This window comes from Salmo salar, chromosome 16, assembly GCF_965601325.2.
Source record: "Salmo salar chromosome 16, fSalSal1, whole genome shotgun sequence".
Classification (NCBI taxonomy): Eukaryota; Metazoa; Chordata; class Actinopteri; order Salmoniformes; family Salmonidae; genus Salmo; species Salmo salar.
The window spans coordinates 2686504-2830682 of record NC_138306.1 but is presented as its reverse complement, the minus strand read 5'-3'; the positions used below and the strand labels follow the sequence as shown (position 1 = coordinate 2830682).

At 43.8% G+C, this 144179-nt stretch overlaps 1 protein-coding gene across 1 annotated transcript; it reads right to left on the bottom strand.

The window, feature by feature from the left end:
• Positions 1–75998: 75998 nt before the first annotated feature.
• On the bottom strand, positions 75999–133932 carry LOC106573025 (CD82 antigen). Its single transcript, XM_014147626.3, has 9 exons — positions 133794–133932; positions 105943–106021; positions 104951–105023; positions 90675–90799; positions 86593–86667; positions 84298–84396; positions 80534–80707; positions 76739–76822; positions 75999–76349 (listed from the first exon to the last, which is right to left on the bottom strand). The coding sequence occupies exons 2-9, from the start codon at positions 106003–106005 to the stop codon at positions 76272–76274; spliced, it is 771 nt and encodes a 256-aa protein (XP_014003101.1). The 5' UTR covers positions 106006–106021; positions 133794–133932; the 3' UTR covers positions 75999–76271.
• Between the last annotated feature and the right edge of the window lie 10247 nt (positions 133933–144179).

Below are 144179 nucleotides of genomic sequence, written 5' to 3'. Positions count from 1 at the left end.
TTAATTGCCTACTGTCTGTAAGCTGTTAGTGTCATAATGTCCGTTCCACAGGTGCATGTTCATTACTTGTTTATGGTTCATTGAACAAGCATGGGAAACAGTGTTTAAACCCTTTACAATGAAGATCTGTGAAGTTATTTGGATTTTTACGAATTATCTTTGAAAGACGGGGTCCTGAAAAAGGGACATTTCTTTTTTAACTGAGTTTATATCACTTGAGAAAACATCAGAGCAAATGAAACAGCAACCCTCTATGTGTAGCCCATTTATCCTGATGCTGTCTGGCCAGAAATACAATGACATGCCATACTCTTTTGGTCAAGGCCGCATTAAATACATGATCTGCACCTACAGAGACAGAGGCGCTGTTTCTGTCGGCGCTCATCTCGGTCAAACAAATGATCAATATTTTATTTGGATTGAAAAGGAGGTACATTACTGTGGGCCAGGCCCCCTAAGGCCTGCCCATAACGCCAGCCCTGGTGGGATGTCCATCAACCTGGAATAAGCAGGAACAAGGGGGGTATAAATTAATCTTACTGCTAAATATATATTTTAGTGTTGGTTCAAGTTGCTGATGCCACAACTACCTTTATTAATGTTCAATTGTTTTGTTAACATTTTTAGGGTTGGTTAAGTTGTCTTCCGCCGAAGTCGGTCCCTCTCCTTGTTCGGGCGGCGTTCGGCGGTCGACGTCACCGGTCTTCTAGCCATCGCCGCTCCACCTTTTATTTTCCATTTGTTTTGTCTTGTTTTCCCGCACACCTGGTTCACATTCCCTCATCAGACTAACTGTATATTACCCTCTGTTCCCCCCATGTCTGTGTGTGGAATTGTTCTTTATGTAGTGTGTTACGCTACAGGCTGGCTTGCACCAGGTTTGTTTCAAACCTAGGTTTGTTTGTTTTGTTTAATTCGGTTCATGTTACCGTGGTTGTGCTTTGTGCTGCCTCACCTGTGCCTTTGGGCCAGGGTGTATCTTAAAGTTCTCCTGTTATCATCCATCTCTGCTCTCCTGCGCCTGACTTCCCGGCAACCAGTCACTCTCCCCGTTACAGAATTCCACACCGATCAATGGAGTCAGCAGGAGCGGGTGCCCTCGTTGTAGGGGTAGAGGAGCGCGTCCAGGAGCACATGGCGATGCTTCACCATCTCAGCGCTGTCATGGACCGCATTGTCCAGACTATGGACCGCTGGGAGAGACAGGGAGTCCCTCCAGCGCCCCCACCAGCACAATAGGGGTCTCCACTACTCGCCTCCCCTGCACCCGGTCCCAGTGGGATTTGTCTCGCCCTTCCCAGGGAGTTTGATGGGACGGCGGCAGGCTGCCTGGGGTTCCTGCTGCAGCTGGACCTGTATCTGGGGACCGTCCACCCGGCTCCTTCGGGACGTGAGAGTGTGTCCTCCCTTGTCTCGTGCCTCTCGGGGAAAGCCCTGGAGTGGGCTAACGCCGTGTGGGTAGAAGGAGATGCGGCGCTGGACCACTTCAAGGAGTTCACCTGCCGCTTCCGGGCAGTCTTCGACCACAAAAACACTACAATGAATACTACAGTAAAGTCTGCAAATACACTACAGTGAATGCTATAATACTACAGCCATGTCCACAAAAACACTGCAAAAACACTACTGTCAATACTACAGTAAAGTCTGCAAAAACACTACTGTGAATACTACAGTAAAGTCCGCAAAAGCACTACAGTGAATGCTATAGTATACTACCATCATGTCCGCAAAAACACTTCAGTAAATACTACAGTATACTACAGTCATGTCCACAAAGACACTACAGTGAATACTGCAGTATACTCATCATGTCTGCAAAAACACTACAGTGAATGCTTCAGTAAACACTACACTAAATATAGTAATACTACAGTATTTAGACCATAGTAAACTATTGTATTTTTTCATGTGGATGTGTGGTGCAGCAGGTAGCCTAGTGGTTACAGTGTTGGGCCAGTAACCGAGCCGACAAGGTGAAAGTCTGTCGATGTGCCCTTGAGCAAGGTACTTAGCCCTAATTTGCTCCAGGGGTGTCATTCTACTATGGCTGACCTTGTAAAATAACACATTTCACTAAACCTATGAGAGTGTTTGGGCTCGTTTGAGTGGTAAGGCTGAAGCAACCGACTGTAGATGAAAGTCGAGGAGTAAAGTTGTGGAGGTGCATCTGCAACAACCGAAAGTTGGACACTAATGTGGTTTTCCAACCAGCTCAGATCAACATGGCAGTGTTGACATTGTTAATAAAAGGTTTTCTTTATGATATTTAACCTCTTACATCTAGACGTTCCGCTAGCGGAACACCTGCTCCAATATCCAATGATGGGCGTGGCACGAAATACAAAGTCCTCGAAAATCCGAAAACTTCAATTTTTCAAACATATGACTATTTTACACCATTTTAAAGACAAGACAAAAAACAAAACCACAGCTAAATGCAGCACTAACCTTTGATGATCTTCATCAGATGACACTCCTAGGACATTATGTTATACAATACATGCATGTTTTGTTCAATCAAGTTCATATTTATATCAAAAACCAGCTTTTTACATTAGCATGTGATGTTCAGAACTAGCATTCCCACCGAACACTTCCGGTGAATTTACTAAATTACTCACGATAAACGTTCACAAAAAACATAACAATTATTTTAAGAATTATAGATACAGAAATCCTTTATGCAATCGCGGTGTCCGATTTTAAAATAGCTTTTCAGTGAAAGCACATTTTGCAATATTCTGAGTAGATAGCTCGCCATCACGGGCTAGCTATTTTGACACCCACTAAGTTTGGCCCTCACCAAACTCAGATTTACTATAAGAAAAATTGGATTACCTTTGCTGTTCTTCGTCAGAATGCACTCCCAGGACTTCTACTTCAACAACAAATGTTGGTTTGGTTCCAAATAATCCATAGTTATATCCAAATGCCGGCGTTTTGTTAGTGCGTTCAAGACACTATCCGAAGGGTAAAGAAGGGTGACGCGCCCGGTGCGTTTCGTGACAAAAAAAATCGAAATATTCCATTACCGTACTTCGAAGCATGTGAAACGCTGTTTAAAATCAATTTTTATGCGATTTTTCTCGTAAAAAAGCGATAATATTCCGACCGGGAAACCCTGTTTTCGTTCAAAGACGAAAAAATCGGCTCATGTCGGCTCATGCACGCGCCCCCAGTCTCATTGTTCTCAGATCGACCACTATCCAAATGCGCTACTGTTTTTCAACCATGGCCTGCAAAGTCATCATTCAATGTTCTGGCACCTTCTGAGAGCCTATGGGAGCGTTAGAAAATGTCACGTTACAGCAGAGATCCCCTGTTTTGGATAGAGATGATCAAGAAGGCCAAGAAATGGTCAGAGAGGGCGCTTCCTGTTTGGAATCTTCTCAGGTATTTGGCCTGCCAAATGAGTTCTGTTATACTCACAGACACCATTCAAACAGTTTTAGAAACTTTGGAGTGTTTTCTACCCAAAGCTAATAATTATATGCATATTCTAGTTTCTGCCCCCTATCCATAAAAAGTTAAATAAACATGCCTCCAACCCCCATATCACACACTCACAAATTGAAATCAAATGTGTGTATTCAATTAGTGATACAGAGTTTAAAATATCACATTAATTTGTATATATCCACTGTATACATTAATGCCAGCAAAGTTGGTTCCAGTTTCAGTCACGTCCTTGGTCACATTCGTTTAGGTCAAACAAAAACACCCTAATGATTGGTTGACGATAGAGCCACCCACAATACAGACGATTTCTGCAGGATGAAGTTGGTGAAGAGCAACTGCAGAAACTTGCAGTCAAAATGTCATGAGCTTTGATCACATGATTTATGTAAAGTTCACGCAGTCGACATGTAGGCGCAAGTCCAATCATTTTTGTCACGATAATGCAACACACTTTGAAAGGTGGTGACCAAAGGTGGTCACTGACTTGACAAAAGTGATCCGCTCGAACGTGACCACTGTATGTGGGCAAGAACAACACAGACAAAAGCTCTGCTCATCAAACTAAAGCACAGCTGTCTTCTCATGAACGTAAACACTTTAATGAAAAGAAACTCCAGCACACTGGTGATATTGAAGCTCTACAGATTAAATGGCACTTTATACCAACGCTTTGAACTCAATAGACCATCAGGGTGTAAATACCTTACCACAGACAAAGGATACACCACAAACATCCCTAGAGAATAGTCATGGATATAGTCATCTGATTGCTATGACAAAACAAAGTTTCACTGCATATCAACATGAACTCATAAACTCACTGCATGAGATATTTTGCTCCTCTTATGTGATGAATGTATATAAAATCATCTGGATTATAATCATAGCATAAGTTTAATTGCACATGACTGAAATAATGTCTCTATTGTGTTATAGTTGAGATACAGTTGTGCTATTGGAGGAAGAAAAATTATAATAAAATAGAAGAAGAATGTTAACTTGTCTATACATTCACGGGAACTGTATGGAAAGGAAAAGGATGGTGATGTCATACCTAAAGTCAGTGACCAAGAAATAACTCTAGGACACAGCTGCTTCCGTTTTAAGGGTATGAAGCATTACTAATGATGATCATGTTGATGTGGGGATAATGGATCATGACTACCAGCTCCAGGTGAGCTGTTGACTGTTTCTTGAAGGTTATGACTCCTTCTCTTCCTATCATTGAGTGACAAGATGGACAGGACCTCCACACTATTGGCGATTATGTGTCCACCAGAACACAGATGACTCCCTATGTCTTATGTGTCTGTGACACATTCATTAACAACTGGATCTGTGGCCAGCCTATACACACACTGTGTGTAAACATTCCAATTTCCAAGATAACGTCCTTGATTGATTAAAAATGTTGTCACAGGCTGCGAGAGTTTGTCATTGTAATGAGATAGGTAGAGGAAATGTGCCACAACACAAAGGATTAATTATAAACAGGACAGAGACAGGCAAGGTGAAGGTGTGAGAGTCTGAAATGAGCATTTATCCTTCAGTTGGATCAGTGGTGTCAAAGTTGGAGTCCTTAATGTTGAAACTGCCATTCCAGCTTGTGATATTAACAAAGAAGTGACTGCAAACAACAAACACAGGTTTTTTCCCTCGGATGTCATTGCACGTGTGTAAGAACAGAGATAGAACAATAGAATATGTACTGCAATTTTTTGTACGTTACACAACACTCCTCATCTCTGCTATGCCAACAAAACCAAAACAATAACAAAGGTAATGGGGCGGACAATGGCGCTGTTTCCCTACTCCATCTTTAAGACACCCTTACACACACTAGTATGAATCATAGTATTGTTGACTATGCAAGCTTTAGTAATTTTCAAAATTATTTTCCTATAAAAGGTTCTGGCAAATCCATGAAAAAGGAGAAAGTGTAAAGCTTTTGTTTACTATGTCTCTGTGTTGGAACCATTCGAACCCAGTAGGGTAGTTTCACGGGAATCACCTGACTGGATCAGTTTAAGTTAAATAAAGGTTCATTTTAACATCAAAGGTAGAGACCAAGATCCCAGAGCTCATCATCAAGTCACAGATTTTGGCACAAGCGCAGAAAAACCTTTCTGAACTGAAACTATCTTTCTTTCTATCTTCCTTTTCAGTTTTACCAGGAAGACATGTTTTCATAAATCCTAGCCCACCTTACAGTTTGTTACCGTCTTGTTGCTGTTTCTATTACCATCTCCTGTTTCCTTCCTCCTACTAAACTGTTTACCCTCAAGGAACACTGCATTGTTAATTACTGCTAACAACACACAGTCACACAGTCAGACAGACAAACACACACAGAGACACACTGCTGTGTCGCCAGAGGGGTTTGTTTAATAATGGAAGCCGGTTGGTTTCCCCTCCTCTCCTGGAGGGTTTGTGACAGACTACACAACACTGGGCAAGCTGGCAAACTGGAACACCTACTGTACTGAACACAAGACCACCCAGGAGTCTACATCAGTTACCAGATTTAACTTGAGATACAGGCTTATAGAGGCTTTTATCATGACCCTACAAAAAACACAGGATGTATTTTAGCCTGGTCCCAGTTTAAGTTGTATAGACAACAGTTGGCTCGAAAACACAAACTGATCTGAAACAAGGATAGATGCCTTTTATTGTGCCCTTAATTGTTTAGTTTCACAGGCCTCTATGCTAAATCACTCACCCCAAGTCATTGACACTCAGGGTTTAGACACAGAGGATACCTTAATCCTGGTCCCAGATCTGTGACTCCTATGTTCGGTTTGTGACTGTGAACCTTACATTGTAGAAAGTAGCATTGAACCAAAGTGAAAACCAATGGCATTGTTATAGAGACCTTTTGTTTTACAGATGAAAAATTGAACAGAATAGGACATTGATCTCTCAGTGGATCGAGAGAGATGGTGGGAAGAGAGAGAAAGAAAGAACCGAGAGAGTGATATGGAGAGAGAGAAAGCAAAATGGGGGAGAGAGAGAGAGACCACACTATTCAGTCTCATGCCACATCCTCCTTCCTCCACTTCTCTCTCAGTGAAATTTGACTAATGTCTATTTAATTCATAACACTAACGGATTATCGAAGACATTTAAATTAGTCATTACGGAAAGGATGTATTGTCAAACTGCCGTAGGAGGCGGGTCATGTTGAAGAAAAAGAGAAAAGAGAGGACCGGGAGGAGAGATGAGAAAAACATGCAAATGAAATAAGCCTCTTTTTTTCTTTTTCACACACAGATGGAGCAGACTCCACAGGCTCTGCTTATGATTTAATCTGCCTGAGAAGTGAACACAGCATGAGAGCCTTTAGGGGGTGACTCGCTTTCTGCACTCTCCTGTCAAATGATGGAACAGATTTAACTGAGTCCAACAGGGACAGAGGAGAAGAGAATATAGGCCCTGTGTGTGTGAGAGGGCGAAAGAGGAAAAGTGAGCGAGGAGGAGATGGTAAGAGAGCGAGATAGAGAGAGAGATGAGAAAGAGGGAAAAGGAAAGAGAGAGAGAGAAGGTGGAGGGGAGTGAGAAAAAGAGAGGGAGAATAAATGGGTAAGAGAGAGAGGCAAAAGCCACTTTCAATTAAGTGTGCAACACATGAAATATAGAACAGTTCACTTGGCTAATCTTGAATGCCCAATATTGGGAGAGGGCACTCTAAATGTGGACTCTATCTGTGCACATCTGTGTACAAAATAAACGTGGACAGTTTTTAGTTTGTTATTATGCATCGTAAATACAGAGACAAAGGAACAGTGGGGGAGTGAAGTTAGGGGAGCAGAGATCTGTATTTACTTATAAAGTGATACGATTTTTTTTATCTCTTTCTACTCCTTTTTACTATTGAACTCTGATCACAGATAAATTCCAATGTTTTCACTTGCACTTACAAATGGCAATGTAAACACTGAAATGTTGTGTAGCCCTTGTGACTGTGCTATGATTCCCCATTATAACTGTAAGGAAACAGTAATGTATCCTAATACATCAGGGATGTGCATTCATTTCAACCTGAGGGCCACAGCTCCGCACAGATTTTTATCCAGACTGTTCATCAAAAGCAATTTGCAGGCCAGGAAAATGGCAGTAATTTGAAAACGTACAGTATAGGTCCATTGTAAATTCAACATACTTTCTATCTAGTTTTAAACATTCAAGAGTGGTCTGGAGTTTTTGTTTAACCTAAAATAACAATTTCCTTCCAAAGAAACAAAAAACATTTTTTACTCAAATGTCCCCCGGGCCAGATTACATGGGTTGTATGTTGCCCACCCCTGAAATAGATACACATGTGCTGCTCTTATACCTCATATCTCTTCAGTACTCTGAGAGAGGCAGGGAGAGAGGGCAATCTGAAACATGCACGCACGCACGCACGCACGCACGCACACACACACACACACACACACACACACACACACACACACACACACACACACACACACACACTTCATTAACTCATCCAAACCAAATAAATATTTATCGACTTGAATAGTAACAAAAACGGGGCAATGCTGCTGCTATGTTGCATAATGCTGCTGCTATGGCGATGAGGATGGGTCTTCATTTTTTCTTCTTGAGGAGATGCACTCCAAGTCAGTGCCACGACAACTGGCTCTGTCGCCATGACAACAGAGTTCACTCAGCTAGCGATGGAGCGAGCCAGGCAGGAAGGGGGAGTTGGCCCTGTCACCTTAGAGAGCGACACCTTGCTCTGATAAAGGATGTGTGAGTGAGATTGTGTGGTGTGTGTGTGTGAGACAAAGGATGTGTGATCCTGTCTCTGAGAGAGAGAAAAAAAGTAACAACATGTACACATCACAAGCAAAACAAGAGTGCAGCATTTGATGTACTCTACTATACTTTTAATGTATTTATGTCACAAACATATACTTTTAATCCATAGAGACAAGAGGAAAGCACATGAAATAAATCCATTCTTTCTTATACTGTATGATATCTTACTTACTTATTTAGTCCTCTTTGTCCTGATACATAAGGCTGTCCACCTCATGGGAAGATGGAAAGATGATGCTGCAGTGGATAGCTGCTCCTGACCAGTTCTGCTATTTAGTGTTTTTTTTTAACGCTGATTTTAACTTTTTTGTACGTAATGTCTCCGCCATCATTTCCTATGACCGAAAACAGCTTCTGGACATCAGAACAGCGATCACTAATCTCAATTTGGATGAAGATTTCTATTTCAACGACTCAGCAGCTCTGGACATTCTGCTTACCCCCGGACCAGGCCCTGATCCCCAGGACTCAAAAGAGGCGAAAGAGAGGCAAGCAAGGCGGTGTCATGACGAAACTACGTCGGCAAGCATGTAGACCACCAGTGCCCTCTATTTTGTTGGCGGACGTGCAGTCACTGGAGAACAAACTGGATGAGCTCCGTTTGAGACTGTCCTATCAACGGGACCTGAAATTCTGTATTATCCTTTGTTTCTCAGAGTTGTGGCTGAAAGAGGACATGGATATACAACCCACCTTGTTTTTCTATGCATCGTCAAGAACGGACGACAGATTCAGGTAAGGTGAGAAGGGGAGGAGTGTGTCGCTTTGTTAACAACAGCTGTTGCGCGATCTCTATGTTAAGGAAGTTTTTGCTCGCATGAATTTGAATACTTCATGATAAGCTGCAGACCATACTAGCTGTCTACTGTATTTACCACCACAAACCAATGCTGGTACTAAGAACCCACTCAACAAGCTGTATAGGGCCATAAGCAAACCAGAAAATACACATTCAGAGGCGACGTTTCTTGTGGCCAGTTATTTTAATGCAAGAAAACTGAAATACATTTTGCCTCATTTTCACCAGCATGTCACCTGCTACTATAGGTGACACAACTCTAGATCACCTTTACTCCACACACAGAAACCCATACAAGGCCCTCCCTCACCTTTCCTTTGACAAATCAGACCATAATTACAGTGAGGGAAAAAAGTATTTGATCCCTTGCTGATTTTGTACGTTTGCCCACTGACAAAGAAATGATTAGTCTATAATTTTAATGGTAGGTTTATTTGAACAGTGAGAGACAGAATAACAACAAAAAAATCCAGAAAAATGCATGTCGAAAATGTGCCCTTTATATGTCACTCCCTTTGGTTTCTTCCCCAGTCGTCATTGTTTATGTTTTTTTCATGTCGGTACATTGTTTGTGTTTCTTGTTTTGTTCATTTATTTATTAAATGTATTCACTCCCTGGACTTGCTTCCCGATACTCAGTGTACATCGTTACAGAATGATGACTCAACAAAGGGAAGCATTAGGGAGTGTTTTTTTTGTTTGTTTGTTTTTTGTGTTGGGGTGATGTCGGGTCCAGGTGTTGGAGCCGGAGCTACCTGGGAGGCCTCAGCTGGTTTGTAGGCTTCCATGCCTCAGAAGGTTCGATAGGCTCCCGTGCCTCAGCCGAGGCAATGGGGAGGTCTCAGCCAGCTCATCAGGTTCACTCCTCAGCCAGTTCGTCAGGTTTCTGCTCCTCAGTGGAGGCGACCGGTCCGCTACGGATCCCCGGGATCGTCCCTTTGGTTGGCGTCCTGCAGCTGGAGCCAAACTCGCCGGAGAGGGGGTACTGTCACGTATGCTCTCTCTCCGGCGCTCTAGGTCATCATGCTCCCGCAACTCAGCTGGATCGACAGGTTCCCGCCCCTTAGCAGGTGACCAGTCCGCTCCTGATCCCCAGGATCGTCATCTTTGTCGTCCTGCAGCAGGAGCCGTGCGTCGGGGAGGGGGTACTGTCACGTGTGCTTCCTCTCCAGCCTCTAGGTCCCCAGGCTGCTCGTTAGCGCGCACCTGTCACCAGTGTTACGCTCATTTGCGCATAATGACACTCACCTGGACTCCATCACCTCCTTGATTATCTGCCCTTTATATGTCACTCAATTTGGTTTCTTCCCCAGTCGTCATTGTTTCTGTTTCTGTCATGTCGGTGCGCTGTTTGTGTTTCTTATTTATTTATTAAATGTAATCACTCCCTGAACTTGCTTCCCGACTCTCAACGTACATCGATACACCGTTACGACCTCCGACAAGCCATCAAACAGACAAAGCCTCAATACAGGGCTAAGATCGAAACGAACTACGCTCCTCTGATGGTCGACAGATGTGGCAGGTCTTGCAAACTATCACAGATTACAAAGGGAAACCCAGACTCGAGCTGCCCAGCAACACGAGCATACCAGTTGAGCTAAATGCCTTCTACAGTGGTTCTTCCTTTAACCTGTTGGGGATAGGGGGCAGTATTTGCACGGCCGGATAAAAAACGTACCCGATTTAATCTGGTTACTACTCCTGCCCAGTAACTAGAATATGCATATAACTGTTTGATTTGGATAGAAAACACCCTAAAGTTTCTAAAACTGTTTGAATGGTGTCTGTGAGTATAACAGAAGTCATTTGGCAGGCCAAAACCTGAGAAGATTTCAAACAGGAAGTGCTTTCTCTGACCATTTCATGGCCTTATTGATCATCTCTAACAAAAACAGGGGATCTCTGGCATGACGTGACATTTTCTAACGCTCCCAGAATGCGCCAAAAAGCTGAATCGTGGCTTTGCAGCCCATGGCTGAAAAACAGTAGCGCATTTTGTAAGTGGCCGATCTGAGGACAATGGGACGGGGCGCGCGTGCCCGAGTCGACTCAATGTTTACTTTCTCTCTCTTTGAACGAAAACCACCACTCCCGGTCGGAATATTATCGCTTTTTTACAAGAAAAATGGCATAAAAATTGATTTTAAACAGCGGTTGACATGCTTCGAAGTACGGTAATGGAATATTTAGAATTTTTTTGTCACGAAATGCGTCGTGCGCATGACCCTTATTTACACTTTGGATAGTGTCTTGAACGCACGAACAAAACGCCGCTGTTTGGATATAACCTGTTAGGGCTAGGGGGCAGCATTTGCACGTCTGGATAAAAAAAATGTACCCGATTTAATCTGGTTACTAATCCTACCCAGTAACTAGAATATGCATATACTTATTATATATGGATAGAAAACACTCTAAAGTTTCTAAAACTGTTTGAATGGTGTCTGTGAGTATAACAGAACTCATTTGGCAGGCAAAACCCTGAGACATTTTCTGACAGGAAGTGGATACCTGATGTGTTGTATTGACTTTAAACCTATCCCATTGAAAAACACAGGGGTTTAGGAATATTTTGGCACTTCCTATTGCTTCCACTAGATGTCACCAGCCTTTACAAAGTGTTTTGAGTCTTCTGGAGGGAGATCTGACCGAACAAGAGCCATGGAACGATGATGTCCCATTAGACACCTGGCGCGCGAGTTCATGTTGGGTACCCTCGTTCCAATACGTTATAAAAGAGTATGCATTCGTCCACCTTGAATATTATTCATGTTCTGGTTAAAAAAGGCCCTAATGATTTATGCTATACAACGTTTGACATGTTTGAACGAACGGAAATATATTTTTTCCCCTCGTTCATGACGAGAAGTCCGGCTGGCTTAGATCATGTGCGAACAAGACGGAGATTTTTGGACATAAATGATGAGCTTTTTTGAACAAAACTACATTCGTTATGGACCTGTGATACCTGGAAGTGACATCTGATGAAGAGAATCAAAGGTAATGGATTATTTACATAGTATTTTCGATTTTAGATCTCCCCAACATGACGTCTAGTCTGTATCGCAACGCGTATTTTTCTGGGCGCAGTGCTCAGATTATTGCAAAGTGTGATTTCCCAGTAAGGTTATTTTTAAATCTGGCAAGTTGATTGCGTTCAAGAGATGTAAATCTATAATTCTTTAAATGACAATATAATATTTTACCAATGTTTTCTAATTTTAATTATTTAATTTGTGACGCTGACTTGACTGCCGGTTATTGGAGGGAAACGATTTCCTCAACATCAATGCCATAGTAAAACGCTGTTTTTGGATATAAATATGAACTTGATAGAACTAAAAATGCATGCATTGTCTAACATAATGTCCTAGGAGTGTCATCTGATGGAGATTGTAAAAGGTTAGTGCATCATTTTAGCTGGTTTTATGGTTTTGGTGACCCTGTCTTTGACTTGACAAAACATTACACACAACTCTTGTAAATGTACTGTCCTAACATACTCTAAATTTATGCTTTCGCCGTAAAACCTTTTTGAAATCGTAAAACGTGGTTAGATTAAGGAGATGTTTATCTTTCAAATGGTGTAAAATAGTTGTATTTTTGAAAAATTTGAATTTTGACATTTATTTGGATTCAAATTTGCCGCTCTTGAAATGCACCTGCTGTTGATGGAGTGCACCACGGGTGGCACGCTAGCGTCCCACCTAGCCCATAGAGGATAACTATGGATTATTTTGAACCAAACCAACATTTGTTATTGAAGTAGAAGTCCTGGGAGTGCATTCTGACAAAGAACAGCAAAGGTAATAGCATTTTTCTTATAGTAAATCTGATTTTGGTGAGTGCTAAACTTGGTGGGTGTCTAAATAGCTAGCCCTGTGATGCCGGGCTATCTACTCAGAATATTGCAAAATGTGCTTTCACCGAAAAGCTATTTTAAAATCGGACATAGCGAGTGCATAGAGGAGTTCTGTATCTACAATTCTTAAAATAATTGTTATGTTTTTTGTGAACGTTTATCGTGAGTAATTTAGTAAATTCACCGGAAGTTTGCGGGGGGTATGCTAGTTCTGAACGTCACATGCTAATGTAAAAAGCTGGTTTTTGATATAAATATGAACTTGATTGAACAAAACATGCATGTATTGTATAACATAATGTCCTAGGTGTGTCATCTGATGAAGATCATCAAAGGTTAGTGCTGCATTTAGCTGTGGTTTGGGTTTATGTGACATTATATGCTAGCTTGAAAAATGGGTGTCTGATTATTTCTGGCTGGGTACTCTGCTGACATAATCTAATGTTTTGCTTTCATGGTAAAGCCTTTTTGAAATCGGACAGTGTGGTTAGATTAACGAGAGTCTTGTCTTTAAAATGGTGTAAAATAGTCATATGTTTGAGAAATTGAAGTAATAGCATTTCTAAGGTATTTGAATATCGCGCCACAGGATTACACTGGCTGTTGAGTAGGTGGGACGCAAGCCCATAGAGGTTAAAAGTTGTGTCGTACTGCAGCACAGATTACGGGCTGTCGCAGAATTCTATGGCACGTTATTTAAGTGTCAACCATTGTTGCCATTAATTCTAGTTAGTGCTAGTTTGACCACCAGAGGGCATCTTTGAGAAGCATTTGACTGTTTTTAATATTGGAGAATTTACTAGAGAATGTAAAACCTTTTTTTGTAAGAACATAGTATAATGGGATTGATTTTAAGAAATGTAGCTTAATTAATTTGATGATATTATGGTATTTCTATTCCAAGAAAAATGAAAAACTAAACCCTCAGGGTTTCCATTAGGAAAATATGGCACTGTACAACGTCAGGAGTAGGCTACTAAGTGACTGCGAGTGAAGAGCAAAATAATCCTAACATTTCCACACCCTAATTGTAGGCTAACCAGTGTCCAAACAAAAATTCTGTGAAAATAAAAATCGAATTGATTTATCAAGACCAGTCCCCATGCTTGTCTCAGAGCAGCATGAAAAGGTGCTGAAATAGTTGATTACACCGGTAGGCTATTGCTTCAAATCCTATTATACCAATTGACTACAATACTGTAAAGTAGGCTAGATGATGCTTAAATAAATCGACTGCTGGTCTTTACTGTATGCTGCACATTTTTACATTGTATTCCATTTCCAGCGAGACTATTCAAGCTATCAACTCACTGATTACATTTACATTTAAGTCATTTAGCAGACGCTCTTATCCAGAGCGACTTACAAAATGGTGCATTCACCTTATGATATCCAGTGGAACAACCACTTTACAATAGTGCATCTAAATCTTTTAAGGGGGGGGGGGGGGGGTTAGAAGGATTACTTTATCCTATTCCTTAAAGAGGTGGGGTTTCAGGTGTCTCCGGAAGGTGGTGATTGACTCCGCTGTCCTGGCGTCGTGAGGGAGCTTGTTCCACCATTGGGGTGCCAGAGCAGCGAACAGTTTTGACTGGGCTGAGCGGGAACTGTGCTTCCTCAGAGGTAGGGGGGCCAGCAGGCCAGTGGTGGATGAACGCAGTGCCCTTGTTTGGGTGTAGGGCCTGATCAGAGCCTGAAGGTATGGAGGTGCCGTTCCCTTCACAGCTCCGTAGGCAATCACCATGGTCTTGTAGCGGATGCGAGCTTCAACTGGAAGCCAGTGGAGAGAGCGGAGGAGCGGGGTGACGTGAGAGAACTTGGGAAGGTTGAACACCAGACGGGCTGCGGCGTTCTGGATGAGTTGTAGGGATTTAATGGCACAGGCAGGGAGCCCAGCCAACAGCGAGTTGCAGTAATCCAGACGGGAGATGACAAGTGCCTGGATTAGGACCTGCGCCGCTTCCTGTGTGAGGCAGGGTCGTACTCTGCGAATGTTGTAGAGCATGAACCTACAGGATCGGGTCACCGCCTTGATGTTAGTGGAGAACGACAGGGTGTTGTCCAGGATCACGCCAAGGTTCTTAGCACTCTGGGAGGAGGACACAAGGGAGTTGTCAACCGTGATGGCGAGATCATGGAACGGGCAGTCCTTCCCCGGGAGGAAGAGCAGCTCCGTCTTGCCGAGGTTCAGTTTGAGCTGGTGATCCGTCATCCACACTGATATGTCTGACAGACATGCAGAGATGCGATTCGCCGCCTGGTTATCAGAATGGGGAAAGGAGAAGATTAATTGTGTGTCGTCTGCATAGCAATGATAGGAGAGACCATGTGAGGATATGACAGAGCCAAGTGACTTGGTGTATAGCGAGAATAGGAGAGGGCCTAGAACAGAGCCCTGGGGGACACCAGTGGTGAGAGCGCGTGGTGCGGAGACAGATTCTCGCCACGCCACCTGGTAGGAGCGACCTGTCAGGTAGGACGCAATCCAAGCGTGGGCCGCGCCGGAGATGCCCAACTCGGAGAGGGTGGAGAGGAGGATCTGATGGTTCACAGTATCAAAGGCAGCAGATAGGTCTAGAAGGATGAGAGCAGAGGAGAGAGAGTTAGCTTTAGCAGTGCGGAGAGCTTCCGTGACACAGAGAAGAGCAGTCTCAGTTGAATGCCCAGTCTTGAAACCTGACTGATTAGGATCAAGAAGGTCATTCTGAGAGAGATAGCAGGAGAGCTGGCCAAGGACGGCACGTTCAAGAGTTTTGGAGAGAAAAGAAAGAAGGGATACTGGTCTGTAGTTGTTGACATCGGAGGGATCGAGTGTAGGTTTTTTCAGAAGGGGTGCAACTCTCGCTCTCTTGAAGACGGAAGGGACGTAGCCAGCGGTCAAGGATGAGTTGATGAGCGAGGTGAGGAAGGGGAGAAGGTCTCCGGAAATGGTCTGGAGAAGAGAGGAGGGGATAGGGTCAAGTGGGCAGGTTGTTGGGCGGCCGGCCGTCACAAGACGCGAGATTTCATCTGGAGAGAGAGGGGAGAAAGAGGTCAAAGCACAGGGTAGGGCAGTGTGAGCAGGACCAGCGGTGTCGTTTGACTTAGCAAACGAGGATCGGATATCGTCAACCTTCTTTTCAAAATGGTTGACGAAGTCATCCGCAGAGAGGGAGGAGGGGGGGGGAGGGGGAGGAGGATTCAGGAGGGAGGAGAAGGTAGCAAAGAGCTTCCTAGGGTTAGAGGCAGATGCTTGGAATTTAGAGTGGTAGAAAGTGGCTTTAGCAGCAGAGACAGAAGAGGAGAATGTAGAGATGAGTGAGTGAAAGTATGCCAGGTCCGCAGGGAGGCGAGTTTTCCTCCATTTCCGCTCGGCTGCCCGGAGCCTTGTTCTAGACAGATGGGTCAGGGGAGAAAGAGAGAATGTCCACTTGGGAGAGATGAGGATTCCAGTGCCACCACCCCGCTGGCTCGATGCTCTAGGGGTATGCGAGAACACGTGGGCAGACGAAGAGAGAGCAGTAGGAGTAGCAGTGTTATCTGTGGTAATCCATGTTTCCGTCAGCGCCAGGAAGTCTAGGGACTGGAGGGTAGCATAGGCTGAGATGAACTCAGCCTTGTTGGCTGCAGACCGGCAGTTCCAGAGGCTGCCGGAGACCTGGAACTCCACGTGGGTCGTGCGCGCTGGGACCACCAGGTTAGAGTGGCAGCGGCCACGCGGTGTGAAGCGTTTGTATGGCCTGTGCAGAGAGGAGAGAACAGGGATAGACAGACACATAGTTGACAAGCTACAGAAGGTTGTTTCTTGTATTATTGTCTCCTGTGTCTTTAGAGAACTGTTTCACTTTGATATCCTTTTTCTTCTGTCCTGATTTTCTCTTTCTTTTCTTCTGTTAACTAGATATTCTTTGTTGTTCTTCGTTAGCTAGCTAGCTTCTTCCAAAAGAGTCCCTAGCAACTGCTTAGCAACTGGTAAACAATTCAGCTTGCTAAGATAACTACAATTTTATGAAAAATAGTTATTTTTCAAAAGCCTATCTTCTTTGTTTGTTGCTTGTTTTTTCTCCTATTGAGTCTTGCAGTTTTCTTTTGCTTTTTTCCGATGTACTTCACTCTAAAAACCATGTAAATTTCAATATTTATTCAACTGATGAATGAAGATGATGAGCGTTCAGCAAAGGCCATCTGTAATCTGCTGGCATCATGGCACAACATCAACATCGCTCTAATCACAGTCAGAAGACAGTTGAAGAAACTTGAGTGGACATATGGAAAGGCTCTGTAAGACATTTTATATATGTGTGTTCTCTTGTTTTGTACTGTTCTGTAGTTTCGACCCAATGATTTGTCTGACAAACAAAGAACTTTGCGTGCTGCAGGCCCAGGCATGGATCACAGAGACATTCAATGACATCATCAAGAGATATGCTGGACCCTATGTCAGTGAGGTGTTTTTGGGACCACATCGTGCCTATTGTCCTGTTAATAGCCCTTGTGAAAAACAAGTGTTTGAAAACATTACATTTACATTTGACATTTTAGTCATTTAGCAGACGCTCTTATCCAGAGCGACTTACAGTAGTGAATGCATACATTTCATTTCATTTCATACATTTTTTGTTCCCGTACTGGTCCCCCGTGGGAAACATGTTGTCTAATATCTAAGAGGCTATATAATTATAACGCTGGGTTAATCATAATAGTAATTATCGTTGGATAACAGATCGGCTCTTGGAACTCATTAAGAGGCGGCTTCTATCTTCAATATAATCATTAATTCAGAAGGTAAACCCTTGGCCCTCAACCAAAAACACAGCATCTGCCGTGGTAGAAATATGTTATTGAATTAAAAAAAAAAATCTCACTATTTCAAAATGCATATGTTTATAGGCTACTGTGCAGTGTCTTTAAATACAATGCTCCCCCTACCATCCTTCTTGGCAAGAGTCTATTGTCCTGCTAAAAGCCCATCATGCGTGGGTGGCCTCTTTTGTATTCCAATGTATTGCATGAATGTATTAATTACAGTCATTTACCATTCTCATTCTCGGAGTGGAAACGTTGTTTGCAGAGTTTACAACATAATTTTCAAGTCCTCTGGTGGTTACAGTCCTAACCCTGAAATGGGTAGCACCATAGAAAGAAACTGGCTTGATGAAAACTATGTTCATTTCGCCTGTTCTCTTTTGGTCTTTTTTTTTAGATAAACAGCTCGTCTTTTAATGGTAACTGTGTTAAACTGAAATTGCAACCAACTTTCTCTGGCTTGTTTAAAAAATAACGATATTTTGGAGATTATTTCGTTTTTAAATTACCGAAAGTGAGCGGTTGTAATCCGAATAAAGGGAAAACAGCCATTCTTGAACATGGGGTGAGACATTCTAACCAGTTTGTAAATAAAGCCAGTTTGTTATTTAGAACTATTTATTTCTGTTTTAGAGGGAGAGAAACCAAAATCCCACCGTGCTTATTTTTCGAAAATCGTCAGTCCACATGTCAAGTGTAATTCCCCCATTGTATTTACCCAAGTTCTCTCTTAACTCCAGGACCACCAACAGTTTTTTGTTGTTGTTGCCTAATGCAGGACTCTAGTGCCAGAGAAGAGAGACTCTCAGACTGAAAACGTCTCCATTAATTTAAGAAAAGATAGTCAATTTGTGCCACAGTTTAGACTACTGATAGATCAGAGTTCTAACTCCCCCTTGTGATAGTGTGGTGCAATGACAGAATGCCACCATCTACCACTAACAGTCGAGGCATAAGTTTGTAACTTTTAAAGGAAGAACCATTGTATTCTCGCTTTGAGGCAAGCAACACTGAACCATGCATGAGAACACCAGCTGTTCTGAATGACTGTGTGATCTCACTCTTCTTAGTTGATGTGACTAAGATCTTTAAAGAGGTCTTCACTAACATTTTCGACCTAAACCCCGACCCAGTCTGTAATACCAACTTGTTTCAATCAGACCACCATAGACCCTGTCCCCAAGAACGCCAAGGTAACCTGTCTAAATGACTAATGCCCCATAGCACACACATCTATAGTGGCAGGTACCGTCATCTGCCCCTGAGCAAGGCAGTTAACCCACTGTTCCTAGGCCGTCATTGTAAATAAGAATTTGTTCTTAACTGACTTGCCTAGTTAAAAAAAAGGTTCAATAAAAAACTAAAAAAACAAATATAGCCATGAAATACTTTGAAAGTAATGGCTCACATCAACACCATCATCCCAGACACCCTGGACCCACTCCAATTCGCATACCGCCCCAACAGATCCACAGATGAGGCAATCCCTATTGCACGCCACATTGCCCTCACCCACCTAGGCAAAAGGAATAACTATGTAAGAATGCTTTTCATTGACTACAGCTCAATATTCAATGCCATAATGCCCTCCAAGCGCAAATCCAAGCTCAGAACCTCGGGACTGAACACCTCCTTCTGCAACTGGATCGTGGACTTCCTGATGGGCTGCCCCCAGGCGGTGAGGATAGGCAACAACACATCCACCACGCTGACCATCAAAACGGAGGCTCCCTAGGGGTACATGCTTAGTCTCCTCCTGTAGTCCCTGTTCACCCACAACTGCATGGCCATGCACGACTCCAACACCCCCCATTAAGTTTGCTGATGACACAACAGTGGTACGCCCGACAACAATGAGACAGCCTATTGAGATGGTTTGGGAAGAGTAGGACCGCAGAGTGAAGGAAAAGCAGCCAACAAGTGCTCAGCATATGTGGCAACTCCTTGTTGGAAAAGCATTCCTCATGAAGCTGTTTGAGAGAATGACAAGAGTGTGCAAAGCTGTCATCTGCGCAAAGAGTGGCACTTTGAAGAATCTCTAATATAAAATATATTTAGGTTACTACATGATTCCATGTGTTATTTCATCGCATTGATGTGTTAACTACTATTCTACAATGTAGAAAATAGTACAAATAAAGAAAAACCCTTGAATGAGTAGGTGTGTCCAAACTTTTGACTGGTACTGTAAGTATTCAGACCCTTTTCTCAGTACTTTTATGAAGCATCTTTGGCAGCAATTACAGCCTTGAGTCTTCTTGGGTATGACGCTACAAGCTTGGCACACCTGTATTTGGGGAGTTGCTCTCATTCTTCTCTGCAGATCCTATCAAGCTCTGTCAGGTTGGATGGAGAGCGTCGCTGCTCAGAGACCTGTCTCAAAGCCACTCCTGCGTTGTCTTGGCTGTGTGCTAAGGGTCGTTGTCCTGTTGGAAGGTGAACCTTCGCCCCAGTCCGAGGTGCTGAGCACTCTGTAGCAGGTTTTCATCAAGGACCTCTCTGTACTTTGCTCAATCTTTCCCTCGATCCCGACCTCATGGCTTGGTTTTTGCTCTGACATGCGCCATCAACTGTGGGACCTTATATTGACAGGTGAGTGCCTTTCCAAATCGTGTCCAAGCAATTGACTTTACGTCAGGTGGACTTTAATCAAGTTGTAGAAACATCTCAAAGATGATCAATGGAAACAGGATGCACCTGAGCTCAATTTCGAGTATCAAAACAAAGGGTCTAAATACTTTTGTAAATAAGGTATCTACAGTGAGGGAAAAAACGTATTTGATCCCCTGCTGATTTTGTACGTTTGCCCACTGACAAAGAAATGATCAGTGTATAATTTTAATGGTAGGTTTATTTGAACAGTGAGAAACAGAATAACAAAAAAAATCCAGAAAAACACAAGTAAAAAATGTTATAAATTGATTTGCATTTTAATGAGGGAAATAAGTATTTGACCCCTCTGCAAAACATGGCTTAGTACTTGGTGGCAAAACCCTTGTTGGCAATCACAGAGGTCAGACATTTCTTGTAGTTGTAGTTAAAAATGTAAGCTCACCTGACTGTACATTTCTTTGGATAAAAGTGTCTGCTTAAATGGCATATATTGTTATTTATTTAGATAAGTGCAGGTGCGAGATGTGACTGAATTTCACAGGTAAGGGACAACATAAGGGACAAGGAGGTGGCTTGAAGTGCAGAGCATCATTACATGACGTGAATTGGAATGTGTTTAGGCTATTACTAGCATTATAACTTCACATAATTACAGAATTAAATACTAGACATCAGGAATATTTTTTTTACTAAAAAGAACAGTCCTGTTCCAAAACACTAGAGATCACTTTCGTTCCCGGTTCTGTTTCCATTCTTCAGAAAATGTTATTATTTTTTGGATTTCGGTTCTGTTCCCTGAACCGGTTTCTACCCCTAGTCAAAATTATTACCAATATTCATAAACCACTACTTCTTAAAGGGGCAATCTGCAGTTGCAACATTTATTTTCAGACTTATAAATTAATGATGTGTACCCATTGATTCTTGAAAAATAAAACTTATAAATGCCTCATGAGCTTAGTTCAACTGTCACACTCCATGAAAACCCAAAATATAAGCTTGTTTTTCTCCAATGTTTGCAAAGTAAATGTAAATATACACTATATAGCCTCAAAACTATAATTTTGACATCATGGATGGTCAGTGATGGATAGTTCTGTCAATTCATTTGAAAGTGATTACATTTCTCCTGCCCTATCCCTCAGCTTTTACTGAAACAGGGGAAAACGCTTTGTAAGTGTTTCAGATGCGGATTACACTCCAGATTACAATCCAAATACAAAGATATTTTGTCGGTGTTTTCAGTGTATAGCAGATGTAAAGGATTACCAGATATCACCATTACAGTCCACAGCCTAAAGTCTCTCTGTTTGAGTCACAACTCCTAAACATCCTCTTTTCAAGGTGTGGAAGATTTACTGCTGTTCGCCTTTCAGAATATGTAGGGGGGAAATTCAGCCCAAACACATGAACGCACACACACAGCTCAGTCAGGGTTCCAGAGTGAGCCTGTCAGTCCTGAAGTTTTGTGAACACAGACATGATTTCTCTTTGCTTTTATATCTCCCCTGCGAGAGAACAGGGATGGGGTTCGCTATGTGGGGTGTGTGTGTGTGTTATCAGTGTATGTGTTTCTGATAGAACAGTGCAGCCCCGCTAGGATTAGGATGCTGAGCAGAGGGAGGGGAGGAGAGAAGAGAGGTCTTGAAAGAAAGGCTTACTAATTCCAACTTCCAATTTCACTCGCAAACTCTCAAAGCATTGCTCCCCGCACACCGCATAGAGCCGCACACCGTCTGCCTGCCGGAGGATTATGGGGCAATTTCCTGTCTGTGTGGAGAAGGAGATAGTCAGAAATCTGCTGTTCTGAAATATGATACAAAAATAAAAAGTTAATCTTATTACATGAAATGTATTCCAAATCAAATCCTCCTCAGAGCTACTCGCCCACTCCTCCTCCACTACTGACAGTTGACAGAATATACAGTAGCAGCAGTGGGGATTATTTATTTATTCTTTCAATGTTGTATTTGACAGATTGCATCCTTTGTTTCCATCATTCACCTAGACTTGGTGTGTGTGGGAGTGGGACTATATGGAGAAGACATGCTGCTTTGACCTCCCCCCCCTCCACACACACACACACACACACACACACACACACACACACACACACAGGGCCTCAGACAGGGTCTCATGCGTCGCTCCAGCCGATGCTTGGTATTGCGCATGGTGATCTTAGGCTTGTGTGCGGCTGCTCGGCCATGGAAACCCATTTCATGAAGCTCCCAACGAACAGATATTGTGCTGACGTTGCTACCAGAGGCTGTTTGACTTGGTAGTGAGTGTTGCAACCGAGGACAGACAATTTTTACATGCTTCAGCACTCGGTGGTTCCGTTCTGTGAGCTTGTGTGGTTTACCACTTTGCGGCTGAGCCGTTGTTGCTCCTAGACGTTTCCACTTCACAATAACAGCACTTACAGTTGACTGGGGTAGCACTAGCAGGGCAGAAATGTGACGAACTGGTTTATTGGAAAGGCAGCATCCTATGACGGTGCCACGTTGAAAGTCACTGAGCTTTTCAGTAAGGCCATTTCTACTGCCAATGTTTATCTATGGAGATTGCATGGCGGTGTGCTCGATTGTATACACCTGTCAGCAACGGGTGTGGCTGAAATAGCCAAATCCACTAATTTGAAGGGGTGTCCTATATCCATACACGATATATAAAAGTATGTGGAAACACACACACACATACACACACACACACACACACACACACACACACACACACACACACACACACACACACACACACCACACACACACACACACACACACACACACACACACACACACACACACACACATCCAGACGAACATAAAGATATGGGCAGAGTGTTGACGGCAAAATTAGGCAACTAAATTAATGCCTTTGAATTCTCTTTCCATGCATTTGTCAGCAAAACGACTACTGCCAACTTCATGCAATTAGTTACACATGCAGTGAATTCTGCTTATTGCACTGCAAGGTAAGCTGTGACCCTTCTGAGACTGAACAGCATCCTGGGTTCAAATACAATTTGTTTTCTTTCATAAACTTTGAGAGTTTTATTGAGCCCCTCTGGATTGCCAGATGGGTGGAGTTTGCACTTTTGGCATTATTCGATTGGTTCCATTACGCACTGGCAAGCTCAATCGAGAAAGTATGGAAAGAAAGTCTTTACACTAACCAGAAGTGAGTGATTGAGCCGGGATGGAACTATTGCGTGTGGTTGTGGATGTCCTCAAAACGTGTGTGTCTGTCGTTATTTTCTCCCTTAGACCTTATAAAAGGTCAGCAGTTTTACAGTCGCCCAACCAATTGTGCTATTATGTGTGTTTTTTTCACGTTATTTGTAACTTATTTTGTACATAATGTTTCTGCAACCTTATCTTATGGCAAAAAATAGCTTCTGGATATCAGGACAGCGATCACTCACCTCGGATTAGACAAAGATTTTTTCTTCAACAAGCAGGACACACGGGACATTCTCCAAACACCTGACAAGGCCAATATCCCAGTTATTTGCAAGAGGAAAAGACGCAGGTACAGAGGACACAGAATGGGAGGCCTCGTAAGGTTCTGCAGAAGGCGAGTGGGAAAGCTGCCGTTACCGTCAATATTACTCACCAACGTGCAATCATTGGACAATAAATTAGACGAGGTACGATCACGAATATCCTACCAATGGGACATCAAAAACTGTAATATCCTATGTTTCACAGAATCGTGGCTGAATGACGACATGGATATTCAGCTAGCGGGATACACGCTGCACCGGCAAGATAGAACAGCACACTCCGGGAGAGACAAGGAGAGGCGGTCTGTGCATATTTGTAAACAACAGCTGGTGCAAGAAATCTAAGGAAGTCTCTAGATTTTGCTCGCCTGAGGTGGAGTATATTGTGATACATTGCAGGCCACACTACCTGCCTAGAGAGTTTTCAGCAATACCTTTCGTGGCTGTTTATTTACCACCACAGACAGATGCTGACACTAAGACCACACTCAGTCAGCTCTATAAGGAAATAAGCAAACAGGAAACCACTCACCCAGAGGCGGCGCTCCTACTGGCCGGAGACTTTAATGCAGGGAAACTTAAATCAGTTCTACCAAATTTCTATGAACATGTTAAATGTGCAACCAGAAGGAAAAGAATTCTAGATCAGCTGTACTCCACACACAGAGACGCGTACAAAGCTCTCCCTCGCCCTCCATTTGGTAAATCCGACCAAAACTCTATCCTCCTGATTCCTGCTTACAAGCTAAAATTGAAGCAGGAAGCACCAGTGACTCGGTCTATAAAAAAACTGATCAGATGAAGCAGATGCTAAACTACAGGACTGTTTTGCTATCACAGACTGGAACACGTTCATGGATTCTTCCGATGGCATTGAGGAATACACCACATCAGTCACTGGCTTTATCAATAAGTGCATCGAGGATGTCATCCCCACAGTGACTGTACGTACATACCCCCAACCAGAAGCCATAGATTACAGGCAACATTCGCAATGAGCTATAGGGTAGAGCTGTCGCTTTCAAGGTGCGGGACTCTAACCCGTAAGCTTATAAGAAATCCTGCTATGCCCTGCCACGAACCATCAGACAGGCAAAGCATATATACAGGGCTAAGATTGAATCATACTACACTGGCTCTGACGCTCGCCTTATGTGGCAGGGCTTGCAAACTATTACAGACTACAAAGGGAAGCACCGCCGCGAGCTGCCCAGTGACACGAGCCTACCAGACGAGCTAAATCACTGCTATGCTCGCTTCGAGGCAAGCAACACTGAGGCATGCATGAGAGCATCAGCTGTTCTGGACAACAGTGTGATCATGCTCTCTGTAGCCAACGTGAGTAAGACCTCTAAACTGGTCAACATTCACAAGGCTGCGGGGCCAGATGGATTACCAGGATGTGTGCTCCGGGCATGTGCTGACCAACTGGCAGGTGTCTTTACTGACATTTTCAACATGTCACTGATTCAGTCTGTAATACCAACATGTTTCAAGCAGACCACCATGGTCCCTGCGCCCAAGAACACAAAGGCAACCTGCCTAAATGACTACAGACCCATAGCACTCACGTCCGTAGCCATGAAGTGCTTTAAAAGGCTGATAATGGCTCACATCAACACCATTATCCCAGAAACCCTTGACCCACTCCAATTTGCATACTGCCCAAACAGATCCACAGATGATGCAATCTCTATTGCACTCCACACTGCCCTTTCCCACCTGGACAAAAGGAACACCTATGTGAGAATTCTATTCATTGACTACAGCTCAGCGTTCTACACCATAGTACCCTCAAAGCTCATCACTAAGCTAAGGATCCTGGTACTAAACACCTCCCTCTGCAACTGGATCCTGGACTTCCTGAGGGAGGTGGTCAGAGACCTGGCCGGGTGGTGCCAAAATAACAACCTATCCCTCAACGTAACCAAGACTAAGGAGATGATTGTGGACTACAGGAAAAGGAGGACCGAGCACGCCCCCATTATCATCGATGGGGCTGTAGTGGAGCAGGTTGAGAGCTTCAAGTTCCTTGGTGTCCACATCAACAACAAACTAGAATGGTCCATACACACCAAGACAGTTGTGAAGAGGGCACGACAAAGCCTATTCCCCCTCAGGAAACTAAAAAGGTTTGGCATGGGTCCTGAGATCCTCAAAAGGTTCTACAGCTGCAACATCGAGAGCATCCTGATTGTTTGCATCACTGCCTGTTATGGCAATTGCCCGGCCTTCAACCGCAAGACACTACAGAGGGTAGTGCGTTCAGCCCAGTACATCACTGGGGCTAAACTGCCTGCCATCCAGGACCTCTACACCAGGTGGTGTCAGAGGAAGGCAGTAAAAATTGTCAGAGTCCCCAGCCACCCCAGTCATAGACTGTTCTCTCTGCTACTGCATGGCAAGCGGTACCGGAGTGCCATGTCTAGGACAAAAAGTCTTCTCAACAGTTTTTACCCCCAAGCCATAAGACTCCTGAACAGGTAACCAAATGGCTACCCGGACTATTTGCATTGTGTGACCCCCCCAACCCCTCGTTTACGCTGCTGCTACTCTCTGTTTATCATATATACATAGTCCCTTTTTTTGTATTTTCACCTCTTTTTTTCTCCCCAATTTCGTGGTATCCAATTGGTAGTAGTTGCAGTCTTGTCGCATCACTTCAACTCCCGTACGGACTCCGGAGAGGCGAAGGTCGAGAGCCATGCATCCTCTGAAACACAACCCAACCAATCTGCACTGCTTCTTGACACAATAACCATCCAACCCAGAAGCCAGCCACACCAATGTGTCGGAGGAAACACTGTACACCTGGCGACCGTGTCACCGTGCACTGCGCCCGGCCCGCCACATGAGTCGCTAGTGCGCGATGAGACAAGGATATCCCTGCCGGCCAAACCCTCCCCTAACCCGGACGACACTGGGCCAATTGTGCTCTGCCCAATGGGCCTCCCGGTCATGGCCGGCTGCGACATTGCCTGGACTCGAACCCAGAATCTCTAGTGGTACAGCTAGCACTGCAATGCAGTGCCTTAGACCACTGTGCCACTCAGGACACCATGCATAGTCACTTTAAAAATACATTTATGTACATACTACCTCAATTGGCCCGGCCAACCAGTGCTCCCGCACATTGGCTAACCGGGCTATCTGCGTTGTGTCCCGCCACCCACCAACCCCTCTTTTACGCTACCACTACTCTCTGTACATCATATATGCATAGTCACTTTAACCATATCTAGATGTACATACTACCTCAATCAGCCCGACTAACCGGTGTCTGTATGTAGCCTCGCTACTTTTACAGCCTCGCTACTATATATAGCCTCGCTACTGTTATTTTTCACTGTCTTTTTACTTTTGATTTTATTTCTTTACTTACCTATTGTTCACCTAATACATTTTTTGCCCGCGACAAATAAACTTTGATTTGATATGATTTTTTTTTCATTTGGAGAGGATCAGGTTAGAGAGGATCAGGTTAGAGAGGATCAGGTTGGAGAGGATCAGGTTGGAGAGGATCAGAGAGCTAGCTTATGGTGTCAGAGGCAATCTGCATGTGTAACAACAGTGTGTAACAATCTTGAGACCATTAGCAAAATAGTAAAGAGGGGGAGAGAAAGGGAGGGGGAGAGGGGCTGGAGAAAGGGAGAAAGGAACAGAGCAGGATAGAAAGAGTCAGTAGAGGGAGAAGGGGAAATTAGCAGAGGGAGAGAAGATTCTGAATCGAGGAGTATGACAGAGGCGAGTGGTACAAAGAGAGAAAGTAGGAGAAGGAGAGAATGTGGAGGTGGGATGTTCTGAAGGTAAAGGTAAAGTTTTCCTACGTGGCTTCTGTGCCAGCCCAGGCATGTGTACTCAGTCAGTGGGCATGAAGATGGAAAGTGCCAGGGGGCACACAATCATACAATCCTATTTAGTCCTATAAACCCTGTGTCAAACTCTGTGCTGTTGTGCTGTCTCGTGTAAGCTCTGTGCCAAACCCTGCGCTGCGTTGATGTCCTTTGTGTTCTAATCTAAGACAGTTCCCTCTTCTCATTGTATCTCAAGGCCTTCTAAAGGGTTTATTCCTGTGGCTTCCTCTAAGCACTGTTTGAAAAGCGCCAACTCTTGTCACAAAGCCTTAAACCCTGCACAAACCTCTTTCTCCATTTCTCTTTTCTCACTCTGCTCTCATCCTGTATCAATGTTTTTCCATACACTCTCTCTCTCTGGTCTCTTTCTTAGGTCTCATCCCCTCTCTCTGTTTTGCCTCTCTCCTCTCCTCTCCTCCCCCTCCCTTTACCCATCTCTCTCTCTCCCTTCTTTATCTGTCTTCCTCTCCTTTCTCAGTGAGACAGTGGAGAGCGGGCTGGTCCTAATCTAAGCCAGATGAGTTAGAAAAACATAGGCGTCCTCCACAGAGGTTTCTCTCCCCATTAACCACACGCATACACACATACACACATGCACACAGACCAGAGGAGGCTGGTGCGGAGAGCTATAGGAGGACGTGCTCATTGTAATGGCTGGAATGGTATAAATGGAATGGAGTCAAACATAAGGTTTTATATGATTGATTTATAATGGACCCCAATTGAGGACACTAACATCTTCTAGCCTGTCACTGTGGCCTAGCTTTTGGCAGGGCTATGTCCACTAATCAAGCACTGAACTGCAGTTCCTTCATTCCAAATGACACCTTAGGGCTCAGGTCAAAAGTAGTGCACTAGGAAATAGGACCATTTGGGCCGTACTGCTAGTCTGTCCTGTCACTGTGCCCTAGCTATGGAATCTAGTCACAAGTAGTATAATATAAAAAGGCGATAGGGGGCTATTTGGGCCGTACTGCTAGTCTGTCCTGTCACTCTGGCCCAGCTATGGAATCTGGTCAAAAGTAGTGTACTATAAAGGGAATATGGGGCCATTTGGGATGCACTGCTAGTCTAGCCTGTCACTGTGGCCCAGCTATGGAATCTGGTCAAAAGTAATGTACTATAAAGGGAATATGGGGCCATTTGGGCCATACTGCTAGTCTAGCCTGTCACTGTGGCCCAGCTATGGAATCTGGTCAAAAGTAGTGTACTATAAAGGGAATAGGGGGCCATTTGGGATGCACTGCTAGTCTAGCCTGTCACTGTGGCCCAGCTATGGGACCTGGTCAACAGTAGTGTACTATAAAGGGAATAGGGTGCCATCAGACACCCGACAAGGCCCAAATCCCTGTGATTCACATGAGAAAGAGACGAAGATATCGAGGACGTAGGTCGGGGTGCCTTGTAAGGATCTGACGGCGAGTGGGTAATCTGCCTCTACCATCAGTCCTATTAGCCAACGTACAATCATTGGATAAAAAAATAGCCAAGCTAAGATGATGAATATCCAACAAACGGGACATTAAAAACTGTAATATCTTATGTTTCACTGAGTTGTGGCTGAACGACGACATGAATAACATACAGCTGGTGGGGTGCATCGGCATGATAGAACAGCCGCCTCTGGTAAGACGAGGGGAGGTGATATGTGTATATTTGTAAACAACAGCTGGTGCATGAAATCTAATATTAAGGAAGTCTCAAGGTTTGTCTCACCAGAGGTAGAGTATCTCATGATAAGCTGTAGACCACACTATTTACCAAGAGAGTTTTCATCCATATTTTTCGTAGCTGTCTATTTACCACCACAAACCGATGCTGGCACTAAAACCGAACTCAATGAGCTGTAAAACACTCATCCAGAGGCAGCGCACCTAGTGGCCGGGAACTTTAATGCAGGGAAACTTAAATCTGTTTTACCTCATTTCTACCAGCATGTAATGTGCAACGAGAGGAAAAAAACCTCTAGACCACCTTTACTCCACACATAGAGACGCATAGAAAGCTCTCTCATGCCCTCCATTTGGCAAATCTGACCATAATTCTATCCTCCTGTTTCCTGCTTACAAGCTAAAACTAAAGCATGAAACACCAGTGACTCAGTCAATAAAGAAGTGGTCAGATGACGTAGATGCTAAGCTACAGGACTGTTTTGCTAGCACAGACTGGAATATGTTCCGGGATTCTTCTAATGGCATTGAGAGGTACACCACATCAGTCACTGGCTTCATCAATAAGTGCATCAATGACGTCGTCCCTACAGTGACCGTACGTACATACCCCAACCAAAAACCATGGATTTACAGGCAAGTAATTTACCTCGTCTGGTAGGCTCATGTCACTGGGCAGCTCGCGGCTGTGTTTCCCTTTGTAGTCTGTAATAGTTTGCAAGCCCTGCCACATCCGACGAGCGTCAGAGCCGGTGTAGTATGATTCCATCTTAGTCCTGTATTGAAGTTTTGCCTGTTTAATGGTTTGTCGGATGGCATAGCGAGATTTATTATCAGCATCCGGGTTAGTGTCCCACTCCAGAAAGCGTCAGTTCTACCCTTTAGACATAATCTAATGTTTTGCTTTCGTTGTAAAGCCTTTTTGAAATCGGACAGTGTGGTTACATTAACCTCTATGGGCTAGGTGGGACGCTTGCGTCCCACCTACTCAACAGCCAGTGTAATCCCGTGGCGCGATACCTCAAAAATGCAAAAACTTCAATTTTTCAAACATATGACTATTTTACACCATTTTAAAGACAAGACTCTCGTTAATCTAACCACACTGTCCGATTTCAAAAAGGCTTTACAACGAAAGCAAAACATTAGATTATGTCAGCAGAGTACCCAGCCAGAAATAATCAGACACCCATTTTTCAAGCTAGCATATAATGTCACATAAACCCAAACCACAGCTAAATGCAGCACTAACCTTTGATGATCTTCATCAGATGACAACCCTAGGACATTATGTTATACAATACATGCATGTTTTGTTCAATCAAGTTCATATTTATATCAAAAACCAGCTTTTTACATTAGCATGTGACTAGCATGTGACTAGCATTCCCACCGAACACTGCCGGTGAATTTACTAAATTACTCACGATAAACGTTCACAAAAAACATAACAATTATTTTAAGAATTATAGATACAGAACTCCTCTATGCACTCGATATGTCTGATTTTAAAATAGCTTTTTGGTGAAAGCACATTTTGCAATATTCTCAGTAGATAGCCCGGCATCACAGGGCTAGCTATTTAGACACCCAGCAAGTTTAGCACTCACCAAAGTCAGATTTACTATAAGAAAAATGTTATTACCTTTGCTGTTCTTCGTCAGAATGCACTCCCAGGACTTCTACTTCAATAACAAATGTTGGTTTGGTCCCAAATAATCCATTGTTATATCCAAATAGCGGCGTTTTGTTCGTGCGTTCAAGACACTATCCGAAAGGGTAAATAAGGGTGACGAGCATGGCGCATTTCGTGACAAAAAAATTCTAAATATTCCATTACCGTACTTCGAAGCATGTCAACCGCTGTTTAAAATCAATTTTTATGCCATTTTTCTCGTAAAAAAAACGATAATATTCCGACCGGGAATCTGCGTTTAGGTAAAAAGAGGAAAGAAAATAAAGCACGGGGTCGACTCGTGCACGCGCCTAAGCCCATAGTACTCTGATCGGCCACTTGCCAAACGCGATAATGTGTTTCAGCCAGAGGCTGCCTCGATATCATTCAGCTTTTTCCCTGGCTCTGAGAGCCTATGGGAGCCGTAGGAAGTGTCACGTTATAGCAAAGATCCTCAGTCTTCAATAAAAAGAGCCAAGATGAACAACAACTTGTCAGACAGGCCACTTCCTGCATGGAATCTTCTCAGGTTTTGGCCTGCCATATGAGTTCTGTTATACTCACAGACACCATTCAAACAGTTTTAGAAACTTTAGGGTGTTTTCTCTCCAAAGCCAATAATTATATGCATATTCTAGTTACTGGTCAGGAGTAGTAACCAGATTAAATCGGGTACGTTTTTTATCCGGCCGTGTCAATACTGCCCCCTAGCCCTAACAGGTTAACCTCTATGGGCTAGGCGGGACGAATTCATCCCACCTACGTAACAGCCACTTGAAGCCTGTGGCGCGATTTTCAAAACCTTAAAAATCCTATTACTTCAATTTCTCAAACATATGACTATTTTACAGCTATTTAAAGACAAGACTCTCATTAACCTCTATGGGCTAGGTGGGACGCAAGCGTCCCACCCGTGGTGCACTCCATCAACAGCAGGTGCATTTCAAGAGCGGCAAATTTGAATCCAAATAAATGTCAAAATTCAAATTTTTCAAACATACAACTATTTTACACCCTTTGAAAGATAAACATCTCGTTAATCTAACCACGTTTTACAATTTCAAAAAGGTTTTACGGCGAAAGCATAAATTTAGAGTATGTTAGGACAGTACATTTACAAGAGTTGTGTGTAATGTTTTGTCAATTCAAAGACAGGGTCACCAAAACCATAAAACCAGCTAAAATGATGCACTAACCTTTTACAATCTCCATCAGATGACACTCCTAGGACATTATGTTAGACAATGCATGCATTTTTAGTTCTATCAAGTTCATATTTATATCCAAAAACAGCGTTTTACTATGGCATTGATGTTGAGGAAATCGTTTCCCTCCAATAACCGGCAGTCAAGTCAGTACCACAAATTAAATAATTAAAATTAGAAAACATTGGTAAAATATTATATTGTCATTTAAAGAATTATAGATTTACATCTCTTGAACGCAATCAACTTGCCAGATTTAAAAATAACCTTACTGGGAAATCACACTTTGCAATAATCTGAGCACTGCGCCCAGAAAAATACGCGTTGCGATACAGACTAGACGTCATGTTGGGGAGATCTAAAATCGAAAATACTATATAAATAATCCATTACCTTTGATTCTCTTCATCAGATGTCACTTCCAGGTATCACAGGTCCATAACGAATGTAATTTTGTTCAAAAAAGCTCATCATTTATGTCCAAAAATCTCCGTCTTGTTAGCACATGATCTAAGCCAGCCGGACTTCTCGTCATGAACGAGGGGAAAAAATATATTGACGTTCGTTCAAACATGTCAAACGTTGTATAGCATAAATCATTAGGGCCTTTTTTAACCAGAACATGAATAATATTCAAGGTGGACGAATGCATTCTCTTTTATAACGTATTGGAACGAGGGTACCCAATATGAACTCGCGCGCCAGGTGTCTAATGGGCCATCATCGTTCCATGGCTCTTGTTCGGTCAGATCTCCCTCCAGAAGACTCAAAACACTTTGTAAAGGCTGGTGACATCTAGTGGAAGCAATAGGAAGTGCCAAAATATTCCTCAGCCCCTGTGTTTTTCAATGGCATAGGTTTAAAGGTAATACAACACATCAGGTATCCACTTCCTGTCAGAAAATGTCTCAGGGTTTTGCCTGCCAAATGAGTTCTGTTATACTCACAGACACCATTCAAACAGTTTTAGAAACTTTAGGGTGTTTTCTATCCATATGTAATAAGTATATGCATATTCTAGTTACTGGGTAGGAGTGGTAACCAGATTAAATTGGGTATGTTTTTTATCCAGCCGTGTCAATACTGCCCCCTATCCTAAACAGGTTAATGAGAGTCTTGTCTTTAAAATGGTGTAAAATAGTCATATGTTTGAAAAATTGAAGTTTTTGCATTTTTGAAGTATTTGAATATCGCGCCACGGGATTACACTGGCTGTTGAGTAGAGGTTAAGCAGACCACCGTAGTCCTTCTGCCCAAGAACACGAAGGTAACCTACCTAAATTACCACCGAAACGTAGCACTCATGTCTGTAGCTATGAAGTGCTTTGAAAGGCATAGCTGGAATGCTGGCCTTCCAGGCAGATTTGCAAAGAAAAATCCATATCTCAGACTGGACAATAAAAAGAAAAGATTAAGATGGGCAAAAGAACACAGACACTGGACAGAGGAACTCTGCCTTGAAGGCCAGCATCCCAGAGTCGCCTCCTCACTGTTGACGTTGAGACTGGTGTTTTGCGTGTACTATTTAATGAAGCTGCCAGTTGAGGACTTGTGAGGCATCTGTTTCTCAAACTAGACACTCTAATGTACTTGTCCTCTTGCTCAGTTGTGCACCGGGGCCTCCCACTCCTCTTTCTATTCTGGTTAGAGACAGTTTGCGCTGTTCTGTGAAGGGAGTAGTACACAGCGTTCTATGAGATCTTCAGTTTCTTGGCAATTTCTCGCATGGAATAGCCTTCATTTCTCATAACAAGAATAGACTGACGAGTTTCAGAAGAAAGTGCTTTGTTTCTGGCCATTTTGAGCCTGTAATCGAACCCACAAATGCTGATGCTCCAGATACTCAACTAGTCTAAAGAAGGCCAGTTTTATTGCTTCTTTAATCAGGACAACAGTTTTCAGCAGTGCTAACATAATTGCAAAAGGGTTTTCTAATGATCAATTAGCCTTTTAAAATGATAAACTTGGATTAGCTAACACAACGTGCCATTGGAACTGCTGATAATGCGCCTCTGTTCGCCTATGTAGATATTCCATAAAAAATCTGCCGTTTCCAGCTACAATAGTCATTTACAACATTAACAATGTCTGCACTGTATTTCTGATTGAGAAATGTGCTTTTCTTTCAGAAACAAGTACATTTCTAAGTGACCCCAAACTTTTGAACGTTAGTGTATATATAAAAACAATTTCAATTTTAAACAAAATAAACATTAAAAAAAAAAGATTTCGAAAAAAGATTTTTGTTCTTCAATCAAATTTAATCAAATGTATTTGTAAAGCCCTTTTTACATCTGCTGATGTCACAAAGTGCTGTACAGAAACCCAGCCTAAAACCCCAAACAGCAAGCAATGCAAATGTAGAAGCTTACCTTTCATGCCCCTAATTGCGCTAAACAATCCACCAGAAAAGCAAAAGAAAGACATTCACCTGTTATAACAAATGCAACAACACCTGAGGATTGTAACGTCAGTGCATCAGCAAGTCTGTCACATTGGTTTACCCTCATGATACAGCCAGCCTGAGAAATGGAGGAGGGGAGGCATCTGACCTGACTTGGTGTGAACTCCTCTTGAGGTGAGAAACCCCCACCACAGCTGTGAAACACACACACATAAACACACACGCAAACAGAGGCTGATGAGAACCGCCTGCTGAGCTTGTGAAACAAACACACTGACGCGAAAAGGTGAAAAAGAGGCTGTAATGTCTGGCATCATTTACCCTACTGTAGCCTACAATCTGCAATGAAAAGCTCAGCTACCTTTCTCGTTCTTGCTCTCTCTCTCCTTCCTTTCATCTATCCCTCTTCTTTCTGTCTGTGAGACACCACAGCTGCAGTGCAGTAAAGACAGTGACATTTCAATCAGCCGCCTGCAGATTCGAAAGCAAGAAAAAATTATAATAATACGCTGCTCACAATTTATAATTTCCATTTTACCCGCTCCCCCAGAGAGGGGTACAGGGAGGTACGGGGGAGGGTGGGCACCCAGACCCCCACATGAATCAAAGTGACAAGGCCAATCAAGTGGAACATTCTACTTCTTTCTCCCTGGGCAGGAGACTGGGTCCTTGATGTGTGTAGGCACGGGCAGGTATGTGAAGGAGTTTGTGGTTTGGCTTTAAAAGGAAAGAGGGAGGAGAGGGGGTGAAGGGGGGAGGGGGTGAAGGGGGTGAAGGGGGTGGGGGGGTCTTGGCTAGGTAGCCAAGGGCAGGTTTGAATACGACAAAGAAGAATAGCTATATAGAGGAATAATAGCTGTCAAAATTAATGTCGTTTTAAAAGGTAAGTACCCAATCAGGTGTACAACAGCCAGGCAAAACTGTCCAGCTGTCTAACCTCTTTTTCCCTGTTAGAGGGTTAGAGTTTATAAAGTCTATGAGGTTTAACTGGACCATGTGTTCCTTCAGAGGAAACAGACTTAACATTTTATGGGCACACATGTGTCACATAAAACACAGTTAGTGGAAAGAGAGGAGGTGTAGGTCGGGAGGGTCAGTAAGATCAGCTGTGCTTACTTATCATCTCCACTCACTGTGACCACAAGGCAACCTCAAGCCAACTAACCACTACAGCCAGTAACCAACTAATCTAACCAACTCATTACCACAAACTCCAGATTAAAGAGTGGTGGCCATTCATTCGCCACAATAGCCACACGGAGAGGGGACAGGGGAGATGGGATGGGACTGAGGAGAGAAAGGGTAAGTCAATTTCTCAAGTCAGAAGGCCAGGGAGCCAGACCGCAGGTCCAGTGCTGTCCCGACCAAGGCCAACCACTAACCAACTAAGAGGCTCTTTACCCTACACTACTTTGACGACACATACTAGTTCCTGGACAAAATACATTTATAGTGTAAATAGACGGATCTACTGGAGTTTCAAATTTCTCTTTCCCAGGCCACCTTCGGAGGTAGTATGGGACACTAACCAACACATCACCATAATAGTGATGGCCAGAAAAGGAGAGAAAGGGTTAAGTCCAGTCTCAGAGAGTCAGACCCCAGGTGCAGTGTGGCCCCGACACAGGCCTTGAGAGCCTGCCTGGGGAAGACTTTAATAAGGTTGGGATGGAACACCACTATCTTCCACACTATCCCCCCAAAATCTATAAAACCCTGTCTGCCTTGGTTCCATTCTCCCTGTCTGTTTGGTCTGCACCCATTAAAACAGTTAACAAGCCTCACATGATAGGCTGGCCTCCAGAAGTCCTCCAGGCCAGCGATTGGGCAGATTTCAGAGGAACTGGCTTCTGATTGCATGGCTTTCAGAGGAACTAGCTTGTGATTGGATGGCTTTGAAAGGAAAGTGTTTATGATTGGATGGCTCCAGCAGACTGTGAAGGACATACATGGTAAAGAAGGGAAAAAGTGACTGGTGACCTAAGAGATGAGCTTATCGTTTCCTCTCCTGTCATTCAGAGGAGAGGCCCACACCACACCTCTCCTAAAACAGATCAACACCTCGCCTATAACCTTGCCGTTATAATAGACCATCTGGGATAGGAATAAGGTTCATTAGGGCAAACGTTAAGGTATAGTAGTTCATACGTGTTTCAATCAATTTTCTTACCTTTTCTGCCTATGACCCAAGCCAGGAGATATCTGAGCTGCATTCAATTATTTTTGGTGGTATGCAGTTGTATAATATAGTGAGCACAAGTGTGGTACACCTCAGTACTATCTTAGATGTCTTCCAAGTTAAAACCTCTCTGGGCTAGGCGGGACGAATTCGTCCCAGCTACGTAACAGCCAGTTGAATCCTGTGGCGCGATTTTCAAAACCTTTGAAATGCATTTACTTCAATTTCTCAAACATATGACTATTTTACAGCTATTTAAAGACAAGACTCTCGTTAATCTAACCACACTGCCCGATTTCAAAAAGGCTTTACAACGAAAGCAAAACATTAGATTATGTCAGCAGAGTACCAAGCCAGAAATAATCAGACACCCATTTTTCAAGCTAGCATATAATGTCACAAAAACCCAGAAAACAGCTAAATGCAGCACTAACCTTTGATGATCTTCATCAGATGACAACCCTAGGACATTATGTTATACAATACATGCATGTTTTGTTCAATCAAGTTCATATTTATATAAAAAAACAGCTTTTTACATTAGCATGTGACGTTCAGAACTAGCAAATTCCCCGCAAACTTCCGGGGAATTCGCTAACAATTTACTAAATTACTCACGATAAACGTTCACAAAAAGCATAACAATTATTTTAAGAATTATAGATACAGAACTCCTCTATGCACTCGATTTGTCCGATTTTAAAATAGCTTTTTGGTGAAAGCACATTTTGCAATATTCTAAGTACATAGCCCAGGCATCACGGGCTAGCTATTTAGACACCCGGCAAGTTTAGCACTCACCAATATCAGATTTACTATTATAAAAGTTTGATTACCTTTTGTTGTCTTCGTCAGAATGCACTCCCAGGACTGCTACTTCAATAACAAATGTTGGTTTGGTCCAAAATAATCCATCGTTATATCCGAATAGCGGCGTTTTGTTCGTGCGTCCCAGACACTATCTGAAATGGTAAATCAGGGTCGTGCGCATGGCGCAATTCGTGACAAAAAAATTCTAAATATTCCATTAGCGTACTTCGAAGCATGTCAACCGCTGTTTAAAATCCATTTTTATGCCATTTTTCTCATAAAAAAGCGATAATATTCCGACCGGGAATGTCCATTTAGCTAAACAGAGGAAAGTAAACAAAGCTTTCGGTCGACGCGGGCACGAGCCTGAGTCTCACAGTACTGTAACCAGCCACTACCCAAACGCGCTACTTTTTTTCAGCCAGAGCCTGCAAAGCCACGATTCAGCTTTTTACCGCCTTCTGAGACCCTATGGCAGCCGTAGGAAGTGTCACGGGACAGCTAAGATCCTCACTCTTCAATAAACAGAGACAAGAAGAACGACACCTTGTCAGACAGGCCACTTCCTGCATGAAACCTTCTCAGTTTTTTGCCTGCCAAATGAGTTCTGTTATACTCACAGACACCATTCAAACAGTTTTAGAAACTTTAGGGTGTTTTCTATTCATATGTAATAAGTATATGCATATTCTAGTTACTGGGTAGGAGTGGTAACCAGATTAAATCGGGTACGTTTTTTATCCGGCGGTGTAAATACTGCCCCCTAGCCCTAACAGGATAATCCCCGTCTAGGGGCCTGTCTGCTCCTCACTGTTCTCATAGGGGAGTTTACAACTAGATTTGATTTATGCTCTGGCGGCCTCGTACGGTGTTGTCCTTAGTCTTGACCCCCCCACCGGCCTCGATGAGGCTCATCATGGGTCTGGGCTACTATTCCCCCCCTTTGTGCCTCGGGACCCCCCCACCAGCGGGTGGTGTTGGTGTTCGATGCGCAAATGAAAAGGTCGAACCCTATGTACGAGTTGTCAGCGGCCGCGTTGTTATGAGAATGGCTGTAACCTTTCAACCAAATCTCCTGGTGTTTGTGCTTCAAAACGCTCAGTGGCTGTCGAGGTCTGTCAGTCACCACCGCGTCCGCGTGTGGCAACCTCTTCATTACCTGCGAACTGAGACGAGGATATCGGTCTGTGATATCGCAAAGTGTTTCAACAGTGGGAGTCATCGGGTCAGTTGCTGGACTGACGCCATTAGTGTCATTGTAAGGGGTGACAGTCCCCAACAAAGCGGAAGGTGTATCATCGGAAACAGAGTATACTCTGCGCATCAATGTTTTTCTTGCTGAGACGGCCGCAGTGCTTGCGGAAGTGTCCAAAGGGCAAGAGTTCATCTCAACTATCGTATTGCACGACTGCAAGGAGGAGGGAAGTTGCTTATTCACAGAGACAGCTGGCTCGATAATCATGAAAAGACTGGTCAATCAGGTTGGCTGATGGAATGTGTCGAGATATCATACTATCTCCGTGGATCGGATTCTGTACCAAGAGGTTTCTAAACGTCTTTTTCCCAAGGGGTGCTTTCGACAGATACCCCTCGTGAATGACTGCGTTGCAGATAGCGTTAGGGGGAGACAGTGTGGTCAGTGGAGAAGGCACCGTGGCCTGTGACCATACCTGGTTGGTTTTCCAATCCATCAGTGGGAGTAACCGATCCATCAAGTCTGCTCCAAGTAGCAGGGGTACAGTTTCGAGGCTGGTAACATACACAGGGTGAACGAGCGATACGTCCTGGAAGTGTAGTTTCAGCATGACTCTCAATGTGAGAGGCGAGGTAGTCTGAGTGACCCCTCGAAGTTTAGTGTCGCATCGTTCCACTTTTAACCAACGTTTAGTTGGCTTCAAAGCCCTTTTGAGATCATCAAACAATGTTTGAGAGATGAGTGATATTGTCGCACCCGAATCAATTAGCGCATGACAAGCTAAGCAGTCCTCCAGGACTGTTTCCAGGTATGGCCATTTAGATTCGTGGTTAGTGGACATATTCCCCACAAAGTGGAGTGGTTGTTCGCAACGACGTGATGTGCCATGTCTGTTCAAGATGGAAGCAGATTGACTTTTCCGATTTTGAGTGGGCTTGGCTTTAACGAAGCGTTTGACCTTTCTCTTCGCTTTTGTATCAGAGTCTATAGACAGAGCCCGGGGGCTTGTTTCTTGATCAAGCGGGCCCTGGATAGGGTCTTGAATGAGAGCGGGAGAAATTTGAACTTTAACGTCCTTGCTATGGGTGTTAATTCCTGCGGACCTGGTGTCCGGTAATTCCCCATCTAGTCCTTGTGACTAAATCTTTTACCCTTTTCTCAAATTGTTCTCGCTTAAGTTCTTCCCGTAGTGGGACTTCTGGAGAACATTGGTCTACGTTTTGATCGTCCTTCAACCCTTTGTTACCCTTGTGCTCTGACACTTTTTGTGGGTTGAGTGCAGGAACGTAGCGAACGGGTCGATTGTAGTGGTAGTCATGTTGATGGCTACGTACTTTACAGTTATTTAGACCGCGGAGGTTATTGGAATCATGGTTTCGTGGTAGAAACTGTTGTTGTGCGTCATCTCTCGACGCTCCAATACCTGATAATGTACCCTCTAACTGGAGTGAGTGCTCCTGGTCAAACTTCAAAACCGAGTGGTCAGGGCTCTTAGCGTTGTGAGCTTTTGATGCCTCAAAAGCTGTGCTTGCAAGCTCTCTGAGTTGTAAGATAGGCAAGCCAACGTGGGCGGCAGGGCCCAAGTAGGTAATGAAGGTGGGATACATGTTCGACAGAAACATTTGTTTGAATGGTAACAGCTCTTCCATTCCTGTTTCAGTGAGTAGGCCAAAGTAAGCTGAACGAAGCCTATGATAGTAAGCTTGTGGGTGTTCGTTCCGAGCATGTTTGACGGTGTTAGCCAGTGAGCTATCGTGTTTGCGAGTCGCAGAACCACTGAATTCTAATTACAAAGCTGTGGCAAGTTTAGCGTAGTCATTTAGCACGTATTGCTGTTGTAGACGAATGAACCTCGTCACGTGTCTATTCGACGTTCGCTTCAACAGGTGAACCCTGTCAGAACCCGTAGCGTTCGGGTAGCCATCCAACGCGTCCTCTATGTCAGCTAGGAACGTCTCAGTATCGTTTGGCTGACCTGGAACGGGGTCAAAGGTGGGGAAATTCTTGACGAGTTTGTCAAGGTATTCCGCGCCAAGCGGGCGGAGAGGGTTGGCTTCATCCTGTGGAGAAATTGGGGCCGAAAGGCCAAGAGAAGAAGCCAAGCCTTGTTGTTGTTGACCAAGAGGCGCCATATTACTCAGTGCCGAAGGGCCAAGAGGAGAAGACTGAGGGACACATGAGGGAGGCAAGGTCTGAAACCTATTGTCTTCACTCCTGTGAGTACAGTGCTCCGGTTGCTTGGATGGGTAGTCGCGCTGTAGAGCGTGACCATTCTGGATTTCCTCCAGATGGTACCTAAGGGTGGAATTCTGCTGCATTGCAGAGTCAACTTGAGAGCTTAGAGTACTGATTTTGGACACGTGAGTGTCACACCTGCTCCTTTCGGTCTCAAACTTATCTGTAATGGTTTGCAGATAGAGGTCTTGAGTACGGAGCGAGAGATTCAGTGATGAGATTTCCTCTGCTTGCTTAGAAATCAATATTTCCATCCTCATCACCTGAATTCTCTCATCATTCATTTGGTCAGCGACTTCAATAAGTTCTGCTGATTTATCATCCAACTTTGTCACTGTGTTCATTAACTAATCGTCTTTGGTTTGCAGCGCTTTGAGGAGAACCGTGTTATTTTGAGTAACATTCAACAAAACAGCATGCATGTTGTCAAGTTGAGCGCTCCTTTTTGTAGATAACTTTTCAGATTTATCTAGTTTGGCGTGGACATCATCGTAAAAAAATGTTTTTCCTAATTTTCCAAAATTTGGTTTTGGAATGTGGGGAGCTGCAAAGACGATTTTAATCTATTTATAGACGTTAATGAACCATCAGTACTGTACAGTACTGTGGAAGTTGGACGTGAATGAATTTGCAAAAGCAAATTGAATTAATCAATGCCAATGATTAGTCCTACCTGGGTAGGCTATCTGGGTATTAAACTTGAATTACCTGAGAGGTTGCTTCATCCAGGTTAATATGCAAAGTTTAAGTTGTCTCATTTAATTGGAAGAACCTAGAAAGGTATGTTCGACAATTTAACTTATTAAATTGAATGAGATGATAATCCATACAATCTCCATTGATTGGATATCATAAGTGTAAACCGTAGGTCAAATGTTGGGACCCTTCACCACTAGGGTACGCTCCTCCCTGGGGCTGAAGCCACATGAGGCTATTATATAAACCGTTTTATGGTAATATGGCTATATTGTCTCTTCTGAGTATCACAAAATTGTACCAAGCGGACCAGTTCGTAGCTGGATTCTTCACCAATCTTCCATACCTTCTCCAGAACACAAATGTCGCTTGGCTCCCCAATTCTGTGAGTTGGAAGAATTTCCTGTGTCTCTCTATGGGCCATGTGGCAAGAGATTCTCCTGGAATGTTACCACTCCTTCCCACAGGGACTGGGTGGGGGAAGGTAGGTTGGGGGATGGTGCAAGGGGGGAGGGGGTCAACTGTCCTCCCTGTACTCAAAGAGGCCAACGTCATGACAGTAGCCTTATCCTATCTTTCCTTAATATTTTGAACATGTTTTTTAACAGTAATTGCATGGCTTCAATATGTAAGATATTGTTAACATATCATTCACACTGACATAGGCCTACTGTAAAATGCATTTTGTCTGAGCCATGGACATGCCAAACTTTGTCAATTAGCAACATTATATTCACTGTTGATAAGACCTAAAAGGACAGTGAATAATTATAATGAAATTCTAATAAAATGAAACAATAACTTGTTTTAAATAGGCTATGTCTACATTTTTATTTATTTATTCAGCACCACTGGAGCAATTAGGGTTAAGGGCCTTGCTCAATGCCACAGCACTGGTGTTTGAAACAGAAACCTTACGGTTACTGGCCCAACGCTGTAACCAAGGCTACCTGGTTGTAACATTAATAATTTGGTTGTTATTCCATTGGTTACCTCTAGGCAGATGCCACAGGGGCAGAGTGGCCCACACATTGAATATGGCACTTTTAAATGTAAGAGCAATCACTACTAAAACCTTTCTCGTGAATGACCTCATTACTGAGTGCAGTTGATTGCATGTTTCTCACTGAAACATGGCTGTCTTCAGACTGTAATGCTGCTCTTATTGAAGCCTCCCCTCGGACTAAGTCTTTTTATGCTCGGAAAAGGGAAAAAGCGTGGGGGGAGATCTTCTATTTTTACTAATGCTCTCAGCTGTAAGGACATTTCATTTGGCAACTTTGGGTCTTTTGAGCATCATGCTATACTGTTTAAATGTCAGCCACCAGTGCTGGCCATAACCCTTTGTAGTCCACCAAGGCACTGCCTCACTTTCTTTACTGATTTCTCTGAACTACTGTCTATTGTCCTTGAGAATTATGATAAAATCATTGTGTTGGGTGAATTTAATATTCATGTTGACAAAGAGACTGACTCCAAGGCCATTGAATTTCGGAATCTTTTGAGCTCTATGGACTTTATCCACCATGTTACTGGGCCCACCCATAACCGCGGCCATACTCACCCCTCATTAACTGAAGCGAAGACTGGGGGTCAGCCTGAAGAACCAAACTACTCAGTAATCTCCTCCATATAGCCTAACTCTCACACACTCACATGCACACACATATTTAAACAAAAAAAATATATTTATATTTTCTAATGACAACTGATCAATTAATTTATACATTTATAATTATTATTTTTTGTTATCTGTTTTAAGAAGCATTTAGAAAAAATGTGTACTTATCTATTGTATTGTCACGTCCTGACCATAGTAGCGTAGGTCAGGGCGTGACTGGGGGGTGGGTTGTCTAGTTTATTTATTTCTATGTTGGTTCTAGTTTCTTTTTTCTATGTTGGGGGTTTTGTCTAGTTTATTTATTTCTATGTTGGTTCTAGTGTCTTTTTTCTATGTTGGGTAGTTTGTGTAGTATATTTATTTCTATGTTGGTTCTAGTTTCTTTTTTCTATGTTGGGGTTTTTGTATGATTCCCAATTAGAAGCAGCTGGTCATCGTTGTCGCTAATTGGGGATCATATTTAAGTTGTTGTTTTTCCCACCAGGTTTTGTGGGAGATTGTTTGAGTTAGTGCATGTTGTACCTCTTTGTTAAGTTATTTATTATTTTTTTAATATATTTTTTTAATAGTTTATTGTATGTATTGCATAGTTTCACAAATAAATAGAGATGTGGTACGATACGCACGCTGCGCCTTGGTCTCGTTCATACGACAGCCATGACAGAATCTCCCACCACCAAAGGACCAAGCAGTGTGCCCAGGAAGAGCAGGGATCCTGGGCCCAGGAGAGAAGAGGATGGAGGACATCCTGGACCTGGGAGGAGGTAATGGCAGGAGACAAGACCCTGCCATGGAAGCAGGCGGAGACAGCGAGAGAGGAACGGCGACAATACGAGGAACTAGCACGGCAACGACGGAAGACCGAGAGGCAGTTCCAAAAAAAAAAAAGTTTTTCTCTGGTGCGTCTCCTCAGTCCAGGATATCCTGCACCAGCTCTACGCACTGTGTCGCCAGTGCGCATTCACAGCCCAGTGCGTCCTGTGCCAGCGCCCCGCACGTGCCGGGCTAAAGTGAGCATTCAGCCAGGACGGATTGTACCAGCTCTATGCTCCAGACCTCCAGTGCGCCTTCACGGTCCAGTATATCCTGCACCGTTTCTCTGCACCTGGTCTCCAGTGCGCCTCCACAGCCCAGTACGTCCTGTGCCTGCTCCCCGCACTCTCCCTGAAGTGCGTGTTCCCAGTCAGGTATGTCCTGTGCCTCCTCCTCGCACTCTCCCTGAGGTGCATGTCACTAGTCTGGTGCCACCTGTACCGGTCGCACGCATCAGGCCTCCAGTGCGCCTCCCCAGTCTAGTACGTCCTGTGCCTGCTCAACGCACTTGCCCTGAAGTGCGTGTCACCAGTCTGGTGTACACCTGTCCCGGCTCCACGCACTAGGCCTCCAGTGCGCCTGCCCAGTCCGGTGACAGTCCCCAGTCTGGTGCCACCTGTCCCGGCTCCACGCACTAGGACTCCAGTGCGCCTGCCCAGTCCGGCGACAGTCCCCAGTCTGGTGCCACCTGTCCCGGCTCCACGCACTAGGCCTCCAGTGCGCCTGCCCAGTCCGGCGACAGTCCCCAGTCCAGAGCTTCCGGCGACAGTCCCCAGTCCAGAGCTTCCGGCGACAGTCCCCAGTCCAGAGATTCCTGCGACAGTCCCCAGTCCAGAGCTTCCGGCGACAGTTCCCAGTCCAGAGCTTCAGCAACCATGCCTGTCCATCTCTACGGCTGCCGCTTCATTGTAAGTTATGTAACTTACTCAAATCTGGCTTATGGTGAGGTCAAGTACTCTGATAAATAGCTTCATTATGGGCAATGAAACATATTGTTTTTATTCATATCAATTATAGCAGTAGCAAGCTTACCTCCGGTCCTCCTCATCTCCAAGCTCTCCCTGTCAAATTGAATAGGACATCAGTAGGCCAAGTCCACACACAGATACTGTTTTTAAAAAAGAAGCCAAAGAAGCCTTTGACTCGCCTGTTGAAGTGCCACTGTATACAGCACAGCCATTGGTTAGGCAGCACAAAAGGGTTTAAATGAGCAAGAGCAGGGGAGGCCAGGGATCATGATTTAGATAGCCTTTGTGTAGAAGCCTATTCTATAATAAACTCACCTTCTGCACCTGCTTCCTGACTCCCAGCGTATACGTTACAGAATAACACCTCAACAATATAGAAGGAGCAGAGGATAAAAGCATCTTCCAGATGGTCAATGAACAACAACCAGCTGGCGCAACTGGATATGGCCATGGAGGAGGTCTTTCACATTCTCCTTCACATTCTCCACCGCCTCCACCACCAGTGAGGTTCTCCATAACCCTATCAGAAGGCCTCCTACCACGGGTCGTCACAGTGAGCCAATCCCCCAGCCTACACAGCCGTCCGCCCAGGTCAGCGATGTGCGACTATCTCTTCTGGAAAAATATGACGGAACTCCATCAAATTGCCGTAGTTTGCTAATCCAGTGCTTCCTCTATTTCACCTATCAGACAGGAGCTCCCACCACCGAGAGGCCCAAGGTTGCCACGGTCATTTCCCTGCTGACCGTGGGTTACGGCCGTCTGGGAGAGAGGAGAGGAGAAGCTGGGCTCCTATGAGAGGTTCATAGCTCTGTTCAGAGCAGTCTTCGACCATCCTCCAGAGGGCAGAGAGGGAGGTGAGCGACTTTTCCGGCTCTGGCAGGGCGCCCAGACAGCTGCGGAGTATGCCCTCACCTTTTGGACTGTACCAGCTTCCAGTGGATGGAATGAGCTGGCGCTCCACACTCTATTCCACAGTGGACTGCGTGAGGAGGTCCAGACGGAGTTGGCATGTCGGGATGACAATATTTCCTTGGACGCTCTCATCTTAATGGTCATCCGTCTGGATAACCTTCTGCGGGAGCGCTGGTGTCCACCTCAGCACTCGCCTCCCTGCTTTGGCTGTCCTGAGACAGAGCCTGAACCCATGGAGGTAGGGCCACACACCACTCAGCAGCAGACAGCTGGGGCTCTGTCCCTATTGCGGCCAGGAGGGGTACCAGCTTCAGTGGTGTCCGGTGCGCCCTAACCTGGGGTCCACTAGAGCAGAGGGGTGGCCCCATGACCTACCATCTCCCAGGGTAAGCGTGAGTATCCCATTTTCATCATTTCCCGCCAAACCCTTTACGATTCCTATTTCACTGGCTGTCTGTCCCTCAAGTGTTGTCTCTACAGCTCTAGTGGACTCCAGTGCCACTGGGAACTTCATCGACCAGGCCCTTGCCTCCTCCCTAAACTTAACCTCATACCCGCTCTCCTCTCCTTTTCCTATCCAAGCTCTGGACACACGACCATTGGAATCCGGCACAGTTATGCACATCACCGCACCACTCACCCTCACTGAGGGACCCATGCACATGGGAAGCCCTCCCTTCTTCATCACCTCCACACCTGCACACAAGGTAATCCTCGGCCTCCCGTGGCTCCATCATCACAATGCCACCATCACAAGGTCGAGTATGTCAACTTCTGCCTAGGGAGCAGGATAGCGGAGGACCTGCTTTCCCGTACCCTTTGGTTCAACGCCGGTTGAGGGTCCTGTGAGTGTCCACCAGCCCGTCAATTGGTCCTCCCATGTGTTGGGATGTAGATGTGTACATCTGCCAGGCTCTGGAGTGGGAACACACTCCTGCCACCTGCCCTCTGGAGTGCATCTACGTTCCCACAGGAGTAAGAGATCGATTGTTGACCTGGACACACAGGACACCCAGGTATCACCCGCATTATCCAATCCCTCTCCGAAAAGTACTGGTGCCCCACCTTGGCGCAGGACGTCACCTACAATGTCAACTCATGCTCCATATGTGCTCAATCAAATTCAATCAAATTTATTTTTATATAGCCCTTCGTACATCAGCTGATATCTCAAAGTGCTGTACAGAAACCCAGCCTAAAACCCCAAACAGCAAGCAAAGCATGTGAAAGTAGCACGGTGGCTAGGAAAAACTCCCTAGGAAAAACTCCCTAGAAAGGCAAAAAACCTAGGAAGAAACCTAGAGAGGAACCAGGCTGAGGGGTGGCCAGTCCTCTTCTGGCTGTGCAGGGTGGATATTATAACAGAACATGGTCAAGATGTTAAAATGTTAAAATGTTCATAAATGACCAGCATGGTCAAATAATAATAATCATAGTAGTTGTCGAGGGTGCAACAAGCACGTCCGGTGAACAGGTCAGGGTTCCATAGCCGCAGGCAGAACAGTTGAAACTGGAGCAGCAGCACGGCCAGGTGGACTGGGGACAGCAAGGAGTCATCATACCAGGTAGTCCTGAGGCATGGTCCTAGGGCTCAGGTCCTCCGAGAGAAAGACAGAAAGAGAGAAAGAGAGAATTAGAGAGAGCATATTTAAATTCACACAGGACACCGGATAAGACAAGAGAAATACTCCAGATGTAACAGACTGACCCTAGCCCCCCGACACATAAACTACTGCAGCATAAATACTGGAGGCTGAGACAGGAGGGATCAGAAGACACTGTGGCCCCATCCGATGATACCCCCGGACAGGGCCAAACAGGCAGGATATAACCCCACCCACTTTGCCAAAGCACAGCCCCCACACCACTAGAGGGATGTCTCCAACCACCAACTTACCGTCCTAAGACAAGGCCGAGTACAGCCCACAACGATCTCCGCCATGGCACAACCCAAGGGGGGGCGCCAACCCAGACAGGAAGACCACGTCAGTGACTCAACCAACTCAGGTGACGCACCCCTCCCATGGACGGCATGGAAGAACACCAGTAAGCCAGTGACTCAGCCCCTGTAAAAGGGTTAGAGGCAGAGAATCCCAGTGGAAAGAGGGGAACCGGCAAGGCAGAGACAGCAAGGGCGGTTCGTTGCTCCAGCCTTTCCGTTCACCTTCACACTCCTGGGCCAGACTATACTTAATCATAGGACCTACTGAAGAGATAAGTCTTCAGTAAAGACTTAAAGGTCGAGACTGAGTCTGCGTCTCTCACATTGGTAGGCAGACCATTCCATAAAAATGGAGCTCTATAGGAGAAAGCCCTACCTCCAGCCGTTTGCTTAGAAATTCTAGGGACAATTAGGAGGCCTGCGTCTTGTGACCGTAGCGTACGTGTAGGTATGTACGGCAGGACCAAATCGGAAAGATAGGTAGGAGCAAGCCCATGTAATGCTTTGTAGGTTAGCAGTAAAACCTTGAAATCAGCCCTTGCCTTAACAGGAAGCCAGTGTAGGGAGGCTAGCACTGGAGTAATATGATCAAATTTTTTGGTTCTAGTCAGCTCAATCCAAATCTCCCCAGCATGCTCCAGCAGGGAAACTACTTCCTCTTCCCGTGCCTCAGCAGTCCTGGTCTCATTTGTCCATAGACTTTGCAACTGATCACCCCCTTTCTGATGGTTGTACCACTATGGTCATTATTGACAGATTCTCTAAATCCTGTAATTTTATCCCTCTCTCTGGTCTACCTATCACTCTCCAGGTCGCTGAGGCCCTATTCCAGCAGGTCTTCCGGTACTATGGCCTTCCGGAGGACATCGTTTCCGACTGTGGTCCCCCGTTTCATGTTGCAGGTCTGGAATGCCTTTATGGATAAGCTGAGGGTCACGGTCAGCCTCACATCCGGGTACTGGCAGAGTCACTGCCAGGACCGGCAAGGTGAGTGGGGCCCTGTTCCTTCCCTGGGCGGATTACACCCAGAACTCACTTTGTCACTCCTCCACTGGACTGATTCCCTTCCAGTGCGTCCTGGGATATCAGCTGGCCCTGGCTCCATGGACTCCGAGCCAGACTGACGCCCCTGCAGAGGATGAGTGGTTCCGCTGACAGAAGGATCAGGTGGACCACCACCACAGTGAGGCTCCGGTGTTCCATCCTGTCTTGCTCTCCACCAGGAACCTCCCTTTCTGCCTGCCCTGCCGGAAGCTGAGCCCCCGGTTTGTGGGGCCTTCAAGGTAACCTGGGATCTACCGGCACATTCATATATTCTGCACATCTACCATTCCAGTGTTTAATTGCTATTTTGTAATTACTTCGCCACCATGGCCTATTTATTGCCATACCTCCCTTATCCTACCTCAGTTGCACATACTGTATATAGACTTTTTCTACTGTATTACTGACTGTATGTTTGTTTATTCCATGTGTAACTCTGTTGTTGTCTGTGTCGAACTGCTTTGCTTTATCTTGGCCAGGTCGCAGTTGCAAATGAGAACTTGTTCTCAACTAGCCTACCTGGTTAAATAAAGGTGAAATTAAAAAAATTCAACTATTGTCTCAATCTCCTCACCAGCTACCGGATCTCACCTTCCTTTCATGTTTCCTTCCTCAGACCGGTGGTGCCAGGTCCCCTGGCTGACGCCATCCCCCATGACACCCCGTCGCCTCCCATGGACATTGAGGGGACCTATGCTGTTATGTCCCTCTTGGACTCTCGACGTCGTGGGGGTCGGCTCCAGTACCTAGCAGACTGGGAGGGGTACGGTCCCAAGGAGTGCTCCTGGGTCCAGGTGGCGGACATCCTGGTCCCCAACATCATCCGGGATTTCCAACTCTTTCTGGACCAGCCCCCTACTCGCCCTCGGGTCCATCCTAGGAGAGAGAAAACATCTGGGTTGTCCCCTCTTCATTTTCCCCTGCATTTCACTCCTCTACTCTCACCTATCTTACAGGACTTCACCCATCAAACATCTGGGTTCTCCTCTCCCTCTTTCGCCCATCAATCTACACACAATACCCCATAATGACAAAGCAAAAACTGGTTTTTAGAATTTTTTTGCACATGTATAATATCACATTTACATAAGTTTTCAGACCCTTTACTCAGTACTTTGTTGAAGCAGCTTTGGCAGTGATTACAGCCTCTGTCACGTCGGACTTGGACTGGCTGATAGGTGGAATCAAGTGCAGGAGACAGAGGTGCTGGAGGTGAGTGTCTTTTAATAATTCTTACTCACACACGCCGAAAAGCACAGGGCGCTATACACAGTTCCAGTATTTGTTAACTGCGCCCGTACAGCACAAAATATAATTCCTAAGGCAAGGAGCGCAGCCCGGTAAATCCTTCCACAAAAAAAACTGTCGATCACACAACGTGGACAATAAACAATCCCGCACAAAATCCCAACTGAAAACACACATTAAATAAGTCCCCACTAATGACATACACAAAACAGGTGCGGAACAGACAGACAAAACTAAACGACACAGAAACAACGATCGGTGGCAGCTAATAGGCCGGCGACGACAACCGCCGAGCGCCGCCTGACCGAGGAGGGGCGCCACTTTCGTTAGATCCTGTGACAGTACCCCTCCCCTTGGGGACGGCCCGGAGAGCGAGGCGCCGGCCGATCCGGTCGGCGACGGTGGAAGTCCAGCAGCATAGAGGGGTCCAGATCGTCCGCCGCCGGAACCCAGCACCTCTCCTCTGGACCGTACCCCTCCCAGTCCACGAGGTACTGCAAGTCCCCTACCCGATGTCGGGAGTCCAGGTGAGAAAAGGGTGACGTGCCCCCTCAAGCCAATGTCTCCACACCGTCAAAGCCCTGACCACGGCTAACAGCTCCCGGTCCCCCACATCATAATTGCGCTCAGCTTCTTAGAAAAGAACGCGCATGGGCGGAGCTTCGGAGGAACGCCCAAACGCTGAAACAGCACAGCTCCTACCCCAGCCTCGGACGCGTCCACCTCCACTATGAATGGCAAAGAGGGGTCCGGATGCGCCAGGACAGGTGCATTGGTGAACAGAACCTTCAGACGACTAAAGGCTCTGTCCGCCTCTGCTGACCATCGTAGCCGCACCGGCCCCCCCTTCATCAGTGAGGTAATGGGAGCTGCTACCTGGCCAAAACCCCGGATAAACCTCCGATAATAATTAGCGAACCCCAAGAACCGCTGCACCTCCTTCACAGTGGCTGGGGTTGGCCAATTACGCACAGCCATCACGCGGTCACACCCCACCTCCACCCCCAAGGTGGAAATGCGATATCCTAGAAATGAGACGGCTCTTTTGAAGAACTCACATTTCTCAGCCTTGACGTATAGGTTATGCTCCAGCAGCCACCCAAGCACTTTACGCACCAGGGACACATGCTCGGCGCGTGTGGCATAGCAGATCAGGATGTCATCGATTTACACCACCACACCCTGCCCGAGCATGTCCCTAAGGACCTCGTCCACAAAGGATTGGAAGACAGCGGGAGCATTCTTTAACCCATACGGCATGACGAGGTACTCATAATGGCCCGATGTGGTACTAAATGCGGTTTTCCACTCGTCTCCATCTCGGATACGCACCAAGTTATACGCACTCCTGAGATCCAATTTCGTGAAGAAGCGCGCCCCGTGAAATGACTCCACTGCCGTAGCAATGAGAGGTAGCGGGTAACTGAAACCCACTGTGATAGCATTTAGACCTCTATAGTCAATGCACGGGCGCAGACCTCCCTCCTTCTTCTTCACGAAAAAGAAGCTCGAGGAGACGGGGGATTTAGAGGGCCGAATGTATCCCTGTCTCAAGGACTCAGCGACGTATGTATCCATAGCCACTGTCTCCTCCTGAGACAGAGGATACACGTGACTCCTAGGAAGAACCGCGTCAGCCTGGAGGTTTATCGCACAATCCCCTCGTCGATGGGGTGGTAATAGAGTCGCCTTCGTCTTGCTGAAAGCGATAGCCAAATCGGCATACTCTGAGGGAATGTGCACGGTGGAGACTTGGTCTGGACTCTCCACCGTAGTCGCACCGATGGAAACTCCTATGCACCTACCTGAGCACTCCCTCGACCACCCCGTTAGAGCCCTCTGCCTCCACGAAATCTGGGGGTTGTGTGTGGCTAGCCAGGGGATTCCCAGTACCACTGGGAATGCTGGGGAGTCAATGATGAACAGGCTGATACGCTCCACATGACCCCCCCACGTCTGCATAACCAGTGGCACAGTGACCTCCCCTACTTGGCCTGACCCTAGCGGTCGACTATCTAGGGCGTGCACAGGGAAGGGGTGGTCCAGCTGAACCCGGGGAATCCCTAACCTCTTAGCTAACCCATGGTCCATAAAACTCCCAGCTGCACATGAATCGACTAGCGCCTTACACTGGAAGTGAGGGGAAAAATCAGGAAAACAAACGGAGGTGTACAAGTGGTCGACAGGGGGCTCTGGGTGTGGCTGGTGCGGACTCACCTGGGGGGCCGAAGCAGTGCTCTGCCTGCCCTCCGAACTCCCGAAGGGACCTCTCCAGCACCGGTCCACAGTGTGTCCTCTGCGTCCACATCGGGTGCAGGAGAGACCCCCCCCCTCCGGTCCTCCTCGGTGCAGCCCCCCCTATCTCCATGGGCTGTGGAGCGGGAGGACTGGTAGGCGGAACGAACATGCCCCAACTGGAACGTCCCCGGGCAGCCAGCAGGTTCTCCAATCTAATGGACAAATCCACCAGTTGGTCCAGAGTGGAGGTGTTGTCCCTACATGCCAGCTCCCGGCGGACGTCCTCGCGAAGGCTGCACCTATAGTGGTCTATCAGGGCCCGCTCGTTCCACCCCGATCCAGCGGCGAGAGTCCGGAATTCCAACGCGAAATCCTGAGCGGTCCTCGTCTCCTGTCTCAAATGGAATAGTAGCTCACCCGCCGCCCTGCCCTCCGGGGGATGTTCGAAAACCGGGTGAACTCAGGGTAGTCACCCCGGGCCGAGTCTGGACCATCCCAGACCGCATTGGCCCATTCCAGGGCTCGACCCGTGAGACACGAGACGAGGACGCTCACCCTCTCTTCGTTGGAGGGAGGGGGGCGGACGGTCGCCAGGTACAGTTCCAGTTGGAGGAGGAACCCCTTGCACCCAGCGGCCGTCCCATCGAACTCCCTGGGAGGTGAAATCCGGATCCCGCTGGCACCCGCTTCAGTGGATGTGGGTAGGGGCGCAGGGTGAGGGACCGGAGCTGGTCCTGCTGGGGAGGCACTTCTCTCCCATCTCTCCAACCGGGCCAACACCTGATCCGTGGCCGAGCCTAGGAGGAGGCCGGCATGCTGGGAGACCTGCTCAGCCATGGATGGCGCTTCTGCTCCTGCTGACTCCATCAGTTTTGGTGCGGGATTCTGTCACGTCGGACTTGGACTGGCTGATAGGTGGAATCAAGTGCAGGAGACAGAGGTGCTGGAGGTGAGTGTCTTTTAATAATTCTTACTCACACACGCCGAAAAGCACAGGGCGCTATACACAGTTCCAGTATTTGTTAACTGCGCCCGTACAGCACAAAATATAATTCCTAAGGCAAGGAGCGCAGCCCGGTAAATCCTTCCACAAAAAAAACTGTCGATCACACAACGTGGACAATAAACAATCCCGCACAAAATCCCAACTGAAAACACACATTAAATAAGTCCCCACTAATGACATACACAAAACAGGTGCGGAACAGACAGACAAAACTAAACGACACAGAAACAACGATCGGTGGCAGCTAATAGGCCGGCGACGACAACCGCCGAGCGCCGCCTGACCGAGGAGGGGCGCCACTTTCGTTAGATCCTGTGACAGTACCCCTCCCCTTGGGGACGGCCCGGAGAGCGAGGCGCCGGCCGATCCGGTCGGCGACGGTGGAAGTCCAGCAGCATAGAGGGGTCCAGATCGTCCGCCGCCGGAACCCAGCACCTCTCCTCTGGACCGTACCCCTCCCAGTCCACGAGGTACTGCAAGTCCCCTACCCGATGTCGGGAGTCCAGGTGAGAAAAGGGTGACGTGCCCCCTCAAGCCAATGTCTCCACACCGTCAAAGCCCTGACCACGGCTAACAGCTCCCGGTCCCCCACATCATAATTGCGCTCAGCTTCTTAGAAAAGAACGCGCATGGGCGGAGCTTCGGAGGAACGCCCAAACGCTGAAACAGCACAGCTCCTACCCCAGCCTCGGACGCGTCCACCTCCACTATGAATGGCAAAGAGGGGTCCGGATGCGCCAGGACAGGTGCATTGGTGAACAGAACCTTCAGACGACTAAAGGCTCTGTCCGCCTCTGCTGACCATCGTAGCCGCACCGGCCCCCCCTTCATCAGTGAGGTAATGGGAGCTGCTACCTGGCCAAAACCCCGGATAAACCTCCGATAATAATTAGCGAACCCCAAGAACCGCTGCACCTCCTTCACAGTGGCTGGGGTTGGCCAATTACGCACAGCCATCACGCGGTCACACCCCACCTCCACCCCCAAGGTGGAAATGCGATATCCTAGAAATGAGACGGCTCTTTTGAAGAACTCACATTTCTCAGCCTTGACGTATAGGTTATGCTCCAGCAGCCACCCAAGCACTTTACGCACCAGGGACACATGCTCGGCGCGTGTGGCATAGCAGATCAGGATGTCATCGATTTACACCACCACACCCTGCCCGAGCATGTCCCTAAGGACCTCGTCCACAAAGGATTGGAAGACAGCGGGAGCATTCTTTAACCCATACGGCATGACGAGGTACTCATAATGGCCCGATGTGGTACTAAATGCGGTTTTCCACTCGTCTCCATCTCGGATACGCACCAAGTTATACGCACTCCTGAGATCCAATTTCGTGAAGAAGCGCGCCCCGTGAAATGACTCCACTGCCGTAGCAATGAGAGGTAGCGGGTAACTGAAACCCACTGTGATAGCATTTAGACCTCTATAGTCAATGCACGGGCGCAGACCTCCCTCCTTCTTCTTCACGAAAAAGAAGCTCGAGGAGACGGGGGATTTAGAGGGCCGAATGTATCCCTGTCTCAAGGACTCAGCGACGTATGTATCCATAGCCACTGTCTCCTCCTGAGACAGAGGATACACGTGACTCCTAGGAAGAACCGCGTCAGCCTGGAGGTTTATCGCACAATCCCCTCGTCGATGGGGTGGTAATAGAGTCGCCTTCGTCTTGCTGAAAGCGATAGCCAAATCGGCATACTCTGAGGGAATGTGCACGGTGGAGACTTGGTCTGGACTCTCCACCGTAGTCGCACCGATGGAAACTCCTATGCACCTACCTGAGCACTCCCTCGACCACCCCGTTAGAGCCCTCTGCCTCCACGAAATCTGGGGGTTGTGTGTGGCTAGCCAGGGGATTCCCAGTACCACTGGGAATGCTGGGGAGTCAATGATGAACAGGCTGATACGCTCCACATGACCCCCCCACGTCTGCATAACCAGTGGCACAGTGACCTCCCCTACTTGGCCTGACCCTAGCGGTCGACTATCTAGGGCGTGCACAGGGAAGGGGTGGTCCAGCTGAACCCGGGGAATCCCTAACCTCTTAGCTAACCCATGGTCCATAAAACTCCCAGCTGCACATGAATCGACTAGCGCCTTACACTGGAAGTGAGGGGAAAAATCAGGAAAACAAACGGAGGTGTACAAGTGGTCGACAGGGGGCTCTGGGTGTGGCTGGTGCGGACTCACCTGGGGGGCCGAAGCAGTGCTCTGCCTGCCCTCCGAACTCCCGAAGGGACCTCTCCAGCACCGGTCCACAGTGTGTCCTCTGCGTCCACATCGGGTGCAGGAGAGACCCCCCCCCTCCGGTCCTCCTCGGTGCAGCCCCCCCTATCTCCATGGGCTGTGGAGCGGGAGGACTGGTAGGCGGAACGAACATGCCCCAACTGGAACGTCCCCGGGCAGCCAGCAGGTTCTCCAATCTAATGGACAAATCCACCAGTTGGTCCAGAGTGGAGGTGTTGTCCCTACATGCCAGCTCCCGGCGGACGTCCTCGCGAAGGCTGCACCTATAGTGGTCTATCAGGGCCCGCTCGTTCCACCCCGATCCAGCGGCGAGAGTCCGGAATTCCAACGCGAAATCCTGAGCGGTCCTCGTCTCCTGTCTCAAATGGAATAGTAGCTCACCCGCCGCCCTGCCCTCCGGGGGATGTTCGAAAACCGGGTGAACTCAGGGTAGTCACCCCGGGCCGAGTCTGGACCATCCCAGACCGCATTGGCCCATTCCAGGGCTCGACCCGTGAGACACGAGACGAGGACGCTCACCCTCTCTTCGTTGGAGGGAGGGGGGCGGACGGTCGCCAGGTACAGTTCCAGTTGGAGGAGGAACCCCTTGCACCCAGCGGCCGTCCCATCGAACTCCCTGGGAGGTGAAATCCGGATCCCGCTGGCACCCGCTTCAGTGGATGTGGGTAGGGGCGCAGGGTGAGGGACCGGAGCTGGTCCTGCTGGGGAGGCACTTCTCTCCCATCTCTCCAACCGGGCCAACACCTGATCCGTGGCCGAGCCTAGGAGGAGGCCGGCATGCTGGGAGACCTGCTCAGCCATGGATGGCGCTTCTGCTCCTGCTGACTCCATCAGTTTTGGTGCGGGATTCTGTCACGTCGGACTTGGACTGGCTGATAGGTGGAATCAAGTGCAGGAGACAGAGGTGCTGGAGGTGAGTGTCTTTTAATAATTCTTACTCACACACGCCGAAAAGCACAGGGCGCTATACACAGTTCCAGTATTTGTTAACTGCGCCCGTACAGCACAAAATATAATTCCTAAGGCAAGGAGCGCAGCCCGGTAAATCCTTCCACAAAAAAAACTGTCGATCACACAACGTGGACAATAAACAATCCCGCACAAAATCCCAACTGAAAACACACATTAATTAAGTCCCCACTAATGACATACACAAAACAGGTGCGGAACAGACAGACAAAACTAAACGACACAGAAACAACGATCGGTGGCAGCTAATAGGCCGGGGGTTTGTATCATTTGATTTACACAACACGCCTACCACTTTGAAGATCAAAATATTTTTTATTGTGAAACAAACAAGAAATAAGACAAAAAAAAAGAACTTGAGCATGCATAACTATTCACCCCCCCCCCCCAGTCAATACTTTGTAGAGCCACCTTTTGCAGCAATTACAGCTGAAAGTCTCTAAGGGGATGTCTCTATAAGCTTGGCACATCTAGCCACTGGGACTTATGCCCATTCTTCAAGGCAAAACTGCTCCAGCTCCTTCAAGTTGGATGGGTTATGCATATCCTACGTTCTGAGGCCGAGTAGTAGGCAGTTTAATTTGGGCACGTCATTCATCCGAATTTCCCGAATACTGCCCCCTGTCACTAAAAAGTTAAAGTGGTCCTATGGACAGATACTCCAATCTCCGCTGTGGAGCTTTGCAGCTCCTTCAGGGTTATCTTTGGTCTCTTTGTTGTTACTCTGATTAATGCCCTCCTTGCCTGGTCCATGAGTTAGTGGGCGACCCTCTCTTGGCAGGTTTGTTGTGGTGCCATATTCTTTCCATTCTTTAATAATGGATTTAATGGTGCTCAGTGGGATGTTCAAAGTTTCTGATCTTTTTTTATAACCCAACCCTGATCTGTACTTCTCCACAACTTTGTCCCTGACCTGTTTGGAGAGCTCCTTGGTATTGCAGACTCTGGGGCCTTTCAGAACAGCTGTATATATACTGAGATCATGTGACACTTAAATAAAGTCCACCTGTGTGCAATCTACTAGTTATATGACTTCTAAAGGTAATTGGTTGCACCAGATCTTATTTAGGGGCACACAGCACTTTTCCGTATTTGTTTTTGTTGAAACAAGTAATTTTTTTCATTTCACTTAACTAATTTGGACTATTTTGTGTATGTCCATTACATGAAATAAAAATAAAAATCTATGGAAATTACAGGTTGTAATGCAACAAAATAGGAAAAACACCAAGGGGATGAATACTTTTGCAAGGCACTGTATTTAGGGAGTTTCTCCCATTCTTTTCTGCAGATCCTCTCAAGCTCTGTCAGGTTGGATGGGGAGCATCATTGCACAGCTATTTTCAGGTCTCTCCAGAGATGTTTAATTGGGTTCAATTCTGGGCTCTGGCTGGGCCACTTAAGTACATTAAGAGACTTTCCTCGAAGCCAATCTTGCATTGTCTTGGCTGTGTGCTTAGGGTTGTTGTCCTGTTGGAAGACTAACATTCATCCCAGTCTGAGGTCCTGAGCACTCTGGAGAAGGTTTTCATCAAGGATCTAGCTGTACTTTGCTCTGTTTATTTTTCCCTCGATCCTGACTAGTCTCCCCAGTCCCTGCTGCAGAAAAACATCCCCACAGCAGGATGCTGCTACCACCATGCTTCATCGTAGGGATGGTGCCAGGTTTCCTCCAGACGTGACGCTTGGCATTCAGGCCAAAGAGTTCAATCTTGGTTCCATCAGACCAGAGAATCTTGTTTCTCATGGTCTGAGAGTCTTTAGGTGCCTTTTGGCAAACTCCAACCGGGCTGTCATGTGCCTTTTACTGAGGAGTGGCTTCCGTCTGGCCAATCTACCATAAAGGCCAGACTGGAGTAGTGCTTCGGAGATAGTTGTCCTTCTGGAAGGTTATCCCATCTCCACAGAGGAACTCTGGAGCCCTGTCAGAGTGACCATTGGGTTCTTGGTCACCTCCCTTTCCAGGGCCCTTCTCCCCGATTGCTCAGTTTGCCCAGGTGGTCTGCTCTAGGAAGAGTCTTGGTGGTTCCAAACTTCTTCCATTTAAGAACGATGGAGGTCACTGTGTTCTTGGGGACCTCCAATGATGCAGAAATGTGTTGGTACCCTTCCCCAGATCTGTGCCTCAACACAATCCCATCTCGGAGCTCTACGGACAATTCCTTCGACCTCATGGTTTGGTCTTTACTGTGGGACCTTATATAGACAGGTGTGTGCCTTACTAAATCATGTCCAATCAATTGAATTTTCCACAGATTGACAGACTCTAATCAAGTTGTAGAAACATCTCAACGATGATCAATGGAAACAGGATGCATCTGGGCTCAATTTCGAGTCTCATAGAAAAGGGTCTGAATACTTATGGAAGTAAGGTATTTCTGTTTTAGTTTTTTAATAAATGTGCAACATTTTCCCAAAAACTATTTTTGCTTTGTCATTATGGGGTATTATGTGTAGATTGATGAGGGGGAAAAAATTATTTAATCCATTTTAGAATAAGGCTATTACGTAACAAAATGTGGAAAAAGTCAAGGGGTCTGAATACTTTCCGAATGCACTGTATGTTAGGCAGAGCTTCCCATGCTCTTATTTAGACCTGGGGTGGCGTAGGATCGGCTACACTTATCTATCGCCTCACAGAAGTACTTTATCCTTTAGTATTTTTACCAAGCATTCCTTTGGTAAAATTCCTGTAGCTCAGAGCACACTACTCTGCTCTGTCGACAGTCAGTACTTGGGTGTACCATAATGCATTGCAGCATTAGAGAGAACCAACATGGTGACATGTTTGTCATTCCATTTAATGTGGCCCAGCTGTCTCCCTATCACATGGCTCTGCTCCAAAATACCCAGGGTACAGTGCTGCTGGTTGTGTCTGTCTGCACCCCAAATGGCTTCCTATTTAGTGAACTACTTTTAATCAGGGCCAACTAAAAGTAGCGCACTACATAGGGAATAGGGTGCCATTTATAAAGCATCCTCTGTTCCTCACTCCCCTGCTGGGAGAACTAAAGACGGGGGCTCAGTGCAGTGTGGGGGACTAAAGGTGACATCGCTGTGAACCAGGGACGGGAACACAGAGGACAAACACACACCAAGACAGACGAAAGCACGCACACATGCCAACGCCTCCGCTGAGAGGACGGGGATGTGGCAGCAAGGATCCCCTGGTGGTTTAGTCAGCTGTAAACATGATACACCACTGAGAAAGGGAGAAGCGAGGGAGAGAGAGAAAGAGGGATTAGAGAGAGCCATGGGGGGGATAGAGGGTGCATGGATAGAACAAAAGCATGAAAGAGAAAGAGACAGATAAAGAGGGATCGAGGGAAGAGAAGGGGGCAGAACAGATGGAACAAACAGTCACAGCAGGGGCCATTCTGTTCATATTAGATTGTGCCAATGAATATCATTAACATCTTCTCTAATCAGTCTCCAGGAATATTCTACGAACTCATGGCTGCTCCTCCCCAACTGCTCCAACACCCTTTCTATTCTGCTTTCTTCCCCTTTTCATTTAGAAGTCACTAATGCATAAATTCATAAAATGCAAAAGTTCTGATAAAAAATGTCCCCTGAAGAAAGCTGCTGTTATGAATGGAGCTGTTACATACTGTTGCATACTGTTGTCAGTCACAATAACTTGTCCTTATCTTACTAGAAAACACCCATGCCCATGTTGCATACTCATATACCTCCATTGTAAACGCTTGGTTGATAATTGAGGGGAATTGTTTTCCACCATTTTAGGCCTGCAAATGAGCATTTGAAATTGTTACGCAGTCAAGCTCAAAGCTGTGCTTTCCAAATTGCAGTTTACGAGATTAAGGCCACCAAACCACTCATGAACATTATTATCTGTGACACTCAAATGTGGCGGTACAGTCAGAAATCAAGTTATAGCAGTTTTTTGGGAAACAGTTCTTGCCGTTTCATTCATTGGCTTTATTCAACCAGGTAAGTTATTGAGAACAAATGATCTTTTACAAAAACAACCTGGAATCGCAGTCTCTTTGTGAAGATGTAGCCTATATCCTGTCACAAAACAAGAGATGACAGGATGTGTGCACTCAGAAACACAGCCTTCACAGAAGAGAGTAACCTTGATTAGCCCAAGCCAGGACAGGAAGACAGGTTTATTTCTCTAAAACATCCAGGACAAAGGAGGGTCAATAGGTTGTCAGTCAGATGTGTCACATTATAGGGGACAACAGGAAGTGAAGCGTGGGTGAAGGCAGGAAGCGCTGTCTCTGTGAAACAAGGATGTCCTTTTCTTTATGTGTACTGACTGTCCTTTCTCCTTTTCCTTTATGAGGACAGCACAGCCTTGACACACCTAAAGCCCCAAGCCATTGTGACAAGACTTCAAAAAGAAAGTATTGAGAAAGAGACCAAATGCTCTGTACCCTTAGCACATATATAGTATGTTCTACTTTCCTCCTGTCTCTCCTTCTGTCTTTCTTCTGTCTTCTTCTGTGATATGACACGCTGTTGGAAGACAAGGAGGATATGGCGGACTCACTCAATATCCTCAGTGATGTACCATAGAGATACATACCTACAGTATGTGTCCTATTTAATTCTGTGTGATGTACTGACTCTCTGATAGGCACTGCACCTGGTCCCTGTCCCCACCATTCCCATGGAATTCCCATGGTCTTGTATGCTCCCAACCTGGGTGTGTTACTGGCACTGTGCGGATGGGATAAATAAATCACACAGTCCCCCTGGAGAAGAGAGAAGAGGGAAATGGAAGACATCTGGTGATGGCGATGAGGCTGGAGTTTCTCTATTAGAGCCTGTTGGACAGTCACAAATAGTTTCAACTGCAGTCAAATATTGGTCAAAGGGTCTTTGTCACTTCTAGGGATTTTATTTTTACAGGACAGTCTATGTTCAAACGAATTAGTCCTTCCAATCATCACATCAACACCAAGCACTGATTCCCTCTCCTCAGTGTTGAGATGCCACTGTATGTGGTGTAGTCTCCTGTGACAGACTGTTAACGTAATGTCAGAGGATGTCAGGAGATGAAGTGGAAACCAACCACTAGGGGCAACAGTGAATGCTGTTACCTTCAAGTAGGTTTTGGTTTTGCTGTACAAGGATGGTGGATGGGCGTAAGCATCTGCCTCTGGTGTCAAATGTTGCATGTTCGAATTCAGCGATAGAACGTTTATTTATTTATTGTAAGCCCATCCTCAGATCCTTAAAAGGTTCTACTGCTGCACCATCGAGAGCATCCTGACTGGTTGCGTCACTGCCTGGTATGGCAACTGCTCAGCCTCCAAACGTAAGGCACTACAGAGGTAATGTGTACAGCCCAGTACATCACTGGGGCTAAGCTTCCTGCCATCCAGGACCTCTATATCAGGCCGTGTCAGAGGAAGGCCCTAAAAATTGCGAAAGACTCCAGACTGTTCTCTCTGCTACCGAACGGCAAGCTGTACCGGAGCGCCAAATCTAGGTCCTAAAGGCATCTTAAGATGGTGAGGAAGGCACTTTTAAATTCTTTTAAGGCACTTTTAAAACTCTCCCTGCCCGTCCTGACAGTGACTCCTCAGGAACCTCCCCAACTCCTGCTTCTTCCTCTCCACCGGTACCCAGAAGTGAGGCTGACCATGACCCCGAGTTTCTCCATTAAGGCTTTCCGTACCCGTGATGTGAATTGGGCGCCACGGTCAGAGACGATGTCCTCCGGAAGGCCGTAATTCCGGAAGACCTGCTGGAAGAGTGCCTCAGCGACCTGGAGAGCAGTAGGGAAACCAGAAAGAGGGATGAAACGACAGGATTTGGAAAATCTATCTACAACCACCAAAATGGTGGTGAAACCATCAGAGGAGGTCACAAAGGCAATAGATAGATCGGACCAGGAATGCTGAGTCACGGAAAGGGGAAGGAGATTCCCTGCTGGAGTGTTCCGTGGGGATATGGTTTGGGTATATACAGAACAGGAGTTGATGTAGTGCGTGACATCCCGTGCTAAGGTGTGCCACCAGTGTTTCCCAGAGATGGATTTGGTAGTGCGAGAAATACCTGGATGTCCAGTGATGACAGCTGTGTGTGCCCATGGCAGCAGCTGGTCCCTTATCCTTGTAGGAACTTAAATGCGCTCGGGAGAACAGTTAGTGGGTGCGAGCTTGCTTTCCAGAGCATTGCGGATGTCCCAGACTACAGGAGCTACGACTCGGGAGGATGGGACTATAGGAGCCTTCTGGACAGGACCCTCTCCCGAATCGTAGAGACGGGACAGGGCATCGGCCTTGGTGTTCTTTGAACCTGGGTGATAGATCAGCGTGGAGTCAAACCTTAGCCCACCTTGCTTGGCTTCAGCCTCCTCGGATTCAGCCTCCTCGCTTGTCCATATGTACTCTAGGTTCAGAGGGTCGGTGAGAATGACGAATGGTTCCTTGGCGCTCTCCAGCCAGTGTCTCCACTTCTCTAATGCCAACTTCACCTCCAGGAGCTCACGATCACCGACGTCGTAATTCCTCTCTGCAGGGGACAGTTTCTTAGAGTAAAAAGCACACGGTACAACTGCCCCCACGCCTACATCTGAAGCGTCCACCTCTACCAAAAAGGATATCGTGGGATCTGGATGTTTGAGCAATGGGATGGAGGTGAAATGTCCCTTGAGCAGACAGAAGGCCTCATCGGCAGCTGGGCTCCACACCAACCTACGGGGGCCTCCCTTAAATAAGCAGGCCCCTTTAAAAAAAAATTGAACCAGGAACAGATATAGCCCTTGGTACTCTCCAGACCTGACTGCCCTTGGCCAGCACAAAAACATCCTGTGGCGTTCTGCATTAGAATCGAATAGCCCCCGTGATATGCAACATTTCAGGGAAGTTAGGAACAAATATACACAGGCAGTTAGGAAAGCTAAGGCTAGCTTTTTCAGGCAGAAATTTGCATCCTGTAGCACAAACTCAAAACGTTCTGGGACACTGTAAAGTCCATGGAGAATAAGAGCACCTCCTCCCAGCTGCCCACTGCACTGAGGATAGGAAAAACTGTCACCACCGATAAATCCACTATAATTGAGAATTTCAATAAGCATTTTTCTACGGCTGGCCATGCTTTCCACCTGGCTATCCTTACCCCGGTCAACAGCCCTGCAATCTCCACAGCAACTCGCCCAAGCCTCCCCCATTTCTCCTTCACCCAAATCCAGATAGCTGATGTTCCTAAAGAACTGTAAAACGTGGACCCCTACAAATCAGCCGGGCTAGACAATCTGGACCCTCTCTTTTTTAAATTATCTGCCGAAATTGTTGCAACCCCTATTACTAGCCTTTTCAACCTCTCTTTCATATCGTCTGAGATTCCCAAAGATTGGAAGGCTGCTGTGGTCATCCCCCTCTTCAAAGGGGGAGACACTCTAGACCCAAATTGCTACAGACCTATATCTATCCTACCCTGCCTTTCTAAGGTCTTCGAAAGCCAAATCAACAAACAGATTACCGACCATTTTGAATACCACCGTACCTTCTCCGCTATGCAATCTGGTTTCAGAGGTGGTCATGGGTGCACCTCAGCCACGCTCAAGGTCCTAAATGATATCATAACCGCCATCGATAAGAGACATTACTGTGCAGCTGTATTCATTGACCTGGCCAAGGCTTTTGACTCTGTCAATCAACAAATTCTTATTGGCAGACTCAACAGCCTTGGTTTCTCAAATGATTGCCTCGCCTGGTTCACCAACTACTTCTCTGATAGAGTTCAGTGTGTCAAATCGGAGGGCCTGTTGTCCGGACCTCTTGCAGTCTCTATGAGGGTGCCACAGGGTTCAATTCTCGGTCTGAATCTCTTCTCTGTATACATATGGGGAATAAAGTGCCATTTGGGATGCAGACAGTAATTGATTTACTCCACTTATGTCTTGTTGCTGTGGGATGCTGCTGTGTTGGGCTGGAGTAGAAAAACAGTGATGTATTATTTGCTATATGTAGCAGAGTGATCGCTCTCGCTGCTGGTGATTCTCTGATCCACCACTACGCAGACGACACTATTCTGTATACTTCTGGCCCTTCTTTGGACACTGTGTTAACTAACCTCCAGACGAGCTTCAATGCCATACAACTCTCCTTCCGTGGCCTATAACTGCTCTTAAATGGAAAAAAAACTAAATGCACGCTCTTCAACCGATCACTGCCCGCACCTGCCCGCCCGCCCATCCAGCATCACTACACTGCACGGTTCTGACTTAGGTATTTGTAGTTGTCCACATATTCTAAGTGTCTGGCTAGACTGTAAACTCTCCTTCCAGACTCACATTAAGCATCTCCAACCCAAAATTAAATCTAGAATTGGCTTCCTATTTCTCATCAAAGCATCCTTCAATCATGCTGCCAAACATACCCTTGTAAAACTGACCATCCTACCGATCCTCGACTTCAGCGATGTCATCTATAAAATAGCCTCCAACACTCTACTCAACAAATTTGACACAGTCTATCACAGTGCCATCTGTTTTTTCACCAAAGCCCCATGTATCATCCACCACTGTGACCTGTACGCTCTCGTTGGCTGTCCATCGCTTCATACTCATCGCCAAACCCACTGGCTCCAGGTCATCTACAAGTCTCTGCTAGGTAAAGCCCTGCCTTATCTCAGCTCACTGATTCACCATAGCAGCACCCACCCGTAGCACATGCTCCAGCAGGTATATCTCACTGGTCACCCCCAAAGCCAATCTTTTGGCCACCTTACCTTCCAGTTCTCTGCTGCCAATGACCGGAACGAACTGCAGAAATCACTGAAGCTGAAGACGCATATCTCCCTCACTAGCTTTAAGCACCAGCTGACAGATCAGCTCACAGATCACTGCACCTGTACATAACCCATCTGTAAACAGCCCATCCAACTACCTCATCTCCATACTGTATTTATTTATTTAACTTGCTCCTTTGCACCCCAGTATCTCTACTTGTACATTCATCTTCTGCACATCTACCATTCCAGGGTCTAATTGCTATATTGTAGTTACTTCACCATCATGGCCTATTTATTGCCTTACCTCCCTTATCTTACCTCATCTTACCTTACCTTACCTCACTGTATATAGATTTTTCTTTTTTCTACTGTATTATTGACTGTATGTTTGTTTATTCCATGTGTAACTCTGTGTTGTTGTATGTGTCGAACTGCTGTGATTTATCTTGGCCAGGTCGCAGTTGTAAATGAGAAAAAAAAAGAAAAAAAAGAGTGGGCGCGATTCCTTCCATGAGCAGAGTACGCCCAGAACTCTCTACGTCACTCCTCCACTGGGTTGACCCCCTTCCAGTGTGTTCTGGGTTTTCAGCCAGCCCTGGCTCCTGCGGTTGATGAGTGGTTCCGGCGCGCAGAAGAAGTGTGGAGCGATGCTCACGTGAGACTCCAGCGCGCCATCCACTATCAAAAGGAGCAGGCAGACCACCACCGCAGAGCGACCCATGTGTTCCACCCTGGGGATCGTGTCTGGCTTTCTACCAGGAACCTCCCACTCTGCCTGCCCTGCAAGAAACTGAGCCCCCGGTGTGTGGGCCCGTTCAAGGTTCTCCGGAGGGCCAAGAGGTGACGTATAGGTTACAGATTCCCAGTGACTACCATATCTCAACTTCTTTTCATGTCTCCCTTCTCAGGCCGGTGGTTCCTAGTCCCCTAGCTGATGTTGTCCCACATTACACACCTCCATCCCCCCTGGACATCGAGGGAAAACCGGCATATGCCATCAGATCCCTACTGGACTCCCAATGTTGTGTGGGGTCGGCTCCAGTACCTGGTGGACTGGAGCCTTCTGTTGGTGTCGTCCTGCGGAGGGAGCCGTGCGTCGGGGGGGTACTGTCACGTCTACTCCCGCTCCTTCCCTCCGGCATTCGACTTCGCCGGTATATTAACCACCGGTCCTGGGATCCATCATTATGCACACCTGGCATCTAACATTACGCGCTCCTGCAGATCATCATCATACTCAACTGGACTTCATTACCTTCCTGATTACCTCCCATATATCTGTCACTCCCTTGGGTTCCTTCCTCAGTCAGTATTGTTCCTGTGTTCATGCGTAAACACCACTGATACGTTGTCTCGTTTCATGTTTGTTGTTTTATTAAATGTTTCACCTGCACCTGCTTCTCAACTCACAGCGTTTTCGTTACATAAACTTAAAAAATTAAGTTAATGAGTTAATGCCTAAACTTAACTTTAAACACTTCGAAATTTGACCTTCGGAACAACTTCAACATTTTACGTTTAAAAAACATGGCTGAATGTCTAATTCTGACACGAGACTGTGAGAGCCAGCTGTAATATACATTTTAGCTAGCTAGTACATGTAGGATTTGGATCTGGGTTCTAATATATTACTGTATGTGGTGTAAAGGCATGTGAGACACTTTGGTGAGGCCCTGGTGTAACTTAAGTTCATGAGCAAACAGAGCCATGTGTTCATGTGGACTGCTATCTACAGGTTATAGTTGGTCTGGCACCATGCAGCCGTGCTGTTCTCTCATTGGCTTACTGTGTTGGGACCATGCTGGGATCTCATTGGGTTACTGAGCATAGATTACATTAGAATCTGTAGCTGCTGCTATGTTGAGGTGACCTGGGAATATAGGGGATACACACACATGGATGCATGCACAGGCAGGCACACACACACACACACACACACACACACACGCTGCTCGGAGAAGAACTGGGGATATAGGGATATGTGTGTGTGCGTATGCAACAGAGAGAGAGAAAGACACACACACAGAGAGAGAGAGAGAGAGACAACTGAAGCGTAGATAGCTGAGCGTGGATAGCCATCCCCTACAACTGTGCTGTGAGGCTCGATCAGCCGATCATATCAGTGTGACAGATGCATTACCATAGGTTAATGAGAATCCTAACACTGCTGCCTGTAGTGGCAATCAATTCTACTCTCACAAGATACTCTCTACTCTTTCTACACCCACCTCCATCAATCAGTGTCATGTGGTTGGAGTTGTACAGAAGAGATAGACACACACTCCCTAACTGCGAGCTATCACATCACATTACAGTTTAAATGAACTTTTATGAAGTTTTAATACATCTAGGGTGTAATCTGAGCCATACAAATGAATCGACTTCTTTAGCGCTGGTGAGATAAGCAGGAATAACAACACCCAACTGCAATGTCAATCCATCAAAAGTCACAGACTTATCCAGATAAAGTCAAATGTAAATCATGCACATGTGTCACTCTGTATGGGATATATAGGAGAGGAGGAGTGTTCATTTGGACCTGGCTCCAATTCTCTCTCTCTCTCTCACCCTCTCTACAGCGCGAGGCTGGAAACAGCATGCTTTCACAGACTCATATTCCTGATGTTCCCTGATATCTGGCAGGGCTGGAGCTGCACCATATTCATTTCGCGCACACACACACACACACACACACACACACACACACACACACACACACACACACACACACACACACACACACACACACACACACACACACACACACACACACACACACACACACACACACACACACACACACACACACACACACACACACACACACACACACGGAGGCTGCATGTTAAGGAAGGATGACTGCTATCTTGCTTTCAGGTCCTGAGCAGCTCAGTTGGTAAGAGACTGGCACTAGCTAGCAATTATAAGGTTGTGTGTTCAATTCCTGCAGGGATCACATACACATACTAAAATGTATGCACTCACTGTACTGTAAGTCACTTTGGACAGACTAGCCCTGTGAGAAAGAAAGGAGCTGTGTGGGGATTGGGGAGGGTGTTGTGAGTCATTTTGAGCTCCGTGCTAGGTGATGGTGGGCTGCTGAGCAGGAAATGAGCCTTATGGAGCAGCCACTAATCTGGGACCCGAGACACGATGCCTCACTGCCTATCAGAGGAACAATTTAAACAGCTAATGGAATGAGACTGATCTCTCTCTCTGTTCCTCTCTCCCTCTCTCTCTCTTTTTCTTTCACTCTCTCTCCTCTCTCTTGCTCCCTCCTCAGACTCCTCTTCTCTCTCCCTCTCTTTCTCTCCCTGGTATGTGAGCTCAGACAGTGAGTCAGAGCACATCTCTGTTACCTCCAGGCTTAAGGCAATCTTAATCTGGCAAGGGCAGTGATTCTTGGACAACTAGAGTATATGTGTGTGTATGTATGTTTGCATATGAGTGTGTGTGTTTGAGGCTAATGTGCTTCTGAGTGTGTATACGTGTTAATGGTGCGCCACCCTCAGTTGCTAATAACCCATCAGCAACCGCCCGACTATATGTGATAAATTTATACTCTGATGCCCGTATGTGATAAAGTGAAACTCTGATTCCCGCACCCGACCCTAACAGCAAATATATGCTACAGTCAGAGATGGCGGAACAATATTTTGACAGTGTGCAGGATTTATTTAGCCTAATTTAGATGTTTCTGCTTCTTTTCTGTCATTATATGTTGCCCTAGAAGACTAAATAAACCCTTGCTCCCCTGAATAATGCCATGAATCGATGAATGCTTCACTCTAGTTGACATCGGTAAAGTTCTCTGTCAGCTCTGCTTCTTTCGCAGAGCAAAGATGTTTAGGGACCGGGAATGCAATAATGAAAAGAAAACGGGAATGATGCTTTGTGCAACATTTTCAAATTACATCAGTTTGACTGGTTGTAAGGAAATAGCAAGCTGTAAAAATGACCCAACATGTTTCTGATAAGATTTCAGTTTGGCTTGGATGCATATTTTATGTGGTTGAAATGCTATCAGCTTTTATGACGGTGATAAAGATACTTAATATTAAGGCTATGTGCGAGGTTATAGACCTACAGTCAGTGTCCAGATTTCAGTTTCCATTTTACCCATCTGAACAGTAGGCTACAGTTCGCTTGACGTGCCATAGGCCTATTTGAAGTCCCCATCTTGTTACTGTCGAATTTGAATAGCATCTCACAATCATCACACGTAACATTCACTGCTATCATCCTCTTTTACCACTTCACTAAATCATTCCCAAACATTACTTTTCTGTCTCTCCCTTCTCTTTATTTTAAAATCTCAATTTCGCAGCTTTTCTCTTATTGAATTAAACTCTGACACCAGCTAGGTTTCCATCCAATTGGCAACAGATTAGATTTCATGCTAATATTATAAAATCCGCATTAAGAAACTATGCTAATTTTTCCACCACTAGCCATGTTTCCATTCAACCATTTCATGTGGATGAATTACATTATGCATAAAAAAAGTCACGACCGGGCTGATGGAAACATGAAATGGTGGTACAAATTTATAAATGCCGACAGACAATTTGTTGATTGTTGGGACATGGTAGGATCTTTTTTTGTCGGTAAAATAAATTATGTGAGAAATGGCGGTGGAAACTACGACTCAGGAAAGAATGCAGTTTATTAGGCTACTGATTAAATCAATGATGATGAACTTCACAGGGTGGTGAATGTGCAAGGTGAAGAGCTTGATGCTCCTTTACAAAAATATTGAGGGTCTTATTCTGGTGACATGATGATCGATGCTTCCCAAGTCGTAGTGGGAGGACCACACACCATATCGAGTGACTCCAAGTTTACTTCCATATCATAGTTATTATATCAATATTTGCACATAAAGGTGTTTCCAACACCATTAGTCACATAATGTATTATATCGACACGAAACGATCCCACCATGTGAAACGAAGAACTGATTTGCCTGCATTTATAAAACTGTACCCAAAACTTCCTGTAGTGATTTTTTTTATATGGTATGACTTTACTCGCATTAAAACTGTAGATGGAAAAGTGGTTAGTGTTCATACTTGTTCTGCGCGTTCCCAAAAGCATTTGGCCATTGGCGTGTAGGCTATTTGGTGCTTGTACAGTTAGGTCCTAGAGCTTAGGTTTACACACTAATGCCAGATTTAATTAAAGAAAAACCTCAATGTAGCCTGTAGATATAAATTGCACAAGAATTATACATTTTTGGGATTTTTTTATGTATTGTTTTCTCTTTATTCAGCCCACCAGCCACCCACCTGCCTTTCATCCAGACAATATTTCATGACCCTAAAACCACCAGCTCTGAACCGGGTTATGAGTTACCCTGTGCATCACTAGTGTGTGTGTGTGTGTGTTTGTGTGCATTCCCCCTATGTGTGTGCATGTATTAATGCTATTGTACTAGGCCATACTAGGTATTGCTATTGTAATGCTATTGTACTAGGCCACTTATGCTATATGAGTTCCATGCAATCATGGCTCTGTATAATACTATATGCTTCTTTAATTTTGTTCTGGAACTGGGGACTGTGAAAAGACCCCTGGTCGTATGTAACTACGCAAACAATTTGGAATTTCCAACACAATGTTTCTTATAGAAACAAGAAGCAACGCAGTCAGCCTTTCCTCAACTCTTAGCCAAAAGACACTGGCATGCATAGTACTGATATTACATTTACATTACATTTAAGTCATTTAGCAGACGCTCTTATCCAGAGCGACTTACAAAATGGTGCATTCACCTTATGATATCCAGTGGAACAACCACTTTACAATAGTGCATCTAAATCTTTTAAGGGGGGGGGGGGGTTAGAAGGATTACTTTATCCTATCCTAGGTATTCCTTAAAGAGGTGGGGTTTCAGGTGTCTCCGGAAGGTGGTGATTGACTCCGCTGTCCTGGCGTCGTGAGGGAGCTTGTTCCACCATTGGGGTGCCAGAGCAGCGAACAGTTTTGACTGGGCTGAGCGGGAACTGTGCTTCCTCAGAGGTAGGGGGGCCAGCAGGCCAGTGGTGGATGAACGCAGTGCCCTTGTTTGGGTGTAGGGCCTGATCAGAGCCTGAAGGTATGGAGGTGCCGTTCCCTTCACTGATATCAGCCCTCTGATTACAATGAAGAGCAAAACGTGCCGCTCTGTTCTGGGCCAGATGCAGCTTAACTAGGTCCTTCTTTGCAGCACTTGACAATACTCAGGATCTTTATCATGGACAGACCTCTCCCCATCTTTACAACCATTGAATCAATATGTTTTGACCATGACAGTTTACAATCTAAAGTAATACCAAGTCATTTTGTCTCCTCAACTTGCTCAACAGCCACATCATTCATTACCAGATTCAGCTGAGATCTAGAACTTAGGGCATTTTGTACCAAATACAATGCTCTGAGGTTTAGAGATGTTCAGGACCAGTTTATTACTGGCCTCCCATTCCAAAACAGTGATTTCACTAGCTGTGATTGCTGACACTTATAAAGTTGAGTCATCAGCATACATGGAGACATGCTTTGTTTAATGCAGTTACAGGTCATTGGTAAAAATAGAAAACAGTAGAGGGCCAAGAGAGCTGCCTTGCAGTCCACTCCACTCCACTTTGTTTAACATTAGAGAAGCTCCATTTTTTCCTGTACTCTTGCTCCACCAGGGCCATATCCACAAAGCGTTTCAGAGTAGCAGTGCTGATCTAGGATCAGACTACTCCGTCCATGTAATCTTAATCCATTATTATCTAATAGACAAAACTGATCCTAGATCAGCATTTATACTCTCAGACGCTTTATGAATATAGGCCCAGGCTTTCAACATTACTCTCTGGTCAGCTGGGGCAGACAGACATTAACTGTGTGCCTATGCTGCTATCTTCTGGCTGTGTTCAGTATTGCAGCTGTCTGATCCTGCCTTGGCCACATTTCAGCCTGCTCTCCATTTACAGTGCCTTCGGAAAGTATTGAGACCCCTTGACTTTTTCCACATTTTGTTATGTTGTAGCCTTATTCTAAAATGGATTAAATAAATAGAATTCCTCAGCAATCTACACACAATACCCCACACTGACAAAGCAAAAAAGGTTTAGAAAAGTTTGCAAATATATAACAAATAAAAAAAACAGACCCTTTGCTATGAGACTCAAAATTGAGCTCAGGTGCATCCGGTTTCCATTGATCAGAGCAAAAACCAAGCCATGCGGTCGAAGGAATTGTCCTCAGTGCTCCGAGACAGGATTGTGTCGAGGCACAGATCTGGGGAAGGGTAGCAAAATATTTCTGCAGAATTGAAGGTCCCCAAGAACACAGTGGCATCCATCATTCTTAAATGGAAGTTTGGAACCAGCAAGACTCTTCCTAGAGCTGGCCGCCCAGCTAAACTGAGCAATTGGGGAGAAGGGCCTTGGGTCAGGGAGGTGATCAAGAGCTTTAGAGTTATTCTGTGGAGATAGGATAACCTTCCAGAAGGACAACCATCTCTGCAGCACTCCACCAATCAGGCCTTTATGGTAGAGTAGCCAGACGGAAGCCACTCCTCAGTAAAAAGCACATGACAACCCGCTTGGAGTACCAAAAGACACCTAAAGACTCTCAGACTATGAGAAACAAGATTATCTGGTCTGATGAAACCAAGATGGAACTCGTTGGCCTGTATGCCAAGCGCCACATCTGGAAGAAACCTGGCACCATCCCTACGGTGAAGCATGGTGGTGGCAGCATCATGCTGTGGGGATGTTTTCAACGGCAGGGACTGGGAGACTAGTCAGGATCGAGGCAAAGATGAACGGAGCAAAGTACCGAGTGATCCTTGATGAAAACCTTCTCCAGAGCGCTCAAAGGTTCACCTTCCAACAAGAACACGACACTAAGCACACAGCAAAGACAACGCAGGTGTGGCTTCGGGACAAGTCTCTGAATGTCCTTGAGTGGCCCAGCCAGAGCCCGGACTTGAACCCAATCGAACATCTCTGGAGACCTGAAAATAGCTGTGCAGCGACGCTCCCCATCCAACCTGACAGAGCTTGAGAGGATCTGCAGAGAATAATGGGAGAAATTTCCCATAAACAGATGTGCCAAGCTTGTAGCGTCATACCCAAGAAGACTCGATGCTGTAATGGCTACCAAAGGTGCTTCAACAAAGGGCTGAGTAAAGGGTCTGAATACTTATGTAAATGTGATATTTCCTTTTTTTTTTTTTTTGAAAGAATTAGCAAATATTTCTAAACACCTGTTTTTGCTTTGTCATTATTGGGCATTGTGTTTAGATTGATGATAAAAAAATGTTTTAATACGGCTGTAACATAACAACATGTGGTAAATGTCAAGGGGTCTGAATACTTTACGAAGGCACTGTAAATCTGCAGATTGTGAGTCTTCTTCCTATATCAACAAGACAGTCCACAAAAAATTTAAAATAAAACTCACAAAACAGTATAAATCCTTGTTTTTATAGTTTCTTAATAAAATATAATACTGCTAATGGTTTGTGATGGATTCAGTTTATTAACAATTCTTGATAGTGAATAGAAAATCCCAATAGTTTTCCTTTTCAACATGGCTTCTAACTCCAGGAACACCCTTACAAGTAACATACAACAAATACATACATGACTTTAGAATGTTTCTATTGAGTCAAATAGAAACTTTCAAAACATAATATAAGTTCAATTATAAAAGTCTCAATTTGGCAGTACAAAGAGGACTTCACAGGGATTTTCATTTTCATACCTCCACTTCGAATAACGCCTCGTCTTATTATTAAAAACTCTCCTCTTCGTGTCGAAAATGGCCAACTTAATAAAATAATAATACATCTGTTTTTGAATGTGTAGTTATATAAGTAATGCTGAAATGAGAAATGTAGCAACCTCTTAAAGGGCTGACAGTCATGGTGGTGGAATTCGTGGGCTGAAGACCAGAGACCTAAGGGGACCAACAGTTTCACCAACAGTCTCATTCTGACTACAATAGCTACATAAAGTCAGGATCCAATTTCTCTGCCTATTCCACAGAAAATAGTGCCGATAATAGCAGTGATGCTACTACATCAGCCAGCCAGACTCTTAATAAGAGACAATGTCTGCATGCCAATTGGTGCCCTTTTTCTTTTAAAGCATACCACTTTTGACCAGGGCTCATAGGGAATACATAGGGCTTTGGTCAAAAGTAGAGTGCACTATATAGGAAATAGGTTGCAATTTGGGGTGCACACAATAAGAGTGGAAACAAAGAATAGCATTCTGAAAATAAAACAAAAACAGAGCAGGCGGGTTGAGGCGATCGCTTTCTTTCCAATATAAAATGCTGACCAAGCTCAGTGACTCAAACCATCACTAATTTGTCCCTTACTAGTCACATGTTTTAAAAAATCCCATGAAAAAATGACTAAGAAATTAGGAAAATAAAATAATAAAAGAAGGTAAAACACAAGCATAATATATCATACACACATATACACTGAGTGTACAAAACATTAGGAACACCTGCTCTAAATCCACTTGAATCAGTGTAGATGAAGGGGAGGAGGAGACAGGTTAAAGAATAATTTTTAAGCCTTGAGACAATTGAGACATGGATTGTGTATGTGTGCCATTCAGAGGGTGAATGGGCAAGACAAAAGATTTGCCATTGAACGGGGTATGGTAGTAGGTGTCAGGGGCACCGATTTAAGTGTCAAAAACTGCAACGCTGCTGGGTTTTTCATGCTCTACAGTTTCCTGTGTGTATCCAGAATGGTCCACCACCCAAAGGACATGCAGCCAACTTGACACAACTGTGGAAAGCATTGGAGTCAACATGGGCCAGCATCCTTGTAGAACGCTTTCAACACCTTGTAGAGTCCATGCCCCGATGAATTGAGACTTGTTCTGAGGGCAAAAAAGGTGTGCAACTCAATATTAGGAAGGTGTTCCTAAGGTTTTGTACACTCAGTGTATAATATACTTCATGAAATCTATTAATTAATCTTGGTAGCTACTCGTTTTCCGGAGACCAGTCAGACCAGACACACCCGTAAGAAAGAGGGAGGGCAGATGAAGGCAGAAGATACTAAGGCCTCTGTGGAGAGAATGATGAAAGAGTGGAGTAAAACCCACCCCAGCACCACAAATAGCAGCTGTGGGATACCCCTCCTGCAGTACCCCCTCCACAGTGTTCCATAGTGTTGCATCTCAAGCTCCTCCCCAAAGCCCATCTTCAGAAAGTAGGAGTGCTGATCTACTATCAGTTGCCTTTTAGATAATAATGAATAGATAAGAACGGAAAGGGGATACCTGATCCTAGATCAGCACAGGTCCAGGATCCTCTCTCTGTCTCACTGATCAACAGCTCACAAAAAGTCACTAAAGTGCTCTCACAAACAAAGCTAGCTTACTAACTAATTACCTTTCAACCCCGATAAGCGCTTCAGGAAGAGACAGAAAATAATCGATGAGAACTGAGGAACATCTTGGGTTCATATGGGTGTTTGTTCACACTCACTCCATCAGATACGGTATAACCCATCGCTGAATTCATTAATACCTAAAGATGAGTGTCTTCTAAAACCAAGTAATTTGATGAAAGATAAGGCAAAATGTGTGTGTCCAAAAAGATGCAGGTGCATATGTTGTGCTTGATTGAGAGGGTGTGTGTGTGTGTGTGTCCGGACACTGTGTCTGTGTTTCACTGTCAGAGTGTGTGGCTGCATGTCTGTGTTTCTATGCTGTGTGTGGTGTATAGCTTTTCCTGTCTTCAGGTCTTCGTAGTCAGTACTTGGGTACTTTGGTGTAGTCCTCCTGGACAACACTCTTACACAGGCACATAGACAGGATCATTCCCAGAAGCTGGAGGACGAAACAACTGGGTTAGTTATGCTAAAAGCGCACGCACGCACACGTGCACACACACACGTGCACACACACACGTGCACACACACACGTACACACACGCGCACACGCACACACACACGCACACGCACACGCACACGCACACACACACACACACACACACACGCACGCCCACACACGGCAAGCACACATACAAGCATGAAAACCAAAACTAGCATACACAAAGAGAACCACAATAGGCGCAGAAACAGGGTAGGGCACCGTAGACCTCCTATTATTAATCTTGAAGGTGCAGGATGCATACACATTCATACCTCACATGATGAGGGACTGTGTGTGGGGATGTATGTAATGTGTGTGTGAGGGCCTGTGTGTGTGTGCGATACCTCAATGACTGCCACTCCAACACAGATTCCAAGAATAACTCCACAGTTCTCCAGAAGCCAGCCCTCCACACTATGCATGCAGCCCTGTAGAGAGAGGGGGGAGGGAGAGAGAGCGAGAGAGACAGATATATAATTTTAGAAATCCTTTAATGGCACAATCCAGGTAATGTACATACCATACACAGTGGCGACTCGTCATTCAGGGCAGCTTTGAGCCCCACATTTTTTGCCCAAAAAATTAAATAGATTGAAGTCGGAAGTTTACATACACTTAGGTTGGAGTCATTAAAACTTGTTTTTCAACCACTCCACAAATTTCTTGCTAACAAACTATAGTTTTGGCAAGTCGGTTAGGACATCTACTTTGTGCATGACACAAGTCATTTTTACAACAATTGTTTACAGACAGATTATTTAACTTATAATTCACTGTACCACAATTCCAGTGGGTCAGAAGATAACATACACTAAGTTGACTGTGCCTTTAAACAGCTTGGAAAATTCCAGAAAATTATGTCCTGGCTTCAGAAGCTTCTGATAGGCTAATTGACATCATTTGAGTCAATTGGAGGTGTACCTGTGGATGTATTTCAAGGCCTACCTTTCAACTCAGTGCCTCTTTGCTTGACATCCTGGGAAAATCAAAAGAAATCAGCCAAGACCTCAGAAAAAAATTGTAGACCTCCACAAGTCTGGTTCATCCTTGGGAGCAATTTCCAAATGCCTGAAGGTACCACGTTCATCTGTACAAACAATAGTACGCAAGTATAAACACCATGGGACCACGCAGCCATCATACCGCTCAGGAAGGAGACTCGTTCTGTCCCCTAGAGATGAACGTACTTTGGTACGAAAAGTGCAAATCAATCCCAGAACAACAGCAAAGGACCTTGTGAAGATGCTGGAGGAAACAGGTACAAAAGTATCTATATCCACATTAAAACGAGTCCTATATCGACATAACCTGAAAGGCCGCTCAGCAAGGAAGAAGCCACTGCTCCAAAACCGGCATAAAAAAGCCAGACTACGATTTGCAACTGCACATGGGGACAAAGATTGTACTTTTTGGAGAAATGTCCTCTGGTCTGATGAAATTGAAATAGAACTGTTTGGCAATAATGACCATCGTTATGTTTGGCGGAAAAATGGGGAGGCTTGTTAGCCGAAGAACACCATCCCAACTGTAAAGCACGGGGGTGGCAGCATCATGTTGTGGGGGTGCTTTGCTGCAGGAGGGACTGGTGGACTTCACAAAATAGATGGCATCATGGGGAGAAAAATTATGTGGATATATTGAAGCAACATCTCAAGACATCAGTCAGGAAGTTAAAGCTTGGTTGCAAATGGGTCATCCAAATGGACAATGACCCCAAGCAGACTTCCAAAGTTGTGGCAAGATGGCTTAAGGACAACAAAGGCAAGGTACTGGAGTGGCCAACACAAAGCCCTGACCTCCATCCTATAGAAAATTTGTGGGCAGAACTGAAAAAGCGTGTGCAAGGAGGCCTACAAACCTGACTCAGTTACACCAGCTCTGTCAGGAGGAATGGGCCAAAATTCACCCAACTTATTGTGGGAAGCTTGTGGAAGGCTACCCGAAATGTTTGACCCAAGTTAAACAATTTAAAGGCAATGCTACCAAATACTAATTGAGTGTAGGTAAACTTCTGGGGAATGTGATGAAAGAAATAAAAGCTGAAATAAATAATTTTCTCTACTATTATTCTGACATTTCACATTCTTAAAATAAAGTGGTGATCCTAACTGACCTAAGACAGGGAATTTTTACTAGGATTAAATGTCACAAATTGTGAAAAACTGAGTTTAAATGTATTTGGCTAAGGTGTATGTAAACTTCCAACTTCAACTGTACATACTCTACCGTTCAAAAGTTTGGGGTCACTTAGAAATGTCCATGTTTTTTTGTCCATTAAAATAACATCAAATTGATCAGAAATACAGTGTAGACATTTTTAATGTTGTAAATGACTATTGTAGCTGGAAACGTCAGATTTTTTTATGGAATATCTACATAGTCGTACAGAGGCCCATTATCATCAACCATCACTCCTGTGTTCCAATGGCACATTGTGTTAGCTAATCCAAGTTTATCATTTTAAAAGGCTAATTGATCATTAGAAAACTCTTTTGCAATTATGTTAGCACAGCTGAAAACTGTTGTCCTGTTTAAAGAAGCAATAAAACTGGCCTTCTTCAGACTAGTTGAGTATCTGGAGCATTAGCATTTCTTCTGAAACTCATCAGTCTATTCTTGTTATGAGAAATGAAGGCTATTCCATGCGAGAAATTGCCAAGACACTGAAGATCTCGTACATCGCTGTGTACTACTCCCTTCACAGAACAGCGCAAACTCTCTCTAACCAGAATAGAAAGACGAGTGGGAGGCCCCGGTGCACAACTGAGCAAGAGGACAAGTACATTAGAGTGTCTAGTTTGAGAAACAGACGCCTCACAAGTCCTTAACCGGCAGCTTCATTAAATAGTACCCACAAATCACCAGTCTCAATGTCAACAGTGAAGAGGCAACTCCGGGATGCTGGCCTTCTAGGCAGAGTTCCTCTGTCCATTGTCTGTGTTCTTTTGCCCATCTTAATCTTTTATTTTTATTGGCCAGTCTGAGATATGACTTTTTCTTTGCAACTCTGCCTAGAAGGCCAGCATCCCGGAGTCTCTTCAGAATTCTCCTGAAGAGAGAGATTGAGAGAAATAGAGAGGGGAGAGAAATAGATACAGGGAGAGAGAGGGAGAGAGAGACAGAGGTGTGGAGAAAGAGGTATGAATAAAGGGATGATCCAAACGAGTCAGGACACAGAGCGCTCTCCAAACACCACTGTTGTCTTTGGACGAGGCTCAGTGCAGCATGCATACCGGTGTGTGTGTGTGTTGTCTTTGGCGGGGCCTGTAGAGCGGTAGAATAACAACCAGAGGCTGGCTGGAAAGAGAGAACATAAAAAGGATCCCTCTATAATAACAGTCCAACAGCCTTACGGGAAAACATAGGAAACATTCATCGGCCCTCTGCTGTGTGTGTGTCTCTGCTGTGTGAATAGAGGCCTTTACTCAACACAAACAACAGGGATTGCTGCTGTCAACATACAGTAGCAGGGTGATTAAGTACTACTGTAGTCCTGCCTTACTGAATTACCATCTGGGACATGACTGGGTTGCTGTCGGATGGTCAGATGGGGTCTGATTAGATTCATATAGGAATACAACTTTGTAATGAGATGAGACAGACCTTTGCTAAAAATACATTTCCTGTTCAAATTAAATATAAACAGAGAAGTTTTGCTATGGTTTGCCCTAATGAACAAGAGCCAGGGTGTGGTTCATATACAGGCAGGTCAGCAGACAGGTGTTCACAGAGCCCAGCCTCCTTGACATCTGTCCCTCTCCCTCCCTCCATACTATTTTGTATACAGGAAGGTCAGCAGACAGGTGTTCACAGAGCCCAGCCTCCTTGACATCTGTCCCTCTCCCTCCCTCCATACTATTTCGTATACAGGAAGGTCAGCAGACAGGTGTTCACAGAGCCTAGTCTCCTTGACATCTGTCGCCCTCCCTCCTTCCATACCGTTTCGTAGACTGGCAGATCGGTAGAGCATGGTCTAATGTCAGTCCCCCCTCTCCCATCCTCGCTCTTTAGCTCTCCCTCCCTTCCCCCTCTCTCCAACATACTGTTTTTGTAGACAGGCAGGTCAGTAGACAGGTGTTCACACAGCCTACTCCTTGACATCTGTCCCCCCCTCTCTCCATCTCCCTCCTTCAACATACCTTTTCGTAGACCGGCAGGTCGTTGGACAAGTGTTCACAGAGCCCTGTCTCCTTGACATCAGTCCCGGGCAGGGTTTCGTTCCGACAGGAGCAGGGGTACATGGAGACAGAACTGTTCCTGATCCATACATTCTCCGACCAGTTGCCTGGGCCAGTCCAACCACAGCACTTCATCTGGAAGGTGGGAAGGGGGGTGGAGGCAGGACAGGGAGGAGGGAAGAGGATGGGGGAGAGAGAGAGGGGGATTGGCAGAAAGAAAGAACAAAAGAAATAGGGAGAGAAAGCATGATTCATATGTACCAGTTAAATTCTTTGCTGAAACCCAACACTCCTTGCCTGATGCTCGCATGAACATTATGGCGTGATAGGCTTGGCAGGAGAGCCAGATATGCAAGAATGAACACGGGAGGGGGATGTTAAAGTGGAAACCTTTTGAATAAATAGCGCCGTGAGAGTGCTTGTGCTTTTGAAAGCACAGTATCACATTCAGTTGACAACTGAACTATACTGAACAAAAATATAAATGCAAATGAAACAATTTCAAAGATGTTGCTGACTTACAGTTCATATAAGGAAATCAGTAAATTTAAATCAATTCATTAGGCACTAATCTATGGATTTCACATGACTGGGCTGGGGTGCAGCCATTGGTGGGCCTGGGAGACAGGCCCATACAATCATAATGAGTTTTACATCACAAGAAGGGTGTATTTCAGACAGAAATACTCCTCCGCACCCCCTCTGATGATCCCGCAGGTGAAGAAGCCGGATGTGGACGTCCTGGGTTGGCGTGGTCACACGTGGTCTGCGATTGTGATGCAAATTCTCTAAAGCGACATTGAATGCGGCTTATGGTAGAGAAATTAACATTCAATTCTCTGGCAAATGCTCTGGTGGACATTCCTGCAGTCAGCATGCCAATTGCTTGTTCCCTCAAAACTTGAGACATCCGTGGCATTGTGTTGTTTTGACAAAACTGCACATTTAGAGTGGCCTTTTATTGACCCAAGCACAAGGTGCACATGTTTAACCTCACTAGGGTAGGGGGCACTATTTTCACCTCCGGATGAAAAGCGTACCCAAAGTAAACTGCCTGCTACTCAGGCCCAGAAGCTAGGAGATGCATATAATTAGTAGATTTGGATAGAAAACACTCCAACAGTTTCTAAAACTGTTAAAATCATTTCTGTGAGTATAACAGAACTGAAATGGCAGGCGAAAACCTGAGGAAAATCCATCCAGGAAGTGCCATTATTTTGAAATAGCTGTTTTTCCAATGAAAGCTTTTCCACCATTTAAAGGGATAGGACCCACATTCCATTCCCTATGGCTTCCACTAGTTGTGAACAGTCTTTAGACATTGTTTCAGGCTTTTATTCTGAAAAATGAGGGAGAATGACAACTTTGAGTCAGTGGATAGTGGGATGTCCCCAGAGCTGTTTCCTGCGCATGACCTTTCTAGTTTTTCTTTTATATTGACGACGCTATTGTCCGGTTGAAATATTATCGATTATTTAGGCTAAAAACAACCAGAGGATTGATTGTAAACATCGTTTGACATGTTTCTACGAACTTTATGGATACTATTTGGAACTTTCTTCTGCCTTTTGTGACCGCATTTGAGCCATTGGATTACTGAACAAAATGCGCCAACAAAATTGAGGTTTTTGGATATAAAGAGGGACTTTATCGAACAAAACTAACATTTATTGTGTAACTGGGAGTCTTGTGAGTGCAACCATACGAAGATCATCAAAGGTAAGTGATTAATTTTATTGCTATTTCTGACCTTCGTGACTAATCTACTTGGCTGGTATGTAATGTTTTGTGTGCTGAGCGCTGTCCTCAGATAATCGCATGGTTTGCTTTCGCCGTAAAGCCTTTTTGAAATCTGACACGGCGGCTGGATTAACAACAAGTTAAGCTTTATTTTGATGTATTACACTTGTGATTTCATGAAAGTTAAATATTTATAGTAATTTCATTTGAATTTGGCGCTCTGCAATTTTACCGGATGTTGGCCAGGTGGGACGCTACCATCCCACACCCCCTAGAGAGGTTAATGATCATGTTGTTTAACCTGTTAGGGCTAGGGGGCAGTATTTGCACGGCCGGATAAAAAAACGTACCCGATATAATCTGGTTACTACTCCTGCCCAGTAACTAGAATATGCATATAATTGTTTGATTTGGATAGAAAACACCCTAAAGTTTCTAAAACTGTTTGAATGGTGTATGTGAGTATAACAGAACTCATATGGCAGTCAAAACCCTGAGACAAATCCTGACAGGAAACTGAAATCTGATGTGTGGATATCACTTCAAACATTTGCCATTGAAACACACAGGGGCTTGTGATTCATTTAGCACTTCCTATGGCTTCCACTAGATGTCCCCAGTCTTTACAAAGTGGTTTGAGTCTCCTACTATCAAAATTGACTGAAAGAGAGGATGTTTATCTTGGTCACAGGGGATGGGCCATTACCATTGTGACGTCGGCGCCCATGGGTACTCTCCCTTTTCGAAACGTTTTGAAAGACAATGCAACCGTCCCAATGGAATATTATTGAAGCCCTGGTTGAAAAAGCCCCTAAAGATTTATGTTATACAACGTTTGACATGTTTGAACGAACTTAAATATATTTTTTTTGCTCATTCCTGACGACAAGTCAGACGCACACGGTACATTTTCACTAGCCTTCGGAGCGCGCTAACACTATTGGGACATAAATTATAAACTTTTTTGAACAAAACTACATTTGTTATGGACCTGGGATTCCTAGAAGTGCCTTCTGATAAAGATAATCAAAGGTAAGGGATTATTTACAATAGTATTTTTGATGGTTGATCGTTCCAAGATGGCTCCAACATTTATAGCCTAGACTTTTTTTCTGGGCATACCACGTCGTTTATTGCAAAGTGTGATTTCCCAGTAAAGTTATTTTAAAATCTGGCAAAGAGATGGCATTCAAGACATGTTAATCTATAAGTCTTTGAATGACAATATTACATTTTAACAATATTTTCGAATAGTAATTTTGTAAATTGTAGCGCTGATTCATCGGAAGCATTTGAGGGAAAAGATTTTCTGAACGTCATGTGCCGATGTAAAATGCTGTTTTTATATATAAATATTAACTTTATCGAACAAAAAATGCATGTGTTGTGTAACATGATGTCCTAGGAGTGTCATCTGATGAAGGTTGTCAAAGGTTAGTGCTGCATTTAGCTGTGTTTTGGGTATTTGTGATGCATGCTAGTTGCTTTGAAAATGGCTGTGTGATTATTTCTGGCTGGGTACTCTGCTGACATAATCTAATGTTTTGCTTTTGCTGTAAAGCCTTTTTGAAATCGGACAACGTGGTTCGATTCAGGAGAGGTGTATCTATAAAACGGTGTAAAATAGTCATATGTTTTAGAAATTGAAGTTATAGCATTTATGAGGTTTTGCATTTAGCGCGACGCGATTCCACTGGCTGTTGATTAGGGTGGGACGCAAGCGTCCCACTGGCCCAGACAGGTTAATCAGCTTCAGGTGGATGGATTATATTGACAAAAGAGAAATGCTCACTAACAGGGATGTAAACAAATTTGTGCACAACATTTGAGAGAAATAAGCTTTTTCTGCGCATTGAACATTTCGGGGATCTTTTATTCAGCTCATGAAACATGGGACCAGCACTTTACATGTTGGGTTTCTATTGTTGTTCAGTGTAAATATCAATGTTGATAAAGTGGAAACTAAGGTAGGTCCAGTTACTCACCGTCCTCTGTACATAGTCCCAGGTGTGTTCTGTGGTCCTGTTCTGACCAGTGTAGTTGACCAACATCCCCTTGATGATGTTGGACATCTCATGCTTCAGCTGCATAGGGAGACAAAGGAAATAATACATGCTTGAGCTAATTTAACTTTTAAAGTTAGGACAATAAAAGGTACTAATATTATCTAGGCATGATGCACTAATATTATGAGACCTGAATATAGCACAGAGCATGGGTAATAACGCACACATAAACAGCACAATGTCAGTCTTTCTATATACAAATAATGACAACAAGCTATACACTAAGAGTACAAAACATTAGGAACACCTGCTCTTTTCATGGAATAGACTGACCAGGTGAATCCAGGTGAAAGCTATGATCCCTTATTGATGTCACTTGTTTACTCCACTTCAATCAGTGTAGATGACAGGGAAGGGACAGGTTAAAGAAGTATTTTTGAGCCTTGAGACATTTTAGACATGGATTGTGTTTGTGTGCCATTGAGAGTGAATTGGTAAGACAAAAGATTGAAGTGCCTTTGAACGAGGAATGGTATTCGGTGCCAGGCTGGGTTTTTCACGCTCAACAGTTTCCCGTGTGTATCCAGAATGGTCCACCACCCAAAGGACATCCAGCCAACTTGATACAACTGTGGGAAGCATTGGAGTCAAAATGGGCCAGCATCCCTGTGGAATGCTTTCGACACCCTGTAGAGTCCATGCCCCGACTAATTTAGGCTGTTCTGAGGGCAAAAGGGGGTGCAACTCAATATTAGGAAGGTGTTCCTAATGTTTTGTACACTCAGTGTATATTACAGGGCCACATGGTAGGGAGGCAGGGGAGTTGTGCCTAGCCTACATGCCTTAATAGGGGAGGAGAGGTGAGGGAGCCCAACCCTGTTCTGGGAAAGTGTGCCACCCTGCCCTGGCCTGTGGTAAACCCTAAACACAGAGCGCAAGCATGCACACACACGCACACACACACACGAACAGCCATAGCAACCCCCACCTATCGTGAGTCATGGGAACGGCCGAGCTAACAGAACTCAAACCGGTCAGATCGGCTCAAACAAAACACTCCCGTTTGTTCACACACACACATCCAATTTCACCCATTAGCCTACTCTTCTTTCTTCTATAAAACAAGAATCACAGGTCCAAACAAGTTGATATGAAATCTTGAATATCATTATTCTACCTCGATTTTGAGTTAAACAATTAAATAAAAGCTTCCTCCTTGAGCTTGTGCAATTTGAAATAGCTCAAACTCAAGTTTGTATCTATGCTGTTTTAATGTTAGAGTTACAGTAGATATACAGTTGACCAACCCTTGTGGTGCTGCTAGTGCCCCTCTCCCACCTATAGGGGGCGACGTGCCATCATACACCGTGATGGCACGTCTCCATCCCCATGCTGTCATTTCACCAGCCGCTCAGAGTTGGCAAGCGTCACGACAGAGCTGGAAACACATTTCACAAGCAAATGCCTTCCACATTGTCCCCCCTCCACAACCTTTCCCACCCCTCACCCCCACCCCAGTAGAAGCGGAACTACCTGTATGAACTGCTCACAATGAAAACATACAACACCACAGTACAGCAATACACGCATCCTCTGCAGATTTCACACATTTCTCTCTCAACCCCACCTGCTCTCAGTCTCCCAGTCTTTCACTTTCCACTGGTATCACTCATGGGTTGCAGTCCGATTCTCTACTCTTCACCCAGTGGTGTCTACTCGTTCAATCCCCCCTAAAAACACTGCACTGGAGCAAGCATGGCTGGAGGAAGTTTCCACCATATTTCTTAAATCCTTTTAAATCCATAAGTGGAAGTACACGAGTGTACACTTCCGGAGAAGGGTCGAGAATCAGAACTCAACCGTTGATTCATCACAGAACAATGCTTCACTCCTGGCACACCCTGTTCCTGTTACACTAACTGTCCATTCCATCACAGTCAGGGGTCAGAGGGGGGATTCTGAGAAGGCCTTCCCAGGAGTCAGGGAAGGTACAGCTGTGTAGGGGGGAGTGGGAATGCAAGGTATGTCCCAGCTGCGAGGCCAAGAGAGGGAAGGAGAAGGGGGGAGAGCGGGACTTGGGAGATGGGGTGGGAGAGGGGCAGGGATTGGGAAAGGGAGAGGGGGGAAAGGAAGGCAAAGAGGGAGAAGGATTAAGGGGGGTGGGAGAGGGATGACGGGAGAGGCGGTAGAAGAGTGAGGCAGAGGGAGGTGAAGATGGAGAGAGTGTGGGGTAGAAAGAACAGGGAAGGACATAGGGAGGAAGGTATAACTCACCCGGTCTCTCTGAAAGTAGATGAGCACCCCAGCGGTTACCTGGGCAATGAGGATGAGCAGGAGGCAGGTGAAGTACTGGGGAGAGACAGACAGAGAGCATAATGGGAAAGTGAGTTTGACAGGTTCATTATAACAGTTCAAAACAACAATGGTCTAGTTTGCATGACACAGGCCAAACCAAGTTTTACAGAGAATGTTAATCAATGTTATTGACTTGAAATGTTAGTTAGTTAAAAAAAATCAATGTTCATGCTCAAGTTAGAGTATAGTAGTAGTCAATCTGAAATGGAATCTCAGAAGTTGAATGGACACTGAAATAAGGTAAGTCATTTGAAATGTTTTCGCAGAAGTAGAGCATGGCTGACCTCACTACACCCCTGAAGCTCCCAGGTTTATCTCCCTGTAACCCCGCATGGCCGATTAATTAGGGCCGATTACAAGTTTTCATAACAATCGGTAATCGTCATTTTTGAATGCCGATTATGGCCGATTACATTGCAGTCCGCGGGGAGACTGCATGGCAGGCTGACCAACTGTTATGTGAGTGCAGCAAGGAGCCAAGGTAATTTGCTAGCTAGCATTAAACGTATCTTATAAAAAACAATCAATCTTAACCTCTTATTTGTAGGGGGCAGTATTTTCACGTTCGGATGAAATACGTGCCCATATTAAACTGCCTCCTACTCAAACTCAGAAGCTAGGATATGCATATTATTAGTAGATTTGGATAGAAAACACTCTGAAGTTTCTAAAACTGTTTGAATGATGTCTGTGAGTATAACAGAACTCATATGGCAGGCAAAAACCTGACGAAAAATCCTACCAGGAAGTGGAAATCTGATGTGTGGACTCTTTTCAAGTCATTGCCTATCGAACACACAGTGACTCAGTAATCATTGTGCACTTCCTAAGGCTTCCACTAGATGTCAACAGTCTTTAGAAAGTTGTTTGAGGCATCTACGATGAACAGAGTCCGAACGAGAAGGCTGGGAAGTTGTAGACCCAGGGAAGGACATCAGTTCATTGGCGCGCATTCACATGATGAGGTAGCTGTGTTCCAAAACGTTTTCAAGACACTGGAATCGTCCGGTTGGAATATTACTGAATTTTCACGTTCTAAAGGCCCTACAGATTGATGTTTTACAACGTTTGACATGTTTGATCGAACGTAAATAGATTTTATTTTAACTTTCGTCGTGACATTTTCCGCGCGCTTCCTACATTTGGAGTAGCTGAACTGAACGCGCGAACAACAAGGAGCTATTTGGACATAAATTATGGAGTTTATCGAACAAAACAACATTTATTATGGACCTGGGAATTCCTGGAAGTGCCTTCTGATGAAGATCATCAAAGGTAAGTGAATATTTCTAATGCTATTTAATATTTTAGATGACTCCAAAATGGCGGCTATCTGTATTGCCTAGTGTATTTTTCTGAGCGCAGTTTTCAGATTATTGCAAAGTGTGCTTTCCCAGTAAAGTTATTTTGAAATCTGTCAATGCGGTTGCATAAAGGAGATGTTCATCTATAATTCTTTGAATGACAGTTTAATATTTTATCAACGTTTATGACGAGTATTTTTGTAAATTGTTGTGCTGATCCACCGGCAGTATTTGAGGGAAAATATTTTCTGAACGTCACGCGCCAATGTAAAATGCTGTTTTTAGATATAAATATCAACTTTATCGAACAAAAAATGCATGTATTGTGTAACATGATGTCCTAGGAGTGTCATCTGATGAAGATCGTCAAAGGTTAGTGCTTCATTTAGCTGTGTTTTGGGTATTTGTGATGCATGCTAGTTGCTTGGAAAATGGCTGTGTGGTTATTTGTGTCTATGTACTCTCCTAACATAATCTAATGTTTTGCTTTCGCTGTAAAGCCTTTTTGAAATCGGACAACGTGGTTCGATTCAGGAGAAGTGTATCTATAAAATGGTGTAAAATAGTCCTATGTTTGAGAAATTGAAGTTATTAGATTTGTGGTTTTGAATCTGGCGCTCTGATTTTTCACTGGCTATTGTCAAACTCAGTCCCGGTTACAGGATCGTTGTCGTAAGAATTAACATAAGCACTAGTTAACTACACATGGTTGATGATATTATTAGTTTAACTAGCTTGTCCTGCGTTGCAAATAATCAACGTGGTGCCTGTTAATTTATCATCGAATCACAGCTTACTTCGACAAACGGGTGACGATTTAACAAAGCGCATTCGCAAAAAAAGCACAGTCTTTGCACCAATGGACCTAACCATAAACATCAATGCCTTTCATAAATGCCTTTCACAAGTATATTTTTTTTAAACCTGCATAAATTCATGTTAGCAGGCAATATTAAGTAGGGAAATTGTGTCACTTCTCTTGCGTTCAGTGCAAGCAGAGTCAGGGTATATGCAGCAGTGTAGGCCGCCTGGCTCGTTGCGAACTGTGTGAAGACCATTTTTTCCGAACAAGACCGTAATTAATTTGCCAGGATTTGACATAATTATGACATAACATTGATGGTTGTGCAATGTAACAGCAATATTTAGACTTATGGATGTCACCCGTTCGATAAAATACGGAACGGTTCCGTATTTCACAGAAAGAATAATCGTTTTGTTTTTTAAATGATAGTTTCCGGATTTGACCATATTAATGACCTAAGGCTTGTATTTCTGTGTGTTTATTACATGATAATTAAGTCTATGATTTGATAGAGCAGTCTGACTGAGCGGTGGTAGGCAGCAGCAGGCTCGTAAACATTCATTCATACAGCACTTTTCTGCGTTTGCCAGCAGCTCTTCGCAATGCTTGAAGCACAGTGCTGTTTATGACTTCAAGCCTATCAACTCCTGAGATTAGGCTGGAAATACTATAGTCCCTATAAGAACATCCAATAGTCAAAGGTATATGAAATACAAATGGTATAGAGAGAAATAGTCCTATAATTCCTATAATAACTACAACCTAAAACTTCTTAACTGGGAATATTGAAGACTCATGTTAAAAGGAACCACCAGCTTTGTTCTCATGTTCTGAGCAAGGAACTTAAGCGTTAGCTTTTTTACATGGCATATATTGCACTTTTACTTTCTTCTCCAACAATGTGTTTTTGCATTATTTTAACCAAATTGAACATGTTTCATTATTTATTTGAGACTAAACAGATTTGTATTTATGTATTAAATTAACTTAAAATAAAAGTGTTCATTCAGTATTGTTGTAATTGTCATTATTACAAATATATATATCTCAATCGGCCGATTAATCGGTATCGTTTTTTTGGGGTCCTCCAATAATCGGTATCGGCGTTGAAAAATCATAATCATTCGACCTCTAGTCTATACACACTTCCATAACAAATCAAGGCCGCCAAATAACAATTGAAGACCCAAGAGTCAATGCGTAATTCGAAATGTGAAACTTTAGGTTTAGCATTAGCGTGTTAGTAGTGGTGTTGTGTGTACAGTGGCAATTCCAAAGGGTTCACATACTTTTTCTTATCTGGATTTCTGCATAAATTGGTCATAAAAGTTGATCTTTGCAGGAGAATGTAAGGCTATCTGTCCGCCAATTGAAGCTCAACAGAAGTTGGGTGATGCAACAGGACAACGACCCAAAACACAGAAGTAAATCAACAACAGAATGGCTTCAACTGAAGAAAATATGCCTTCTGGAGTGACCCAGTCATAGTCCTGACCTCAACCCAATTGAGATGCTGTGGCATGACCTCAAGAGAACGGTTCACACCAGACATCCCAAGAATATTGCAGTTTTGAGACTGCATGTCTGATCCGCAACTACAGAAAACGTTTGGTTGAGGTTATAGCTGCCAAAGTAGGGTCAACCAGTTATTAAATCCAATGGTTCACATACTTTTCCCACCCTGCACTGTGAATGTTTATACGGTATGTTCAATAAAGACATGAAAAAGTATCATTGTTTGTGTGTTATTAGTTTAAGCAGACTGTTTGTCTATTGTTGTGACTTAGATGAAGATCAAATTTGATGACCAATTTATGCAGAAATCTTAGGTAATTGCAAAGGTTTCACATCATATTTCCACTTCATATTACTCGGTGTGTGTGTTTACTCACCAGGCCCAGCAGGCAGCGTATCTCATAGATGGCTCCTATACAGCCCAGGAAGCCCATGGCCATGGAGAGAGACCCCACACTGATGAAAATGTAGGACACTACCTTCAGGGTGGTAGAGGATTCCTCTGTAGGGAAGACATAGTGGAAAAGGTAAACCCTCAGCCCACAACAGACCATACACTAAACCAGAATCCATATTACCCACTAGCTAAAATCAGGCCTACTCCTGGACTAAAAGGTATGCTCAACTAAAAAGGTATGCACATGTGGCAGGTGAAGTACCATCTAACCTGTGCATTCAGTAGTACCATAGTCAAGCAAAGCAATGCGGCCTGCCACAGACCAGGGCTCAAATGAGGCATTCTAAACAGTCTAGCAATTCTCTGTTCTTCACAAGTTTGAATGGCCCACCAAAGCAAAGGAGGAGATACAGCGCATTCACAAAGTATTGAGAACCCTTGTTGTTTTCCACATAATGTTACATTACAGCCTTATTTTAAAATGAATTAAATATTTTTTACCATCATCAGTTTACACACAATACTCCATAATGACAAAGCAAAAACAGTTTTTTAAAATGTTTTGCTAATTTATGTAAAAAAAATAAAAACGGAAATGTCACATTTCACATAAGTATTCAGAACCTTTACTCAGTACTTGGTTGAAGCACCTTTGGCAGCGATTACAGCCTCGAGTCTTCTTGGGAATGACGCTACAGGCTTGGCACACCTGTATTTGGGGAGTTTCTCCCATTCTTCTCTGCAGATCCTCTCAAGGTCTGTCAGCGTCGCTGCACAGCTATTTTCAGGTCCCTCCAGAGATGTTGGATTGGGTTCAAGTCCGAGCTCTGGCTGGGCCACTAAAGGACATTCAAAGACTTTTCCCGCAGCCACTCCTGCATTGTCTTGGCTGTGTGCTTTGGGTCATTGTCCTGTTGGAAGGTGAACCTTTGCCCCAGTCTGAGGTCCTGAGCGTTCTGGAGTAGGGTTTCATCAAGGATCTCTGTACTTTGCTTTGTTCATTTTTCCCTTGATCCAAACTAGTCTCCCAGTCCCTGCCGCTGAAAAACATCCAGACAGCACGATGCTGCCACCACCATGCTTCAACGTAGAAATGGTATTGGCCAGGTGATGAGCGGTGCCTGGTTTCCTCCAGACGTGATGCTTGGCATTTAGACCAAAGGGTTCAATCTTGGTTTCATCAGACCAAAGAATCTATTTTCTCATGGTCTGAGAGTCCTTTAGGTGCCTATTGGCAAACTCCAAGTGGGCTGTCATGTGCCTTTTACTGAGGAGTGGCTTCCGTCTGACCACTCTACCATAAAGGTCTGATTGGTGGAGTGCTGCAGAGATGATTGTCCTTCTGGAAGGTTATCCCATCTCCACAGAGGATCTCTGGAGCTCTGTCGGGTTCTTGGTCACCTCCCTGACCAAGGCCCTTCTCCCTTGATTGCTCAGTTTGGCCAGGCGGCCAGCTCTAGGAAGAGTGTCTTGGTGGTTCCAAACTTATTCCATTTAAGAATGTGTTCTTGGGGATCTTAAATATTGCAGAAATCTTTTGGTACCCTTCCCCAGATCTGTGCCTCGACACAATCCTGTCTCGGAGCTGGCGAGTGCCTTTCCAAATCATGTCCAATCAATTGAATTTATCACAGGTGGACTCCAAGTTGTATAAACATCTTAAGGATGATCAATGGAAACAGGATGCACCTGAGCTCCATTTCGAGTCTCATAGCAAAGGGTCTGAATACTTATGTAAATATTCTAAAAACCTGTTTTTGCTTTGTAATTTTTTATCAATTTTAGAATAAGGCTGAATACTTTCAGAAAGCGCTGTAGTTCACTTGTCTTTAGACATTTTGCATGGCTGACTGGCTGTGAGAGATAGAGACCTCTTGTCTTTTATCTCTTTCTCTCTCTTGGAGGAGGTCCAGAGAAGCTCCAGAGGCTCAATCTCTGTCTGAAATTAAGCCTGGCTCATAGCTCTGGGACACGGCTCCAAATCACTGGGGCCACGGCCAGGAGAATCAGAGAGTCCTATATACTGCATAATAACCTTTACTCAACCCTGTTCCATGAATAATAGAATTACAATATAGTCACATCAAACCAGCCAAAATGCTCTAAAGATAAAACACAATAAGTCACTTCAAAGTATTGGTTCAGAGTGCAGAATATATTAATTTCAGAACCTGCCTTTGTTAAATCAATACTGTGGCAATACCAGCCACCTTATATGAATGGTAAACTACTGTTTGTGTAGCCTATTGTTATTTTATTATTTATTTTAAAAGATAGTTGTCTTTAAAAAGTATGGTAATTTCTTATCAAGATTTGGGGAAATATCCCTGGACTGTCCATATTTGAAATGTGTATTAAATGAAGTCAATCATGATGCGTTAGGCCTATATATTGATGTTTTTTATCAAGTGAAAATGTAGTGTAATAAAGTTATTTCAAATAGCACACATATTCTTTTTCCATTGAAGGTGAAACAGCCCACTATTTCTATATTCTTATACTCTAGTCTTTTTTCACTCTTACTGGGTCCAGAACGTAGACGCAGCTGTCTAGTATCATAATCATATCATAATCACATGGCAAGGTAACATGAGAGATCAACTGCTCTATAAGAATTTTTTGTTGCAAACAACTTTGTTTTAACACGCAGGTGCATGTTATCTCCCGTTAGTATCGTTTTAAGAAATACAGCGTTAACCTGCAGGGGCACTTTAAGTTCTGCCTCTTCGTTGCAATTGACCCTACATGTCCATGAAGGATAAACAATGCCTGTATAATCATATATCTATTCTACAGTATAGCTATAGTGAAAGTAAACCAAGTCAGCGTAGTACAGTACATCACTGTGTGTATGTAGTGTGTACAGACAGACATATATAGGCTATCCCACTTCAGACAGGCAAAAACACATACATCTATACTTCATACACACACTCATAACCTACATGCATGCATATGTCAGTGGCAGTGGTTATGGGATAATGAAAAGGCCTGGGTTTCTCAGGGTGGGTCTACTACTAAGTACAGAGCAGGACATCCCATATAGACAAACTGTATGTGGCTCAGGACTATAATTTATGGGGATGCAACACACACACTGATCTATATCCAGTAAAGCCCTCTCCAATGTATGTGTGTGTTACACACATACGGCATTACAGAGCCATACTGAAATAAGCTAGTTAAAGGGCTCACACACAGAAAACACAGATCTAAGCTCCACCTGTCTTACAGCACTTGGCACCCACTGATAGGAGCCTCTCACTACAAAACACAGATTATTTGTGGAAATAGAGGAGAGAGAGGAGCAGTTGTACTGAGCACCAGTGTACTATACTGTAAGACTCAAAGCACGTGAAGCAAGGAACACAGTGGACTGACAGAGATCAGCCCAATCAAGGTTGTTGGTGACAGAAAAGTTAGCAAACAAAACAGTGAAACTTGCATGCAGACTTCATTTCACAGCTGGATACTTTCTGAAAGCAGGATCTCAAAGCCTTCAGACTACTAACTTCTCTCCGAATGCACATCTTGTCACATCTGCTCCTGCTACGCCCTCTGGCGTTCATCCGGTGTCTTCTTGACCTGCAGTTACTCCCCCTGTACACTCTCTGTCCCTCTCCCTCTCTGTGAGATTGTGTGTTTGGAGACAGGTGTGCTGGAGTCAGAGCAGATCCCTACCAGCTGCAACTCGTTCCATAATCAAGACCTCTACAAATACTTAGTCCTGCCACTTCCACTCTGCCAGATCATAATCTCTGCTCAGTCAGTTCATGATTGTGGCCATTTATGATTATTCAAGATCTGTTACTCTGCTCTGCCTGTTACCCTGCCTGACACCGTTATCCTCTCATTGCATTTACTGCTCTGTCTCTGGCTCCTGTTCCACATCTCACCACCCAACTACCTTGGATTCCCCTCAGGATCTGTTTACCCTGTTCTACTCAGCTAACTCCAACCTCAGTCTCCACATCCGAGCTTGCCCGGATCTGCACTCCATATCTATCTGTGTAACAATAAATATTTTGGTTCATTCATCCCTGTTTCCTCATCTGAGTCTGCTCTTGGGTTCCCCTGTGTCGCTCCGCGTAACACATCTGTATTCTCTAGTGGTAGCGTAGCTAAAACACAACTTTTCCCAGTTGTCAGGATGTGTTCTCTGCTCTACTCTGTCTTGTACTGTGGCACATTTCCAAGTAGGTCTCCTTCCCCTGGAACTTCCAAAATAGTTCCTCTGGTGGTTTCCACAGAAACGTACATTTAAAGAGTTTATTTCGAGGCTGCGTCCCAAATGGCACCCTATTCCCTTTCGACCAGGGCCCATAGGGTGACATTTGGAAACCAGCACCTACTCAGACTTAGGGGGAATATTTGGCATAGCAGGGTTCAATGTATAAACATTTCCAGCTAGGGCAACATATTTAGTCTGTATTCAAATACCGAATGAACGCTTAAAATGGAGTACATATTCTAATTTTAAACACAGTGATTCCACATCGAACTCAAATTCAACCTGTAAGATGGATATAATATATCACGTTTTTACCTCAACAAGATTTGGTGTAGGATACATGTAAACTGAAAAAACTTTCCCTGAGCTAAACTGATAAATGCAGCAGTTTGAGATTGAACCCAAATCCAACCCGTACAATGGATATAATACATATTTTTACCTCATAAAGTGTGTGTTTGTGTACAATGAAAAATCTTTCTATGAGCTATAATCTTTCTCTCATCTTAAAACCTCTTCGGGATAGGGGGCCGTATTTTCACGGCCGGATGAAAAACGTACCCAAATTAAACTGCCTGAATGTAGGATAAACTGCCTAGAATGTAGAATATGAATATTATTAGTAGATTTGGATAGAAACCACTCTGAAGTTTCTAAAACTGTTTGAATGATGTCTGTGAGTATAACAGAACTCATATGGCAGGCAAAAACCTGAGAAAAATCCAACCAGGAAGTGGGAAATCTGAGGTTGTAGTTTTTTCAAGTGATTGCCTTGACTGTATACAGTGACTTAGGTTTCATTTTGCACTTCCTAAAGCTTCCACTAAATGTCAACAGTCTTTAGAACCTTGTTTGAGGATTCTATGGTGAATTTGATGGGAATAACATGATGCTTTAGGCTAGAAGCAAGCGGCAAAATGCCAGAGGAAGACACGACTCTGATGCACAAGGCTTCTCTCTATGACATTCAGGAGCTGAGCTACAACCTTTTAAAGTCGAGGAGTAATTACAAATTGACTTTGCTTGGGAATTGATCAATTCACTTTCTGTAAAAAATAATATGTATAATTAAATTGAAGGTTCATATAGATTATCATAATAAAACATTTGGTAGTGAAATAATATTTGGGGAAATCGGGTCTAGATTTTATTTTCCTTATCAATTATTATCAATTTTATTATTGTTGTCTTGAGTCTTGTTAAACTACATAGAATTGCAGGTAATAAGCTTTAACCTCTATGGGCTAGGTGGGACGCTTGCGTCCCACCTACTCAACAGCCAGTGTAATCCCGTGGCGCGATATTCAAATACCTCAAAAATGCAAAAACTTCAATTTTTCAAACATATGACTATTTTACACCATTTTAAAGACAAGACTCTCGTTAATCTAACCACACTGTCCGATTTCAAAAAGGCTTTACAACGAAAGCAAAACATTAGATTATGTCAGCAGAGTACCCAGCCAGAAATAATCAGACACCCATAATGTCACATAACCACAGCTAAATGCAGCACTAACCTTTGATGATCTTCATCAGATGACACACCTAGGACATTATGTTATACAATACATGCATGTTTTGTTCAATCAAGTTCATATTTATATCAAAAACCAGCTTTTTACATTAGCATGTGACTAGCATTCCCACCGAACACTGCCGGTGAATTTACTAAATTACTCACGATAAACGTTCACAAAAAGCATAACAATTATTTTAAGAATTATAGATACAGAACTCCTCTATTCACTCGATATGTCCGATTTTAAAATAGCTTTTCGGTGAAAGCACATTTTGCAATATTCTAAGTAGATAGCCCGGCATCACAGGGCTAGCTATTTAGACACCCAGCAAGTTTAGCATTCACCAAAGTCAGATTTACTATAAGAAAAATGTTATTACCTTTGCTGTCTTCGTCAGAATGCACTCCCAGGACTTCTACTTCAATAACAAATGTTGGTTTGGTCCCAAATAATCCATTGTTATATCCAAATAGCGGTGTTTTGTTCGTGCGTTCAAGACACTATCCGAAAGGGTAAAGAAGGGTTACGAGCACGGCGCATTTCGTGACCATTTTTTTTCTAAATATTCCATTACCGTACTTCGAAGCATGTCAACCGCCGTTTAAAATCAATTTTTATGCCATTTTTCTCGTAAAAAAGCGATAATATTCCGACCGGGAAATTGTTTTTTTTATTACAAAGAGAGTGAAAGTAAAAGCATGCTATCCCCTCATGCACGAGCCTCAGTCTAATGGCCCTCTGATAGAACACTTGCCAAACGCGCTAATGTGTTTCAGCCTGGGGATGGAATTACATCGTTCAGCTTTGTCCCGCCTTCTGAGAGCCCATGGGAGCCGTAGGAAGTGTCACGTCATGCCAGAGATCCCCTGTAGTTGTTAGAGATGATCAAGGAGGGCAAGAAATTGTCAGACAGGCCACTTCCTGTAAGGAATCTTCTCAGGTTTTGGCCTGCCAAATGAGTTCTGTTATACTCACAGACACCATTCAAACAGTTTTAGAAACTTTAGGGTGTTTTCTATCCAAAGCCAATAATTATATGCATATTCTAGTTACTGGGCAGGAGTAGTAACCAGATTAAATCGGGTATGTTTTTTATCCGGCCGTGCAAATACTGCCCCCTAGCCCCAACAGGTTAAAAAAGTCTATACATATCCTAGGTTGGGGGCATTTTTTTAATGTGAAAAAGTGGGTCCTGGGGGAAAAAGGTAAGGGTATGATCCGAGGGAATAGGGGGAGCATACAGGATCTCAGCTATCTGTAGAGGAACAGCTGGATAATGAAAACAATGCATGATAAAGAGACTGGGGCCAGGGCTGTGCTTTGTGTTATGTCCCGGACACCCGACCTTGGTCAGAACAGATCCAGGGTGGTTCAGTATCCCATATTCACAATGAGTGTCAGAGTAGGAGTAGTGCTGATTTAGGATTGGGTACGCCTTTTAGATTATAATGAATATGATTATATGGCAGGGGGGCACAGATCCTAGATCAGCAGAGAGGGATGATCGCCTAGGCTTAGCAGCAGGCATCAATCAACATTCAGTGACCTTGGAAAACATCAAGAGGGAAATGCCGATTCCAGAATCTCCATTCCTCAGTGATATATTTAATTTAGCCTTTATTTAGCCAAGAAGCCCCATGAGATGAGTAATCTTTTTTTTAAAGGAGACCCAGTGGAAAATTATGACCACAGGGAAGAGAGGAGGGAGGACCCAGGCCAGACCAGAGAGCTCCGGGAAACATGTTAAGTTTCTGTGTGTGTGTGTGTGTGTGTGTGTGTGTCACAGGGAAGAGAGGTCCGGGAAACACTTCCAGTTCTGGCCAGTTAATACTCTCTCCAGACTAAATATAGACTATCTACTACTCCACCTAACCTTCTGAGAGAGATCTCACTGGTTGCTCCAGCAATACAACTCGTTGATGGAATACAATCAACTAGAATTAAGTTCAGAGTTATGCAGGAAAGAATCCTACATGCCAAGAGAAGTACATTTCCAAGAGCAGTTCAAATAGAAAGTTGGTGATGTATGACTTCCAGATGAAAATCAAAAGAATCATTGAAGGGAGAGGATCAACTTTATGCTCTTCTGTAGCTCCATCTGTTGCTGAAGCTGAACACATTGTCAGCATTTATAATGGATAAGGTAGATTTATAAAAGGTGGTTTTTCATCCATGTTTCCCTTGATGGCCTGCTCTCCTTGGGCTACAGAGTGAGACTGGGCTTCCTACTGACTCGCAGTGTCTATAAGAAACCAATAAAACTAAAGCAGAAAAGATGGTGGGGAAATCTGCTACCTCTTCACACGGCATGTAAGGTATTGAAATAGATCTAACGATATGTGTCTGCGCACCTGCATCTGCGCGGGCGTGCAAAGTGTTTGTACCTGCATATATGACTCGTTTCAGGAAACTAGGCGTATGTCGCAAGTCACGACTTCACAGGAGGCGTTTTTTTTATCAAAATGCGTTTTCGGGTAGAAATGCCTTCTTGAACATTTGAACTTTTATGTGCCTTAATAACAAACGTGAATGCCATCTGTAAATATGAATAAAGTTGTTAAATTACGAACTGATTTGGTTTAGCCAAAGAAAAAGTCAGAAACCTTCACGCTAGCCATGATTGGCTGAGATAATGAATGGGCTGGACATGCCGAGAGATGAGTTTTGGATTGGTCTGCCGTGTAGCATCTTCAGTCTATAAAATGAGCTGCTCGTTATGAGTAGATAATCCTTTCTACTGCAGTTTTTGATAAAGATATAACGTTAGCCATGGAGAACTACAAATGTGTTGCGACTTCTCTCAATAACATTGCTGCCCTGAATTGATCTGGCGCTATCGACAAAGGTCAGTGGGAACAAGTTGTGATGGACTACTTTCAGGAGGACAATCATACCATGTTCACTCTCTCTGACTCTGAAAATGAATCAGACGATGGGAACCAGAGTGATTTGACACAACGGGCCAAGAAAGCTGTACAAAAAAAACGGAAACGACACAGGACATGTTATTTAATGAAAGGGGTTGCTGTCTGCTGTGAAGCATTCATCCATGTATAGGGGTAAGAGTCTAGCTACAGATTCAGATATTATACATACAGTTGAAGTCGGAAGTTTACATACACTTAGGTTGGAGTCATTAAAACTTGTTTTTCAACCACTCCACAAATTTCTTGTTAACAAACTAGTTTTAGCAAGTCGATTAGGACATCTACTTTGTGCATGACACAAGTCATTTTTACAACAATTGTTTACAGACAGATCATTTCACTTATAATTCACTGTATCACAATTCCAGTAGGTCAAAAGTTTACATACACTAAGTTGACTGTGCCTTTAAACAGCTTGGAAAATTCCAGAAAATTATGTCATGGCTTTAGAAGCTTCTGATAGGCTAATTGACATCATTTGAGTCAATTGGAGGTGTACCTGTGGATGTACTTCAAGGCCAACCTTCAAACTCAGTGCCTCTTTACTTGACATCATGGGAAAATCAAAAGAAATCAGGCAAGACATCAGAAAAAAAATTGTAGATCTCCACAAGTCTGGTTCATCCTTGGGAGCAATTTCCAAACGCCTGAAGGTACCATGTTAATCTGTACAAACAATAGTACTCAAGTATAAACACCATGGGACCACGCAGCCGTCATACCGCTCAGGAAGAAGACGCTTTCTGTTTCCTAGAGAGGAACGTGCTTTGGTGCGAAAAGTGCAAATCAATCCCAGAACAACAGCAAAGGACCTTGTGAAGACGCTGGAGGAAACAGGAACAAAAGTATCTATATCCACAGTAAAACGAGTCCTATATCGACATAACCTGAAAGGCCACTTAGCAAGGAAGAAGCCACTGCTCCAAAACCACCTTAAAAAAGCCAGACTACGGTTTGCAACTGCACATGGGGACAAAGATCATACTTTTGGAGAAATGTCCTCTGGTCTGATGAAATACAAATTTTACTGTTTGGCCATAATGACCATTGTTATGTTAGGAGGAAAAAGGGGGAGGCTTGCAAGCCGAAGAACACTATTCTAACCGTGAAGCACGGGGGTGGCAGCACCATGTTGTGGGGGTGCTTTGCTGCAGGAGGGACTGGTGCACTTCATAAAATAGATGGCATCATGGGGAGGGAAATGATGTGGATATGTTGAAGCAACATCTCAAGACATCAGTCAGGAAGTTAAAGCTTGGTTGCAAATCGGTCTTCCAAATGGACAATGACCCAAAGCATACTTCTAAAGTTGTGGCAAAATGGCTTAAGGACAACAAAGTCAAGGTACTGGAGTGGCCATCACAAAGCCCTGACCTCAATTCAATAGAAAATTTGTAGGCAGAACTGAAAAAGTGTGTGCGAGCAAGGAGGCCTACAAACCTGACTCAGTTACATCAGCTCTGTCAGGAGGAATGGGCCAAACTTATTGTGGGAAGCTTGTGGAAGGCTACCCGAAACGTTTGACCTAACAATTTAAAAGCAATGCTACCAAATACTAATTGAGTGTATGTAAACTTCTGACCCACAGGGAATGTGATTAAAGAAATAAAACTGAAATAAATCATTCTCTCTAATATTATCCTGACATTTCACATTCTTAAAATGAAGTGGTCATCCTAACTGACCTAAGACAGGGAATTTTTACTAGGATTAAATGTCAGGAATTGTGAAAAACTGAATTTAACTGTATTTGGCTAAGGTGTCTGTAAACTTCCGACTTCAAATGTATCTAATTTTGTCAGAAAGTTGTTTTTATTGCAAATTAAAGCTTACTGTTAGCTAGCTGGCTGGCTTGCTAACTAACATTATGTGTATGATCTGTGGAGTAATATTATCTCAGAAATCCATTTGCATTGCTAGTTATAGCCTAATGTTAGCTAGCTAACTAGCTAACATTGAACCTATTTGGTTGACTTTATCTAGCTATGACAATCGATTTTTATTGCTAGTACTACGGATTAGGATTATGGTTCATTGTTTAGCTAGCATGTCTAAACAAAAGATCAGAGGATTACATGACCCATCAAGTTATACAGGTGTGTCTGACGGTGATTACGGCTATCTATTGTACTATAATGTTAACATTTTTTACCTGGAATTTGACTTTCAGCATCAGTAGAACACCCCTGACTCTCCTCCGCCAGTCATACAAGGAGAATGATCTAATGCCTCCCATCAAAAAGAGAGCTGGCTCAAGCAAGCACTTGTTTACAGTGAGCAGTCTGTCTGCAGTGGTCAAAACAAGAAAAAGATTGTGCTCTGGTATTCAGCCTGGCAGACCATGCACAAGCTCCACCACAGTCTGGACATTCACTTCCTAGTGGAAAGCTATGGCTTGCAACAACACCTGACTCCGTAGTTCAGGCAGCTGCCACAGATCAAGCAGTACCAGCACTTCATGTGAATATTATTTTCATTGCATTGTATTAGGTTATTCTTCTTATCTAAACTTGGGAGGTGAATTGATGTTACGCAAGGTTGTAATGTCCTCTCAATTTTTTTGGTTATTTCCTGTTTTACAGCTTCGATGCTCTGGAGCCTGGTATTGTTGTCTCCAAGGAGCATTCGGACTCAGTCATGACCAGGTTTCAGTTGCTGTGCAATGCTGACATCCTTCCTCCCATAGATGGTCTGCCTGTACAAGCACCACCTGGACTGGACACAGCTAGACAAACATATATTTTTGACAAGATCAGGGAGTTTTGCGACGAAGAGGCTATTGACATCACATGCCCTGCACCAAAGTCAATGGCAGCACAGAAACAGGCTCTCCGAATATAGATTCCATTGTTCATGCGTGGTTTGGACAGGGGGTGAGTTCCCAGTCATCAACACTATCTGCAGTGCCTCTATTCACATGACTCTCTCCTAACACACTTGCCATACGTTGCTACTACAATTAAAACATTTTATCCTACTGCTCAACCACTTTTCCCTTGATTGTATGCATATAACTCATACATCACTGATATCGTTATTGATATTGTTCTTGTACATACTGTATATTATTTTGCTTTTTTTCTACTGGCATCGACACTTGTTATTTTTTTCTTTATATTGACACTATCTATTTTTGATATTGCTACTATGCAAGTAACCATTTCGCTTTACCGTTTACACCTTCTGTAGAGACCCATCCACTTAACAAAATGTGGCTGTGGGATTATAGCATGTATTTCACATGACTTATCAATTTAGACAAGTGTCATCTAATATTTATAAAATATTTATCTGTTTAACTGGAATTTTTCGTTATTGTAGGCTACTACTTTTACCTCTTAGTCTTAATCTTTACTACACTACTCACTGTGTAGCACATGACTTCACATGTGAATCCTTAAAGAGATGGGTGGGGCTGGCTTAACCTGTTGGGGGTAGGGGGCAGTATTGACATGGCCCGATAAAAAACGTACCCGATTTAATCTGGTTACTACTCCTGCCCAGTAACTAGAATATGCATATAATTATTGGCTTTGGATAGAAAACACCCTAAAGTTTCTAAAACTGTTTGAATGGTGTCTGTGAGTATAACAGAACTCATATGGCAGGCAAAAACCTGAGAAGATTCCTTACAGGAAGTGCCCTCTCTGACAAGATCTTGTTCTTCTTGTCTCTGTTTATTGAAGACTGAGGATCTTTGCTGTAACGTGACACTTCCTACGGCTCCCATAGGCTCTCAGAGCCCGGGAAAAAGCTGAATGATATCGAGGCAGCCTCTGGCTGAAACACATTTGCGCTTTTGGCAAGTGGCTTTTTTCGCTTTTTTATGAGGAAAATGGCATAAAAATTGATTTTAAACAGCGGTTGACATGCTTCGAAGTACGGTAATGGAATATTTAGAATTTTTTTGTCACGAAATGCGTCGTGCTCGTCACCCTTCTTTACCCTTTCGGATAGTGTCTTGAACGCACGAACAAAACGCCGCTGTTTGGATATAACTATGGATTATTTGGGACCAAACCAACATTTGTTATTGAAGTAGAAGTCCTGGGAGTGCATTCTGACGAAGAACACCAAAGGTAATAACATTTTTCTTATAGTAAATCTGATTTTGGTGAGTGCTAAACTTGCTGGGTGTCTAAATAGCTAGCCCTGTGATGCCAGGCTATCTACTTAGAATATTGCAAAATGTGCTTTCACCGAAAAGCTATTTTAAAATCGGACATATCGAGTGCATAGAGGAGTTCTGTATCTATAATTCTTAAAATAATTGTTATGCTTTTTGTGAACGTTTATCGTGAGTAATTTAGTACATTTTTAGTAAATTCACCGGAAGTTTAGTTCTGAACGTCACATGCTAATGTAAAAAGCTGGTTTTTGATATAAATATGAACTTGATTGAACAAAACATGCATGTATTGTATAACATAATGTCCTAGGTGTGTCATCTGATGAAGATCATCAAAGGTTAGTGCTGCATTTAGCTGTCTTCTGGGTTTTTGTGACATTATATGCTAGCTTGAAAAATGGGTGTCTGATTATTTCTGGCTGGGTACTCTGCTGACATAATCTAATGTTTTGCTTTCGTTGTAAAGCCTTTTTGAAATCGGACAGTGTGGTTAGATTAACGAGAGTCTTGTCTTTAAAATGGTGTAAAATAGTCATATGTTTGAGAAATTGAAGTAATAGCATTTCTAAGGTATTTGAATAACGCGCCACTGGATTCCACTGGCTGTTACGTAGGTGGGACGATTTCGTCCCGCCGGCCCTAGAGAGGTTAAGAGGGTGTGAACAATGGGTGTAGACAAAGAAGAGCTCTCCAGTAGGTGTACAAAAACATTCAAGGGACATTTTCTCAAAAGTGAGGTTACACGTTTATCAACTTTCAAAGCAGAATTACTTTCCCATTGTTCCTCAAATACAGCGTAAGATATACCATTTTGTAGCCCTGTGTCTCTGCTTTTATCCAATGTAAAAAACACAGTTTCAAATTTTGCTACATAACACCAAATTAAGGTGATCTATCACATATGGAGACAATCTAGGAAATAAGGTGACGTGCTGTGTGTGAACGGCAAAGTTAGTAGGGTTGAAGTAAACTGCCATCCTCTAACACAGTATGAAACTACTTCAGATGTTAATCACTAACCTATCGCTAGTGATCTATCACTTCCGCCTGTATGTGTTTGCACTTGCGCATGCATGTGTGTGTGCATATAGCTGTTTAGCTGTTTCTAGTGGTTGAGAGTACCATACGCTATCTATCAGTTGTGGGTCACATTTTTGTTTTAGTGCTTACATCCATCTGCTCTTAATTTATGGCCCTCTTCCCTTGGGTTGGTGTTTGTGGGAATGAGACAAGTAAGATGAGAGCCACATAAACTGCACAGACTGGGCTAAGGGTTTAGGATTGGACATGGATTGAGGTAGTAACACTTTAGGATCTGACAAGCACAATTTCCAATCTCTACTTTTGGCTTCCCCTGTGCATAGAACACTTGAGCAAAGAAAGACAGTATCAACAACTATCAGGCAAGATCACAAAGGGTGTGTGTGTGCCTGTGTTCTTACTTACGCAGAACTGCGATGAAGCTCTGGTTATCCAGGAGAACCCACAGTCCAAAGCCCATGATCAATGCTCCAAAGATCTACAGAGGGAAAAGGAATTGAGTTACAAGGTGGCACTCTTTTTCATGGTCCTTAGAGCCAGATAGCAACAATTGTCCTGGACCAGTACAATATAATACAGGCAGGTAGATTCTTACTGTAAATGTTGGGCTCATTGCAAACCAGATCAGTGAGATAACAAATAGAGACAACTGGAAAAGCGGTATGTCTCTAAAATAAGAAATTATACTATGTCTGCTCCCTCTCTTTTCTCTTATTTTTCAAGTCTGGTGCACTCAGCCTGTTGTTACATTGGTATCGTTTTTATCATTTTACTTTGCCTGTGAGAACTATTAGCAAGTGAATAGGCTTAGTTGTACCACAGGCTCTGACATAGAAACAAACAGAGCATGGCTTTGTGTCCATGGTTGCACATTTACAATGCAGAAAACCACTTCTCTCTAGCTCAAACCGTTCAAAACTAAAGACCTATTTTACCGGAGCTAAAGAAAATTACTTCTAGCATGGTTTCGTGGAACTCTCTTAAAACCTCTTATGGACAGTCTCTGCCAGGTAAAGTCTTTTGACCTCAATGGTATTTCCTTCCTTTCTAGAAGATGAAAACCAGCAGTTCTGAATGTGTACAGTACTACAACACATCAGTTTGGAAAATAACATGTACTCTGCTAATCTCTGGGATATTTCAATAAACAGCCTACCATATTCAAATGATAATGAAAACAGGAACAACATGGAAAGAACAGCAAACAGAAACTGGGCACTGGATACACACATTTTCTATGAATGATCTTCAATAACTACTAGTCATTATACACGTAGAGTAATATTCTCTTAAATCAGATGGATTTGATGCAAATGAAGGCTACAGTGGCTGGGGTTGTCATAGATATCCATTGACATAGATAGCAGGCTAGGGCTGAAGGTGGTGATGTCACTTACAAAGAAGAGGAGGTTGAAGAGGAACAGGAAGTACTTAGTTGCTGTGATGCATCCCTTCCCCATGGTTACGACTCTGCAACTGAGAGAAAGAAACAGTTAGGTTAGATGAAGGCTACTTTTTATTTGTTTTATTTTACCTTTATTTAACTAGGCATGCCAGTTAAGAACAAATTCGTATTTTTACAATGACGGCCTACACCGGCCAAACCCGGACGACGCTGGGCCAATTGTGCACCGCCCTATGGAACTCCCAATCACAGCCGGTTGTGATACAGCCTGGATTCAAACCAGGATGTCTGTAGTGACGCCTCAAGCACTGAGATGCAGTGCCTTAGACCGCTGCGCCACTCGGGAGCTACAGTAGTATAATTAGGCTACAAAGTAAAGTAGGGCTGCAAAATTACAGAAATATTCCCAAAGTTTCAGAAATCCCAGTTGGAGGATTCCCTGAATCAGGAGGGAATAAGCAGGGAGACAAACCTCCAACTGGAATCCTTCAACACAGCAAATCACAGTACGGCACAGCGTGAGAGAGTTTTGGTATCCTTTTAAAGTTTTCAACAGATTTGCACTCCTGCCCCTGACTACTTGCTGGCACTGAAAAACAACAGAGCAAGGGAGAGGGAGCGAGAGAAAGAGAGATGGTGAGGCAGAGAGAGAGAAAGAGAAACCCCCTCCAGAACTCTAATCCTATACACAAGCAAGGGTCCTGGTTAAAACAGTAATTTGATCTTCACAGCACCGACATGGCTCATTCTCAACAGACATACAGTGCTGTACGGAATGGCCCAAATATCATACCACAATATTTTTTTATGATATGGCGGTATGTGACAGCATTTTTGAATAATACAAGTTCGAAATATGCTTCATAAGTGGTGTATGGGTGGCAGGGGAGTGGCAACACAAATTATAGGTGGGGTTTTCTCCATGCTGATTGTTTTATACTGTTCAATCCAACTTCAATCAATAATTTTCAGCATTTTCATTCATTTCTGCATTTCCTGCACTCATTTCTTATCATTTCCACACTGTGCCACATAGGGCTGCATGATATGGGCAAACTAGATAAAAACACTTGGGTGATCTGTTGAAATCATGGAAATATAATGACTATTGTAAATAGTTGGAATACAGTGGGCAGCACTTCTAAAATATTGCTCTTTTTTGTTTTGTTTTTTCACCTTTATTTAACCAGGTAAGCTAGTTGAGAACAAGTTCTCATTTACAACTGTGACCTGGCCAAGATAAAGCAAAGCAGTGCGACACAAACAACAACACAGAGTTACACATGGAATAAACAAGCGTACAGTCAATAACACAATAGAAAAAAAAGAAAGTCTATATACAGTGTGTGCAAATGGCGTGAGGAGGTAAGGCAATAAATATGCCATAGTAGCGAAGTAATTACAATTTAGCAGATTAAGACTGGAGTGATAGATGGGCAGATGATGTGCAAGTAGTGATACTGGTGTGCAAAAGAGCAGAAAAGTAAATAAAAACAATATGGGGATGAGGTAGGTAGATTGGGTGGGCAATTTACAGATGGACTATGTATCGCTGAAGTCTCCAGCTTCAGCGATTTTTGCAATTCGCTCCAGTCACTGGCAGTAGAGAACTGGAAGGAAAGGCGGCCAAAGTAGGTGTTGGCTTTGGGGACGACCAGTGAGATATACCTGCTGGAGCGCGTGCTACGGGTGGGTGTTGTTATCGTGACCAGTGAGCTGAGATAAGGCGGAGCTTTACCTAGCATAGACTTATAGATGACCTGGAGCCAGTGGGTCTGGCGACAAATATGTAGCGAGGGCCAGCCAACTAGAGCATACAGGTCCCAGTGGTGGGTGGTATAAGGGGCTTTGGTAACAAAACGGATGGCACTGCGATATACTGCATCCAGTTTGCTGAGTAGAGTATTGGAAGCTATTTTGTAGATGACATCGCCGAAGTCGAGGATCGGTAGGATAGTCAGTTTTACTAGGGTAAGTTTGGCGACGTGATTGAAGGAGGCTTTGTTGCAAAATAGAAAGCTGATTCTAGATTTGATTTTGGATTGGAGATGTTTAATATGAGTCTGGAAAGAGAGTTTACAGTCTAGCCAGACACCTAGGTATTTGTAGTTGTCCACATATTCTAGGTCTGAACCGTCCAGAGTAGTCATGCTCGTCGGGCGTGCGGACGTGGGCAGCGAACGGTTGAAAAGCATGCATTTGGCTTTACTAGCGTTTAAGAGCAGTTGGAGGCCACGGAAGGAGTGTTGTATGGCATTGAAACTCGTTTGGAGGTTAGTTAACACAGTGTCCAAAGAAGGGCCAGATGTATACAGAATGATGTCGTCTGCGTAGAGGTGGATCAGGGAATCACCCGCAGCAAGAGCGACATCGTTGATATATACAGAGAAAAGAGTTGGCACGAAAATTGAACCCTGTGGTACCCCCATAGAGACTGCCAGAGGTCTGGACAACAGGCCCTCCAATTTGACACATTAAACTCTATCTGAGAAGTAGTTGGTGAACCAGGCGAGGCAGTCATTTGAGAAACCAAGGCTGTCGAGTGTGCCGATATGAATACGGTGATTGACAGAGTCGAAAGCCTTGGCCAGGTTGATGAAGACGGCTGCACAGTACTGTCTTCTATCGATGGCAGTTATGATATCGTTTAGTACCTTGAGCGTGGCTGAGGTACACCCGTGACCAGCTTGGAAACCGGATTGCACAGCAGAGAAGGCAAGGTGGGATTCGAAATGGTCAGTGATCTGTTTGTTAACTTGGCTTTCGTAGACTTTAGAAAGGCAGGGCAGGATGGATATAGGTCTGTAACAGTTTGGGTCTAGAGTGTCACCCCCTTTGAAGAGTGGGATCACCGCGGCAGCTTTCCAATCTTTAGGAATCTCGGACGATACGAAAGAGAGGTTGAACAGACTAGTAATAGGGGTTGCAACAATGGCAGTGGATAATTTTAGAAAGAGAGGGTCCAGATTGTTTAGCCCAGCTGATTTGTACGGCTCCAGGTTTTGCAGCTCTTTCAGAACATCTGTTATCTGAATTTGGGTGAAGGAGAAGCTGTGGAGGCTCGGGCAAGTAGCTGCGGGGAGTGCGAAGCTGTTGGCCGGGGTTAGGGTAGCCAGGAGGAAAGCATGACAACGAATGAAAAAGCCTGGGAGGAATTATTGTGACAGGGTAGGAACCAAAGTGTTGGTCAGTGTTTCCCAGCTGATCCTAATTGGATGTTATATTTTTGTTTTCTCTTACTTCATGTAGCTAGCTAGCTAACATATTAATGCTAGCCTATTCCTCTCTGATTTAGAAGATATCGTTGCACAAACAAAATGCTGATCTAAGCCTACATCAGCACTGTTATGAGCCTGTTTTAGCTAACTACGTTTGCGCTGACTAAATGAGTACATTTAGCTAGCCAGCTGACGCAATTTATTCACTTGCTAAGAAAATACAAACTATCTGTTTGCAGACAGTAAGATACACAAACAAATAGTGTAATAATAGAACGCTTGCAGATTTATAATGAGAAGCAAAGTGGAAAGCAGCATCATTGTCCTGTTGCATCTAACCATGCAGACAACTTGTCGGTAAGTGCCCGTGACTCCGAGGTCGAGCAACAACTTGCTCTCCTTGAGTGACGGGGGAAAGGGCTGGGTGTGGGAAGCGCATGGGGAAGTGGCAAGCAGAAGGAGAGGAAGAGAGACAACTCATCTAGCATATGAGGTGAAATATAAAAACAGCATTGGAGTGGCGTATCACATTTAACAAACCAAACATTGAAATACCATTGCAGAAAGTAAAATAAAAACCCAAAACGGTCCATGCAGCAATACTGATATATAGTAAAAGAGGGTATACTGCCTATCCCTGCAGTGCTGTTTCACCCCCAGTCCTTAATATCCCCAAGTCCTGTGGTAGAGCATATATTGCAATTCTACTGTCATCTCCACTTCTAGACAACAACCTCTTTTTACAGTGTGTAGGGATGTAACGATTCACCCATACTGGTCGCAGATTCAAATGTTTAAGTTCAGACTGCATCGGTCTGCGGACCCCAAACCGATCCAAATGTAGAATGCATTGGTCAGAAAATCAGTTCAAACTGTTAGGCATTGCCGATTCACTAAAATGTTTTGTTCATATTACTTTCTTTCTACCTTCTGAAAATACCTAATGTGACGACTGATGCGTCCTCTCCTTCAATGTCAAACTAAGCATGTAACTGTGTTGATAGTCATTGATCTACAAGTCATTTTGCATGCCGAGCAACCCCATGGAATATCAGTAGCCTAGTCAAACTGGGCACAGTGCCCAGCTTTAAGCGCTGACCAACACCAGGTATGCGGCCTGTTCCTGATCTTGAACATCTGCATGGCACTTTCAGCATTCAAATACTAAAGTGGCTTTACTAGTTGAGTGACAACCTATGTCATTTGATAGGTTATTGTTATCTATGCGCTGTTGAAAATGGTCTTTTACCAGAATAAAAGTAAGCTACTGGAGACACAACTCTCATCTGGCTATAGGCTACCTGTTGAATGGAGATTACAATATATTTTATTTAGATTGTTCAGGTTCAACATCAGCAATAGTTTTGATAGTTTGGCTTTAAACAATCACTGTATATGGTCATTTGTATATATACAGGGTTGTTGATAATTTCATTACGAGGACAGCAATCACTTTACCAGGTTGTAACGCCCTGGCCATAGAGAGGGGTTTTTTGTTCTTTATTTTGGTTAGGCCAGGGTGTTACATTGGGTGGGCGTTCTATGTTCATTTTTCTATGTTGGCTGGTTTCTTTGGTTTGGCCGTGTGTGGCTCCCAATCAGGCACAGCTGTAGTTCGTTGTTGCTGATTGGGAGTCACACATAAGTAGCCTGTTTTTCCTTTGGGTTTTGTGGGTGATTGTATTCTGTTAGTGTTTTTTCCTGACAGAACTGTTTCTGGTCGTTTTTGTATTGTGTTCGTTCAGTCTATTAAAATTCTAATGATGAACACATCCTCCACTGCACCTTGGTCTAATTCTGACGACGGCCGTTACAGAATCACCCACCAACAACGGACCAAGCAGCGGAGGAAGGAGCAGCACCAGGAGGGGATGAAGCAGCGTGCTTGGGAGGTAATGGCATCCTGGTCGCTGGAGGTTTTGGAGTCAAGGATTGACTGGACATGGGAACAATTATTTGACCACTGCAACAACCTGCCGAGGGAGCGCGACGGACACGAGAGGCAGCCCCCAAAAAATGTTTTGGGGGGGCACACGGGGAGATTGGCGGAGTCAGGCGTTAGACCTGAGCCAATCCCCGTGCTTACCGGAAGCAGCGTGGTACTGGTCAGGCACCGAGTTATGCTGTGAAGCGCACGGTGTCTCCAGTGCGCGCTCATAGCCCGGTGCGCTATAGGCCAGCCCCCCGCAAGTGCCATGCGAGTGTAGGCATCGCCCAATGCCTGCGCTCCGCCCGTGCCGGGCCAAAAGTGGGCATTCAGCCTGGAGTATGGGTGAATAGCCTACGTACCAGAACTCCAGTGCTCCCCCACAGCCCGGTTTATCCTGTGCCTCCTCCTCGGACCAGGCCTCTAGTGGGTCTCCCCATCCTGGTCAGTCCTGTGCCTCCTCCACAGACCAGGCCTCCAGTGGGTCTCCCCATCCTGGTCAGTCCTGTGCCTCCTCCACGGACCAGGCCTCCAGTGGGTCTCCCCATCCTGGTCAGTCCTGTGCCTCCTCCACGGACCAGGCCTCCAGTGGGTCTCCCCAGCCTGGTGAGTCCAGTGCCTGTGCCCAGAGCCAGGCCTCCTTCATGTTATTTTAACTTAATATAATACATCAATAAAATCAATTTAGCCTCAAATAAATAATGAAACATGTTCAATTTGGTTTAAATAATGCAAAAACAAAGTGTTGGAGAAGAAAGTAAAAGTGCAATATGTGCAATGTAAAAAAGCTAACGCTTAATTTCCTTGCTCAGAACATGAGAACATATGAAAGCTGGTGGTTCCTTTTAAAATGAGTCTTCAATATTTCCAGGTAAGAAGTTTTAGGTTGTAGTTATTATAGGACTGTTTCTCTCTATGCGATTTGTATTTCATATACCTTTGACTATTGGATGTTCTTATAGGCACTTTAGTATTGCCAGTGTTACAGTATAGCTTCCGTCCCTCTCCTCGCTCCTACCTGGGCTTGAACCAGGAACACATCGACAACAGCCACCCTTGAAGCAGCGTTACCCATGCAGAGCAAGGGGAGCAACCACTCGAAGTCTCAGAGCGAGTGACGTTTGAAACGCTATTAGCGCGCACCCGGCTAACTAGCTATAGACTTATCAAGTCTATACAAATCATAGACTTAATTTGATAGAGCAGTCTGACTGAGCGATGGTAGGCAGCAGCAGGCTCGTAAGCATTCATTCAAAACAGCACTTTCGTGCATTTTGCCAGCAGCCCTTTACAATGCATTGCGCTGTTTATGACTTCAATCAAGCCTATCAACTCCCAAGATTAGGCTGGTGTAACCGCTGGTGTAACCGACAGAAATACGAGCCTTAGGTCATTAATATGGTCGAATCTGGAAACTATCATCTCGAAAACAAAACGTTTTTCCTGTCAGTAAAATACGGAACCGTTCTGTATTTTATCAAAAGGGTGGCATCCCTAAGTCTACATATTCCTGTTACATTGCCCAACCTTCAATGTTATGTCATAATTACGTACAATTCTGGCAAATTAGTTCGCAACGAGCCAGGCGGCCCAAACTGTTGCATATACCCTGACTCGACGTGCAATGAACGCTAGAGATATGACACAATTTCATGTTAGCAGGCAATATTAACTAAATATGCAGGTTTAAAAATATATACTTGTGTATTGATTTTAAAGAAAGGCATTGATGTTTATGGTTAGGTACATTGGTGCAACGACAGTGCTTTTTTCGCAAATGTGCTTGTTAAATCAACACCCGTTTGGCGAAGTAGGCTATGATTCAATGATAAATTAACAGGCACCGCATCGATTATATGCAACGCAGGACACGTTAGATAACCAGTAATATCATCAACCATGAGTAGTTAACTAGTGATTATGTTAAGATTGATCGTTTTTTATAAGAAAAGTTTAATGCTAGCTAGCAACTTACCTTGGCTTCTTGCTGCCCTCGCGTAACAGGTAGTCAGCCTGCCATGCAGGGTCCTCGTGGAGTGCAATGTAAGGCAGGTGGTTAGAGCGTTGGACTAGTAACCGGAAGGTTGCAAAAACGAATCCCCCCTGAACAAGGCAGTTAACCCCCGTTCCTAGGCCATCATTGAAAATAAGAATGTGTTCTTAATCTGACTTGCCTAGTTAAATAAAGGTGTAAAAAAATAAAAATAATAATAAAATAAATACATTTGAAAAAAGGCAAATCAGTGGCCAAAATGGAATGGTGTGGCTCAGTTGGTAGAGCATGGTGTTTGCAACGCCAGGGTTGTGGGTTCGATTCCTACGGAGGACCAGTACGGAGAAAAAAATGTATGAAATGTATGCATTCACTACTGTAAGTCGCTCTGGATAAGAGTGTCTGCTAAATGACTAAAATGTAAATGTAAATGCAAAAATACCGATTACCGATTGTTATGAAAACTTGAAATCGGCCCTAATTAATCGGCCATTTCAATTAATCGGTCGACCTCTAGAACATGTTACCTTCAGGCGTTTGGAAATTGCTCCCAAGGATGAACCAGACTTGTGGAGGTCTACAATTTTATTTCTGAGGTTTTGGCTGATTTATTTTGATTTTCCCATGATGTCGAGCAAAGAGGCGCAGAGTTTGAAGGTAGGCCTTGAAATACATCCACAGGTACACATCCAATTGACTCAAATACCAGACTATGGAACTGGAAGCAGCCTAGGTTTCACTCTCTGCTCCATTGAAAAACACAGAAAATATAGGATATAGGCTAACCTAACATCAGAGAAGTGAATTCTCTGACCTCCTGGTATTGAACACTGAGCTGTAGTTGATGAACGGATTACAAAAGAAAACCAGCCCTGTCGCGGACATCGACGTCTCGCTTCAAGACAAATTAAACAACTTCTTTGCGCGTTTTGAGGGCAATACATTGCCACTGACATGGCCCACTACCAGACAGTGGGGTCTCCTTCAATGTGGCTGACGTGAGTAAAACATTTAAACGTGTTAACCTCCGCAAGGCTGCCGGCCCAGACGACATCCCAAGCCGCGTCCTCAGAGGATGCGCAGACCAGCTGGCTGGTGTGTTTACGGACATTTTCAATCAATCCCTATCCCAGTCTGCTGTCCCCACATGCTTCAAGATGGCCACCATTGTTCCTGTTCCCAAGAAAGCTAAGGTAACTGAACTAAATGACTATCGCCCAGTAGCACTCACTTCTGTCATCATGAAGTGCTTTGAGAGACTAGTCAAGGATCATATCACCTCCAACCTACCTGATAACCTAAACCCACTCCAGTTTGCTTACCGCCCTAATAGGTCCACAGCCATCAACCTCAGGAGGCTGAAGAAATGTGGCTTGTCACCAAAAACCCTCACGAACTTCTACAGATGCACAATCGAGAGCATCCTGTCGGGCTGTATCACTGCCTGGTACGGCAACTGCACCGCCCTCAACTGCAAGGCTCTCCAGAGGGTAGTGCGGTCTGCACAACGCATCACTGGGGGAAAACTACCTGCCCTCCAGGACACCTACAGCACCCAGGAAGGCCAAAAATATAATCAAAGACAACAACCACCAGAGCCACTGCCTGTTCACCCCGCTATCATCCAGAAGGCGAGGTCAGTACAGGTGCATCAAAGCTGGGATCGAGGGACTGAAAAACAGCTTCTATCTCAAGGCCATCAGACTGTTAAACAGTCATCACTAACATAGAGAGGCTGCTGCCAACATAGACTCAAATCACTGGCCACTTTAATAAATGAATTAAGTAATGGTTTCACTAGTCACTTTAAATAATGCCACTTTAATAATGTTAACATATCCTACATTACTCATCTCATATGTATATACTGTATTTTATACCATCTATTGCATCTTGCCTGTGCCGCACGGCCATCGCGCATCCATATATTTATGTACATATTCTTATTCCATTCCCTTACATTGTGTGTATAAGGTAGTCGTTGTGAATTTGTTAGATTACTTTTTAGATATTACTGCATAGTTGGAAGTAGAAGCACAAGCATTTCGCTACACTCGCATTAACATCTGCAAACCATGTGTATGTGACCAATACAATTTGATTTGATTTTGATTTGAACAGCATTCTCACATAGGTATTCCTCTTGTCCGGATGGGAGAGGGCAGTGTGGAGAGCAATTGAGATTGCATCGTCTGTAGATCTGTTGGGGTGGTATGCAAATCAGAGTTGGTCTAGGGAGTCTGGGATGATGGAAGTGATGTGTGCCATGAACAGCCTTTCAGAGCACTTCATGATTACAGACGTTAGTGCTACAGGGCGGTAGTCATTTTGGCAGGTAGCCTTAAGTCCGTATGCTTCCCATCTGAAACAGGTCCGGCCAGTTCATGCTTATATTACGACGGCATTGTGATTTTTTTTTGTTAGTTTCAGCCCCCTTGACGTGTATCCTATTTGTTGCATTACAACCTGTAATTTAAATAGATTTTTATTTGGATTTCATGTAATGGACATACACAAAACAGTGAAGTGAAATGAAAAAAATTACTTGTTTAAAAAAATTCCCCAAAATAAAAAACGGAAAGGTGGTGCGTGCATATGTATTCACCCCCTTTGCTATGAAGCCCCTAAATAAGATCTGGTGCAACCAATTACCTTCAGAAGTCACATAATTAGTGAAATAAAGTCCACTTGTGTGCAGTCTAAGTGTCACATGATCTCAGTATATATAAAACTGGGCTGCGGTCCAAACACTTAAAAGACACACCCTCGCTCACTTACCCTCGCCTTATGCCCTTGGGCGAATCACCGTCGCCATCTTGGAGGGTGGTCCAAATGATTAGCCAAGGGAGGTTTGCAACGTAAGCCCCTCAGCCCTCATTTTTAGTTGGCTTTACGAGTGTACAATTATGTTCACTCCGGGGCCTGAAACTCCCCATAATTCAACTCGCGACGATTGTACATCCACTAAGAAAAGTCTGCGAAAACTTAAAAACAACATCAATAGAGAAATCAACATACAAGTGTAAGTAAAAACGAATGCAAATAAGTTGGACATTTTGCTACTACATAAAAAGTAAATACATTTTCGTTTGGTTATCTTTTGGAAAATGTAGAAATAAAACATTTTCCTTCTTCAGAAGTTAGGCAGGCTAAGGTTAGTTAGCTAATTAATTTGTTAGCTATCATACAGTAGGCGTATATTAATCATTATATATTTAATATAAGTAGACATACACTCATAATTGACTGTAGCACATATAAAGCTACAGGTGCCCACAAGCTCCCACAAGCTACAGGTGGCTGAAAACACAATTACCGTGGGATGAACGAGTGATGAATTTCCGGCCAAGGGTGGTCCATTTAAAAATCATTCCTTCTTCCCTTGCAAGTGTATACTCGTCAGACGTCATGATACGTCATCAGAAGTGTCCACTAATTTGAGGGCTGAGGGGATAGGGTGTGTCTTAAGTGTTTGGACCACAGCCCTGTTCTGAAAGGGCCCAGAGTCTGAACATCCCACAGAGCACCATTAAATCCATTATTAACAACAAACCCGCCAAAAGAGGGCTTCCCACCAAAACCCACGGACCAGGCAAGGAGGGCATTAATCAGAGAGGCAACAAAGAGACCAAAGATAACCCTGAAGGAGCAACAATGCTCCATAGTGAAGATTGGAGTATATGTCCATAGGACCACTTTAAGCCGAATACTCCACAGAGCTGGGCTTTATGGAAGAGTGGCCAGAAAAAAGCCATTGCTTAAAGAAAAAAAATAAGCAAACACATTTGGTGTTCGCCAAAAGGCATGTGGGTTACTCCCCGAACATATGGAAAAAATAACTCTGGTCAGATGAGACTAAAATGTAGCTTTTTGACCATCAAGAAAAATGCTATGTCTGGCGCAAACAAAACACCTCTCATCACCCCGAGAACACCAGCATTATGCTGTGGGGATGTTTTTCATCAGTAGGGACTGGGAAATTGGTCAGAACTGAAGGAATGATGGATGGCGCTAAATACAGAGAAATTCTTGAGGGAAACCTGTTTCAGTCTTCCAGAGATTTGAGACTGGGACGGAGGTTCACCTTCCAGCAGTACAATGACCGTAAGCATACTACTAAAGCAACACTCGAGTGATTTAAGAGGAAACATTTAACCTGTCTGGGCAAGGGGGCAGTATTTTCATGGCCGGATAAAAAACTTACCCGATTTAAACTGGTTACTACTCTTTCCCAGAAATGAGAATATGCATATTATTAGTAGATTTGGATAGAAAACACTGAAGTTTCTAAAACTGTTTGAATGGTGTCTGTGAGTATAACAGAACTCATATGGCAGGCAAAAACCTGAGAAGATTACAAGCAGGAAGTGGCCTGTCTGCGATTTTGTAGTTCTCCCTTTCCTTCTCTATCAAAACTACAGTGCCCGTGGGGTTATGTAGCACTTTATAAGGCTTCCATTGGCTCTCTAAAGCGTTCAGAAAGTGGATTGACGCGTCTCCTGTCTCCGGGCAGATAACAGGAGCACAGTTTGTCAGTGGACTGCCTGGTGGCGAAGAGATGGGAAATGCGCATTCACAAGACCTCGCCATTTTTTCTCTTCCTTTTTGAATGAATACAGCATTGTCCGGTTGGAATATTATCGCTATTTTACGAGAAAAATACCATAAAAATGTATTTTAAACAGCGTTTGACATGCTTCTAAGTACGGTAAAGGAACATTTTGAAATTTTTTCTCTCGAATTGCGCTCGCGCGTTACCCTTTGGATAGTGACCTGAACGCACGAACAAAACGGGGATATTTGCACATAACTATGGATTATTTGGAACAAAAACAACATTTGTTGTGGAAGTAGCAGTCCTGGGAGTGCATTCTGACGAAGAACAGCAAAGGTAATCCAATTTTTCTAATAGTAATTCTGAGTTTAGGTTGCCCCAAACTTGGCGGGTGTCAAATTAGCTAGCCGTGATGGCTGAGCTATGTACTCAGAATATTGCAAAATGTGCTTTCGCCTAAAAGCTATTTTAAAATCTGACATAGCAATTGCATAAAGGAGTTCTGTATCTATAATTCTAAAAATAATTGTTATGTATTTTGTCAACGTTTATCATGAGTAATTTAGTAAATTCACCGGAAGTTTTGGGTGGGAATGCTAGTTCTGAACGTCACATGCTAAGGTAAAAAGCAGTTTCTTTTATATAAATATGACCTTGATTGAACAAAACATGCATGTATTGTATAACATAATGTCCTAGGAGTGTCATCTGATGAAGATCATCAAAGGTTAGTGCTGCATTTAGCTGTGTTTTGGGTATTTGTGACATATATGCTTGCTTGAAAAATGGCTGTGTGGTTATTTGTGGCTATGTACTCTCCTAACATAATCTAATGTTTTGCTTTCGCTGTAAAGCCTTTTTGAAATCGGACAATGTGGTTAGATTAACGAGAGTCTTATCTTTCAAATGGTGTAAAATAGTCATTTGTTTGAAATATTGAAATGATTGCATTTTTGAGGTATTTGTATTTCGCGCCACGCGATTCCACTGGCTGTTGAATAGAGTGGGACACTAACGTCCCACCTAGCCCATAGAGGGTAAAGGTCTTGGAATGGCCTAGTCAAAGCCCAGACCTCAATCCAATTCAGAATCTGTGGTATGACTTGCTGTACACCAGCGGAACCCATCCAACTTGAAGGAGCTGGTTCCAACTCACACTCTCAAACACGTAGACCCCCTGAACGCAGCTCACTCTTCAGACCCCAATCACCTGAATTCTGATCACCTGTTCACACACCTGTATGTCATTATCACACACTATTTCGTTCAGCTCTTTGCACCCCATCATTGTGAGGTATTGTTTGTTTTGTGACACACTTCTATTCGGAGCTCTGTTTTTCCCATAATTTAATCCTCCCGTGTATGATAGTTTTTGCCTGCCTCACTAATGACGCCTTTTGCCTATTTCCTGCCTGTACTTTAGCCTATCGGATTTCCTGTTATTAACCTATTGCCTGATCTCCCGGACGACGTTACCAGCCTTTTCCCTGCCTGTACTGTTGCCTTTTTGGACCCCCTGTGTATGACCTTCTGCCTACCACTGGACCCAGCTACCTGCCTCCTCCTGTGGTCCTTTACAATAAACACCTACTACGCCCTGCTGTTGAAACCAGCTCTCTGTCTCCCATCATGCTCATTACAGCACCTTTGGAAACGTTTACATTTAAAAAAGTCTAATTCAATTTCATACACACCATCACAATAAATCCATGATTTATTTATTAGTCAGGTCTAAATAATCCATTATTTATTTATTAGTCAGGTCTGAAGAAACATTATGATATGAAGAACATGTGTTTCAGAAAAACAGAATGAGTTGGCCTACTGTATTTTATCTGGCTATGCTCCATGCCATAGGCTGTAGGCTTGTTCATTTAGCAGACAAGATATGCTTAAAAGGCCCGTGCCATAATTTAATATTATATGATTTTATAGTAAGAAGAATATAATTTAACTTAGAAAGGGTAATTTTCCCATTCCGGAGCGAGTGTGCATATGTTGACAGTAAAAGTGATAATTTGAAACGGGTCTTATATGCTAGATTTAGAGTAATTTGGCAACTTTAGTTGTGAATGATAAAAACCTTAGAATGTCTTAGAAATCAAAACATGTGAGCTGCATGGTGCGAGTATAGGCTATTGATGATTTGAGAAAGTCACTAAAAAAGCTTGCGCTCTGTTCCATTCCTCCGGCTGCATAGCTGTTCTCTCATCAAGTGATAATAGGAGGACAGGACAGCGGAGTCAATCACCACCTTCCGGAGACACCTGAAACCCCACCTCTTTAAGGAATACCTAGGATAGGATAAAGTAATCCTTCTAACCCCCCCCCCCCCCTTAAAAGATTTAGATGCACTATTGTAAAGTGGTTGTTCCACTGGATATCATAAGGTGAATGCACCATTTTGTAAGTCGCTCTGGATAAGAGCGTCTGCTAAATGACTTAAATGTAAATGTAAATAATATTTGTACCCATCAGACTATTCTCAATGTAATATTGTCTTTACTAACATGTCAAATTTGTTTCGATTTAGAACAGCCCATTATCAAACAGGCAGGAACAAGGGCCGGGGGAAAAATACATGTCATCTGTATGCACTGGAATAGCAAATGGAGGCCTTTCCCATCGGTCCGTTTTTCAAAGATGCAGGGTAGGCTACTTGGGTTTTATTGCTGAGCTGTGCTTAATATGAGCTGCTGAGAAAGAAATATAACAACACTTATTTCACTCCACACATCAACCACTGTTTGAGGAGAATGCTCTTGCTGCGTGTAAGGTGATATTCTGCCCCAAACTGTATGCCATTGGCTCTCCAACCCTGTTTCTGCAGCTACCCAGTGCTTAATTTGGGAAACTAAGTGAAATCTGTTGCGGAACAGATAGTAAAATGTTCTCGCAACAAAACACATTTCACTAAACTGCTGAAAGCCCCTCTGCGCGCTCGAGAAAGGAATAGAGAGAGAGAAGATGGAAGCGCATAGCGGTGAGATATTCTGTATAACTAAAGGTAATTAATTGTGAAAATATAAAAAAATCCCTATTACTAGGCTATTGAAAATCAAATACAAATTCACTATAATTGTAGGCTAACTGTAAGCCGCCCTGCACAATCAATGAACCAACAGCATAGCTTAGGGCTATACGTTCACTCCCAGAGTCGTGGATAGACATTTTGGAGCATAGCACAAGGTAACCAGTCCATCCAGCATGCATAATAATACAGTCCACACTCAAAGGCCATTACTTGAATATGTAATGGACTGTAGCCCCTGCCACATGCGTCCAGTTCCGGAGCAGGTGTAATAGGATTCTACCTTGTTGCTATATTGTCCTTTTTCCTGTTTGATGGCTCGGGGGAGGTCGTAGCAGGACTTATTGTTCGCGTTTGTGTCCTCCGCAGTAGCTGTTGGATGCAATAGGCCTGCGTGCGGTAGCTCTGTCCTTTACCTTAGCGTGTACCTCAGTGTTAATCCAGGGCTTTTGATTGGGGAAGCAGCGAACCTTCACTGTGGGGCCAATGTTGGTGATGCATTTCCTGATGAAGCCCGAGACGATGCTATCGGCAGAGTCCTGAAACATATTCCAGTGAGTGCCAGAAAAGCAGTGCTGCAACATAGCCTCCAATTTGGAAGACCATTTCTCTACGGAGTGCGTCATGGGTACTTCCTGCTTAGCTTCTATTCGGAAACAGGAAGCAGGAGTATAGAGACATGATCTGATTTGCTGAAGGCGGGATGAGGGAGGGCGTTGTATGCTTGCTTGTGGGTTGAGTAACAGTGGTCTAGGAATGTATCACCCCTAGTGTCATCCAGAAGAATGGCAAACATTGGATGAATATTAAATGTTAATATCGTCAGCTGCAAGTAGCTAGGTCTCCATCCAATTGGCAACAGATTTTCATGCGAATATTCTTAAATCCGCATACAAACAATATGCACATTTTCCCACCAGAGAAATTTCCATCAAATTGACTTGTTGCGGATAAAAGACTGTGCGCGATGACGTTGTGCACATAACAATTACTTTTGAGGTTAAATTCCCATGTACTAAATAAAAAATTCAAGTTAAATGGGTTTCCATCGCATTTTCAACTGTACTGATGGTTTGTCACAAAAAATGTGTGTCATATAGAGAATGTGCCCACTGGTATTGGCACGTGCACTCTAGCCAACAGCTCGCATATATAGTGTGGGTATAGCCTACATGATGAAATTATTAAATCGACAAAAGAGCAAGCATATTTTTATTTGTCAAAAAAGAGCGAGCATATTTTTATTTGTCAAAATGCAGCCAAGCATTAATCATCACCAGAAAAAGACCATCAATATTTTTTGGAAAGGATCATCAAGCGCAACAACTTGCACTTTCACCACCCTGTGAAGTTCATCATAACTTCATTCATCTGTATTCTAATAAACAGTATGCACCCCAATCGTAGTGGGAGGACCACACAACATGTCATTGGTTGACTCCAAGTTTACTTCCACATAATACTTATCAAATTAATATTAGCACATAAAAGCATTTCCACCGCCATTTCTTGCATAATTAATTTTACAGACACAAAAAGATCCCACCTTGTCTAGCGGATTTTGTTCAGTCGACATTTGGAAAGTTTACCGACAAATTAGCTGTTTCCATCAGGCCTGTCGTGACATTTTTTTATTCAACATTTTATTCACATAAAAAGGTTGGATGAAAACCTGGCTACTGATGGAGAAAAAAAAAAAAAATCGGACTCAAAGACAATTACTGGAAAAATTCTATGGATATTTTTGGTACAACGGTGACAACAAATGTGTCTTTTTAGGAATAAAAAAATATTACTTCTCTATGGGGCCATCTATAGGAATTGTCCTTTTGGGCTCGGCTTCAGCTAACCTGCAGTACCAAAAGTACCCGCTGAGCACAGTGGAACGTGTGCTTCGAGACCAGAACCCTGGCCCTCTGTTATGGATCAGTGGTATAAGCAGTAGCCTTCCTAGTGATACAGCCATAGCCCTAGACATAATTTGGTCTTTATACTGTTTATTTTCAAGTAAAGTACAAGTCAACCGTTCACTGTGTCTTCCCATCAATGCGTTCTGACCGACACCCCAAGGCGAACACACCCAAAACAAACAGCAACTTTAGCCCTCCACTACATTGTGGGGTCTGGGCTCCGGGACAGGGGTAGGCAGAAGAAGGCTATAGTACCATGGTGGTCTGGAGACACTGCAGCAGTGACTCGTCACTAATTGGAGGCCACGGTGGGGGGGCAAGCCACTCACTGCTGTCATTCTGTCCATCACAAGCTGTGGTGGTGCCAGCAGAACTCTCTCTGCTGGTTGGATGCCTCAGGATGAGCTCTGTAGAGGCTGGCTTAGTGGAAGAGAGGCTAGCCATGGAGTGGGATGTGAGCGGTGGCAGCACGGAGCGGAGAGTCTCTGTGAGCTGTACTACTTCTTGTAGCTCACGTAGCTAAGTGAGACTGACCTGAATGGCTCGCTGGGACTGCCGTAGCTGGGCTCTCTCTCTCTGGATGTAGTCTCTCACTAGCATGTGCTCTATAAGGTCGCTTCCTTGGCAGCTCCCTTCATACAAGGCTGAAGGTCATCTTGTTGCCCATGAGCATACTGTGCTCTTTATACTTTCTATCTTCAAGTAAACTGTTCACTGCGTCTTCCCATCAATGCGTTCTGACCGACGTTCGGCAGGGAACACACCCAAACCAAACCAGCAACCTAAGAATAATACAATCAAGCTCTCCACTACAGTCTGACTCCCGAGACAGACAGACAACAAGTTGAAAGCTTAGTAGTAGGAAAATACTCTTTAGAATGTCCACCACATTTCTCCCTCTCTTTGTTCCCTTTCCCATTCAGTTTTAAAGGTTTTGTTCATGTCCTTTGAACTTGAGTGTAGGCTAGGCTAGGCTGCTACAATCCACTGATTGTCAAACTGTGGCTAAACAGTTCATCCAGACAGTGTAAGGCGCACACACAGATGGTCTAACTGCTTAGACCTTAGGCCTATTCTCCATGGCTTTCGGTAGGAAAAGAACATCATTATCTATTTGCTTTTAATAGACTGTTGAATAGACTGTCTAGATCCAGACAAAAGCTGCGCCGTTTTTCTGAACTTTGAACCAAACTGGCTTTGTATAATCAGTAACCTAATATTTAACACTGATTCTTGCCTCAATGAGGACGAGCAAGTATGTGTGTGTTTGAAGATGTTCATCACAAAGGTTTTATTCCAACAGACAGACGCCTGTGTAATGTCTGATTAGGCACAGATTAGAGAAGTGTGAATGCCAAACCCACAGAATAAGAGAAGTAGCTAACTAAATTGGGACACTTTCCCCAACACTTCCATTGGCAGGGCAGGATTTACATAGCACCTTCTATCAAGAACTAGTGGTAAACATGTCCCTCGTATATAGGTCTAGGTATGTGTGCTAATCCAACCCTCCTAGTTAAATATAGGCCTAGCCCACACGTCATAAGAGTCAATGGTAGCAGGACAAAACAAAAGGAAAGACTGGGAACCCCCACTTTTTGTGGTGAGCTCAGCAGTACTTCAGCAGTAGGGGATATTAAATCCTACACCACTGAAGGGTCGCTCATACAAAGACAGCAAAAGTAGCACTCTATAAAGACATCTAGGTCTATTGCATTGAAATCATAAACACCAGACAGTAAAGTTGGGTTAGAGATTTGATTGGACTCTTAATGAAAGCCTCAACTTCTATCTCCCACTTGTCTAAAGCCTGAGTGAAACTGACTTTTATACACCAGAGCCAAACACACAGAGAGAAACATCATTTTGAATGTTTCTCCGACAACTTATTTTGTCCACTGAACAAGCCAAGGGATGTTCCCATGGTAACCATACATCCGTCGGCATACCGTGAATATTTTTGTTTTTGTTGGTGACGTCGGGTCCGGGTGCTGTCGCCAATGGAACCGAGGGTGCCTCAGCTGGCTCGTCGGGCTTCCATGCCTTAGCTGGTTCAAGAGGTTTTCTTGCCTCGGTAGGCACCCATCCCACGTCATGCCTCAGCCGGCTCATCGGGCTCCCACGCCTCAGCCGGCTCGTCAAGCTCTCACGCCTCAGTGGGATCGTCAGGCTTTCACGCCTCAGCCGGATTGTCAGGCTACCACGCCTCAGCCAGCTCCCACGACCTCTGCAGGCTCGTCGGGCTTCTACACTTCAGCCGGCTTGTCCAGCGCCCATGCCTCGGCCAGCCCGTTAGGCTCGCCCAGGTGGGACGCCGGGTGGCGCCCCTAGAGGGGAGTGGGTACTGTCACATCTGCTCCTGCTCTCCCTTTCTGGCACTCGAGGGCACCAGTCTGCGCTTCATTACACACACCTGTCACCATCATTATGCGCATCAGCGCTCATTGGACTAAACTGGACTCCTTCACCTTGTTGATTGCCCCATCTATCTCTGTCTATTCCTCCTTTGGTTCCCCGTGTCAGCATTATTGTCGTTATGTTTTCATTTCCAGACGCGGTCCTGTCCTGTTCCATGCCCATTGTTAATTAAATGTTCACTCCCTGTACTTGCTTCTCATCTCCAGCATCTGCCCTCACATTATTAACTTGTAAGGACAGGATTGATCAGAACCAGATATCCTAGTCGAGCACATAAAAACAAAGTAGGCCTAAGTACAGTAGCAGCAGATACTATAGTCTACTACACAAAGCACATAATCCTTAACACTAGAACCGCTAAAGCAGTCATTTGGACTGCTCATTAATCAAATGATCTTATTACTCTGCCATTTTTAAAGTCATGCCCCCCTCTGTCCTTGACTTTCTAAATATGTCTATATAACACACTGTCGTTGTTAGAATCTTAATATCACAAACTGAACTGGAGTTATAACCAGTTTTAGGAGGGCATGTCATTTTTTTGAAAAGGGGTTATATGGTAGGAGACCAAGAAAGGCTGACTGCAATTTGCCAATACACACCTGAACATGCCAAAATCCTTCTGGGAGAATGTCCTGTGGACAGATTAGACCAAATTAGATATTTTTGGAAAAGCACACCATTTCCATGTCTACAGAAAACAAAATGAAGCCTTCAAAGAAAAGAACACCTTCCCTACAGTCAAATATGTAGGAGATTCAGAGACACCCTGTGGCTCAGTTGGTAGAGCATGGTGTTTGCAACGCAATGGTGTTTGCAACACCAGGGTTGTGGGTTCGGGGTTTGATTCCCACGGGGGGCCAGTATGAAAAAAAAAATGTATGTATGAAATGAAATGTATGCATTCACTACTGTAAGTCGCTCTGGATAAGAGTGTCTGCTAAATGACTAAAATGTAATGTAAAAATGTTTTGGGTTTGCTTTGCTGCCTCTGGCAATGTGTGCCTTGAACATGTGCATGGCATCATGAAATCAGGAGAATACCAAGCACAGGAGGTTGGTGGCACCTTGACGGGCACGTGATAATGGCTGGAGCGAAATAAGTGGAAAGGTATCAACAACATCAAACGCATGGTTTCCATTTGTTTGATGCCATTCCATTTGCTCAGTTCCATCCACTATTATGAGCCGTCCTCCCCTCTGCAGCCTCCACTGATACCAAGGCATTTTGGAGCGCAATGTCGGACCCAGGGTCAGGAAGCTCGGTCTCCATATAAGGTCAATGACCCAAACACACTTTGAAAAGCACCCGGGAATGGTTAAAAACAAAACTCTGGACTGTTCTGAAGTGGCCAGCAATGAGTCCAGTTCTAAATCCCATTGAAAACTTGTGGAGAGATCTGAAAACAGCAGTTGGGAGAAGGCACCCTTTAAATCTGGAAGAACTGGAGCAACTGGCACAAGAGGAGTGGCCCAAACTGCCAGTACAAAGGTGCAGGAAGCTCATCGATGGCTATAGGAAGCGCTTGATTGCAGTTACTTTGATATAGGGTACATACAGGGTGGGCCATTCTATTGTATTGATCCCCTCTATCAGTCCACAATTGATACCCTCTATCAGTCCACTAAATCCAACCACTCCTATCAGTCTACTCTGGCCTACCTGGAGTACACAGTGAGTGTGTGTAATTTACAATGGCAAGAAGACCAAGAGGAATGGATACACATGCTGCGTTAGCACTGCTACATAATCTGAATGAAAACGACTCAGATGGTCGGGAAGAAATTAATCATGACATCTCTGATGATTATTCTTCTGATTCTGAGCCTCGAGGCCTAAGTGCAAAAAATACAGAATGGTGCACACTGAGCAGTTTCCTGTGACACACCCAAATGAAACTGAGACGGGAGATAGAAAGGGACAGCACCGTAAGCCGGTGACAATGGTACGGGCCGATTATCAGCACAAAGTGTCATCACCGAGAGAGCAGGCCCTACTACATCTCAAGCAAAAAACAACGTCAGCAACGCAATCACCAGCTTCGTTGTTTATTTGACCTCACATCTTGCTTATTGTGTGTCTTGGTTGTATATTGGTTGCATATTGTTATGAACAACACATGCTTTCTGTTTCATAGTTGTAACAAAGGCATTTTTTGTTTTTACATACACTAGGTGTGCAAAATAGGGATGCACAATACATCGGTGAACATATCATCGGTGAACATTCAGATATTAGCTAAAAATGGCAACATCGGTATCGGCCCGATGTCTAGTTTAACGCCAATGTTAACAACCGATGTCTAAGCTACCGTGCATACCTTTATAACGTAGGTACAGGACGTAATGACGCCACATAAACTTTTGCGCTACACGTGCAACACAGCATTCCGAACCTAGCCCACAATGTACGCTGTGTGGATCGAGCAGTCAACAAGTCAAGCAGTCATTTGAATGAGTAAGATATTTTCAGTGAGACAACTCAAAGGCAAAATCCATTAATGCCAAGATAATGGGATTCATTGCCCTTGACAATCAACCGTTCTCTGTTGTGGGTGATGTTGGCTTTCGCGACTGGTCGAGCACCGGTACACACTAATGTTACCAAGTGCGCTATTGTTCAGATGTTGCCCTACCGGATTTACACAGTAATAGAGTCACTGCTATTAGCTTCACGACATACTATGGAACGCCATGTGGGTCTTTGCGTGTCAAAAAAGATACGCATCAAATAACACTATTTGACAATAACAGTTAAATAAGCTTTTAATTTGACATGTCAAATAACACTATTATAGAATGTTGTATGTGCTGAATTTGCACGTGCAAGCCAAGCTCCACCACTACTATCAGTAGCACTGTCAAAGCTGTACAAAAAGTCTGCAAGCAAGCAAACACCTGCCACGAATGATGTGTTTACAATACAGTTGGCTAGAAAGCATTATTTGTCTGACCGCAACTTCTGGGGTAGCTAACTTTAGCTTTGTACCTAGCTAGCACCAATATAACCAGCCTGAAAACAATGACCAGTAGAAACTGCAGACATTTTCATTATTGTTAGTAGAGGTCGACCGATTATGATTTTTCAACGCCGATACCGATACTGATTATTGGAGGACCAAAAAAAGCCACTACCGATTAATCGGCCGATTGTTTTATTTATTTATTTGTTATGACAATTACAACAATACTGAATGAACACTTATTTTTACTTAATATAATACAATAAAATCAATTTAGCCTCGAATAAATAATGAAACATGTTCAATTTGGTTTAAATAATGCAAAAACAAAGTGTTGGAGAAGAAAGTAAAAGTGCAATATGTGCCATGTAAAAAAGCAAACGTTTAACCTCTCTAGGGTAGGTGGCACCAAATCGTCCCACCTACGTAACAGCCAGTGTAATTCCGTGGTGCGTTATTCAAAAACCTCAAAAATGCAAAAACTTCAATTTTTCAAACATATGACTATTTTACACCATTTTAAAGACTCTCGTTAATCTAACCACACTGTCCGATTTCAAAAAGGCTTTACAATGAAAGAAAAACATTAGATTATGTCAGCAGAGTACCCAGCCAGAAATAATCAGACACCCATTTTTCAAGCTAGCATATAATGTCACATAAACCCAAACCACAGCTAAATGCAGCACTAACCTTTGATGATCTTCATCAGATGACAACCCTAGGACATCATGTTATACAATACATGCATGTTTTGTTCAATCAAGTTCATATTTATATCAAAAACCAGCTTTTTACATTAGCATGTGACTAGCATGTGACTAGCATTCCCACCGAACACTGCCGGTGAATTTACTAAATTACTCACGATAAACGTTCACAAAAAGCATAACAATTATTTTAAGAATTATAGATACAGAACTCCTCTATGCACTCGATATGTCCGATTTTAAAATAGCTTTTCGGTGAAAGCACATTTTGCAATATTCTCAGTAGATAGCCCGGCATCACAGGGCTAGCTATTTAGACACCCAGCAAGTTTAGCACTCACCAAAGTCAGATTTACTATAAGAAAAATGCTATTACCTTTGCTGTCTTCGTCAGAATGCACTCCCAGGACTTCTACTTCAATAACAAATGTTGGTTTGGTTCGTGCGTTCAAGACACTATCCGAAAGGGTAAATAAGGGTGACGAGCATGGCGCAATTCGTGACAAAAAAAATCTAAATATTCCATTACCGTACTTCGAAGCATGTCAACCGCTGTTTAAAATCAATTTTTATGCCATTTTTCTCATAAAAAAGCGATAATATTCCGACCGGGAATCTGCGTTTAGGTAAACAGACGAAAGAAAATAAAGCATTCGGTCGACTCGGGTACGCGCCTAAGCCCATAGTACTCTGATCGGCCACTTGCCAAAAGCGATAATGTGTTTCAGCCAGTGTCACGTCCTGGCCAGTATAAGGGTTAATTGTTATTGTAGTTTGGTCAGGACGTGGCAGAGGGTATTTGTTTTATGTGTTTCAGGGTGGTGTGTTAGTTAGGAGGGCGTTTGATTTATTATTTCCGGGTTTTGAGTTATGGTCTATGTTTATGTATTTCTATGTGTAGTCTAGTGAGTGTGTTTCTATGTTGAGTTAATTGGGGTGGACTTCCAATTGAAGGCAGCTGTTTGGTGTTGCCTTTGATTGGAAGTCCTATATTAGTTGGGTGTGTTTGTCTCGTATTTGTGGGAGATTGTTTTTGCATTGCGTGTTTTGTGAGCCTGCAAAACTGTCATTGGTCGTGCTTATTGTTTTCTTGTTTTTCGTGTTCAACGTTCTTTAATAAATTAAGAAAATGAACGCCAACTCTGCTGCATATTGGTCCACCTTTTCAGACGACGATTTCGCTATATCGTCCTCCGACGAAGAAAGTCGTGACAGCCAGAGGGTGCCTCGATATCGTTCAGCTTTTTCCCGGGCTCTGAGAGCCTATGGGAGCCGTAGGAAGTGTCACGTTAGAGCAAAGATCCTCAGTCTTCAATAAAAAGAGCCAAGATGAAACAACTTGTCAGACAGGCCACTTCCTGCATGGAATCTTCTCAGGTTTTGGCCTGCCATTTGAGTTCTGTTATACTCACAGACACCATTCAAACAGTTTTAGAAACTTTAGGGTGTTTTCTATCCAAAGCCAATAATTATATGCATATTCTAGTTACTGGGCAGGAGTAGTAACCAGATTAAATCGGGTACGTTTTTTATCCGGCCGTGTCAATACTGCCCCCTAGCCCTAACAGGTTAAGTTCCTTGCTCAGAACATGAGAACATATGAAAGCTGGTGGTTCCTTTTTATTAACATGAGTCTTCAATATTCCCAGGTAAGAAGTTTTAGGTTGTAGTTATTATAGGAATTATAGGACTATTTCTCTCTATACGATTTGTATTTCATATACCTTTGACTATTAGATGTTCTTATAGGCACTTTAGTATTGCCAATGTAACAGTATAGCTTCTGTCCCTCTCCTCGCTCCTACCTGGGCTCGAACCAGGAACACATCGACAACAGCCGCCCTCGAAGCAGCATTACCCATGCAGAGCAAGGGGAACAACTACTCCAAGTCTCAGAGCGAGTGACGTTTGAAACGCTATTAGCGCGCACCCGCTAACTAGCTAGCCATTTCACATTGGTTACACCAGCCTAATCTTGGGAGTTGATAGGCTTGAAGAATTGCGAAGAGCTGCTGGCAAAACGCACGAAGGTGCTGTTTGAATGAATGTTTACGAGCCTGCTGCTGCCTACCATCGCTCAGTCAGACTGCTCTATCAAATATCAAATCATAGACTTAATTATCACATAATAACACACAGAAATACAAGCCTTTGGTCATTAATATAGTCGAATCCGGAAACTATCCCTTCGAAAACAAAACGTTTATTATTTCAGTGAAATACGGAACCGTTCCGTATTTTATCTAACGGGTGGCATCCCTAAGTCTAAATATTCCTGTTACATTGCACAACCTTCAATGTTATGTCATAATTATGTACAATTCTGGCAAATTAATTACTGCCTTTGTTAGGAATAAATGGACTTCACACAGTCCGCAATAAGCCAGGCGGCCCAAACTGCTGTATATACCCTGACTGCTTGCACGGAACGCTAGAGATGTGACACAATTTCATGTTAGCAGGCAATATCAACTAAATATGCAGGTTTAAAAATATATACTTGTGTATTGATTTTAAAGAAAGGCATTGATGTTTATGGTTAGGTACATTGGTGCAACAGTGCTTGTTAAATCATCACCCATTTGTCGAAGTAGGCTGTGATTCGATGAAAAATTAACAGGTACCGCATCGATTATATGCAACGCAGGACACGTTAGATAAACTAGTAATATCATAAACCATGTGTAGTTAACTAGTGATTATGTTAAGATTGATCGTTTTTTATAAGATAAGTTTAATGTTAGCTAGCAACTTACCTTGGCTTCTTGCTGCCCTCGCGTAACAGGTAGTCAGCCTGCCATGCAGGGTCCTCGTGGAGTGCAATGTACAAGGCAGTTAACCCCCCGTTCCTAGGCCGTCATTGAAAATAAGAATGTGTTCTTAACCTGACTTGCCTAGTTAGATAAAGGTGGCCAAAAATACCGATTACCAATTGTTATGAAAACTTGAAATCGGCCCTAATTAAATCGGCCATTCCGATTAATCGGTTGACCTCTAAGCTAAAGAGATGGAGAAAACACCTGTCTCCGGATTACGTCTTCAATCTAAGGGCAACCGTGGCATGGCATCCATGACAAGAAGATGAGTCCATCATGCATGATGATGTATACGGGTAAAATAGTCTAGCTACCTACTTTTTCAGATATTACACATTTCTAATTTTGACAGAAAATAGTTTCATTTCAAGCTAGTGTACTGTTAGCCAATTAGCTAACATTAGCTGGCTGGCTCCCTAGCGGCAGGGACTGGGAGACTAGTCAGGATCGAGGGAAGTGTAGCTAGCAACAGCAAGCTAGCTAGCTAAATTGTCATAAATGTTTGCTTATCGACCTGTCCCAAAATTAATGTAGTTGGTTCAGAGTTGGTTTCGATATTTCAACCAGCGTGTCCTGATCGCGTATGGTTTTGGGGGACAAAATCAACATGGACGGACGGACGCACGCATGGTCTGGTCAACAATGCTGTAACGTTAGTAGGAGATATGCATCTTTCAAATGATTTGCCACGGATATTGAGCACTCCGCACATCATCGTCGTTAAGCTGGAAAAATTATACAGAAAGGCAAGCGACAGCCACGAACAGCCTGCTCTGCCCCTGTCGAGTCTGCTGCTACGCTGTGCTTTTAGCTGACTCAACTTTACAATGAAGCAGTTGGTGCTTTTGGAAACAAGCTGAGGTCCTGACTGACTGCTGGGAACATGTCCACAACTTCATCAGCAAGCTGTCAAACTATTGTAAATAAGTGACAAATCTATCAGTGCAGTGCCCAACATCCTTAGCTAGCTAGCTAAAATTCAATCCATGTGTTTGTCATTGAAGCTAGCTAGCAGCAGGCAGGCTACAACAAGCTAAATCAGCTGATGCTTCGTTTTGCCCCAGTGCCCGTGTTTCATAGCGAGTGAGTCATGCACAAGACAGGTCGCGGAACACAATGCTCGCAAATGGATTGTCTTCCAATTGACACAAATGGAAGTGTCAGTTGGGACATGGAGTGTGCAATGTCTCAATGCTCATTTTGGCCAAAACACTTGCAGACTCAAGTGATCGCTATCGAACACAACAGTAAGTGGACACTTTATAAAGGGCTTAAAGGCCAATTGTTTGGTTTCAGATTAAATTCAGCCTATGACTGTGGTACTCTTAGAAAATAAACGTTTCTACTTGGAACCAAAAAGGGTTCTCCTATTGGGACACCCGAAGAACCCTTTTGGAACCCTTTTTTTCTAAGTGTCAATAGAACTTAATTGCCCCCTAGCGGTCATACGAAATAGGATCAGATTATGCATAGTGCATGTGGAATTTTATGAATTTTCTCAATGTTTTAACGGAACCGATTAAAGCCGTCTATTTAAACGTTAATAAAATTGTTCTATTTGTCACATCCATAATATTCACATCTGTGAGTCCATTTCCCTGTCATGGTATAGACCTCCCTCTGGGGTTAAGTACCTTGTTATGGGTCCCCAGCGTTCTCTGTTTATTAACAACAACTGTCAGCTCACAGGAAAAATGGAGGCGGCACATGGACACAGAATCCGTTTACACCAAGTTGTATTGCACCAAGCCGTATTGCACCAAGCCTGGAGCTACAACATTCATGGGTCCATCTCTCAAGACCAAGGCCAAAGCAAAGGAAAAACACAATTTTTAGATTGTGTCAGCTATCCAATGCAAGAAGTGTGAACTTCACAAATCGACCTAACGTTATTGTTATTGTAGCTAACGTTACATATAGTAAAGTACAGCCAGAGGGGAAATGTTTCTACAACTTTCTTTCTAATCACCAAATTAAACAAAGGCGCATAGCGCTCGCTCATCGTTTCTCTATCTACCCCGAGGCTTGACAGCTGTCCATAACTTCGGGATGTGATGGGAAGTTCCACTTTGCATAGCACATTTCCCTACCAAATGTTATTCACAGTAAATTACTAATAGCTACAGCTAGCTACTTTAGGTAAGGCTCAGTTATAAACCAGATAACTTTATCTCTATTCAGAAATGTAAACTAGCTAGCCATACTAAGTTAGCTATGTAGCGTGCTGACTGTCATTAAAGTTATCAAAATACCTCTGATATTAACTAACATCTAATAACCCCACAAATAAACAAATACTTACTTTTTGGTGTAAAATGTGGAGAGAATAGTTGGCTGTAACGGACCTCCGTCTTCTTTTGTCCCGTTGTGCGTGTGAGAGAACGGGATGTGTGTGGGAGTCTGGGAGAGAGATGTGTCAGTGACCGGCTACGCGATTAGACTGCAGTGGACGAGCTGGGAAGGCGTGGTAGACCCCCACCGTGCGGTAGACATGGGTTAATTCCCCGTCTGAAAAGAAATGAAGTCATACTGTACAGTTTGTTAAATTATAGGCTACTGCAACATGTTTCTCTACAATAATTATTGCAATTCATGAACATAATACTTTAAATGTTACATTTCATGTTGTTCTTAGTGTTCTCTTAAAGAACACGATAAGATAATTTTTAAAGGCCCTCAACTTAACCACACAAAATTAAGAAAGTAGCCAACTTCGCTCATGCATGAGTCATTAAAAGCAAATAAATAATGAGCTCACCCTTTACATTGAATATAGTTACACTAACATAAATCAGTTTGTTGATTCCTTCCTCAACATGTGGTTTTTACTATTCAGCTTCCTGTTTACAAAGTAACCACAGAGAGAGTGAGGGGTAGGGTGTCACACCTGTTGAATACATAGTTCACAGAGCTGCCAACAGTCATAGATAGAGGAGTGCCAAACTGCCGATGGAGCCGTGCATCCACCCTCCTGTCTGACTCCCACACTGACCACTGATACCACCCTATAGAAGAGTTAACCTGACCATATCCTGTAAGCATGCTGGCACATTGAGTGTGGTAGGGGTGTGTCGATGTGGGTGGGCGGCTAATAAATCCATTGAATATACACCATCACAAAGAAATCTACAGGTACTGTAACTGCCCAAATAAAGGAAACACCAACATAAAGTGTCTTAATAGGGCGTTGGGCCACCACGAGCCAGAACAGCTTCAATGTACCTTGGCATAGATTCTACAAGTGTCTGGAACTCTATTGGAGGGATGCGACACCCTTCTTCCATGAGAAATTCCATTATTTGGTGTTTTGTTGATGGTGGTGGAAAACGCTGTCTCAGGCACTGCTCCAGAATCTCCCATAAGAGTTTAATTGGGTTGAGATCTGGTGACTAAGACGGCATACATGATTTGCATTGGTTTTCATGCTCTTCAAACCATTCAATGACCACTCGTCCCCTGAGGATGGGGGCATTGTCATCCTATGAGGGCATAGCCATGGTAGCCAAAATAATGGCCTGCCCAGCATGTTTATATATGAGCCTAAGCATGGTGGTATATTAATTGCTTAATTAACACAGGAACCACACCTGTGTGGAAGCATTTGCTTTCAATATACTTTGTATCCCTCAGTAAGTGTTTCCATTATCTGTATTACTAATTAATTTAGTCAGGTCATGACAAACAAAAGACTAATAACATGTATTTTCAAAATAAAATAATATATTTCGAGTTTAACTATGTCACTGGTCTGTGCAACCTTTAGGCTACAAGGCTGCGCCATGCAAATTAAATCAATAGTTCTTATTTTGTTCATTAAACAGACAAGACACTTACATTCCCCTGCCTTGATCACAGTCAACACATATTTTATATATAATGGATTATAAAATACAAATCATATTTTTCCCACACAACTTGAGTGCCATGGAATATATGGAATCACTGTCATATAGCCTAGGCTAATTTAAAAGTAGTATTTTGAAACAGAGCCCATGTCCTAATTTTTATAAAAACACTAAATCTGCTCTTTCCGATCATGTTAAATAAAAAATCTAACCTGGATTTGAGATAATTTTTTTTGATCCATGTTAGATGTGATTACCCCATTGTGAACGTACTCTCTTTTCAAATTCCTCAGTACACATTGGTTATTTTGGCTGAAGACCGATAAACTACACATCGCTAGTAGGCCAAGTTGAAAACGTATGCAGATCAACCCATCATTTACTATCTAAATAAAAGAGCATTTAAATAGTTACCTGTCAAATATTTAAAAAAATATATGAAATTGCAGTGTGAATTCCCCCAGGCTAAATGCCAAAGCATATCTGTGACAATATACTAGAACATCTCAAGGACAGAACTACACACATTTAAATTGAGAAAATAAATGCATTAAAAGCATTTCTGTGAAGCTTTGTGATTGCCAAGAACAAGTGTGATGTCTGACAACAATAGAATATTTAAAATGTAATTTGTGCCAATCAGCTTTATGGCTACATTTATATTATACTAAGCCGTAGGCAGAACTTTACCACAATCATGACTAGGTCGGTTGGGGGCAATAAAAGTTTGTGCTTTGAAACCAGCAATAGCTTTCAGACAGATACATAGAAAAGATGGAAAAAGTTGCCAGCATGCTAAAGTTGGCAGGTTTTCGTCTTGGTTTGTAAGGGGTATAACTTCTCTTATTCTCTCTCCTGCTCTTCCCTTCAGTGTTAAGTTAGGTAAGCATCAGTGTGGCTTCATAGAAGCGGTGAGGAACTAGGGAGCCTCAGGTCCCATTTTTTGTGTGTTACTATGTTATTATGCTGCTGTTAGTGTATGTCACTGGGCTAAATACTTACAGCAACTATGATTGTTTCAGTAAAAATAGGCGATCCAGCTGTGTAGAAATTCAACATGTCAACTTTGAAGCTTCACATCTTTTGAATGAAAGCAGATTTGATGAGCCTATTATTATCCTGGTGGGAATGCTTATATAGTTTATAATGTTTTAGAGTTCATGAAAATCAGAGGACAATCCAGAAACACATCTACAGTACTCTATACAGTGGAAGGGAGTTTCTTTTAGGTCAAGCCTTCACCACAGGTAATGTAGTGTGTGTGTGTGGTGGCTCATCGTCTCGCCTGCGTAAGAAAGATGACCCCACCACCGACCTGCAGTCAATAATAGAAACCCCAATAATAGAAAACCCTTTTTGCATGTGGTTAGGTGTGTGTGTACCACGACGAGGCTGAAGACAAGTACAGAGTAGAAATTAGAGTGAATTTAACTCTATTTAAAGAAAATGTATCTCTACCAAAGATAACATTTGGTCCCAGTCAAAAGAGTAAAATGTACTCTGGCAAGTTATTTTTTCAGAGTTGTATTTGCTCAACTTAGTGTAGAAATTTAACTCCTGAGTCATAGCGTTTCACTCTGTACAGTATTAATATAAAATAACTGTCACTTTTTTTACTCTGCAGTGTTATTCAGTATTCTAGAGTTAATTGTTGAGTGTAATGTTTACTCCTACCAGTGTCATTACACATTTACTCTGACTCATAATACTAAATGAATTGACCTTGATCAGGGTAGACGCAGAAAAATGTGATTACTACCATAAATCAGTCAACACAAAATATTGCATAACAGCATTTGTTTATTACATGAGATGCCAAAAACAGCCCAAACAGTACTTGCATGGTGCACAATCTTTGAAATAAAATAAAGCAATAGGGACAGTATGAATTGAAAGCCACACACCAGTGCCTCGGTGGGGAAATGTCTTAATTGTTCTGATACTGTGTACAAGCGTGGAAATGAAATCACATGAAGCAGTACGGGACCAAACTAACTTGAATCATCACCACCACAGGACATCTGTATGTCGAATGCTTTGTGATACAAAAGATCTTTAACGTCAACAACATGGAGTCCCTTTCTTGTCCGTACAACTTTAAACACATTGAAATGTTCACAAAGAAACAGTGTGTTTAAAGCCAAGATGACAACATACTGCTGGTTATCTTTTACAAGAATAGACTGGAATGCGTGAAATATTGGCATCTCACAATGAACTTTAATACAAACAACCAAATTTGAACGGTATACATTCTATTGATGTTTGGGCCATTTTACACTCAAAACCTTAGTGGAAGAAGGCACCCAGAGTGCATTTGCCACCTAATGAGCTCCTTCCAAATTTAAGGACACCGCTTTCCCTGGACCAATATCCAATCTACCTAGGTCAAATGTTTGGCAGTTGTATGTCATGCCACTTTGGTCTTTCTCGGCCAATATTTTTATTATGTTTGTAAAGCTTTTCATTATATTTATATATATTTTTTATTGTGTTTTGCTTCACAGCACATACACCAGCTATGGAGAATCAGCCTGATTTTCTGAATACATCATGGATAATGCACCATAAAATTTTGCTTTGGTAACAACCTTTTTCCAGGAAACAAATGCTTAAACAATCTGTGGTTTTCTGCAATCAAGTGCTTCAAATAGATTGCGCAGTAGAAAACAAGATTGAATGGCATTAAGCCCAAATCATTGGAACCCTCAAGTAACTTGTTTCTTTCCATATAACCATAGTGGAAGCTCAGAATTTGCATGTTTCTTTTTTTATTTTTTATTTCACCTTTATTTAACCAGGTAGGCAAGTTGAGAACAAGTTCTCATTTACAATTGCGACCTGGCCAAGATAAAGCAAAGCAGTTCGACAACATACAAAAACACAGAGTTACACATGGAGTAAAACAACATACAATCAATGATACAGTAGACAAAAATAAGACTATATACAATGTGAGCAAATGATGTGAGATAAGGGAGGTAAAGGCAAAAAAGGCCATGGTGGCAAAGTAAATAAAGTATAGCAAGTAAAACACTGGAATGGTAGAATTATAATTTGAAGAAAGTTCAAAGTTAAAATATAAATAATATGGTGCAAAGGAGCAAAATAATAAATAAAATAAATAAATACAGTAGGGGAAGAGGTAGTAGTTTGGGCTAAATTATAGATGGGCTATGTACAGGTGCAGTGATCTGGGAGCTGCTCTGATAGCTGGTGCTTAAAGCTAGTGAGGGAGATAAGTGTTTCCAGTTTCAGAAATGTTTGTAGTTCGTTCCAGTCATTGGCAGCAGAGAACTGGAAGGAGAGACGACCAAAGGAGGAGTTGGCTTTAGGGGTGACCAGAGATATATACCTGCTGGAGCGCGTGCTACAGGTGGGTGCTGCTATGGTGACCAGTGAACGGAGATAAGGGGGGACTTTACCTAGCAGGGTCTTGTAGATGACCTGGAGCCAATGTGTTTGGCGACGATTATGAAGCGAAGGCCAGCCAACGAGAGCGTACAGGTCGCAGTGGTGGGTAGTATATGGGGCTTTGGTGACAAAACGGATGGCATTGTGATAGACTGCATCCAGCTTGTTGAGTAGGGTATTGGAGGCTATTTTGTAAATGACATCGCCGAAGTCGAGGATTGGTAGGATGGTCAGTTTTACGAGGGTATGTTTGGCAGCATGAGTGAAGGATGCTTTGTTGCGAAATAGGAAGCCAATTCTAGATTTAACTTTGGATTGGAGATGATTGATGTGAGTCTGGAAGGAGAGCTTACAGTCTAACCAGACACCTAGGTATTTGTAGTTATCCACAAATTCTAAGTCACAACCGTCCAGAGAAGTGATGCTGGACAGGTGGGCAGGTAGCGATCGGTTGAAGAGCATGCATTTAGTTTTACATGTATTTAGGAGCAGTTGGAGACCACAGAAGGAGAGTTGTATGGCATTGAAGCTCGTCTGGAGGGTTGTTAACACAGTGTCCAAAGAAGGGCCAGAAGTATACAGAATGGTGTCGTCTGCGTAGAGGTAGATCAGAGATTCACCAGCAGCAAGAGCGACATCATTGATGTATACAGAGAAAAGAGTTGGCCCAAGAATTGAACCCTGTGGTATCCCCATAGAGACTGCCAGAGGTCCGGACAGCAGGCCCTCCGATTTGACACACTGAACTCTATCAGAGAAGTAGTTGGTGAACCAGGCGACGCAATCGTTTGAGAAACCAAGGCTACTGAGTCTGCCGATGAGGATGTGGTGATTAACAGAGTCAAAAGCTTTGGCCAGGTCAATGAATACGGCAGCAGAGTATTGTTTCTTATCGATGGCGGTTACGATGTCGTTTAGGACCTTGAGCATGGCTGAGGTGCACCCATGACCAGCTCTGAAACCAGATTGCATAGCGGAGAGGGTGCGGTGGGATTCGAAATGGTCGGTAATCTGTTTGTTGACTTGGCTTTCGAAGACCTTAGAAAGGCAGGGTAGGATGATATAGGTCTGTAGCAATTTGGGTCAAGAGTGTCACCTCCTTTGAAGAGGGGGATGACAGCAGCTGCTTTCCAATCTATGGGAATCTCAGACGACACGAAAGACAGGTTGAACATGCTAGTAATAGGGGTTGCAATAATTTCGGCAGATAATTTTAGAAAGAAAGGGTCCAGATTGTCAAGCCCAGCTGATTTGTAGGGGTCCAGATTTTGCAGCTCTTTCAGAATATCAGCTGAATGGATTTGGGAGAAGGGGAAATGGGGGAGGCTTGGGCGAGTAGCTGTGGGGGGTGCAGTGCTGTTGAATGCAGTAGGGGGTGGAAAGCATGGCCAGCCGTAGAAAAATTCTTATTGAAATTCTCAATTATAGTGGGCTTATCGGTGGTGACAGAGTTTCCTATCCTCAGTGCAGTGGGGAGGAGGTGTTCTTATTCTCCATGGACTTTACAGTGTCCCAGAACTTTTTAGAGTTTGAGTTGCAGGAAGCAAATTTCTGTTTGAAAAAGCTAGCCTTGGCGTTTCTAACTGCCTGTGTGTATTGGTTTCTAACTTCTCTGAAAAGTTGCATATCACGGGGGCAGTTCGATGCTAATGCAGAACGCCACAGGATATTTTTGTGTTGGTTAAGGGCAGTCAGGTCTGGGGCGAACCAAGGGCTATATCTGTTCCTGGTTCTAAATTTCTTGAAAGGGGCATGCTTATTTAAGATGGTGAGGAAGGCATTTAAAAAAAAATAACCAGGCATCCTCTACTGACGGGATGAGGTCAATAACTTTCCAGGATACCAGGGCCAGGTCAATTAGAAAGGCTTGCTCGTTGAAATGTTTCAGGGAGCGTTTGACAGTGATGAGTGGAGGGCGTTTGACCTCTGAACCCTTACGGGTGCAGGCAATGATCGCTGAGATCTTGGTTGAAAACAGCAGAGGTGTATTTAGAGGGCACGTTGGTTAGGATGATATCTATGAGGGTGCCAGTGTTTGCGGCTTTGGGGTTGTACCTGGTGGGTTCATTAATAATTTGTGTGAGATTGAGGGCATCAAACTTGGATTGTAGGATGGCTGGGGTGTTAAGCATGTCCCAGTTTAGGTCACCTAGTAGCACGAGCTCTGAAGATAGATGGGGGGCAATCAGTTCACATATGGTGTCCAGAGCACAGCTAGGGGCCGAGGGGGGTCTATAGCAGGCGGCGACGGTGAGAGACTTGTTTTTGGAGAGGTGGATTTTTAAAAGTAGAAGTTCAAATTGTTTGGGTACAGACCTGGATAGCAGGACAGAGCTCTGCAGGCTCTCTGCAGTAGATTGCAACACCGCCCCCTTTGGTCGTTCTATCTTGTCTGAAAACATTGTAGTTAGGGATGAAGATTTCAGAGTTTTTGGTGGACTTCCTAAGCCAAGATTCAGACACAGCTAGGACATCCGGGTTGGCAGAGTGTGCTAAAGCAGTGAATAAAACAAACTTAGGGAGGAGGCTTCTAATGTTAACATGCATGAAACCAAGGCTATTACGGTTACAGAAGTCATCAAAAGAGAGCGCTTGGGGAGTAGGAGTGGAGCCAGGCACTGCAGGGCCTGGATTCACCTCTACATCCCCAGAGGAGCAAAGAAGAATGAGTATAAGGGTACGACTAAAAGTTATAAGAATTGGTCGTCTGTGACGTCCAGAATAGAGAGAAAAAGGAGCAAGTTTCTGTGGGCGATAAAATAGTTAAGGTATAATGTACAGACAAAGGTATGGTGGGATGTGAATACAGAGGAGGTAAACCTAGGCATTTAGTGATGATGAGAGAGATATTGTCTCTAGAAACATCATTGAAACCAGAAGATGTCATAGCATGTGTGGGTGGAGGAACTGAGAGGTTGGATAAGGTATAATGAGCAGGGCTAGAGGCTCTACAGTGAAATAAGCCAATAAACACTAACCAGAACAGCAATGGACATTGCATATTGACATTGAGGAGAGGCATGCTTAGCCGAGTGATCAAAGATGTCACATGCATCTCTTTAGTTCGCAATACTATCTTGGAACTGTCTTCACTAAACTCTGTCTGAAAGTCATCTTTCTCAGCAAGACAGAAACGGCAGCCATGTCTTGCATTAAAAGATTCCACAAAATTAAATAAACCATGAATGCCAAGGTTGTTACCTGTTACTTGGACAATAGTTCAATGAATTTGATAATCGTACTAGGGAACCTTCATTCCATCACTTTCCAAAATGTTTACATCTCGTACAATTTGGTCAAGTAGTGAGTGAAACCCATAGGTTTTTATACATTGAGTGTGAAATAGAGAAACCAGGTGAATATTGAGCAGAGAGGAATTCAACTTTGGAGAGACATTTCTTAAAGTGCAGGGCACCCAATTTATGCTTCAATCCAAGAGGATTAGCGGTTTCAAAGTAGTCATTCAAGAGTTGAATTTGTATTGCATGTTTCCCTTTTGAGAATAGAGCATGATTCTTAAAGAAAAATCCACCACGAAAGTCATAAAGTAGACTTTCTTTGGGACCAGCCACAGGCTGCAAATTTCTGTTTTGTGTGCATTTTTGTAAATAGACCCATTTTCCAGATGTTAGTATGTACATTCATTTATCTTTAACAATAACCTGGTCATATGTTCCAGTGGTTCTATTGCGTCGCGTGTCAAATCTTGTGCCAAGAACATATTCAACTGGATCTACAGTTCCCCACTTCTCTTCAGAAATATTTAAACCTTTTGGTTTCAGAATTCAATACATTGAAAGGATTTTCTATTTGCCCAAAACACAGATTTATTTTACACCCGATATCATTGTTTCCAGTTTCCTGTAAAGTCAGAAACGTATTCACTGACTCTTTAGCTTGACTAAGGATATCATCAACTATCTTTCCCATGGAACTGACTAAAGTGTTCACCGTTGTTTCACCAACTCCTGCTGCTTTGAGTTGAGCTATTGTTGTGGCACCATTATCCACCACACTCTTATTATACAGAGCTGAATCACAATGTGAGCTTGGTGCTGGCATATCACCAAAATCGTTTGCTGCAAAATTGTTAGCAGCTGTAGAGGAGCCTTCACCATCATTATCAGAAAATGCTTTGGTACGCTCTTCATGTGCCTTGTTAAGATGCTTTCTACATCCAGAAAAAGTGCCAAATACATGTGAACAACCAACCTGACCACACTTCAAACGCAGAGATTTCCCTAGACAAAGACATTGAATTAACTTCATATGTTTTACAAGGCTATTGGCATTTGCCTGGTGGCATTTGCAAGCAAAACAAAACATTTGTCTCAAACAGATATGTTAAATGCAACATTCTGGCCCTCAGCTCTGCTACCCTTATATTCGCCTTAGTTGTATCAACGTCAATGTCGTAGATTGTTGTTTGTAGAAAAGTGTATCCGTTTGCCAGACCCTGACTGTATGAGGTACCAAAAACAAAGTGAGCTTTGAAAGCTCATCAAAACAGCCCACTGAGCCAAATGCCTTAAGGTGCCGCATGTTTGTCAATCATGATGAAGTAGGCATGAATGCTCGTTCTCTGGGTCCCCATGGCAAGCAGATAGGGCTGTTGATTTCCAGCGATGCCATCAAGATGCTGCTGGTTGCTGCCATTAAGACAATAATATCATTAGGACATCTACTATAAATTCTCACAACATTTACTATAAGTCTCACAAACCAGATAGTGATTCTGATATGTATTACAGTTTTATACTGCTAAAGTTAGTGTAATTAGTAAGAGGTATTATAGCAGTAAAGCTGATGATAGTGCTCTTTGTTGGGGTAAGTGTTTATACCACTTGAGGGGTGAAGGGCAAGAGGGGGAAGGAGGGGATCAATAACAAATTTGTGTTGAATTGTAGCCTGACCCTTAGGAACTTCACAAGATGTTCAGCCGTTTCACAAGATGTTCATTTTTCCCAGCTTGTTGCGGCATTGAGCGGAGGGAGGCAGAAAATGGACGAGGAGAAGAATGGACAACTTGTCACTCTCCCAGCCTAGAAACACACATTTTAATTCTGACAGAAAACTTTCAAAACATGTCTGCCTCCCACATGCTCATCGTAGAACTTCATATTACAGTATAAAGTGGCATGACTGTACCATTTTCCACCTCAGCTGTGAACTCCTTGTGTATCAGCTCGGTTGTTGGTGTGTCTATGACCCTGCAGGATGACCTGTTTGAAGACAGTAGGCCATTTCCCCAGGAATTTTGAGGAAATTGCGTCACCAAACGTCAGTGCTAAATCTTGCTCAATCTACAGACAAGACAAAAATAAAATCTTAGCTACCAGATTTGTAATACATGGTTCTGTCACCTTAAAGGTAATTTGGGAATTTTATATTTTATTAGGATCCCCATTAGCTGATGCCAAAGTAGAAGC

Excerpts from the sequence above, each read along its gene's own strand:
- LOC106573025 (XM_014147626.3), bottom strand. The coding sequence starts at position 106,005 with ATGGGGAAGGGATGCATCACAGCAACTAAGTACTTCCTGTTCCTCTTC. Across the intron at positions 86,668-90,674 it reads TACGCTGCCTGCTGGGCCTG|TACTTCACCTGCCTCCTGCT; the intron begins GTGAGTAAACAC and ends GTCTCTCCCCAG. Across the intron at positions 76,823-80,533 it reads ACCTGCCGGTCTACGAAAAG|GGCTGCATGCATAGTGTGGA; the intron begins GTATGTTGAAGG and ends CTCTCTCTACAG.